Genomic DNA, 144,179 nt, shown 5'->3' with positions numbered 1-144,179 from the left:
TCTTTTAAGACGTTCAGTGTGGCAAGAAATGATGTGAATACGATGCATGGCAGAGAACTTATGTGGGCATCCTTTTGTGCCTGTCAGGTACTGGCTATTCTTGAAATTCATTTTTATAGGCATCTTTTCTGACGTTCACTATGGCAAGGAATGATGTGGATACGACGCACAGCAGAGCACTTATGTGGGCATCCTTTTGTGCTTGTCAGGTAGTGGCTATTCTTCAAATGCATTTTATAGGCATCTTTTCTGACGTTCAGTATGACAAGAAATGATGTGGATACGACGCTTGGCAGAGCACTTATGTGGGTATCCTTTTGTGCCAGTCAGGTAGTGGCTATTCTTCAAATGCATATTTAGGCATCTTTTCTGACGTTCAGTATGGCAAGAAATGATGTGGATACGACACATGGCAGAGCACTTATGTGGGCATCTTTTTGTGCCTGTCAGGTAGTGGCTATTCTTCAAATGCATTTTTATAGGCATCTTTTATGACGTTCAGTATGGCAAGGAATGATGTGGATACGACGCACAGCAGAGCACTTATGTGGGCATCCTTTTGTGCTTGTCAGGTAGTGGCTATTCTTCAAATGCATTTTATAGGCATCTTTTCTGATGTTCAGTATGACAAGAAATGATGTGGATACGACGCTTGGCAGAGCACTTATGTGGGCATCCTTTTGTGCCAGTCAGGTAGTGGCTATTCTTCAAATGCATATTTAGGCATCTTTTCTGACGTTCAGTATGGCAAGAAATGATGTGGATACGACACATGGCAGAGCACTTATGTGGGCATCCTTTTGTGCCTCTCAGGTAGTGGCTATTCTTCAAATGCCTTTTTAAGGCATCTTTTTTGACGTTCAGTATGGCAAGAAATAATTTGGATACAACGCAGGGAAGAGCCCTTAAGTGGGCATCCTTTTTGCCTCCCAGGTACTGGGTATTCTTCAGATGCATTTTATAGGCATCTTTTATGACGTTCAGTATGACAAGAATTGAAGTGGATACGATGCACGGCAGAGCGCTTATGTGGGCATCCTTTTGTGCCTGTCAGGTACTGCCTATTCTTCAAATGCACTTTTATAGGCATCTTTTCTGACGTTCAGTATGGCAAGAAATGATGTGGACACGACGCTTAGCCTTGCACTTATGTGGGCATCCTTTTGTGCCTGTCAGGTAATGGCTATTCTTCAAATGCACTTTTATACGCATCTTTTCTGACGTTCAGTATGGCAAGAAATGATGTGGACACGACGCTTAGCCTTGCACTTATGTGGGCATCCTTTTGTGCCTGCCAGGTAATGGCTATTCTTCAAATGCATTTTTATATGCATCTTTTCTGACGTTCAGTATGGCAAGAAATGATGTGCATACGACGCATGGCAGAGCACTTATGTGGGCATCCTTTTGTGCCTGTCAGGTTCTGACTATTCTTGAAAAGCATTTTTATCGGCATCTTTACTGACGTTCTGTATGGGAAGAAATGATGTGGATACGACGCATGGCAGATCGCTTATGTGGGCATCCTATTGTGCCTGTCAGGTAGTGGCTATTCTTCAAATGCATTTTTATAGGCATCTTTTTTGACGTTCAGTATGGCAAAAAATAATTTGGATACGATGCATGGCAGAGCACTTATGTGGGCATCCTTTTGTACCTGTCAGCTACTGGCTATTCTTCAAATGCATATTTATAGGCACGTTTTCTGACGTTCACTATTTCAAGAAATGATGTGGACACGACGCATGGCCGTTCACTTATGTGTGAATCCTTTTGTGCTTGTCAGGTAGTGGCTATTCTTCAAATCCATTTTAATAGGCATCTTTTCTGACGGTAATTATGGCAAGAAATGATGTCGATACGAAGCATGGCAGAGCGCTTATGTGGGCATCCTTTTGTGCCTGTCAGGTACTGCCTATTCTTCAAATGCACTTTTATAGGCATCTTTTCTGACGTTCAGTATGGCAATAAATGATGTGGACACGACGCTTAGCCGTGCACTTATGTGGGCATCCTTTTCTGCCTGTCTGGTAATGGCTATTCTTCAAATGCATTTTTATAGGCATCTTTTCTGACGTTCAGTATGGCAAGAAATTATGTGGATACGACGCATGGCAGACCACTTATGTGGGCATCCTTTTGTGCCTGTCAGGTACTGGCTATTCTTCAAATGTATTTTTATAGGCATCTTTTCTGACGTTCAGTATGGCAAGAAATGATGTGGATACGACGCGTGGCAGAGCACTTATGTGGGCATCTTTTTGTGCCTGTCACGTACTGGCTATTCTTCAAATGCATATTTATACGCATCTTTTATGACGTTCAGTGTGGCAAGAAATGTTGTGAATACGATGCATGGCAGAGAACTTATATGGGCATCCTTTTGTGCCTGTCAGGTACTGGCTATTCTTCAAATGCATTTGTATAGGCATCTTTTCTGACGTTCAGTATGGCAAGGAATGATGTGGATACGACGCACGGCAGAGCACTTATGTGGGCATCCTTTTGTGCTTGTCAGGTAGTGGCTATTCTTCAAATGCATTTTTATAGGCATCTTTTCTGACGTTCAGTATGACAAGAAATGATGAGGATACGACGCATGGCAGAGCACTTATGTGGGCATCCTTTTGTGCCTGCCAGGTACTGGCTATTCTTCAAATGCAGTTTTATAGGCATCTTTCCTGACGTTCAGTATGGCAAGAAATGATGTGGATACGACGCATGGCAGAGCACTTATCTGTGCATTCTGTTGTGCCTCTCATGTAGTGGCTATTTTTCAAATGCATTTTATAGGCATCTTTTCTGACGTTCAGAATGGCAAGAAATGATGTGGATACGACGCATGGCAGAGCACTTATGTGGGCGTCCATTTGTGCCTGTCAGGTACTGGCTATTCTTCAAATGCATTTTATAGGCATCTTTTCTGACGTTCACTATGGCAAGGAATGATGTGGATACGACGCACAGCAGAGCACTTATGTGGGCATCCTTTTGTGCTTGTCAGGTAGTGGCTATTCTTCAAATGCATTTTATAGGCATCTTTTCTGACGTTCAGTATGACAAGAAATGATGTGGATACGACGCTTGGCAGAGCACTTATGTGGGCATCCTTTTGTGCCAATCAGGTAGTGGCTATTCTTCAAATGCATATTTAGGCATCTTTTCTGACGTTCAGTATGGCAAGAAATGATGTGGATACGACACATGGCAGAGCACTTATGTGGGCATCTTTTTGTGCCTGTCAGGTAGTGGCTATTCTTCAAATGCATTTTTATAGGCATCTTTTTTGACGTTCAGTATGGCAAGAAATAATTTTGATACGATGCATGGCAGAGCACTTTTGTGGGCATACTTTTGTACCTGTCAGCTACTGGCTATTCTTCAAATGCATATTTATAGGCACCTTTTCTGACGTTCACTATTTCAAGAAATGATGTGGACACGACGCATGGCCGTTCACTTATGTGTGAATCCTTTTGTGCCTGTCAGGTACTGGCTATTCTTCAAATGTATTTTTATAGGCATCTTTTCTGACCTTCAGTATGGCAAGAAATGATGTGGATACGACGCATGGCAGAGCACTTATGTGGGCATCTTTTTGTGCCTGTCACGTACTGGCTATTCTTCAAATGCATTTTTATAGGCATCTTTTATGACGTTCAGTGCGGCAAGAAATGATGTGAATACGATGCATGGCAGAGAACTTATGTGGGCATCCTTTTGTGCCTGTCAGGTACTGGCTATTCTTCAAATTCATTTTTATAGGCATCTTTTCTGACGTTCAGTATGGCAAGGAATGATGTTGATACGACGCACAGCAGAGCACTTATGTGGGCATCCTTTTGTGCTTGTCAGGTAGTGGCTATTCTTCAAATGCATTTTATAGGCATCTTTTCTGACGTTCAGTATGACAAGAAATGATGTGGATACGACGCTTGGCAGAGCACTTATGTGGGCATCCTTTTGTGCCAGTCAGGTAGTGGCTATTCTTCAAATGCATATTTAGGCATCTTTTCTGATGTTCAGTATGGCAAGAAATGATGTGGATACGACACATGGCAGAGCACTTATGTGGGCATCCTTTTGTGCCTCTCAGGTAGTGGCTATTCTTCAAATGCCTTTTTAAGGCATCTTTTTTGACGTTCAGTATGGCAAGAAATAATTTGGATACACCGCAGGGAAGAGCACTTAAGTGGGCATCCTTTTTGCCTCCCAGGTACTGGGTATTCTTCAGATGCATTTTATAGGCATCTTTTATGACGTTCAGTATGACAAGAATTGAAGTGGATACGATGCATGGCAGAGCGCTTATGTGGGCATCCTTTTGTGCCTGTCAGGTACTGCCTATTCTTCAAATGCACTTTTATAGGCATCTTTTCTGACGTTCAGTATGGCAAGAAATGATGTGGACACGACGCTTAGCCTAGCACTTATGTGGGCATCCTTTTGTGCCTGTCAGGTAATGGCTATTCTTCAAATGCATTTTTATAGGCATATTTTCTGACGTTCAGTATGGCAAGAAATGATGTGCATACGACGCATGGCAGAGCACATATGTGGGCATCCTTTTGTGCCTGTCAGCTACTGGCTATTCTTCAAATGTGTTTTTATAGGCATCTTTCCTGACGTTCAGTATGGCAAGAAATGATGTGGATACGACACATGGCAGAGCACTTATGTGGGCATCCTTTTGTGCCAGTCAAGTACTGGCTATTCTTCAAATGCATTTTATAGGCATCTTTTCTGACGTTCTGTATAGCAAGAAATGATGTGGATACGACGCATGGCAGAGCACTTTTGTGGGCATCCTTTTGTGCCTGTCAGGTGGTGGCTATTCTTCAAATGCATTTTTATAGGCATCTTTTCTGACGTTAAGTATGCCAAGAAATGATGTGGATACCACGCATGGCAGAGCACTTCTGTGGGCATCTTTTTGTGCCTGTCAGGTACTTGCTATTCTTCAAATGCATTTTTATAGGTATCTTTTATGACGTTCAATATGGCAAGAAATGATGTGGCTACGACGCATGGTAGAGCACTGATGTGGGCATCTTTTTTGCCTCCCAGGTACTGGGTATTCTTCAAATGCATTTTAGAGGCATGTTTTATGACGTTCAGTATGGCAAGAAATGATGTGGATACGATACATGGCAGAGCGCTTATGTGGGCATCCTTTTGTGCCTGTCAGGTACTGCCTATTCTTCAAATGCACTTTTATACGCATCTTTTCTGACGTTCAGTATGGCAAGAAATGATGTGGACACGACGCTTAGCCTTGCACTTATGTGGGCATCCTTTTGTGCCTGCCAGGTAATGGCTATTCTTCAAATGCATTTTTATAGGCATCTTTTCTTACGTTCAGTATGGCAAGAAATGATGTGCATACGACGCATGGCAGAGCACTTATGTGGGCATCCTTTTCTGCCTGTCAGGTACTGGCTATTCTTCAAATGCATTTTTATAGGCACCTTTTCTGACGTTCAGTATGGGCAGAATCGATGTGGATACGACGCATCGCAGAGCACTAATGTGGGCATCCTTTTGTGCCTGTCAGGTTCTGACTATTCTTGAAAAGCATTTTTATCGGCATCTTTTCTGACGTTCAGAATGGAAAGAATTGATGCGGATACGACGCATGGCAGATCGCTTATGTGGGCAATCTTTTGTGCCTGTCAGGTAGTGGCTATTCTTTATATGCATTTTATCGGCATCTTTACTGACGTTCTGTATGGGAAGAAATGATGTGGATACGACGCATGGCAGATCGCTTATGTGGGCATCCTATTGTGCCTGTCAGGTAGTGGCTATTCTTCAAATGCATTTTTATAGGCATCTTTTTTGACGTTCAGTATGGCAAGAAATAATTTGGATACGATGCATGGCAGAGCACTTATGTGGGCATCCTTTTGTACCTGTCAGCTACTGGCTATTCTTCAAATGCATATTTATAGGCACCTTTTCTGACGTTCACTATTTCAAGAAATGATGTGGACACGACGCATGGCCGTTCACTTATGTGTGAATCCTTTTGTGCCTGTCAGGTAGTGGCTATTCTTCAAATCCATTTTAATAGGCATCTTTTCTGACGTTCAGTATGGCAAGAAATGATGTGGAGACGACGCTTAGCCGTGCACTTATGTGGGCATCCTTTTCTGCCTGTCTGGTAATGGCTATTCTTCAAATGCATTTTTATAGGCATCTTTTCTGACGTTCAGTATGGCAAGAAATTATGTGGATACGACGCATGGCAGACCACTTATGTGGGCATCCTTTTGTGCCTGTCAGGTACTGGCTATTCTTCAAATGTATTTTATAGGCATCTTTTCTGACGTTCAGTATGGCAAGAAATGATGTGGATACGACGCATGGCAGAGCACTTATGTGGGCATCTTTTTGTGCCTGTCAGGTAGTGGCTATTCTTCAAATGCATTTTTATAGGCATCTTTTCTGACGTTCAGTATGACAAGAAAAGATGAGGATACGACGCATGGCAGAGCACTTATGTGGGCATCCTTTTGTGCCTGCCAGGTACTGGCTATTCTTCAAATGCAGTTTTATAGGCATCTTTCCTGACGTTCAGTATGGCAAGAAATTATGTGGATACGACGCATGGCAGAGCACTTATCTGTGCATTCTGTTGTGCCTCTCATGTAGTGGCTATTTTTCAAATGCATTTTATAGGCATCTTTTCTGACGTTCAGAATGGCAAGAAATGATGTGGATACGACGCATGGCAGAGCACTTATGTGGGCGTCCATTTGTGCCTGTCAGGTACTGGCTATTCTTCAAATGCATTTTATAGGCATCTTTTCTGACGTTCACTATGGCAAGGAATGATGTGGACACGACGCATGGCCGTTCACTTATGTGTGAATCCTTTTGTGCTTGTCAGGTAGTGGCTATTCTTCAAATCCATTTTAATAGGCATGTTTTCTGACGGTAATTATGGCAAGAAATGATGTCGATACGAAGCATGGCAGAGCGCTTATGTGGGCATCCTTTTGTGCCTGTCAGGTACTGCCTATTCTTCAAATGCACTTTTATAGGCATCTTTTCTGACGTTCAGTATGGCAAGAAATGATGTGGACACGACGCTTAGCCGTGCACTTATGTGGGCATCCTTTTCTGCCTGTCTGGTAATGGCTATTCTTCAAATGCAGTTTTATAGGCATCTTTTCTGACGTTCAGTATGGCAAGAAATTATGTGGATACGACGCATGGCAGACCACTTATGTGGGCATCCTTTTGTGCCTGTCAGGAACTGGCTATTCTTCAAATGTATTTTTATAGGCATCTTTTCTGACGTTCAGTATGGCAAGAAATGATGTGGATACGACGCTTGGCAGAGCACTTATGTGGGCATCCTTTTGTGCCAGTCAGGTAGTGGCTATTCTTCAAATGCATATTTAGGCATCTTTTCTGACGTTCAGTATGGCAAGAAATGATGTGGATACGACACATGGCAGAGCACTTATGTGGGCATCTTTTTGTGCCTGTCAGGCAGTGGCTATTCTTCAAATGCATTTTTATAGGCATCTTTTTTGACGTTCAGTATGGCAAGAAATAATTTTGATACGATGCATGGCAGAGCACTTTTGTGGGCATCCTTTTGTACCTGTCAGCTACTGGCTATTCTTCAAATGCATATTTATAGGCACCTTTTCTGACGTTCACTATTTCAAGAAATGATGTGGACACGACGCATGGCCGTTCACTTATGTGTGAATCCTTTTGTGCCTGTCAGGTACTGGCTATTCTTCAAATGTATTTTTATAGGCATCTTTTCTGACCTTCAGTATGGCAAGAAATGATGTGGATACGACGCATGGCAGAGCACTTATGTGGGCATCTTTTTGTGCCTGTCACGTACTGGCTATTCTTCAAATGCATTTTTATAGGCATCTTTTATGACGTTCAGTGTGGCAAGAAATGATGTGAATACGATGCATGGCAGAGAACTTATGTGGGCATCCTTTTGTGCCTGTCAGGTACTGTCTATTCTTCAAATTCATTTTTATAGGCATCTTTTCTGACGTTCAGTATGGCAAGGAATGATGTTGATACGACGCACAGCAGAGCACTTATGTGGGCATCCTTTTGTGCTTGTCAGGTAGTGGCTATTCTTCAAATGCATTTTATAGGCATCTTTTCTGACGTTCAGTATGACAAGAAATGATGTGGATACGACGCTTGGCAGAGCACTTATGTGGGCATCCTTTTGTGCCAGTCAGGTAGTGGCTATTCTTCAAATGCATATTTAGGCATCTTTTCTGACGTTCAGTATGACAAGAAATGATGAGGATACGACGCATGGCAGAGCACTTATGTGGGCATCCTTTTGTGCCTGCCAGGTACTGGCTATTCTTCAAATGCAGTTTTATAGGCATCTTTCCTGACGTTCAGTATGGCAAGAAATGATGTGGATAAGACGCATGGCAGAGCACTTATCTGTGCATTCTGTTGTGCCTCTCATGTAGTGGCTATTTTTCAAATGCATTTTATAGGCATCTTTTCTGACGTTCAGAATGGCAAGAAATGATGTGGATACGACGCATGGCAGAGCACTTTTGTGGGCATCCTTTTGTACCTGTCAGCTACTGGCTATTCTTCAAATGCATATTTATAGGCACCTTTTCTGACGTTCACTATTTCAAGAAATGATGTGGACACGACGCATGGCCGTTCACTTATGTGTGAATCCTTTTGTGCCTGTCAGGTACTGGCTATTCTTCAAATGTATTTTTATAGGCATCTTTTCTGACCTTCAGTATGGCAAGAAATGATGTGGATACGACGCATGGCAGAGCACTTATGTGGGCATCTTTTTGTGCCTGTCACGTACTGGCTATTCTTCAAATGCATTTTTATAGGCATCTTTTATGACGTTCAGTGCGGCAAGAAATGATGTGAATACGATGCATGGCAGAGAACTTATGTGGGCATCCTTTTGTGCCTGTCAGGTACTGGCTATTCTTCAAATTCATTTTTATAGGCATCTTTTCTGACGTTCAGTATGGCAAGGAATGATGTTGATACGACGCACAGCAGAGCACTTATGTGGGCATCCTTTTGTGCTTGTCAGGTAGTGGCTATTCTTCAAATGCATTTTATAGGCATCTTTTCTGACGTTCAGTATGACAAGAAATGATGTGGATACGACGCTTGGCAGAACACTTATGTGGGCATCCTTTTGTGCCAGTCAGGAAGTGGCTATTCTTCAAATGCATATTTAGGCATCTTTTCTGATGTTCAGTATGGCAAGAAATGATGTGGATACGACACATGGCAGAGCACTTATGTGGGCATCCTTTTGTGCCTCTCAGGTAGTGGCTATTCTTCAAATGCCTTTTTAAGGCATCTTTTTTGACGTTCAGTATGGCAAGAAATAATTTGGATACAACGCAGGGAAGAGCACTTAAGTGGGCATCCTTTTTGCCTCCCAGGTACTGGGTATTCTTCAGATGCATTTTATAGGCATCTTTTATGACGTTCAGTATGACAAGAATTGAAGTGGATACGATGCATGGCAGAGCGCTTATGTGGGCATCCTTTTGTGCCTGTCAGGTACTGCCTATTCTTCAAATGCACTTTTATAGGCATCTTTTCTGACGTTCAGTATGGCAAGAAATGATGTGGACACGACGCTTAGCCTTGCACTTATGTGGGCATCCTTTTGTGCCTGTCAGGTAATGGCTATTCTTCAAATGCATTTTTTAGGCATATTTTCTGACGTTCAGTATGGCAAGAAATGATGTGCATACGACGCATGGCAGAGCACATATGTGGGCATCCTTTTGTGCCTGTCAGCTACTGGCTATTCTTCAAATGTATTTTTATAGGCATCTTTCCTGACGTTCAGTATGGCAAGAAATGATGTGGATACGACACATGGCAGAGCACTTATGTGGGCATCGTTTTGTGCCTGTCAGGTACTGGCTATTCTTCAAATGCATTTTTATAGGCATCTTTTATGACGTTCAGTATGGCAAGCAATGATGTGATTACGATGCATGGCAGAGAACTTATGTGGGCATCCTTTTGTGCCAGTCAAGTACTGGCTATTCTTCAAATGCATTTTATAGGCATCTTTTCTGACGTTCTGTATAGCAAGAAATGATGTGGATACGACGCATGGCAGAGCACTTTTGTGGGCATCCTTTTGTGCCTGTCAGGTGGTGGCTATTCTTCAAATGCATTTTTATAGGCATCTTTTCTGACGTTAAGTATGCCAAGAAATGATGTGGATACCACGCATGGCAGAGCACTTCTGTGGGCATCTTTTTGTGCCTGTCAGGTACTTGCTATTCTTCAAATGCATTTTTATAGGTATCTTTTATGACGTTCAATATGGCAAGAAATGATGTGGCTACGACGCATGGTAGAGCACTGATGTGGGCATCTTTTTTGCCTCCCAGGTACTGGGTATTCTTCAAATGCATTTTATAGGCATCTTTTATGACGTTCAGTATGGCAAGAAATGATGTGGATACGATACATGGCAGAGCGCTTATGTGGGCATCCTTTTGTGCCTGTCAGGTACTGCCTATTCTTCAAATGCACTTTTATACGCATCTTTTCTGACGTTCAGTATGGCAAGAAATGATGTGGACACGACGCTTAGCCTTGCACTTATGTGGGCATCCTTTTGTGCCTGCCAGGTAATGGCTATTCTTCAAATGCATTTTTATAGGCATCTTTTCTTACGTTCAGTATGGAAAGAAATGATGTGCATACGACGCATGGCAGAGCACTTATGTGGGCATCCTTTTCTGCCTGTCAGGTACTGGCTATTCTTCAAATGCATTTTTATAGGCACCTTTTCTGACGTTCAGTATGGGCAGAATCGATGTGGATACGACGCATGGCAGAGCACTAATGTGGGCATCCTTTTGTGCCTGTCAGGTTCTGACTATTCTTGAAAAGCATTTTTATCGGCATCTTTTCTGACGTTCAGAATGGAAAGAATTGATGCGGATACGACGCATGGCAGATCGCTTATGTGGGCAATCTTTTGTGCCTGTCAGGTAGTGGCTATTCTTTAAATGCATTTTATCGGCATCTTTACTGACGTTCAGTATGACAAGAAAAGATGAGGATACGACGCATGGCAGAGCACTTATGTGGGCATCCTATTGTGCCTGTCAGGTAGTGGCTATTCTTCAAATGCATTTTTATAGGCATCTTTTTTGACGTTCAGTATGGCAAGAAATAATTTGGATACGATGCATAGCAGAGCACTTATGTGGGCATCCTTTTGTACCTGTCAGCTACTGGCTATTCTTCAAATGCATATTTATAGGCACCTTTTCTGACGTTCACTATTTCAAGAAATGATGTGGACACGACGCATGGCCGTTCACTTATGTGTGAATCCTTTTGTGCCTGTCAGGTAGTAGCTATTCTTCAAATCCATTTTAATAGGCATCTTTTCTGACGTTAATTATGGCAAGAAATGATGTCGATACGAAGCATGGCAGAGCGCTTATGTGGGCATCCTTTTGTGCCTGTCAGGTACTGCCTATTCTTCAAATGCACTTTTATAGGCATCTTTTCTGACGTTCAGTATGGCAAGAAATGATGTGGAGACGACGCTTAGCCGTGCACTTATGTGGGCATCCTTTTCTGCCTGTCTGGTAATGGCTATTCTTCAAATGCATTTTTATAGGCATCTTTTCTGACGTTCAGTATGGCAAGAAATTATGTGGATACGACGCATGGCAGACCACTTATGTGGGCATCCTTTTGTGCCTGTCAGGTACTGGCTATTCTTCAAATGTATTTTTATAGGCATCTTTTCTGACGTTCAGTATGGCAAGAAATGATGTGGATACGACGCATGGCAGAGCACTTATGTGGGCATCTTTTTGTGCCTGTCAGGTAGTGGCTATTTTTCAAATGCATTTTATAGGCATCTTTTCTGACGTTCAGAATGGCAAGAAATGATGTGGATACGACGCATGGCAGAGCACTTTTGTGGGCATCCTTTTGTACCTGTCAGCTACTGGCTATTCTTCAAATGCATATTTATAGGCACCTTTTCTGACGTTCACTATTTCAAGAAATGATGTGGACACGACGCATGGCCGTTCACTTATGTGTGAATCCTTTTGTGCCTGTCAGGTACTGGCTATTCTTCAAATGTATTTTTATAGGCATCTTTTCTGACCTTCAGTATGGCAAGAAATGATGTGGATACGACGCATGGCAGAGCACTTATGTGGGCATCTTTTTGTGCCTGTCACGTACTGGCTATTCTTCAAATGCATTTTTATAGGCATCTTTTATGACGTTCAGTGCGGCAAGAAATGATGTGAATACGATGCATGGCAGAGAACTTATGTGGGCATCCTTTTGTGCCTGTCAGGTACTGGCTATTCTTCAAATTCATTTTTATAGGCATCTTTTCTGACGTTCAGTATGGCAAGGAATGATGTTGATACGACGCACAGCAGAGCACTTATGTGGGCATCCTTTTGTGCTTGTCAGGTAGTGGCTATTCTTCAAATGCATTTTATAGGCATCTTTTCTGACGTTCAGTATGACAAGAAATGATGTGGATACGACGCTTGGCAGAGCACTTATGTGGGCATCCTTTTGTGCCAGTCAGGAAGTGGCTATTCTTCAAATGCATATTTAGGCATCTTTTCTGATGTTCAGTATGGCAAGAAATGATGTGGATACGACACATGGCAGAGCACTTATGTGGGCATCCTTTTGTGCCTCTCAGGTAGTGGCTATTCTTCAAATGCCTTTTTAAGGCATCTTTTTTGACGTTCAGTATGGCAAGAAATAATTTGGATACAACGCAGGGAAGAGCACTTAAGTGGGCATCCTTTTTGCCTCCCAGGTACTGATTATTCTTCAGATGCATTTTATAGGCATCTTTTATGACGTTCAGTATGGCAAGAAATGATGTGGATACGACGCATGGCAGAGCACTTATCTGTGCATTCTGTTGTGCCTCTCATGTAGTGGCTATTTTTCAAATGCATTTTATAGGCATCTTTTCTGACGTTCAGAATGGCAAGAAATGATGTGGATACGACGCATGGCAGAGCACTTATGTGGGCGTCCATTTGTGCCTGTCAGGTACTGGCTATTCTTCAAATGCATTTTATAGGCATCTTTTCTGACGTTCACTATGGCAAGGAATGATGTGGACACGACGCATGGCCGTTCACTTATGTGTGAATCCTTTTGTGCTTGTCAGGTAGTGGCTATTCTTCAAATCCATTTTAATAGGCATGTTTTCTGACGGTAATTATGGCAAGAAATGATGTCGATACGAAGCATGGCAGAGCGCTTATGTGGGCATCCTTTTGTGCCTGTCAGGTACTGCCTATTCTTCAAATGCACTTTTATAGGCATCTTTTCTGACGTTCAGTATGGCAAGAAATGATGTGGACACGACGCTTAGCCGTGCACTTATGTGGGCATCCTTTTCTGCCTGTCTGGTAATGGCTATTCTTCAAATGCAGTTTTATAGGCATCTTTTCTGACGTTCAGTATGGCAAGAAATTATGTGGATACGACGCATGGCAGACCACTTATGTGGGCATCCTTTTGTGCCTGTCAGGAACTGGCTATTCTTCAAATGTATTTTTATAGGCATCTTTTCTGACGTTCAGTATGGCAAGAAATGATGTGGATACGACGCTTGGCAGAGCACTTATGTGGGCATCCTTTTGTGCCAGTCAGGTAGTGGCTATTCTTCAAATGCATATTTAGGCATCTTTTCTGACGTTCAGTATGGCAAGAAATGATGTGGATACGACACATGGCAGAGCACTTATGTGGGCATCTTTTTGTGCCTGTCAGGCAGTGGCTATTCTTCAAATGCATTTTTATAGGCATCTTTTTTGACGTTCAGTATGGCAAGAAATAATTTTGATACGATGCATGGCAGAGCACTTTTGTGGGCATCCTTTTGTACCTGTCAGCTACTGGCTATTCTTCAAATGCATATTTATAGGCACCTTTTCTGACGTTCACTATTTCAAGAAATGATGTGGACACGACGCATGGCCGTTCACTTATGTGTGAATCCTTTTGTGCCTGTCAGGTACTGGCTATTCTTCAAATGTATTTTTATAGGCATCTTTTCTGACCTTCAGTATGGCAAGAAATGATGTGGATACGACGCATGGCAGAGCACTTATGTGGGCATCTTTTTGTGCCTGTCACGTACTGGCTATTCTTCAAATGCATTTTTATAGGCATCTTTTATGACGTTCAGTGTGGCAAGAAATGATGTGAATACGATGCATGGCAGAGAACTTATGTGGGCATCCTTTTGTGCCTGTCAGGTACTGTCTATTCTTCAAATTCATTTTTATAGGCATCTTTTCTGACGTTCAGTATGGCAAGGAATGATGTTGATACGACGCACAGCAGAGCACTTATGTGGGCATCCTTTTGTGCTTGTCAGGTAGAGGCTATTCTTCAAATGCATTTTATAGGCATCTTTTCTGACGTTCAGTATGACAAGAAATGATGTGGATACGACGCTTGGCAGAGCACTTATGTGGGCATCCTTTTGTGCCAGTCAGGTAGTGGCTATTCTTCAAATGCATATTTAGGCATCTTTTCTGACGTTCAGTATGACAAGAAATGATGAGGATACGACGCATGGCAGAGCACTTATGTGGGCATCCTTTTGTGCCTGCCAGGTACTGGCTATTCTTCAAATGCAGTTTTATAGGCATCTTTCCTGACGTTCAGTATGGCAAGAAATGATGTGGATAAGACGCATGGCAGAGCACTTATCTGTGCATTCTGTTGTGCCTCTCATGTAGTGGCTATTTTTCAAATGCATTTTATAGGCATCTTTTCTGACGTTCAGAATGGCAAGAAATGATGTGGATACGACGCATGGCAGAGCACTTTTGTGGGCATCCTTTTGTACCTGTCAGCTACTGGCTATTCTTCAAATGCATATTTATAGGCACCTTTTCTGACGTTCACTATTTCAAGAAATGATGTGGACACGACGCATGGCCGTTCACTTATGTGTGAATCCTTTTGTGCCTGTCAGGTACTGGCTATTCTTCAAATGTATTTTTATAGGCATCTTTTCTGACCTTCAGTATGGCAAGAAATGATGTGGATACGACGCATGGCAGAGCACTTATGTGGGCATCTTTTTGTGCCTGTCACGTACTGGCTATTCTTCAAATGCATTTTTATAGGCATCTTTTATGACGTTCAGTGCGGCAAGAAATGATGTGAATACGATGCATGGCAGAGAACTTATGTGGGCATCCTTTTGTGCCTGTCAGGTACTGGCTATTCTTCAAATTCATTTTTATAGGCATCTTTTCTGACGTTCAGTATGGCAAGGAATGATGTTGATACGACGCACAGCAGAGCACTTATGTGGGCATCCTTTTGTGCTTGTCAGGTAGTGGCTATTCTTCAAATGCATTTTATAGGCATCTTTTCTGACGTTCAGTATGACAAGAAATGATGTGGATACGACGCTTGGCAGAGCACTTATGTGGGCATCCTTTTGTGCCAGTCAGGAAGTGGCTATTCTTCAAATGCATATTTAGGCATCTTTTCTGATGTTCAGTATGGCAAGAAATGATGTGGATACGACACATGGCAGAGCACTTATGTGGGCATCCTTTTGTGCCTCTCAGGTAGTGGCTATTCTTCAAATGCCTTTTTAAGGCATCTTTTTTGACGTTCAGTATGGCAAGAAATAATTTGGATACAACGCAGGGAAGAGCACTTAAGTGGGCATCCTTTTTGCCTCCCAGGTACTGGGTATTCTTCAGATGCATTTTATAGGCATCTTTTATGACGTTCAGTATGACAAGAATTGAAGTGGATACGATGCATGGCAGAGCGCTTATGTGGGCATCCTTTTGTGCCTGTCAGGTACTGCCTATTCTTCAAATGCACTTTTATAGGCATCTTTTCTGACGTTCAGTATGGCAAGAAATGATGTGGACACGACGCTTAGCCTTGCACTTATGTGGGCATCCTTTTGTGCCTGTCAGGTAATGGCTATTCTTCAAATGCATTTTTTAGGCATATTTTCTGACGTTCAGTATGGCAAGAAATGATGTGCATACGACGCATGGCAGAGCACATATGTGGGCATCCTTTTGTGCCTGTCAGCTACTGGCTATTCTTCAAATGTATTTTTATAGGCATCTTTCCTGACGTTCAGTATGGCAAGAAATGATGTGGATACGACACATGGCAGAGCACTTATGTGGGCATCGTTTTGTGCCTGTCAGGTACTGGCTATTCTTCAAATGCATTTTTATAGGCATCTTTTATGACGTTCAGTATGGCAAGCAATGATGTGATTACGATGCATGGCAGAGAACTTATGTGGGCATCCTTTTGTGCCAGTCAAGTACTGGCTATTCTTCAAATGCATTTTATAGGCATCTTTTCTGACGTTCTGTATAGCAAGAAATGATGTGGATACGACGCATGGCAGAGCACTTTTGTGGGCATCCTTTTGTGCCTGTCAGGTGGTGGCTATTCTTCAAATGCATTTTTATAGGCATCTTTTCTGACGTTAAGTATGCCAAGAAATGATGTGGATACCACGCATGGCAGAGCACTTCTGTGGGCATCTTTTTGTGCCTGTCAGGTACTTGCTATTCTTCAAATGCATTTTTATAGGTATCTTTTATGACGTTCAATATGGCAAGAAATGATGTGGCTACGACGCATGGTAGAGCACTGATGTGGGCATCTTTTTTGCCTCCCAGGTACTGGGTATTCTTCAAATGCATTTTATAGGCATCTTTTATGACGTTCAGTATGGCAAGAAATGATGTGGATACGATACATGGCAGAGCGCTTATGTGGGCATCCTTTTGTGCCTGTCAGGTACTGCCTATTCTTCAAATGCACTTTTATACGCATCTTTTCTGACGTTCAGTATGGCAAGAAATGATGTGGACACGACGCTTAGCCTTGCACTTATGTGGGCATCCTTTTGTGCCTGCCAGGTAATGGCTATTCTTCAAATGCATTTTTATAGGCATCTTTTCTTACGTTCAGTATGGAAAGAAATGATGTGCATACGACGCATGGCAGAGCACTTATGTGGGCATCCTTTTCTGCCTGTCAGGTACTGGCTATTCTTCAAATGCATTTTTATAGGCACCTTTTCTGACGTTCAGTATGGGCAGAATCGATGTGGATACGACGCATGGCAGAGCACTAATGTGGGCATCCTTTTGTGCCTGTCAGGTTCTGACTATTCTTGAAAAGCATTTTTATCGGCATCTTTTCTGACGTTCAGAATGGAAAGAATTGATGCGGATACGACGCATGGCAGATCGCTTATGTGGGCAATCTTTTGTGCCTGTCAGGTAGTGGCTATTCTTTAAATGCATTTTATCGGCATCTTTACTGACGTTCAGTATGACAAGAAAAGATGAGGATACGACGCATGGCAGAGCACTTATGTGGGCATCCTATTGTGCCTGTCAGGTAGTGGCTATTCTTCAAATGCATTTTTATAGGCATCTTTTTTGACGTTCAGTATGGCAAGAAATAATTTGGATACGATGCATAGCAGAGCACTTATGTGGGCATCCTTTTGTACCTGTCAGCTACTGGCTATTCTTCAAATGCATATTTATAGGCACCTTTTCTGACGTTCACTATTTCAAGAAATGATGTGGACACGACGCATGGCCGTTCACTTATGTGTGAATCCTTTTGTGCCTGTCAGGTAGTAGCTATTCTTCAAATCCATTTTAATAGGCATCTTTTCTGACGTTAATTATGGCAAGAAATGATGTCGATACGAAGCATGGCAGAGCGCTTATGTGGGCATCCTTTTGTGCCTGTCAGGTACTGCCTATTCTTCAAATGCACTTTTATAGGCATCTTTTCTGACGTTCAGTATGGCAAGAAATGATGTGGAGACGACGCTTAGCCGTGCACTTATGTGGGCATCCTTTTCTGCCTGTCTGGTAATGGCTATTCTTCAAATGCATTTTTATAGGCATCTTTTCTGACGTTCAGTATGGCAAGAAATTATGTGGATACGACGCATGGCAGACCACTTATGTGGGCATCCTTTTGTGCCTGTCAGGTACTGGCTATTCTTCAAATGTATTTTTATAGGCATCTTTTCTGACGTTCAGTATGGCAAGAAATGATGTGGATACGACGCATGGCAGAGCACTTATGTGGGCATCTTTTTGTGCCTGTCAGGTAGTGGCTATTTTTCAAATGCATTTTATAGGCATCTTTTCTGACGTTCAGAATGGCAAGAAATGATGTGGATACGACGCATGGCAGAGCACTTTTGTGGGCATCCTTTTGTACCTGTCAGCTACTGGCTATTCTTCAAATGCATATTTATAGGCACCTTTTCTGACGTTCACTATTTCAAGAAATGATGTGGACACGACGCATGGCCGTTCACTTATGTGTGAATCCTTTTGTGCCTGTCAGGTACTGGCTATTCTTCAAATGTATTTTTATAGGCATCTTTTCTGACCTTCAGTATGGCAAGAAATGATGTGGATACGACGCATGGCAGAGCACTTATGTGGGCATCTTTTTGTGCCTGTCACGTACTGGCTATTCTTCAAATGCATTTTTATAGGCATCTTTTATGACGTTCAGTGCGGCAAGAAATGATGTGAATACGATGCATGGCAGAGAACTTATGTGGGCATCCTTTTGTGCCTGTCAGGTACTGGCTATTCTTCAAATTCATTTTTATAGGCATCTTTTCTGACGTTCAGTATGGCAAGGAATGATGTTGATACGACGCACAGCAGAGCACTTATGTGGGCATCCTTTTGTGCTTGTCAGGTAGTGGCTATTCTTCAAATGCATTTTATAGGCATCTTTTCTGACGTTCAGTATGACAAGAAATGATGTGGATACGACGCTTGGCAGAGCACTTATGTGGGCATCCTTTTGTGCCAGTCAGGAAGTGGCTATTCTTCAAATGCATATTTAGGCATCTTTTCTGATGTTCAGTATGGCAAGAAATGATGTGGATACGACACATGGCAGAGCACTTATGTGGGCATCCTTTTGTGCCTCTCAGGTAGTGGCTATTCTTCAAATGCCTTTTTAAGGCATCTTTTTTGACGTTCAGTATGGCAAGAAATAATTTGGATACAACGCAGGGAAGAGCACTTAAGTGGGCATCCTTTTTGCCTCCCAGGTACTGATTATTCTTCAGATGCATTTTATAGGCATCTTTTATGACGTTCAGTATGACAAGAATTGAAGTGGATACGATGCATGGCAGAGCGCTTATGTGGGCATCCTTTTGTGCCTGTCAGGTAATGGCTATTCTTCAAATGCATTTTATAGGCATATTTTCTGACGTTCAGTATGGCAAGAAATGATGTGCATACGACGCATGGCAGAGCACATATGTGGGCATCCTTTTGTGCCTGTCAGCTACTGGCTATTCTTCAAATGTATTTTTATAGGCATCTTTCCTGACGTTCAGTATGGCAAGAAATGATGTGGATACGACACATGGCAGAGCACTTATGTGGGCATCGTTTTGTGCCTGTCAGGTACTGGCTATTCTTCAAATGCATTTTTATAGGCATCTTTTATGACGTTCAGTATGGCAAGCAATGATGTGATTACGATGCATGGCAGAGAACTTATGTGGGCATCCTTTTGTGCCAGTCAAGTACTGGCTATTCTTCAAATGCATTTTATAGGCATCTTTTCTGACGTTCTGTATAGCAAGAAATGATGTGGATACGACGCATGGCAGAGCACTTTTGTGGGCATCCTTTTGTGCCTGTCAGGTGGTGGCTATTCTTCAAATGCATTTTTATAGGCATCTTTTCTGACGTTAAGTATGCCAAGAAATGATGTGGATACCACGCATGGCAGAGCACTTCTGTGGGCATCTTTTTGTGCCTGTCAGGTACTTGCTATTCTTCAAATGCATTTTTATAGGTATCTTTTATGACGTTCAATATGGCAAGAAATGATGTGGCTACGACGCATGGTAGAGCACTGATGTGGGCATCTTTTTTGCCTCCCAGGTACTGGGTATTCTTCAAATGCATTTTATAGGCATCTTTTATGACGTTCAGTATGGCAAGAAATGATGTGGATACGATACATGGCAGAGCGCTTATGTGGGCATCCTTTTGTGCCTGTCAGGTACTGCCTATTCTTCAAATGCACTTTTATACGCATCTTTTCTGACGTTCAGTATGGCAAGAAATGATGTGGACACGACGCTTAGCCTTGCACTTATGTGGGCATCCTTTTGTGCCTGCCAGGTAATGGCTATTCTTCAAATGCATTTTTATAGGCATCTTTTCTTACGTTCAGTATGGAAAGAAATGATGTGCATACGACGCATGGCAGAGCACTTATGTGGGCATCCTTTTCTGCCTGTCAGGTACTGGCTATTCTTCAAATGCATTTTTATAGGCACCTTTTCTGACGTTCAGTATGGGCAGAATCGATGTGGATACGACGCATGGCAGAGCACTAATGTGGGCATCCTTTTGTGCCTGTCAGGTTCTGACTATTCTTGAAAAGCATTTTTATCGGCATCTTTTCTGACGTTCAGAATGGAAAGAATTGATGCGGATACGACGCATGGCAGATCGCTTATGTGGGCAATCTTTTGTGCCTGTCAGGTAGTGGCTATTCTTTAAATGCATTTTATCGGCATCTTTACTGACGTTCTGTATGGGAAGAAATGATGTGGATACGACGCATGGCAGATCGCTTATGTGGGCATCCTATTGTGCCTGTCAGGTAGTGGCTATTCTTCAAATGCATTTTTATAGGCATCTTTTTTGACGTTCAGTATGGCAAGAAATAATTTGGATACGATGCATGGCAGAGCACTTATGTGGGCATCCTTTTGTACCTGTCAGCTACTGGCTATTCTTCAAATGCATATTTATAGGCACCTTTTCTGACGTTCACTATTTCAAGAAATGATGTGGACACGACGCATGGCCGTTCACTTATGTGTGAATCCTTTTGTGCCTGTCAGGTAGTAGCTATTCTTCAAATCCATTTTAATAGGCATCTTTTCTGACGTTAATTATGGCAAGAAATGATGTCGATACGAAGCATGGCAGAGCGCTTATGTGGGCATCCTTTTGTGCCTGTCAGGTACTGCCTATTCTTCAAATGCACTTTTATAGGCATCTTTTCTGACGTTCAGTATGGCAAGAAATATGTGGAGACGACGCTTAGCCGTGCACTTATGTGGGCATCCTTTTCTGCCTGTCTGGTAATGGCTATTCTTCAAATGCATTTTTATAGGCATCTTTTCTGACGTTCAGTATGGCAAGAAATTATGTGGATACGACGCATGGCAGACCACTTATGTGGGCATCCTTTTGTGCCTGTCAGGTACTGGCTATTCTTCAAATGTATTTTTATAGGCATCTTTTCTGACGTTCAGTATGGCAAGAAATGATGTGGATACGACGCATGGCAGAGCACTTATGTGGGCATCTTTTTGTGCCTGTCAGGTAGTGGCTATTCTTCAAATGCATTTTTATAGGCATCTTTTCTGACGTTCAGTATGACAAGAAAAGATGAGGATACGACGCATGGCAGAGCACTTATGTGGGCATCCTTTTGTGCCTGCCAGGTACTGGCTATTCTTCAAATGCAGTTTTATAGGCATCTTTCCTGACGTTCAGTATGGCAAGAAATTATGTGGATACGACGCATGGCAGAGCACTTATCTGTGCATTCTGTTGTGCCTCTCATGTAGTGGCTATTTTTCAAATGCATTTTATAGGCATCTTTTCTGACGTTCAGAATGGCAAGAAATGATGTGGATACGACGCATGGCAGAGCACTTATGTGGGCGTCCATTTGTGCCTGTCAGGTACTGGCTATTCTTCAAATGCATTTTATAGGCATCTTTTCTGACGTTCACTATGGCAAGGAATGATGTGGACACGACGCATGGCCGTTCACTTATGTGTGAATCCTTTTGTGCTTGTCAGGTAGTGGCTATTCTTCAAATCCATTTTAATAGGCATCTTTTCTGACGGTAATTATGGCAAGAAATGATGTCGATACGAAGCATGGCAGAGCGCTTATGTGGGCATCCTTTTGTGCCTGTCAGGTACTGCCTATTCTTCAAATGCACTTTTATAGGCATCTTTTCTGACGTTCAGTATGGCAAGAAATGATGTGGACACGACGCTTAGCCGTGCACTTATGTGGGCATCCTTTTCTGCCTGTCTGGTAATGGCTATTCTTCAAATGCATTTTTATAGGCATCTTTTCTGACGTTCAGTATGGCAAGAAATTATGTGAATACGACGCATGGCAGACCACTTATGTGGGCATCCTTTTGTGCCTGTCAGGTACTGGCTATTCTTCAAATGTATTTTTATAGGCATCTTTTCTGACGTTCAGTATGGCAAGAAATGATGTGGATACGACGCGTGGCAGAGCACTTATGTGGGCATCTTTTTGTGCCTGTCACGTACTGGCTATTCTTCAAATGCATTTTTATAGGCATCTTTTATGACGTTCAGTGTGGCAAGAAATGTTGTGAATACGATGCATGGCAGAGAACTTATATGGGCATCCTTTTGTGCCTGTCAGGTACTGGCTATTCTTCAAATGCATTTTTATAGGCATCTTTTCTGACGTCCAGTATGGCAAGGAATGATGTGGATACGACGCACGGCAGAGCACTTATGTGGGCATCCTTTTGTGCTTGTCAGGTAGGGGCTATTCTTCAAATGCATTTTTATAGGCATCTTTTCTGACGTTCAGTATGACAAGAAATGATGAGGATACGACGCATGGCAGAGCACTTATGTGGGCATCCTTTTGTGCCTGCCAGGTACTGGCTATTCTTCAAATGCAGTTTTATAGGCATCTTTCCTGACGTTCAGTATGGCAAGAAATGATGTGGATACGACGCATGGCAGAGCACTTATCTGTGCATTCTGTTGTGCCTCTCATGTAGTGGCTATTTTTCAAATGCATTTTATAGGCATCTTTTCTGACGTTCAGAATGGCAAGAAATGATGTGGATACGACGCATGGCAGAGCACTTATGTGGGCGTCCATTTGTGCCTGTCAGGTAATGGCTATTCTTCAAATGCATTTTATAGGCATCTTTTCTGACGTTCACTATGGCAAGGAATGATGTGGATACGACGCACAGCAGAGCACTTATGTGGGCATCCTTTTGTGCTTGTCAGGTAGTGGCTATTCTTCAAATGCATTTTATAGGCATCTTTTCTGACGTTCACTATGACAAGAAATGATGTGGATACGACGCTTGGCAGAGCACTTATGTGGGCATCCTTTTGTGCCAGTCAGGTAGTGGCTATTCTTCAAATGCATATTTAGGCATCTTTTCTGACGTTCAGTATGGCAAGAAATGATGTGGATACGACACATGGCAGAGCACTTATGTGGGCATCTTTTTGTGCCTGTCAGGTAGTGGCTATTCTTCAAATGCATTTTTATAGGCATCTTCTTTGACGTTCAGTATGGCAAGAAATAATTTTGATACGATGCATGGCAGAGCACTTTTGTGGGCATCCTTTTGTACCTGTCAGCTACTGGCTATTCTTCAAATGCATATTTATAGGCACCTTTTCTGACGTTCACTATTTCAAGAAATGATGTGGACACGACGCATGGCCGTTCACTTATGTGTGAATCCTTTTGTGCCTGTCAGGTACTGGCTATTCTTCAAATGTATTTTTATAGGCATCTTTTCTGACCTTCAGTATGGCAAGAAATGATGTGGATACGACGCATGGCAGAGCACTTATGTGGGCATCTTTTTGTGCCTGTCACGTACTGGCTATTCTTCAAATGCATTTTTATAGGCATCTTTTATGACGTTCAGTGTGGCAAGAAATGATGTGAATACGATGCATGGCAGAGAACTTATGTGGGCATCCTTTTGTGCCTGTCAGGTACTGTCTATTCTTCAAATTCATTTTTATAGGCATCTTTTCTGACGTTCAGTATGGCAAGGAATGATGTTGATACGACGCACAGCAGTGCACTTATGTGGGCATCCTTTTGTGCTTGTCAGGTAGTGGCTATTCTTCAAATGCATTTTATAGGCATCTTTTCTGACGTTCAGTATGACAAGAAATGATGTGGATACGACGCTTGGCAGAGCACTTATGTGGGCATCCTTTTGTGCCAGTCAGGTAGTGGCTATTCTTCAAATGCATATTTAGGCATCTTTTCTGACGTTCAGTATGGCAAGAAATGATGTGGATACGACACATGGCAGAGCACTTATGTGGGCATCCTTTTGTGCCTCTCAGGTAGTGGCTATTCTTCAAATGCCTTTTTAAGGCATCTTTTTTGACGTTCAGTATGGCAAGAAATAATTTGGATACAACGCAGGGAAGAGCACTTAAGTGGGCATCCTTTTTGCCTCCCAGGTACTGGGTATTCTTCAGATGCATTTTATAGGCATCTTTTATGACGTTCAGTATGACAAGAATTGAAGTGGATACGATGCATGGCAGAGCGCTTATGTGGGCATCCTTTTGTGCCTGTCAGGTACTGCCTATTCTTCAAATGCACTTTTATAGGCATCTTTTCTGACGTTCAGTATGGCAAGAAATGATGTGGACACGACGCTTAGCCTTGCACTTATGTGGGCATCCTTTTGTGCCTGTCAGGTAATGGCTATTCTTCAAATGCATTTTTATAGGCATATTTTCTGACGTTCAGTATGGCAAGAAATGATGTGCATACGACGCATGGCAGAGCACATATGTGGGCATCCTTTTGTGCCTGTCAGCTACTGGCTATTCTTCAAATGTATTTTTATAGGCATCTTTCCTGACGTTCAGTATGGCAAGAAATGATGTGGATACGACACATGGCAGAGCACTTATGTGGGCATCGTTTTGTGCCTGTCAGGTACTGGCTATTCTTCAAATGCATTTTTATAGGCATCTTTTATGACGTTCAGTATGGCAAGCAATGATGTGATTACGATGCATGGCAGAGAACCTATGTGGGCATCCTTTTGTGCCAGTCAAGTACTGGCTATTCTTCAAATGCATTTTATAGGCATCTTTTCTGACGTTCTGTATAGCAAGAAATGATGTGGATACGACGCATGGCAGAGCACTTTTGTGGGCATCCTTTTGTGCCTGTCAGGTGCTGGCTATTCTTCAAATGCATTTTTATAGGCATCTTTTCTGACGTTAAGTATGCCAAGAAATGATGTGGATACCACGCATGGCAGAGCACTTCTGTGGGCATCTTTTTGTGCCTGTCAGGTACTTGCTATTCTTCAAATGCATTTTTATAGGTATCTTTTATGACGTTCAATATCGCAAGAAATGAGGTGGCTACGACGCATGGTAGAGCACTGATGTGGGCATCTTTTTTGCCTCCCAGGTACTGGGTATTCTTCAAATGCATTTTATAGGCATCTTTTATGACGTTCAGTATGGCAAGAAATGATGTGGATACGATACATGGCAGAGCGCTTATGTGGGCATCCTTTTGTGCCTGTCAGGTACTGCCTATTCTTCAAATGCACTTTTATACGCATCTTTTCTGACGTTCAGTATGGCAAGAAATGATGTGGACACGACGCTTAGCCTTGCACTTATGTGGGTATCCTTTTGTGCCTGCCAGGTAATGGCTATTCTTCAAATGCATTTTTATAGGCATCTTTTCTTACGTTCAGTATGGCAAGAAATGATGTGCATACGACGCATGGCAGAGCACTTATGTGGGCATCCTTTTCTGCCTGTCAGGTACTGGCTATTCTTCAAATGCATTTTTAGAGGCACCTTTTCTGACGTTCAGTATGGGCAGAATCGATGTGGATACGACGCATGGCAGAGCACTAATGTGGGCATCCTTTTGTGCCTGTCAGGTTCTGTCTATTCTTGAAAAGCATTTTTATCGGCATCTTTTTTGACGTTCAGAATGGAAAGAATTGATGCGGATACGACGCATGGCAGATCGCTTATGTGGGCAATCTTTTGTGCCTGTCAGGTAGTGGCTATTCTTTAAATGCATTTTATCGGCATCTTTACTGACGTTCTGTATGGGAAGAAATGATGTGGATACGACGCATGGCAGATCGCTTATGTGGGCATCCTATTGTGCCTGTCAGGTAGTGGCTATTCTTCAAATGCATTTTTATAGGCATCTTTTTTGACGTTCAGTATGGCAAGAAATAATTTGGATACGATGCATGGCAGAGCACTTATGTGGGCATCCTTTTGTACCTGTCAGCTACTGGCTATTCTTCAAATGCATATTTATAGGCACCTTTTCTGACGTTCACTATTTCAAGAAATGATGTGGGCACGACGCATGGCCGTTCACTTATGTGTGAATCCTTTTGTGCCTGTCAGGTAGTGGCTATTCTTGAAATCCATTTTAATAGGCATCTTTTCTGACGTTAATTATGGCAAGAAATGATGTCGATACGAAGCATGGCAGAGCGCTTATGTGGGCATCCTTTTGTGCCTGTCAGGTACTGCCTATTCTTCAAATGCACTTTTATAGGCATCTTTTCTGACGTTCAGTATGGCAAGAAATGATGTGGAGACGACGCTTAGCCGTGCACTTATGTGGGCATCCTTTTCTGCCTGTCTGGTAGTGGCTATTCTTCAAATGCATTTTTATAGGCATCTTTTCTGACGTTCAGTATGGCAAGAAATTATGTGGATACGACGCATGGCAGACCACTTATGTGGGCATCCTTTTGTGCCTGTCAGGTACTGGCTATTCTTCAAATGTATTTTTATAGGCATCTTTTCTGACGTTCAGTATGGCAAGAAATGATGTGGATACGACGCATGGCAGAGCACTTATGTGGGCATCTTTTTGTGCCTGTCAGGTAGTGGCTATTCTTCAAATGCATTTTTATAGGCATCTTTTCTGACGTTCAGTATGACAAGAAATGATGAGGATACGACGCATGGCAGAGCACTTATGTGGGCATCCTTTTGTGCCTGCCAGGTACTGGCTATTCTTCAAATGCAGTTTTATAGGCATCTTTCCTGACGTTCAGTATGGCAAGAAATTATGTGGATACGACGCATGGCAGAGCACTTATCTGTGCATTCTGTTGTGCCTCTCATGTAGTGGCTATTTTTCAAATGCATTTTATAGGCATCTTTTCTGACGTTCAGAATGGCAAGAAATGATGTGGATACGACGCATGGCAGAGCACTTATGTGGGCGTCCATTTGTGCCTGTCAGGTACTGGCTATTCCTCAAATGCATTTTATAGGCATCTTTTCTGACGTTCACTATGGCAAGGAATGATGTGGATACGACGCACAGCAGAGCACTTATGTGGGCATCCTTTTGTGCTTGTCAGGTAGTGGCTATTCTTCAAATGCATTTTATAGGCATCTTTTCTGACGTTCAGTATGACAAGAAATGATGTGGATACGACGCTTGGCAGAGCACTTATGTGGGCATCCTTTTGTGCCAGTCAGGTAGTGGCTATTCTTCAAATGCATATTAAGGCATCTTTTCTGACGTTCAGTATGGCAAGAAATGATGTGGATACGACACATGGCAGAGCACTTATGTGGGCATCTTTTTGTGCCTGTCAGGTAGTGGCTATTCTTCAAGTGCATTTTTATAGGCATCTTTTTTGACGTTCAGTATGGCAAGAAATAATTTTGATACGATGCATGGCAGAGCACTTTTGTGGGCATCCTTTTGTACCTGTCAGCTACTGGCTATTCTTCAAATGCATATTTATAGGCACCTTTTCTGACGTTCACTATTTCAAGAAATGATGTGGACACGACGCATGGCCGTTCACTTATGTGTGAATCCTTTTGTGCCTGTCAGGTACTGGCTATTCTTCAAATGTATTTTTATAGGCATCTTTTCTGACCTTCAGTATGGCAAGAAATTATGTGGATACGACGCATGGCAGAGCACTTATCTGTGCATTCTGTTGTGCCTCTCATGTAGTGGCTATTTTTCAAATGCATTTTATAGGCATCTTTTCTGACGTTCAGTATGACAAGAAAAGATGAGGATACGACACATGGCAGAGCACTTATGTGGGCATCCTTTTGTGCCTGCCAGGTACTGGCTATTCTTCAAATGCAGTTTTATAGGCATCTTTCCTGACGTTCAGTATGGCAAGAAATTATGTGGATACGACGCATGGCAGAGCACTTATCTGTGCATTCTGTTGTGCCTCTCATGTAGTGGCTATTTTTCAAATGCATTTTATAGGCATCTTTTCTGACGTTCAGAATGGCAAGAAATGATGTGGATACGACGCATGGCAGAGCACTTATGTGGGCGTCCATTTGTGCCTGTCAGGTACTGGCTATTCTTCAAATGCATTTTATAGGCATCTTTTCTGACGTTCACTATGGCAAGGAATGATGTGGACACGACGCATGGCCGTTCACTTATGTGTGAATCCTTTTGTGCTTGTCAGGTAGTGGCTATTCTTCAAATCCATTTTAATAGGCATCTTTTCTGACGGTAATTATGGCAAGAAATGATGTCGATACGAAGCATGGCAGAGCGCTTATGTGGGCATCCTTTTGTGCCTGTCAGGTACTGCCTATTCTTCAAATGCACTTTTATAGGCATCTTTTCTGACGTTCAGTATGGCAAGAAATGATGTGGACACGACGCTTAGCCGTGCACTTATGTGGGCATCCTTTTCTGCCTGTCTGGTAATGGCTATTCTTCAAATGCATTTTTATAGGCATCTTTTCTGACGTTCAGTATGGCAAGAAATTATGTGGATACGACGCATGGCAGACCACTTATGTGGGCATCCTTTTGTGCCTGTCAGGTACTGGCTATTCTTCAAATGTATTTTTATAGGCATCTTTTCTGACGTTCAGTATGGCAAGAAATGATGTGGATACGACGCGTGGCAGAGCACTTATGTGGGCATCTTTTTGTGCCTGTCACGTACTGGCTATTCTTCAAATGCATTTTTATAGGCATCTTTTATGACGTTCAGTGTGGCAAGAAATGTTGTGAATACGATGCATGGCAGAGAAATTATATGGGCATCCTTTTGTGCCTGTCAGGTACTGGCTATTCTTCAAATGCATTTTTATAGGCATCTTTTCTGACGTTCAGTATGGCAAGGAATGATGTGGATACGACGCACGGCAGAGCACTTATGTGGGCATCCTTTTGTGCTTGTCAGGTAGTGGCTATTCTTCAAATGCATTTTTATAGGCATCTTTTCTGACGTTCAGTATGACAAGAAATGATGAGGATACGACGCATGGCAGAGCACTTATGTGGGCATCCTTTTGTGCCTGTCAGGTACTGGCTATTCTTCAAATGCATTTTATAGGCATCTTTTCTGACGTTCACTATGGCAAGGAATGATGTGGACACGACGCATGGCCGTTCACTTATGTGTGAATCCTTTTGTGCTTGTCAGGTAGTGGCTATTCTTCAAATCCATTTTAATAGGCATCTTTTCTGACGGTAATTATGGCAAGAAATGATGTCGATACGAAACATGGCAGAGCGCTTATGTGGGCATCCTTTTGTGCCTGTCAGGTACTGCCTATTCTTCAAATGCACTTTTATAGGCATCTTTTCTGACGTTCAGTATGGCAAGAAATGATGTGGACACGACGCATAGCCGTGCACTTATGTGGGCATCCTTTTCTGCCTGTCTGGTAATGGCTATTCTTCAAATGCATTTTTATAGGCATCTTTTCTGACGTTCAGTATGGCAAGAAATTATGTGAATACGACGCATGGCAGACCACTTATGTGGGCATCCTTTTGTGCCTGTCAGGTACTGGCTATTCTTCAAATGTATTTTTATAGGCATCTTTTCTGACGTTCAGTATGGCAAGAAATGATGTGGATACGACGCGTGGCAGAGCACTTATGTGGGCATCTTTTTGTGCCTGTCACGTACTGGCTATTCTTCAAATGCATTTTTATAGGCATCTTTTATGACGTTCAGTGTGGCAAGAAATGTTGTGAATACGATGCATGGCAGAGAACTTATATGGGCATCCTTTTGTGCCTGTCAGGTACTGGCTATTCTTCAAATGCATTTTTATAGGCATCTTTTCTGACGTTCAGTATGGCAAGGAATGATGTGGATACGACGCACGGCAGAGCACTTATGTGGGCATCCTTTTGTGCTTGTCAGGTAGGGGCTATTCTTCAAATGCATTTTTATAGGCATCTTTTCTGACGTTCAGTATGACAAGAAATGATGAGGATACGACGCATGGCAGAGCACTTATGTGGGCATCCTTTTGTGCCTGCCAGGTACTGGCTATTCTTCAAATGCAGTTTTATAGGCATCTTTCCTGACGTTCAGTATGGCAAGAAATGATGTGGATACGACGCATGGCAGAGCACTTATCTGTGCATTCTGTTGTGCCTCTCATGTAGTGGCTATTTTTCAAATGCATTTTATAGGCATCTTTTCTGACGTTCAGAATGGCAAGAAATGATGTGGATACGACGCATGGCAGAGCACTTATGTGGGCGTCCATTTGTGCCTGTCAGGTACTGGCTATTCTTCAAATGCATTTTATAGGCATCTTTTCTGACGTTCACTATGGCAAGGAATGATGTGGATACGACGCACAGCAGAGCACTTATGTGGGCATCCTTTTGTGCTTGTCAGGTAGTGGCTATTCTTCAAATGCATTTTATAGGCATCTTTTCTGACGTTCAGTATGACAAGAAATGATGTGGATACGACGCTTGGCAGAGCACTTATGTGGGCATCCTTTTGTGCCAGTCAGGTAGTGGCTATTCTTCAAATGCATATTGAGGCATCTTTTCTGACGTTCAGTATGGCAAGAAATGATGTGGATACGACACATGGCAGAGCACTTATGTGGGCATCTTTTTGTGCCTGTCAGGTAGTGGCTATTCTTCAAATGCATTTTTATAGGCATCTTCTTTGACGTTCAGTATGGCAAGAAATAATTTTGATACGATGCATGGCAGAGCACTTTTGTGGGCATCCTTTTGTACCTGTCAGCTACTGGCTATTCTTCAAATGCATATTTATAGGCACCTTTTCTGACGTTCACTATTTCAAGAAATGATGTGGACACGACGCATGGCCGTTCACTTATGTGTGAATCCTTTTGTGCCTGTCAGGTACTGGCTATTCTTCAAATGTATTTTTATAGGCATCTTTTCTGACCTTCAGTATGGCAAGAAATGATGTGGATACGACGCATGGCAGAGCACTTATGTGGGCATCTTTTTGTGCCTGTCACGTACTGGCTATTCTTCAAATGCATTTTTATAGGCATCTTTTATGACGTTCAGTGTGGCAAGAAATGATGTGAATACGATGCATGGCAGAGAACTTATGTGGGCATCCTTTTGTGCCTGTCAGGTACTGTCTATTCTTCAAATTCATTTTTATAGGCATCTTTTCTGACGTTCAGTATGGCAAGGAATGATGTTGATACGACGCACAGCAGTGCACTTATGTGGGCATCCTTTTGTGCTTGTCAGGTAGTGGCTATTCTTCAAATGCATTTTATAGGCATCTTTTCTGACGTTCAGTATGACAAGAAATGATGTGGATACGACGCTTGGCAGAGCACTTATGTGGGCATCCTTTTGTGCCAGTCAGGTAGTGGCTATTCTTCAAATGCATATTTAGGCATCTTTTCTGACGTTCAGTATGGCAAGAAATGATGTGGATACGACACATGGCAGAGCACTTATGTGGGCATCCTTTTGTGCCTCTCAGGTAGTGGCTATTCTTCAAATGCCTTTTTAAGGCATCTTTTTTGACGTTCAGTATGGCAAGAAATAATTTGGATACAACGCAGGGAAGAGCACTTAAGTGGGCATCCTTTTTGCCTCCCAGGTACTGGGTATTCTTCAGATGCATTTTATAGGCATCTTTTATGACGTTCAGTATGACAAGAATTGAAGTGGATACGATGCATGGCAGAGCGCTTATGTGGGCATCCTTTTGTTCCTGTCAGGTACTGCCTATTCTTCAAATGCACTTTTATAGGCATCTTTTCTGACGTTCAGTATGGCAAGAAATGATGTGGACACGACGCTTAGCCTTGCACTTATGTGGGCATCCTTTTGTGCCTGTCAGGTAATGGCTATTCTTCAAATGCATTTTTATAGGCATATTTTCTGACGTTCAGTATGGCAAGAAATGATGTGCATACGACGCGTGGCAGAGCACATATGTGGGCATCCTTTTGTGCCTGTCAGCTACTGGCTATTCTTCAAATGTATTTTTATAGGCATCTTTCCTGACGTTCAGTATGGCAAGAAATGATGTGGATACGACACATGGCAGAGCACTTATGTGGGCATCGTTTTGTGCCTGTCAGGTACTGGCTATTCTTCAAATGCATTTTTATAGGCATCTTTTATGACGTTCAGTATGGCAAGCAATGATGTGATTACGATGCATGGCAGAGAACTTATGTGGGCATCCTTTTGTGCCAGTCAAGTACTGGCTATTCTTCAAATGCATTTTATAGGCATCTTTTCTGACGTTCTGTATAGCAAGAAATGATGTGGATACGACGCATGGCAGAGCACTTTTGTGGGCATCCTTTTGTGCCTGTCAGGTGCTGGCTATTCTTCAAATGCATTTTTATAGGCATCTTTTCTGACGTTAAGTATGCCAAGAAATGATGTGGATACCACGCATGGCAGAGCACTTCTGTGGGCATCTTTTTGTGCCTGTCAGGTACTTGCTATTCTTCAAATGCATTTTTATAGGTATCTTTTATGACGTTCAATATGGCAAGAAATGAGGTGGCTACGACGCATGGTAGAGCACTGATGTGGGCATCTTTTTTGCCTCCCAGGTACTGGGTATTCTTCAAATGCATTTTATAGGCATCTTTTATGACGTTCAGTATGGCAAGAAATGATGTGGATACGATACATGGCAGAGCGCTTATGTGGGCATCCTTTTGTGCCTGTCAGGTACTGCCTATTCTTCAAATGCACTTTTATACGCATCTTTTCTGACGTTCAGTATGGCAAGAAATGATGTGGACACGACGCTTAGCCTTGCACTTATGTGGGCATCCTTTTGTGCCTGTCAGGTAATGGCTATTCTTCAAATGCATTTTTATAGGCATATTTTCTGACGTTCAGTATGGCAAGAAATGATGTGCATACGACGCATGGCAGAGCACTTATGTGGGCATCCTTTTCTGCCTGTCAGGTACTGGCTATTCTTCAAATGCATTTTTAGAGGCACCTTTTCTGACGTTCAGTATGGGCAGAATCGATGTGGATACGACGCATGGCAGAGCACTAATGTGGGCATCCTTTTGTGCCTGTCAGGTTCTGACTATTCTTGAAAAGCATTTTTATCGGCATCTTTTTTGACGTTCAGAATGGAAAGAATTGATGCGGATACGACGCATGGCAGATCGCTTATGTGAGCAATCTTTTGTGCCTGTCAGGTAGTGGCTATTCTTTAAATGCATTTTATCGGCATCTTTACTGACGTTCTGTATGGGAAGAAATGATGTGGATACGACGCATGGCAGATCGCTTATGTGGGCATCCTATTGTGCCTGTCAGGTAGTGGCTATTCTTCAAATGCATTTTTATAGGCATCTTTTTTGACGTTCAGTATGGCAAGAAATAATTTGGATACGATGCATGGCAGAGCACTTATGTGGGCATCCTTTTGTACCTGTCAGCTACTGGCTATTCTTCAAATGCATATTTATAGGCACCTTTTCTGACGTTCACTATTTCAAGAAATGATGTGGGCACGACGCATGGCCGTTCACTTATGTGTGAATCCTTTTGTGCCTGTCAGGTAGTGGCTATTCTTCAAATCCATTTTAATAGGCATCTTTTCTGACGTTAATTATGGCAAGAAATGATGTCGATACGAAGCATGGCAGAGCGCTTATGTGGGCATCCTTTTGTGCCTGTCAGGTACTGCCTATTCTTCAAATGCACTTTTATAGGCATCTTTTCTGACGTTCAGTATGGCAAGAAATGATGTGGAGACGACGCTTAGCCGTGCACTTATGTGGGCATCCTTTTCAGCCTGTCTGGTAGTGGCTATTCTTCAAATGCATTTTTATAGGCATCTTTTCTGACGTTCAGTATGGCAAGAAATTATGTGGATACGACGCATGGCAGACCACTTATGTGGGCATCCTTTTGTGCCTGTCAGGTACTGGCTATTCTTCAAATGTATTTTTATAGGCATCTTTTCTGACGTTCAGTATGGCAAGAAATGATGTGGATACGACGCATGGCAGAGCACTTATGTGGGCATCTTTTTGTGCCTGTCAGGTAGTGGCTATTCTTCAAATGCATTTTTATAGGCATCTTTTCTGACGTTCAGTATGACAAGAAATGATGAGGATACGACGCATGGCAGAGCACTTATGTGGGCATCCTTTTGTGCCTGCCAGGTACTGGCTATTCTTCAAATGCAGTTTTATAGGCATCTTTCCTGACGTTCAGTATGGCAAGAAATTATGTGGATACGACGCATGGCAGAGCACTTATCTGTGCATTCTGTTGTGCCTCTCATGTAGTGGCTATTTTTCAAATGCATTTTATAGGCATCTTTTCTGACGTTCAGAATGGCAAGAAATGATGTGGATACGACGCATGGCAGAGCACTTATGTGGGCGTCCATTTGTGCCTGTCAGGTACTGGCTATTCCTCAAATGCATTTTATAGGCATCTTTTCTGACGTTCACTATGGCAAGGAATGATGTGGATACGACGCACAGCAGAGCACTTATGTGGGCATCCTTTTGTGCTTGTCAGGTAGTGGCTATTCTTCAAATGCATTTTATAGGCATCTTTTCTGACGTTCAGTATGACAAGAAATGATGTGGATACGACGCTTGGCAGAGCACTTATGTGGGCATCCTTTTGTGCCAGTCAGGTAGTGGCTATTCTTCAAATGCATATTAAGGCATCTTTTCTGACGTTCAGTATGGCAAGAAATGATGTGGATACGACACATGGCAGAGCACTTATGTGGGCATCTTTTTGTGCCTGTCAGGTAGTGGCTATTCTTCAAGTGCATTTTTATAGGCATCTTTTTTGACGTTCAGTATGGCAAGAAATAATTTTGATACGATGCATGGCAGAGCACTTTTGTGGGCATCCTTTTGTACCTGTCAGCTACTGGCTATTCTTCAAATGCATATTTATAGGCACCTTTTCTGACGTTCACTATTTCAAGAAATGATGTGGACACGACGCATGGCCGTTCACTTATGTGTGAATCCTTTTGTGCCTGTCAGGTACTGGCTATTCTTCAAATGTATTTTATAGGCATCTTTTCTGACCTTCAGTATGGCAAGAAATTATGTGGATACGACGCATGGCAGAGCACTTATCTGTGCATTCTGTTGTGCCTCTCATGTAGTGGCTATTTTTCAAATGCATTTTATAGGCATCTTTTCTGACGTTCAGTATGACAAGAAAAGATGAGGATACGACACATGGCAGAGCACTTATGTGGGCATCCTTTTGTGCCTGCCAGGTACTGGCTATTCTTCAAATGCAGATTTATAGGCATCTTTCCTGACGTTCAGTATGGCAAGAAATTATGTGGATACGACGCATGGCAGAGCACTTATCTGTGCATTCTGTTGTGCCTCTCATGTAGTGGCTATTTTTCAAATGCATTTTATAGGCATCTTTTCTGACGTTCAGAATGGCAAGAAATGATGTGGATACGACGCATGGCAGAGCACTTATGTGGGCGTCCATTTGTGCCTGTCAGGTACTGGCTATTCTTCAAATGCATTTTATAGGCATCTTTTCTGACGTTCACTATGGCAAGGAATGATGTGGACACGACGCATGGCCGTTCACTTATGTGTGAATCCTTTTGTGCTTGTCAGGTAGTGGCTATTCTTCAAATCCATTTTAATAGGCATCTTTTCTGACGGTAATTATGGCAAGAAATGATGTCGATACGAAGCATGGCAGAGCGCTTATGTGGGCATCCTTTTGTGCCTGTCAGGTACTGCCTATTCTTCAAATGCACTTTTATAGGCATCTTTTCTGACGTTCAGTATGGCAAGAAATGATGTGGACACGACGCTTAGCCGTGCACTTATGTGGGCATCCTTTTCTGCCTGTCTGGTAATGGCTATTCTTCAAATGCATTTTTATAGGCATCTTTTCTGACGTTCAGTATGGCAAGAAATTATGTGGATACGACGCATGGCAGACCACTTATGTGGGCATCCTTTTGTGCCTGTCAGGTACTGGCTATTCTTCAAATGTATTTTTATAGGCATCTTTTCTGACGTTCAGTATGGCAAGAAATGATGTGGATACGACGCGTGGCAGAGCACTTATGTGGGCATCTTTTTGTGCCTGTCACGTACTGGCTATTCTTCAAATGCATTTTTATAGGCATCTTTTATGACGTTCAGTGTGGCAAGAAATGGTGTGAATACGATGCATGGCAGAGAACTTATATGGGCATCCTTTTGTGCCTGTCAGGTACTGGCTATTCTTCAAATGCATTTTTATAGGCATCTTTTCTGACGTTCAGTATGGCAAGGAATGATGTGGATACGACGCACGGCAGAGCACTTATGTGGGCATCCTTTTGTGCTTGTCAGGTAGTGGCTATTCTTCAAATGCATTTTTATAGGCATCTTTTCTGACGTTCAGTATGACAAGAAATGATGAGGATACGACGCATGGCAGAGCACTTATGTGGGCATCCTTTTGTGCCTGCCAGGTACTGGCTATTCTTCAAATGCAGTTTTATAGGCATCTTTCCTGACGTTCAGTATGGCAAGAAATGATGTGGATACGACGCATGGCAGAGCACTTATCTGTGCATTCTGTTGTGCCTCTCATGTAGTGGCTATTTTTCAAATGCATTTTATAGGCATCTTTTCTGACGTTCAGAATGGCAAGAAATGATGTGGATACGACGCATGGCAGAGCACTTATGTGGGCGTCCATTTGTGCCTGTCAGGTACTGGCTATTCTTCAAATGCATTTTATAGGCATCTTTTCTGACGTTCACTATGGCAAGGAATGATGTGGATACGACGCACAGCAGAGCACTTATGTGGGCATCCTTTTGTGCTTGTCAGGTAGTGGCTATTCTTCAAATGCATTTTATAGGCATCTTTTCTGACGTTCAGTATGACAAGAAATGATGTGGATACGACGCTTGGCAGAGCACTTATGTGGGCATCCTTTTGTGCCAGTCAGGTAGTGGCTATTCTTCAAATGCATATTTAGGCATCTTTTCTGACGTTCAGTATGGCAAGAAATGATGTGGATACGACACATGGCAGAGCACTTATGTGGGCATCTTTTTGTGCCTGTCAGGTAGTGGCTATTCTTCAAATGCATTTTTATAGGCATCTTTTTTGACGTTCAGTATGGCAAGAAATAATTTTGATACGATGCATGGCAGAGCACTTTTGTGGGCATCCTTTTGTACCTGTCAGCTACTGGCTATTCTTCAAATGCATATTTATAGGCACCTTTTCTGACGTTCACTATTTCAAGAAATGATGTGGACACGACGCATGGCCGTTCACTTATGTGTGAATCCTTTTGTGCCTGTCAGGTACTGGCTATTCTTCAAATGTATTTTTATAGGCATCTTTTCTGACCTTCAGTATGGCAAGAAATGATGTGGATACGACGCATGGCAGAGCACTTATGTGGGCATCTTTTTGTGCCTGTCACGTACTGGCTATTCTTCAAATGCATTTTTATAGGCATCTTTTATGACGTTCAGTGTGGCAAGAAATGATGTGAATACGATGCATGGCAGAGAACTTATGTGGGCATCCTTTTGTGCCTGTCAGGTACTGTCTATTCTTCAAATTCATTTTTATAGGCATCTTTTCTGACGTTCAGTATGGCAAGGAATGATGTTGATACGACGCACAGCAGAGCACTTATGTGGGCATCCTTTTGTGCTTGTCAGGTAGTGGCTATTCTTCAAATGCATTTTATAGGCATCTTTTCTGACGTTCAGTATGACAACAAATGATGTGGATACGACGCTTGGCAGAGCACTTATGTGGGCATCCTTTTGTGCCAGTCAGGTAGTGGCTATTCTTCAAATGCATATTTAGGCATCTTTTCTGACGTTCAGTATGGCAAGAAATGATGTGGATACGACACATGGCAGAGCACTTATGTGGGCATCCTTTTGTGCCTCTCAGGTAGTGGCTATTCTTCAAATACCTTTTTAAGGCATCTTTTTTGACGTTCAGTATGGCAAGAAATAATTTGGATACAACGCAGGGAAGAGCACTTAAGTGGGCATCCTTTTTGCCTCCCAGGTACTGGGTATTCTTCAGATGCATTTTATAGGCATCTTTTATGACGTTCAGTATGACAAGAATTGAAGTGGATACGATGCATGGCAGAGCGCTTATGTGGGCATCCTTTTGTGCCTGTCAGGTACTGCCTATTCTTCAAATGCACTTTTATAGGCATCTTTTCTGACGTTCAGTATGGCAAGAAATGATGTGGACACGACGCTTAGCCTTGCACTTATGTGGGCATCCTTTTGTGCCTGTCAGGTAATGGCCATTCTTCAAATGCATTTTTATAGGCATATTTTCTGACGTTCAGTATGGCAAGAAATGATGTGCATACGACGCATGGCAGAGCACATATGTGGGCATCCTTTTGTGCCTGTCAGCTACTGGCTATTCTTCAAATGTATTTTTATAGGCATCTTTCCTGACCTTCAGTATGGCAATAAATGATGTGGATACGACACATGGCAGAGCACTTATGTGGGCATCGTTTTGTGCCTGTCAGGTACTGGCTATTCTTCAAATGCATTTTTATAGGCATCTTTTATGACGTTCAGTATGGCAAGCAATGATGTGATTACGATGCATGGCAGAGAACTTATGTGGGCATCCTTTTGTGCCAGTCAAGTACTGGCTATTCTTCAAATGCATTTTATAGGCATCTTTTCTGACGTTCTGTATAGCAAGAAATGATGTGGATACGACGCATGGCAGAGCACTTTTGTGGGCATCCTTTTGTGCCTGTCAGGTGGTGGCTATTCTTCAAATGCATTTTTATAGGCATCTTTTCTGACGTTAAGTATGCCAAGAAATGATGTGGATACCACGCATGGCAGAGCACTTCTGTGGGCATCTTTTTGTGCCTGTCAGGTACTTGCTATTCTTCAAATGCATTTTTATAGGTATCTTTTATGACGTTCAATATGGCAAGAAATGAGGTGGCTACGACGCATGGTAGAGCACTGATGTGGGCATCTTTTTTGCCTCCCAGGTACTGGGTATTCTTCAAATGCATTTTATAGGCATCTTTTATGACGTTCAGTATGGCAAGAAATGATGTGGATACGATACATGGCAGAGCGCTTATGTGGGCATCCTTTTGTGCCTGTCAGGTACTGCCTATTCTTCAAATGCACTTTTATACGCATCTTTTCTGACGTTCAGTATGGCAAGAAATGATGTGGACACGACGCTTAGCCTTGCACTTATGTGGGTATCCTTTTGTGCCTGCCAGGTAATGGCTATTCTTCAAATGCATTTTTATAGGCATCTTTTCTTACGTTCAGTATGGCAAGAAATGATGTGCATACGACGCATGGCAGAGCACTTATGTGGGCATCCTTTTCTGCCTGTCAGGTACTGGCTATTCTTCAAATGCATTTTTATAGGCACCTTTTCTGACGTTCAGTATGGGCAGAATCGATGTGGATACGACGCATGGCAGAGCACTAATGTGGGCATCCTTTTGTGCCTGTCAGGTTCTGACTATTCTTGAAAAGCATTTTTATCGGCATCTTTTCTGACGTTCAGAATGGAAAGAATTGATGCGGATACGACGCATGGCAGATCGCTTATGTGGGCAATCTTTTGTGCCTGTCAGGTAGTGGCTATTCTTTAAATGCATTTTATCGGCATCTTTACTGACGTTCTGTATGGGAAGAAATGATGTGGATACGACGCATGGCAGATCGCTTATGTGGGCATCCTATTGTGCCTGTCAGGTAGTGGCTATTCTTCAAATGCATTTTTATAGGCATCTTTTTTGACGTTCAGTATGGCAAGAAATAATTTGGATACGATGCATGGCAGAGCACTTATGTGGGCATCCTTTTGTACCTGTCAGCTACTGGCTATTCTTCAAATGCATATTTATAGGCACCTTTTCTGACGTTCACTATTTCAAGAAATGATGTGGGCACGACGCATGGCCGTTCACTTATGTGTGAATCCTTTTGTGCCTGTCAGGTAGTGGCTATTCTTCAAATCCATTTTAATAGGCATCTTTTCTGACGTTAATTATGGCAAGAAATGATGTCGATACGAAGCATGGCAGAGCGCTTATGTGGGCATCCTTTTGTGCCTGTCAGGTACTGCCTATTCTTCAAATGCACTTTTATAGGCATCTTTTCTGACGTTCAGTATGGCAAGAAATGATGTGGAGACGACGCTTAGCCGTGCACTTATGTGGGCATCCTTTTCTGCCTGTCTGGTAATGGCTATTCTTCAAATGCATTTTTATAGGCATCTTTTCTGACGTTCAGTATGGCAAGAAATTATGTGGATACGACGCATGGCAGACCACTTATGTGGGCATCCTTTTGTGCCTGTCAGGTACTGGCTATTCTTCAAATGTATTTTTATAGGCATCTTTTCTGACGTTCAGTATGGCAAGAAATGATGTGGATACGACGCATGGCAGAGCACTTATGTGGGCATCTTTTCGTGCCTGTCAGGTAGTGGCTATTCTTCAAATGCATTTTTATAGGCATCTTTTCTGACGTTCAGTATGACAAGAAATGATGAGGATACGACGCATGGCAGAGCACTTATGTGGGCATCCTTTTGTGCCTGCCAGGTACTGGCTATTCTTCAAATGCAGTTTTATAGGCATCTTTCCTGACGTTCAGTATGGCAAGAAATTATGTGGATACGACGCATGGCAGAGCACTTATCTGTGCATTCTGTTGTGCCTCTCATGTAGTGGCTATTTTTCAAATGCATTTTATAGGCATCTTTTCTGACGTTCAGTATGACAAGAAATGATGTGGATACGACGCTTGGCAGAGCACTTATGTGGGCATCCTTTTGTGCCAGTCAGGTAGTGGCTATTCTTCAAATGCATATTTAGGCATCTTTTCTGACGTTCAGTATGGCAAGAAATGATGTGGATACGACACATGGCAGAGCACTTATGTGGGCATCCTTTTGTGCCTCTCAGGTAGTGGCTATTCTTCAAATGCCTTTTTAAGGCATCTTTTTTGACGTTCAGTATGGCAAGAAATAATTTGGATACAACGCAGGGAAGAGCACTTAAGTGGGCATCCTTTTTGCCTCCCAGGTACTGGGTATTCTTCAGATGCATTTTATAGGCATCTTTTATGACGTTCAGTATGGCAAGAAATCATGTGGACACGACGCTTAGCCTTGCACTTATGTGGGCATCCTTTTGTGCCTGTCAGGTAATGGCTATTCTTCAAATGCATTTTTATAGGCATATTTTCTGACGTTCAGTATGGCAAGAAATGATGTGCATACGACGCATGGCAGAGCACTTATGTGGGCATCCTTTTGTGCCTGTCAGGTACTGGCTATTCTTCAAATGTATTTTTATAGGCATCTTTCCTGACGTTCAGTATGGCAAGAAATGATGTGGATACGACACATGGCAGAGCACTTATGTGGGCATCGTTTTGTGCCTGTCAGGTACTGGCTATTCTTCAAATGCATTTTTATAGGCATCTTTTATGACGTTCAGTATGCCAAGAAATGATGTGGATACCACGCATGGCAGAGCACTTCTGTGGGCATCTTTTTGTGCCTGTCAGGTACTTGCTATTCTTCAAATGCATTTTTATAGGTATCTTTTAGGACGTTCAATATGGCAAGAAATGATGTGGCTACGACGCATGGTAGAGCACTGATGTGGGCATCTTTTTTGCCTCCCAGGTACTGGGTATTCTTCAAATGCATTTTATAGGCATCTTTTATGACGTTCAGTATGGCAAGAAATGATGTGGATACGATACATGGCAGAGCGCTTATGTGGGCATCCTTTTGTGCCTGTCAGGTACTGCCTATTCTTCAAATGCACTTTTATACGCATCTTTTCTGACGTTCAGTATGGCAAGAAATGATGTAGACACGACGCTTAGCCTTGCACTTATGTGGGCATCCTTTTGTGCCTGCCAGGTAATGGCTATTCTTCAAATGCATTTTTATAGGCATCTTTTCTGACGTTCAGTATGGCAAGAAATGATGTGCATACGACGCATGGCAGAGCACTTATGTGGGGATCCTTTTGTTCCTGTCAGGTACTGGCTATTCTTCAAATGTATTTTTATAGGCATCTTTTCTGACGTTCAGTATGGCAAGAAATGATGTGGATACGACGCATGGCAGAGCACTTATGTGGGCATCCTTTTGTGCCTGCCAGGTACTGGCTATTCTTCAAATGCAGTTTTATAGGCATCTTTCCTGACGTTCAGTATGGCAAGAAATTATGTGGATACGACGCATGGCAGAGCACTTATCTGTGCATTCTGTTGTGCCTCTCATGTAGTGGCTATTTTTCAAATGCATTTTATAGGCATCTTTTCTGACGTTCAGAATGGCAAGAAATGATGTGGATACGACGCATGGCAGAGCACTTATGTGGGCGTCCATTTGTGCCTGTCAGGTACTGGCTATTCTTCAAATGCATTTTATAGGCATCTTTTCTGACGTTCACTATGGCAAGGAATGATGTGGATACGACGCACAGCAGAGCACTTATGTGGGCATCCTTTTGTGCTTGTCAGGTAGTGGCTATTCTTCAAATGCATTTTATAGGCATCTTTTCTGACGTTCAGTATGACAAGAAATGATGTGGATACGACGCTTGGCAGAGCACTTATGTGGGCATCCTTTTGTGCCAGTCAGGTAGTGGCTATTCTTCAAATGCATATTTAGGCATCTTTTCTGACGTTCAGTATGGCAAGAAATGATGTGGATACGACACATGGCAGAGCACTTATGTGGGCATCTTTTTGTGCCTGTCAGGTAGTGGCTATTCTTCAAGTGCATTTTTATAGGCATCTTTTTTGACGTTCAGTATGGCAAGAAATAATTTTGATACGATGCATGGCAGAGCACTTTTGTGGGCATCCTTTTGTACCTGTCAGCTACTGGCTATTCTTCAAATGCATATTTATAGGCACCTTTTCTGACGTTCACTATTTCAAGAAATGATGTGGACACGACGCATGGCCGTTCACTTATGTGTGAATCCTTTTGTGCCTGTCAGGTACTGGCTATTCTTCAAATGTATTTTTATAGGCATCTTTTCTGACCTTCAGTATGGCAAGAAATGATGTGGATACGACGCATGGCAGAGCACTTATGTGGGCATCTTTTTGTGCCTGTCACGTACTGGCTATTCTTCAAATGCATTTTTATAGGCATCTTTTATGACCTTCAGTGTGGCAAGAAATGATGTGAATACGATGCATGGCAGAGAACTTATGTGGGCATCCTTTTGTGCCTGTCAGGTACTGGCTATTCTTCAAATTCATTTTTATAGGCATCTTTTCTGACGTTCAGTATGGCAAGGAATGATGTGGATACGACGCACAGCAGAGCACTTATGTGGGCATCCTTTTGTGCTTGTCAGGTAGTGGCTATTCTTCAAATGCATTTTATAGGCATCTTTTCTGACGTTCAGTATGACAAGAAATGATGTGGATACGACGCTTGGCAGAGCACTTATGTGGGCATCCTTTTGTGCCAGTCAGGTAGTGGCTATTCTTCAAATGCATATTTAGGCATCTTTTCTGACGTTCAGTATGGCAAGAAATGATGTGGATACGACACATGGCAGAGCACTTATGTGGGCATCGTTTTGTGCCTCTCAGGTAGTGGCTATTCTTCAAATGCCTTTTTAAGGCATCTTTTTTGACGTTCAGTATGGCAAGAAATAATTTGGATACAACGCAGGGAAGAGCACTTAAGTGGGCATCCTTTTTGCCTCCCAGGTACTGGGTATTCTTCAGATGCATTTTATAGGCATCTTTTATGACGTTCAGTATGACAAGAATTGAAGTGGATACGATGCATGGCAGAGCGCTTATGTGGGCATCCTTTTGTGCCTGTCAGGTACTGCCTATTCTTCAAATGCACTTTTATAGGCATCTTTTCTGACGTTCAGTATGGCAAGAAATGATGTGGACACGACGCTTAGCCTTGCACTTATGTGGGCATCCTTTTGTGCCTGTCAGGTAATGGCCATTCTTCAAATGCATTTTTATAGGCATATTTTCTGACGTTCAGTATGGCAAGAAATGATGTGCATACGACGCATGGCAGAGCACATATGTGGGCATCCTTTTGTGCCTGTCAGCTACTGGCTATTCTTCAAATGTATTTTTATAGGCATCTTTCCTGACCTTCAGTATGGCAATAAATGATGTGGATACGACACATGGCAGAGCACTTATGTGGGCATCGTTTTGTGCCTGTCAGGTACTGGCTATTCTTCAAATGCATTTTTATAGGCATCTTTTATGACGTTCAGTATGGCAAGCAATGATGTGATTACGATGCATGGCAGAGAACTTATGTGGGCATCCTTTTGTGCCAGTCAAGTACTGGCTATTCTTCAAATGCATTTTATAGGCATCTTTTCTGACGTTCTGTATAGCAAGAAATGATGTGGATACGACGCATGGCAGAGCACTTTTGTGGGCATCCTTTTGTGCCTGTCAGGTGGTGGCTATTCTTCAAATGCATTTTTATAGGCATCTTTTCTGACGTTAAGTATGCCAAGAAATGATGTGGATACCACGCATGGCAGAGCACTTCTGTGGGCATCTTTTTGTGCCTGTCAGGTACTTGCTATTCTTCAAATGCATTTTTATAGGTATCTTTTATGACGTTCAATATGGCAAGAAATGAGGTGGCTACGACGCATGGTAGAGCACTGATGTGGGCATCTTTTTTGCCTCCCAGGTACTGGGTATTCTTCAAATGCATTTTATAGGCATCTTTTATGACGTTCAGTATGGCAAGAAATGATGTGGATACGATACATGGCAGAGCGCTTATGTGGGCATCCTTTTGTGCCTGTCAGGTACTGCCTATTCTTCAAATGCACTTTTATACGCATCTTTTCTGACGTTCAGTATGGCAAGAAATGATGTGGACACGACGCTTAGCCTTGCACTTATGTGGGTATCCTTTTGTGCCTGCCAGGTAATGGCTATTCTTCAAATGCATTTTTATAGGCATCTTTTCTTACGTTCAGTATGGCAAGAAATGATGTGCATACGACGCATGGCAGAGCACTTATGTGGGCATCCTTTTCTGCCTGTCAGGTACTGGCTATTCTTCAAATGCATTTTTATAGGCACCTTTTCTGACGTTCAGTATGGGCAGAATCGATGTGGATACGACGCATGGCAGAGCACTAATGTGGGCATCCTTTTGTGCCTGTCAGGTTCTGACTATTCTTGAAAAGCATTTTTATCGGCATCTTTTCTGACGTTCAGAATGGAAAGAATTGATGCGGATACGACGCATGGCAGATCGCTTATGTGGGCAATCTTTTGTGCCTGTCAGGTAGTGGCTATTCTTTAAATGCATTTTATCGGCATCTTTACTGACGTTCTGTATGGGAAGAAATGATGTGGATACGACGCATGGCAGATCGCTTATGTGGGCATCCTATTGTGCCTGTCAGGTAGTGGCTATTCTTCAAATGCATTTTTTATAGGCATCTTTTTTGACGTTCAGTATGGCAAGAAATAATTTGGATACGATGCATGGCAGAGCACTTATGTGGGCATCGTTTTGTACCTGTCAGCTACTGGCTATTCTTCAAATGCATATTTATAGGCACCTTTTCTGACGTTCACTATTTCAAGAAATGATGTGGGCACGACGCATGGCCGTTCACTTATGTGTGAATCCTTTTGTGCCTGTCAGGTAGTGGCTATTCTTCAAATCCATTTTAATAGGCATCTTTTCTGACGTTAATTATGGCAAGAAATGATGTCGATACGAAGCATGGCAGAGCGCTTATGTGGGCATCCTTTTGTGCCTGTCAGGTACTGCCTATTCTTCAAATGCACTTTTATAGGCATCTTTTCTGACGTTCAGTATGGCAAGAAATGATGTGGAGACGACGCTTAGCCGTGCACTTATGTGGGCATCCTTTTCTGCCTGTCTGGTAATGGCTATTCTTCAAATGCATTTTTATAGGCATCTTTTCTGACGTTCAGTATGGCAAGAAATTATGTGGATACGACGCATGGCAGACCACTTATGTGGGCATCCTTTTGTGCCTGTCAGGTACTGGCTATTCTTCAAATGTATTTTTATAGGCATCTTTTCTGACGTTCAGTATGGCAAGAAATGATGTGGATACGACGCATGGCAGAGCACTTATGTGGGCATCTTTTTGTGCCTGTCAGGTAGTGGCTATTCTTCAAATGCATTTTTATAGGCATCTTTTCTGACGTTCAGTATGACAAGAAATGATGAGGATACGACGCATGGCAGAGCACTTATGTGGGCATCCTTTTGTGCCTGCCAGGTACTGGCTATTCTTCAAATGCAGTTTTATAGGCATCTTTCCTGACGTTCAGTATGGCAAGAAATTATGTGGATACGACGCATGGCAGAGCACTTATCTGTGCATTCTGTTGTGCCTCTCATGTAGTGGCTATTTTTCAAATGCATTTTATAGGCATCTTTTCTGACGTTCAGAATGGCAAGAAATGATGTGGATACGACGCATGGCAGAGCACTTATGTGGGCGTCCATTTGTGCCTGTCAGGTACTGGCTATTCTTCAAATGCATTTTATAGGCATCTTTTCTGACGTTCACTATGGCAAGGAATGATGTGGATACGACGCACAGCAGAGCACTTATGTGGGCATCCTTTTGTGCTTGTCAGGTAGTGGCTATTCTTCAAATGCATTTTATAGGCATCTTTTCTGACGTTCAGTATGACAAGAAATGATGTGGATACGACGCTTGGCAGAGCACTTATGTGGGCATCCTTTTGTGCCAGTCAGGTAGTGGCTATTCTTCAAATGCATATTTAGGCATCTTTTCTGACGTTCAGTATGGCAAGAAATGATGTGGATACGACACATGGCAGAGCACTTATGTGGGCATCTTTTTGTGCCTGTCAGGTAGTGGCTATTCTTCAAGTGCATTTTTATAGGCATCTTTTTTGACGTTCAGTATGGCAAGAAATAATTTTGATACGATGCATGGCAGAGCACTTTTGTGGGCATCCTTTTGTACCTGTCAGCTACTGGCTATTCTTCAAATGCATATTTATAGGCACCTTTTCTGACGTTCACTATTTCAAGAAATGATGTGGACACGACGCATGGCCGTTCACTTATGTGTGAATCCTTTTGTGCCTGTCAGGTACTGGCTATTCTTCAAATGTATTTTTATAGGCATCTTTTCTGACCTTCAGTATGGCAAGAAATGATGTGGATACGACGCATGGCAGAGCACTTATGTGGGCATCTTTTTGTGCCTGTCACGTACTGGCTATTCTTCAAATGCATTTTTATAGGCATCTTTTATGACGTTCAGTGTGGCAAGAAATGATGTGAATACGATGCATGGCAGAGAACTTATGTGGGCATCCTTTTGTGCCTGTCAGGTACTGGCTATTCTTCAAATTCATTTTTATAGGCATCTTTTCTGACGTTCAGTATGGCAAGGAATGATGTGGATACGACGCACAGCAGAGCACTTATGTGGGCATCCTTTTGTGCTTGTCAGGTAGTGGCTATTCTTCAAATGCATTTTATAGGCATCTTTTCTGACGTTCAGTATGACAAGAAATGATGTGGATACGACGCTTGGCAGAGCACTTATGTGGGCATCCTTTTGTGCCAGTCAGGTAGTGGCTATTCTTCAAATGCATATTTAGGCATCTTTTCTGACGTTCAGTATGGCAAGAAATGATGTGGATACGACACATGGCAGAGCACTTATGTGGGCATCTTTTTGTGCCTGTCAGGTAGTGGCTATTCTTCAAATGCATTTTTATAGGCATCTTTTTTGACGTTCAGTATGGCAAGAAATAATTTTGATACGATGCATGGCAGAGCACTTTTGTGGGCATCCTTTTGTACCTGTCAGCTACTGGCTATTCTTCAAATGCATATTTATAGGCACCTTTTCTGACGTTCACTATTTCAAGAAATGATGTGGACACGACGCATGGCCGTTCACTTATGTGTGAATCCTTTTGTGCCTGTCAGGTACTGGCTATTCTTCAAATGTATTTTTATAGGCATCTTTTCTGACCTTCAGTATGGCAAGAAATGATGTGGATACGACGCATGGCAGAGCACTTATGTGGGCATCTTTTTGTGCCTGTCACGTACTGGCTATTCTTCAAATGCATTTTTATAGGCATCTTTTATGACGTTCAGTGTGGCAAGAAATGATGTGAATACGATGCATGGCAGAGAACTTATGTGGGCATCCTTTTGTGCCCGTCAGGTACTGGCTATTCTTCAAATTCATTTTTATAGGCATCTTTTCTGACGTTCAGTATGGCAAGGAATGATGTGGGTACGACGCACAGCAGAGCACTTATGTGGGCATCCTTTTGTGCTTGTCAGGTAGTGGCTATTCTTCAAATGCAATTTATAGGCATCTTTTCTGACGTTCAGTATGACAAGAAATGATGTGGATACGACGCTTGGCAGAGCACTTATGTGGGCATCCTTTTGTGCCAGTCAGGTAGTGGCTATTCTTCAAATGCATATTTAGGCATCTTTTCTGACGTTCAGTATGGCAAGAAATGATGTGGATACGACACATGGCAGAGCACTTATGTGGGCATCCTTTTGTGCCTCTCAGGTAGTGGCTATTCTTCAAATGCCTTTTTAAGGCATCTTTTTTGACGTTCAGTATGGCAAGAAATAATTTGGATACAACGCAGGGAAGAGCACTTAAGTGGGCATCCTTTTTGCCTCCCAGGTACTGGGTATTCTTCAGATGCATTTTATAGGCATCTTTTATGACGTTCAGTATGACAAGAATTGAAGTGGATACGATGCATGGCAGAGCGCTTATATGGGCATCCTTTTGTGCCTGTCAGGTACTGCCTATTCTTCAAATGCACTTTTATAGGCATCTTTTCTGACGTTCAGTATGGCAAGAAATCATGTGGACACGACGCTTAGCCTTGCACTTATGTGGGCATCCTTTTGTGCCTGTCAGGTAATGGCTATTCTTCAAATGCATTTTTATAGGCATATTTTCTGACGTTCAGTATGGCAAGAAATGATGTGCATACGACGCATGGCAGAGCACTTATGTGGGCATCCTTTTGTGCCTGTCAGGTACTGGCTATTCTTCAAATGTATTTTTATAGGCATCTTTCCTGACGTTCAGTATGGCAAGAAATGATGTGGATACGACACATGGCAGAGCACTTATGTGGGCATCGTTTTGTGCCTGTCAGGTACTGGCTATTCTTCAAATGCATTTTTATAGGCATCTTTTATGACGTTCAGTATGCCAAGAAATGATGTGGATACCACGCATGGCAGAGCACTTCTGTGGGCATCTTTTTGTGCCTGTCAGGTACTTGCTATTCTTCAAATGCATTTTTATAGGTATCTTTTAGGACGTTCAATATGGCAAGAAATGATGTGGCTACGACGCATGGTAGAGCACTGATGTGGGCATCTTTTTTGCCTCCCAGGTACTGGGTATTCTTCAAATGCATTTTATAGGCATCTTTTATGACGTTCAGTATGGCAAGAAATGATGTGGATACGATACATGGCAGAGCGCTTATGTGGGCATCCTTTTGTGCCTGTCAGGTACTGCCTATTCTTCAAATGCACTTTTATACGCATCTTTTCTGACGTTCAGTATGGCAAGAAATGATGTAGACACGACGCTTAGCCTTGCACTTATGTGGGCATCCTTTTGTGCCTGCCAGGTAATGGCTATTCTTCAAATGCATTTTTATAGGCATCTTTTCTGACGTTCAGTATGGCAAGAAATGATGTGCATACGACGCATGGCAGAGCACTTATGTGGGGATCCTTTTGTTCCTGTCAGGTACTGGCTATTCTTCAAATGTATTTTTATAGGCATCTTTTCTGACGTTCAGTATGGCAAGAAATGATGTGGATACGACGCATGGCTGTGCAAATATGTGGGCATCCTTCTCTGCCTGTCAGGTACTGGCTATTCTTCAAATGCATTTTTATAGGCACCTTTTCTGACGTTCAGTATGGCAAGAATCGATGTGGATACGACGCATGGCAGAGCACTAATGTGGGCATCCTTTTGTGCCTGTCAGGTTCTGACTATTCTTGAAAAGCATTTTTATCGGCATCTGTACTGACGTTCTGTATGGGAAGAAATGATGTGGATACGACGCATGGCAGATCGCTTATGTGGGCATCCTATTGTGCCTGTCAGGTAGTGGCTATTCTTCAAATGCATTTTTATAGGCATCTTTTTTGACGTTCAGTATGGCAGGAAATAATTTGGATACGATGCATGGCAGAGCACTTATGTGGGCATCCTTTTGTACCTGTCAGCTACTGGCTATTCTTCAAATGCATATTTATAGGCACCTTTTCTGACGTTCACTATTTCAAGAAATGATGTGGACACGACGCATGGCCGTTCACTTATGTGTGAATCCTTTTGTGCCTGTCAGGTAGTGGCTATTCTTCAAATCCATTTTAATAGGCATCTTTTCTGACGTTAATTATGGCAAGAAATGATGTCGATACGAAGCATGGCAGAGCGCTTATGTGGGCATCCTTTTGTGCCTGTCAGGTACTGCCTATTCTTCAAATGCACTTTTATAGGCATCTTTTCTGACGTTCAGTATGGCAAGAAATGATGTGGACATGACGCTTAGCCGTGCACTTATGTGGGCATCCTTTTCTGCCTGTCTGGTAATGGCTATTCTTCTAATGCATTTTTATAGGCATCTTTTCTGACGTTCAGTATGGCAAGAAATTATGTGGATACGACGCATGGCAGACCACTTATGTGGGCATCCTATTGTGCCTGTCAGGTACTGGCTATTCTTCAAATGTATTTTATAGGCATCTTTTCTGACGTTCAGTATGGCAAGGAATGATGTGGATACGACGCACGGCAGAGCACTTATGTGGGCATCCTTTTGTGCTTGTCAGGTAGTGGCTATTCTTCAAATGCATTTTTATAGGCATCTTTTCTGACGTTCAGTATGACAAGAAATGATGAGGATACGACGCATGGCAGAGCACTTATGTGGGCATCCTTTTGTGCCTGCCAGGTACTGGCTATTCTTCAAATGCAGTTTTATAGGCATCTTTCCTGACGTTCAGTATGGCTAGAAATGATGTGGATACGACGCATGGCAGAGCACTTATCTGTGCATTCTGTTGTGCCTCTCATGTAGTGGCTATTTTTCAAATGCATTTTATAGGCATCTTTTCTGACGTTCAGAATGGCAAGAAATGATGTGGATACGACGCATGGCAGAGCACTTATGTGGGCGTCCATTTGTGCCTGTCAGGTACTGGCTATTCTTCAAATGCATTTTATAGGCATCTTTTCTGACGTTCACTATGGCAAGGAATGATGTGGATACGACGCACAGCAGAGCACTTATGTGGGCATCCTTTTGTGCTTGTCAGGTAGTGGCTATTCTTCAAATGCATTTTATAGGCATCTTTTCTGACGTTCAGTATGACAAGAAATGATGTGGATACGACGCTTGGCAGAGCACTTATGTGGGCATCCTTTTGTGCCCGTCAGGTAGTGGCTATTCTTCAAATGCATATTTAGGCATCTTTTCTGACGTTCAGTATGGCAAGAAATGATGTGGATACGACACATGGCAGAGCACTTATGTGGGCATCTTTTTGTGCCTGTCAGGTAGTGGCTATTCTTCAAATGCATTTTTATAGGCATCTTTTTTGACGTTCAGTATGGCAAGAAATAATTTTGATACGATGCATGGCAGAGCACTTTTGTGGGCATCCTTTTGTACCTGTCAGCTACTGGCTATTCTTCAAATGCATATTTATAGGCACCTTTTCTGACGTTCACTATTTCAAGAAATGATGTGGACACGACGCATGGCCGTTCACTTATGTGGGCATCCTTTTGTGCCTGTCAGGTACTGCCTATTCTTCAAATGCACTTTTATAGGCATCTTTTCTGACGTTCAGTATGGCAAGAAATGATGTGGACACGACGCTTAGCCTTGCACTTATGTGGGCATCTTTTGTGCCTGTCACGTACTGGCTATTCTTCAAATTCATTTTTATAGGCATCTTTTCTGACGTTCAGTATGGCAAGGAATGATGTGGATACGACGCACAGCAGAGCACTTATGTGGGCATCCTTTTGTGCTTGTCAGGTAGTGGCTATTCTTCAAATGCATTTTATAGGCATCTTTTCTGACGTTCAGTATGACAAGAAATGATGTGGATACGACGCTTGGCAGAGCACTTATGTGGGCATCCTTTTGTGCCAGTCAGGTAGTGGCTATTCTTCAAATGCATATTTAGGCATCTTTTCTGACGTTCAGTATGGCAAGAAATGATGTGGATACGACACATGGCAGAGCACTTATGTGGGCATCCTTTTGTGCCTCTCAGGTAGTGGCTATTCTTCAAATGCCTTTTTAAGGCATCTTTTTTGACGTTCAGTATGGCAAGAAATAATTTGGATACAACGCAGGGAAGAGCACTTAAGTGGGCATCCTTTTTGCCTCCCAGGTACTGGGTATTCTTCAGATGCATTTTATAGGCATCTTTTATGACGTTCAGTATGACAAGAATTGAAGTGGATACGATGCATGGCAGAGCACTTCTGTGGGCATCTTTTTGTGCCTGTCAGGTACTTGCTATTCTTCAAATGCATTTTTATAGGTATCTTTTATGACGTTCAATATGGCAAGAAATGATGTGGCTACGACGCATGGTAGAGCACTGATGTGGGCATCTTTTTTGCCTCCCAGGTACTGGGTATTCTTCAAATGCATTTTATAGGCATCTTTTATGACGTTCAGTATGGCAAGAAATGATGTGGATACGATACATGGCAGAGCGCTTATCTGGGCATCCTTTTGTGCCTGTCAGGTACTGAATATTCTTCAAATGCACTTTTATACGCATCTTTTCTGGCGTTCAGTATGGCAAGAAATGATGTGGACACGACGCTTAGCCTTGCACTTATGTGGGCATCCTTTTGTGCCTGCCAGGTAATGGCTATTCTTCAAATGCATTTTTATAGGCATCTTTTCTGACGTTCAGTATGGCAAGAAATGATGTGCATACGACGCATGGCAGAGCACTTATGTGGGGATCCTTTTGTTCCTGTCAGGTACTGGCTATTCTTCAAATGTATTTTTATAGGCATCTTTTCTGACGTTCAGTATGGCAAGAAATGATGTGGATACGACGCATGGCTGTGCAAATATGTGGGCATCCTTTTCTGCCTGTCAGGTACTGGCTATTCTTCAAATGCATTTTTATAGGCACCTTTTCTGATGTTCAGTATGGCAAGAATCGATGTGGATACGACGCATGGCAGAGCACTAATGTGGGCATCCTTTTGTGCCTGTCAGGTTCTGACTATTCTTGAAAAGCATTTTTATCGGCATCTTTTCTGACGTTCAGAATGGAAAGAATTGATGCGGATACGACGCATGGCAGATCGCTTATGTGGGCAATCTTTTGTGCCTGTCAGGTAGTGGCTATTCTTTAAATGCATTTTATCGGCATCTTTACTGACGTTCTGTATGGGAAGAAATGATGTGGATACGACGCATGGCAGATCGCTTATGTGGGCATCCTATTGTGCCTGTCAGGTAGTGGCTATTCTTCAAATGCATTTTTATAGGCATCTTTTTTGACGTTCAGTATGGCAAGAAATAATTTGGATACGATGCATGGCAGAGCACTTATGTGGGCATCCTTTTGTACCTGTCAGCTACTGGCTATTCTTCAAATGCACTTTTATAGGCATCTTTTCTGACGTTCAGTATGGCAAGAAATGATGTGGACACGACGCTTAGCCGTGCACTTATGTGGGCATCCTTTTCTGCCTGTCTGGTAATGGCTATTCTTCAAATGCATTTTTATAGGCATATTTTTTACGTTCAGTATGGCAAGAAATTATGTGGATACGACGCATGGCAGACCACTTATGTGGGCATCCTTTTGTGCCTGTCAGGTACCGGCTATTCTTCAAATGTATTTTAATAGGCACCTTTTCTGACGTTCAGTATGGCAAGAAATGATGTGGATACGACGCATGGCAGAGCACTTATGTGGGCATCTTTTTGTGCCTGCCAGGTACTGGCTATTCTTCAAATGCAGTTTTATAGGCATCTTTCCTGACGTTCAGTATGGCAAGAAATGATGTGGATACGACGCATGGCAGAGCACTTATCTGTGCATTCTGTCGTGCCTCTCATGTAGTGGCTATTTTTCAAATGCATTTTATAGGCATCTTTTCTGACGTTCAGAATGGCAAGAAATGATGTGGATACGACGCATGGCAGAGCACTTATGTGGGCGTCCATTTGTGCCTGTCAGGTACTGGCTATTCTTCAAATGCATTTTATAGGCATCTTTTATGACGTTCAGTATGGCAGGAAATGATGTGGATACGACGCATGGCAGAGCACTTAGGTGGGCATGCTTTTGTGCCTGTCAGGTAGTGGCTATTCTTGAAATTCATATTTACAGGCATCTTTTCTGACGTTCAGTAATAACAAGAAATGATGAGGATACGACGCATGGCAGAGCACTTATGTGGGCATCCTTTTGTGCCTGTCAGGTACTGGCTATTCTTCAAATGCATTTTTATAGGCATCTTTTCTGACGTTCAGTATGGCAAGGAATGATGTGGATACGACGCACGGCAGAGCACTTATGTGGGCATCCTTTTGTGCATGTCAGGTAGTGGCTATTCTTCAAATGCATTTTTATAGGCATCTTTTCTGACGTTCAGTATGACAAGAAATGATGAGGATACGACGCATGGCAGAGCACTTATGTGGGCATCCTTTTGTGCCTGCCAGGTACTGGCTATTCTTCAAATGCAGTTTTATAGGCATCTTTCCTGACGTTCAGTATGGCAAGAAATGATGTGGATACGACGCATGGCAGAGCACTTAGGTGGGCATGCTTTTGTGCCTGTCAGGTGTAGTGGCTATTCTTGAAATTCATATTTACAGGCATCTTTTCTGACGTTCAGTAATAACAAGAAATGATGAGGATACGACGCATGGCAGAGCACTTATGTGGGCATCCTTTTGTGCCTGCCAGGTACTGGCTATTCTTCAAATGCAGTTTTATAGGCATCTTTTCTGACGTTCAGTATGGCAAGAATTGATGTGGTACGACGCATGGCAGAGCACTTATGTGTGCATTCTATTGTGCCTCTCAGGTAGTGGCTATTTTTCAAATGCATTTTTATAGGCATCTTTTCTGACGTTCAGAATGGCAAGAAATGATGTGGATACGACGCATGGCAGAGCACTTATGTGGGCGTCCATTTGTGCCTGTCAGGTACTCGCTATTTTTCAATTGCATTTTATAGGCATCTTTTCTGATGTTCTGTATGGAAAGAAGAGATGTGGATACGATCCATCGCAGAGCACTTATGTGGGTATCCTTTTGTGCCTGTCACATACTGGCTATTCTTCAAATGCATTTTTAAAGCCACCTTTTCTGACGTTCAATATGGCAAGAAATGATGTGGATACGACGCATGGCAGAGCACTTATGTGGGCGTCCTTTTGTACCTATCAGGTAGTGGCTATTTCTCAAATGCATTTTTATAGGTATCTTTTCTGACGTTCAGTATGGCAGGAAATAATGTGTATACGACGCATGGCAGAGCACTTATGTGGGCATCCTTTTGTGCTTGTCAGGTAGTGGCTATTCTTCAAATGCATTTTATAGGCATCTTTTCTGACGTTCAGTATGACAAGAAATGATGTGGATACGACGCTTGGCAGAGCACTTATGTGGGCATCCTTTTGTGCCAGTCAGGTAGTGGCTATTCTTCAAATGCATATTTAGGCGTCTTTTCTGACGTTCAGTATGGCAAGAAATGATGTGGATACGACACATGGCAGAGCACTTATGTGGGCATCCATTTGTGTCTCTCAGGTAGTGGCTATTCTTCAAATGCCTTTTTAAGGCATCTTTTTTGACGTTCAGTATGGCAAGAAATAATTTGGGTACAACGCAGGGAAGAGCACTTAAGTGGGCATCCTTTTTGCCTCCCAGGTACTGGGTATTCTTCAGATGCATTTTATAGGCATCTTTTATGACGTTCAATATGACAAGAATTGAAGTGGATACGATGCATGGCAGAGCGCTTATGTGGGCATCCTTTTGTGCCTGTCAGGTACTGCCTATTCTTCAAATGCACTTTTATAGGCATCTTTTCTGACGTTCAGTATGGCAAGAAATGATGTGGACACGACGCTTAGCCTTGCACTTATGTGGGCATCCTTTTGTGCCTGTCAGGTAATGGCTATTCTTCAAATGCATTTTTATAGGCATATTTTCTGACGTTCAGTATGGCAAGAAATGATGTGCATACGACGCATGGCAGAGCACTTATGTGGGCATCCTTTTGTGCCTGTCAGGTACTGGCTATTCTTCAAATGTATTTTTATAGGCATCTTTCCTGACGTTCAGTATGGCAAGAAATGATGTGGATACGACACATGGCAGAGCACTTATGTGGGCATCGTTTTGTGCCTGTCAGGTACTGGCTATTCTTCAAATGCATTTTTATAGGCATCTTTTATGACGTTCAGTATGGCAAGCAATGATGTGATTACGATGCATGGCAGAGAACTTATGTGGGCATCCTTTTGTGCCAGTCAAGTACTGGCTATTCTTCAAATGCATTTTATAGGCATCTTTTCTGATGTTCTGTATAGCAAGAAATGATGTGGATACGACGCATGGCAGAGCACTTTTGTGGGCATCCTTTTGTGCCTGTCAGGTGGTGGATATTCTTCAAATGCATTTTTATAGGCATCTTTTCTGACGTTAAGTATGCCAAGAAATGATGTGGATACCACGCATGGCAGAGCACTTCTGTGGGCATCTTTTTGTGCCTGTCAGGTACTTGCTATTCTTCAAATGCATGTTTATAGGTATCTTTTATGACGTTCAATATGGCAAGAAATGATGTTGCTACGACGCATGGTAGAGCACTGATGTGGGCATCTTTTTTGCCTCCCAGGTACTGGGTATTCTTCAAATGCATTTTATAGGCATCTTTTATGACGTTCAGTATGGCAAGAAATGATGTGGATACGATACATGGCAGAGCGCTTATGTGGGCATCCTTTTGTGCCTGCCAGGTAATGGCTATTCTTCAAATGCATTTTTATAGGCATCTTTTCTGACGTTCAGTATGGCAAGAAATGATGTGCATACGACGCATGGCAGAGCACTTATGTGGGGATCCTTTTGTTCCTGTCAGGTACTGGCTATTCTTCAAATGTATTTTTATAGGCATCTTTTCTGACGTTCAGTATGGCAAGAATCGATGTGGATACGACGCATGGCAGAGCACTAATGTGGGCATCCTTTTGTGCCTGTCAGGTTCTGACTATTCTTGAAAAGCATTTTTATCGGCATCTTTTCTGACGTTCAGAATGGAAAGAATTGATGCGGATACGACGCATGGCAGATCGCTTATGTGGGCAATCTTTTGTGCCTGTCAGGTAGTGGCTATTCTTTATATGCATTTTATCGGCATCTTTACTGACGTTCTGTATGGGAAGAAATGATGTGGATACGACGCATGGCAGATCGCTTATGTGGGCATCCTATTGTGCCTGTCAGATAGTGGCTATACTTCAAATGCATTTTTATAGACATCTTTTTTGACGTTCAGTATGGCAAGAAATAATTTGGATACGATGCATGGCAGAGCACTTATGTGGGCATCCTTTTGTACCTGTCAGCTACTGGCTATTCTTCAAATGCATATTTATAGGCACCTTTTATGACGTTCACTATTTCAAGAAATGATGTGGACACGACGCATGGCCGTTCACTTATGTGTGAAACCTTTTGTGCCTGTCAGGTAGTGGCTATTCTTCAAATCCATTTTAATAGGCATCTTTTCTGACGTTAATTATGGCAAGAAATGATGTCGATACGAAGCATGGCAGAGCACTTATGTGGGCATCCTTTTGTATCTGTCAGCTACTGGCTATTCTTCAAATGCACTTTTATAGGCATCTTTTCTGACGTTCAGTATGGCAAGAAATGATGTGGACACGACGCTTAGCCGTGCACTTATGTGGGCATCCTTTTCTGCCTGTCTGGTAATGGCTATTCTTCAAATGCATTTTTATAGGCATATTTTTTACGTTCAGTATGGCAAGAAATTATGTGGATACGACGCATGGCAGACCACTTATGTGGGCATCCTTTTGTGCCTGTCAGGTACTGGCTATTCTTCAAATGTATTTTTATAGGCATCTTTTCTGACGTTCAGTATGGCAAGAAATGATGTGGATACGACGCATGGCAGAGCACTTATGTGGGCATCTTTTTGTGCCTGTCACGTACTGGCTATTCTTCAAATGCATTTTTATAGGCATCTTTTATGACGTTCAGTGTGGCAAGAAATGATGTGAATACGATGCATGGCAGAGAACTTATATGGGCATCCTTTTGTGCCTGTCAGGTACTGGCTATTCTTCAAATGCATTTTTATAGGCATCTTTTCTGACGTTCAGTATGGCAAGGAATGATGTGGATACGACGCACGGCAGAGCACTTATGTGGGCATCCTTTTGTGCTTGTCAGGTAGTGGCTATTCTTCAAATGCATTTTTATAGGCATCTTTTCTGACGTTCAGTATGACAAGAAATGATGAGGATACGACGCATGGCAGAGCACTTATGTGGGCATCCTTTTGTGCCTGCCAGGTACTGGCTATTCTTCAAATGCAGTTTTATAGGCATCTTTCCTGACGTTCAGTATGGCAAGAAATGATGTGGATACGACGCATGGCAGAGCACTTATCTGTGCATTCTGTTGTGCCTCTCATGTAGTGGCTATTTTTCAAATGCATTTTATAGGCATCTTTTCTGACGTTCAGAATGGCAAGAAATGATGTGGATACGACGCATGGCAGAGCACTTATGTGGGCGTCCATTTGTGCCTGTCAGGTACTGGCTATTCTTCAAATGCATTTTATAGGCATCTTTTATGACGTTCAGTATGGCAGGAAATGATGTGGACACGACGCATGGCAGAGCACTTAGGTGGGCATGCTTTTGTGCCTGTCAGGTAGTGGCTATTCTTGAAATTCATATTTACAGGCATCTTTTCTGACGTTCAGTAATAACAAGAAATGATGAGGATACGACGCATGGCAGAGCACTTATGTGGGCATCCTTTTGTGCCTGTCAGGTACTGGCTATTCTTCAAATGCATTTTTATAGGCATCTTTTCTGACGTTCAGTATGGCAAAGAATGATGTGGATACGACGCACGGCAGAGCACTTATGTGGGCATCCTTTTGTGCATGTCAGGTAGTGGCTATTCTTCAAATGCATTTTTATAGGCATCTTTTCTGACGTTCAGTATGACAAGAAATGATGAGGATACGACGCATGGCAGAGCACTTATGTGGGCATCCTTTTGTGCCCGCCAGGTACTGGCTATTCTTCAAATGCAGTTTTATAGGCATCTTTCCTGACGTTCAGTATGGCAAGAAATGATGTGGATACGACGCATGGCAGAGCACTTATCTGTGCATTCTGTTGTGCCTCTCATGTTGTGGCTATTTTTCAAATGCATTTTATAGGCATCTTTTCTGACGTTCAGAATGGCAAGAAATGATGTGGATACGACGCATGGCAGAGCACTTATGTGGGCGTCCATTTGTGCCTGTCAGGTACTGGCTATTCTTCAAATGCATTTTATAGGCATCTTTTATGACGTTCAGTATGGCAGGAAATGATGTGGATACGACGCATGGCAGAGCACTTAGGTGGGCATGCTTTTGTGCCTGTCAGGTAGTGGCTATTCTTGAAATTCATATTTACAGGCATCTTTTCTGACGTTCAGTAATAACAAGAAATGATGAGGATACGACGCATGGCAGAGCACTTATGTGGGCATCCTTTTGTGCCTGCCAGGTACTGGCTATTCTTCAAATGCAGTTTTATAGGCATCTTTTCTGACGTTCAGTATGGCAAGAATTGATGTGGTACGACGCATGGCAGAGCACTTATGTGTGCATTCTATTGTGCCTCTCAGGTAGTGGCTATTTTTCAAATGCATTTTTATAGGCATCTTTTCTGACGTTCAGAATGGCAAGAAATGATGTGGATACGACGCATGGCAGAGCACTTATGTGGGTGTCCATTTGTGCCTGTCAGGTACTCGCTATTTTTCAATTGCATTTTTATAGGCATCTTTTCTGATGTTCTGTATGGAAAGAAGAGATGTGGATACGATGCATCGCAGAGCACTTATGTGCGTATCCTTTTGTGCCTGTCACATACTGGCTATTCTTCAAATGCATTTTTAAAGCCACCTTTTCTGACGTTCAATATGGCAAGAAATGATGTGGATACGACGCATGGCAGAGCACTTATGTGGGCGTCCTTTTGTACCTATCAGGTAGTGGCTATTTCTCAAATGCATTTTTATAGGTATCTTTTCTGACGTTCAGTATGGCAGGAAATAATGTGTATACGACGCATGGCAGAGCACTTATGTGGGCATTCTTTTGTGCCTGTCAGGTGCTGACTATTCTACAAAATCATTTTCATAGGTATCTTTTATGACGTTCAGTATTGCAAGAAATGATGTGGATACGAGGCATGGTAGAGCACTTATGTGGGCATCTTTTTGTGCCTGTCAGGTACTGGCTATTCTTCAAATGCATTTTTAGAGCCATCTTTCATGACGTTCAGTATGGCAAGAAATGATGCGGATACGATGCGTGGCAGAGAACTTATGTGGGCATCCTTTTGTGCCTGTCAGGTACTGGCTATTCTTCAAATGCCTTTTATAGGCATCTTTTCTGATGTTCAGTATGGCAAGAAATGATGTGGATACGACGCTTGGCAGAGCACTTATGTGGGCATCCTTTTGTGCCAGTCAGGTAGTGGCTATTCTTCAAATGCATATTTAGGCATCTTTTCTGACGTTCAGTATGGCAAGAAATGATGTGGATACGACACATTGCAGAGCACTTATGTGGGCATCCTTTTGTGCCTCTCAGGAAGAGCTATTCTTCTAATGCATTTTTATAGGCATCTTTTCTGACGTTCAGTATGGCAAGAAATAATTTGGATACAACGCAGGGAAGAGCACTTATGTGGGCATCCTTTTGTGCCTGTCAGGTAGTGGCTATTCTTCAAATGCACTTTTATAGGCATCTTTTCTTACGTTCAGTATGGCAAGAAATGATGTGGATACGACACATGGCAGAGCACTTATGTGGGCATCGTTTTGTGCCTGTCAGGTACTGGCTATTGTTCAAATGTATTTTTATAGGCATCTTTTATGACGTTCAGTATGGCAAGAAATGATGTGGACACGACGCATGGCCGTTCACTTATGTGTGAATCCTTTTGTGCCTGTCAGGTACTGGCTATTCTTCAAATGTATTTTTATAGGCATCTTTTCTGACCTTCAGTATGGCAAGAAATGATGTGGATACGACGCATGGCAGAGCACTTATGTGGGCATCTTTTTGTGCCTGTCACGTACTGGCTATTCTTCAAATGCATTTTATAGGCATCTTTTATGACGTTCAGTGTGGCAAGAAATGATGTGAATACGATGCATGGCAGAGAACTTATGTGGGCATCCTTTTGTGCCTGTCAGGTACTGGCTATTCTTCAAATTCCTTTTTATAGGCATCTTTTCTGACGTTCAGTATGGCAAGGAATGATGTGGATACGACGCACAGCAGAGCACTTATGTGGGCATCCTTTTGTGCTTGTCAGGTAGTGGCTATTCTTCAAATGCATTTTATAGGCATCTTTTCTGACGTTCAGTATGACAAGAAATGATGAGGATACGACGCATGGCAGAGCACTTATGTGGGCATCCTTTTGTGCCTGCCAGGTACTGGCTATTCTTCAAATGATGTTTTATAGGCATCTTTCCTGACGTTCAGTATGGCAAGAAATGATGTGGATACGACGCATGGCAGAGGACTTATCTGTGCATTCTGTTGTGCCTCTCAGGTAGTGGCTATTTTTCAATTGCATTTTATAGGCATCTTTTCTGACGTTCAGAATGGCAAGAAATGATGTGGAAACGACGCATGGCAGAGCACTTATGTGGGCGTCCATTTGTGCCTGTCAGGTACTGGCTATTCTTCAAATGCATTTTATAGGCATCTTTTATGACGTTCAGTATGGCAGGAAATGATGTGGATACGACGCATGGCAGAGCACTTATGTGGGCATCCTTTTGTGCCTGTCAGGTAGTGGCTATTCTTGAAATGCATTTTTATAGGCAGCGACGGCAGCTCGAGCAACACGTCCGTAACGCCGCTCTTCTGCACATGCAGGTTGATCGGTGCCAGCCGGAAATTCTTGCGGCTGCCTACCCACCTTCGTGCTTTTGCAAGCCTTTTCTGCCGAAGACTGGACAGTGATTTTGTTTGCCAGCCACCGTTCTCAACGTTCCGGACCATTCCGGACCATTCGGCGGCGCGTCTGCGACCGCTCCTGGCAACCATTTCGCCACCAGCAGAGACATGTGTTCCGGACTGCTACAGGGGGTCGTGTTTCGTCACGCATTTTGGCAGCGACGGCAGCTCGAGCAACACGTCCGTAACGCCGCTCTTCTGCACATGCAGGTTGATCGGTGCCAGCCGGAAATTCTTGCGGCTGCCTACCCACCTTCGTGCTTTTGCAAGCCTTTTCTGCCGAAGACTGGACAGTGATTTTGTTTGCCAGCCACCGTTCTCAACGTTCCGGACCATTCCGGACCATTCGGCGGCGCGTCTGCGACCGCTCCTGGCAACCATTTCGCCACCAGCAGAGACATCTGTGTTCCGGACTGCTACAGGGGGGCGTGTTTCGTCACGCATTTTGGCAGCGACGGCAGCTCGAGCAACACGTCCGTAACGCCGCTCTTCTGCACATGCAGGTTGATCGGTGCCAGCCGGAAATTCTTGCGGCTGCCTACCCACCTTCGTGCTTTTGCAAGCCTTTTCTGCGGAAGACTGGACAGTGATTTTGTTTGCCAGCCACCGTTCACAACGTTCCGGACCATTCCGGACCATTCGGCGGCGCGTCTGCGACCGCTCCTGGCAACCATTTCGCCACCAGCAGAGACATCTGTGTTCCGGACTGCTACAGGGGGGCGTGTTTCGTCACGCATTTTGGCAGCGACGGCAGCTCGAGCAACACGTCCGTAACGCCGCTCTTCTGCACATGCCGGTTGGTGACCGTCACTTATCTTTACCACGCGGTTATCACGCGCTTTTGCTGCCGTTGCTGCCAACTTGCTACAGTGTTCAGTGCTTTAACTGCGAGCCATGCCTCGGTGCTGTACTTGTCGCGTGGCGCTTCGTGATGACGAGCCTTCAATAGTTTGCTGTGACTGCAAATTTAATTTTCATGCTGTTGAGTGTTCTGGTATGACTGAAGAAGTGTTCAACTCTAAAAAAAGCAAAAAGTCCTGGAAATGTGCAATGTGCAGGCCAAGTGGCACTCGGGACGACGGTCCCGTGGCTTTTGGAAAGGCGGACGCTGAACTAAAGTCCCTCGTATTAGAGATCAACCGGAAATTGTCATCCCTTCTCCCACTAACAGACAAAGTAGATGGCATTGAACAATCGATCCAGATGTTATCGAACCAGTTCGATGCAGTGCAAGAAAAGTTAAAGCAACAGGGAAAGGAAATAAAAGACATTAAGGCACGAATTGACCGAATTGAGAGAGAGGAAGACATTTGGGGCCTGGCGCGACTGCAAATGGATGTTGACGAGCTTGAGTGGCGGAGTAGGCGGTTAAACATTGAAATACATGGTCTAGCGGAATCTCAAGATGAAGACCTCCTTGCTAAAGTCAATGAACTTGCGGACGAGTTGAACATGCATCAACTCGTAAAGGAGGACGTTCTGGCTGTTCATAGGCTGCCCGCGAAGCCCGGGTACACAAAAGCCGTGATCGTGAGGTTTGCGCGCCAGGACCTAAGAGATGCATGGTTGGAAAAAAGAAAAGCTCTGAGGGATTCCGAAGGAAAGAGGTATATCACAGAAAACATGACAAAGCGTTCAAAAGCGCTCCTGGTAGCTGTCAAGGCATGGGCTAAATCGCATGACTATGACTTTGCCTGGCACTCAAACGGAAAGGTCCTGGCGCGCAGAAGGCCTGGGGACTCCGCCGTAGTCATCAAATGTGAAAGTGATCTCTCAAACCTGGTCACCTGAGTCTTGTGTCTGTGCTGTGTTGCCTTTGTTCTGTCTAAATTCCAAGTTCAATGGCGCATTTGGGATACATATCTTTGGATGAGCTAACCAAAGAATATGGAAATAGAGACACTCTCCTGCGTTGTTTCCATTTAAACGTTCAGTCTCTACAAAACAAAACTGCTGAACTTGAGTGCTTATATAATAGAATACAGAATTGCTTCAATGTACTTATGTTTACCGAGACCTGGCAAGCTCATGAAACGGATGCGTTTTACCTTCCTACCATGAAAACATTTTATGTTCATAGAACCAAGCGCCGTGGTGGGGGCGTATCTCTTCTTGTAGAAAACTCCTTACAAGCCCGTTCATTGGCAGACTTCTCTGCTGTTACAGATAGTTATGAAATTGTGTGTGTGCAGGCAAAAGATATCGTTATTGCAGCATGCTACCGTCCTCCAGATGGCAATGTGTGTGATTTTTTTGAGTTCCTAGACAATATGTTAACATTTGTAAATGAAAATCATTATAATGTCATTATTGGCGGTGACTTTAATATTGACATGTCATGTAATACCTCCAGAAGAGTTGAATTTGAAAATCTGCTTAGTAGCAATGCCTGCTCTAACCTTATAAATATGGCTACTCGGTTGACACCTACTTCAGAAACTACAATAGATTTGTTCCTAGCTAATTATGATATAGGGTCCATCACTACAGCTATTCTTCTCTGTTCCATTAGTGACCATATGGCAATATGTTGTAAGGTTGACACTAATCCGTTTAATACAGCAGAGAGCCCTGCGATGTTTTCTCAGTTGATTTCACAGAAAACACTAGACTCTTTCCGTACAGAGTTAGAAACTACAAGCTGGGACTACATCCGGAACATTGCTGATGCAAATGCCGCATATGAAGCGTTTATGGGTCGTTTCTTATGTATCTATAAAAAGCATTTCATTCGTAAGGAACGTGTAAAAAACAAAAATTATAAAAAACCTTGGATGACCCGTGAACTTCATAAAAAAATCCATAAAAAAGATCGTCTTTTCAAAAAATTTATGAATTCCCGTAATGAGGCGGACCTTCTAGCTTTTAAACGTTTCCGTAATGTTTTAAATAAAGAACTGAAAAAGTGCAGGGACGCCTACTACTTTCGTTACTTTTCTATGTGCTCAGGTCGAATGAGTGAATTATGGAGTAAAATGAATGCTCTTATGGGACGTGGGCAGGAAAAAGATTCCGTAGTAGAGATTATACATGACGGAAAAACGCTGAGAGGGGACGCAATGGTTAATGCTATTAACGAGTTCTTTGTTAACAGGAATGTGACTGCACGCCCTTCAGGAAACAACACAATGCAAAGTACAGCTAACACCAATACTTTTTTCTTAGAACCAACCGACATTCAAGAAGTTTGCTCTGTGTTTGCAAATTTGAAAAATTCGCGTAGCTGCGACGCTGACGATGTGCAAATTAGTCCAGTGAAATACGTCCTTGACGTTATAAGTCCCATACTAACCTACATATATAATCTTTGCCTTTCAACTGCAGTTTATCCAACAAAAATGCAAGTGGCTCGAGTGATTCCGCTATACAAAAAAAGGGTGATAACCGAGATGTTTCGAACTACCGCCCCATATCAATATTGCCTGTGTTTTCTAAAGGTCTGGAAAAAATCCTATTCAAACAACTTTCACGTTTCTGCCACAAATATGATATAATCACAAAATTGCAGTATGGCTTCCAAAAACATCGGTCCACAGAACTGGCACTTCTTGATCAAAAAGAATACATTTTGCAAAACTTCGAGGATAAAAACTACGTTCTGGGGATTTTTGTTGACTTTACGCAGGCTTTTGACAACATTAATCAATCTATTCTTTTTGATAAATTACATCACTACGGTATCAGAGGACATGCACTTAATATGTTAATTAGTTATCTCTCTCACAGAAAACAATTTGTTCAAGTAAGCCATTTAATATCTAATGAGAAAGCAATAGTCGCAGGCGTACCTCAAGGAAGTATTCTTGGTCCCTTACTCTTTAATTTATACATTAATGATATAGTATGTATATCATCTGACCTGAAGTTTGTTATATATGCAGACGACACTAGTATATTTGTGCCTTCATCCTCTTGTGCTGACGCGTTCGTTAAAGGAAACATAGCCTTAAAAAAGTTGGAAGCTTGGACAGACAGTAATCAACTGAATATTAATACAAAAAAAAACAAAAGCAGTAATTTTTCACCCTAAGGGTAAGCAGCTATCTACCGATTACGATCTTCTGTTTAGAGGTACAAGGATTGAGGTCGTCGAAATAATAAAGGTATTGGGCGTTTTCTTTTCCAAGACGTTGCAATGGGATGACCACGTAAACCATATTTTGCAGAAATTATGTTCCATAACAGGTATACTCAGTCGAAATCGTTATGTCTTTCCAATGTCTGCAAAACTAGCCATTTATTATGCCTTATTTTCTTCTTACATGAACTATTCTCATTTAGTCTGGGGCACAACGACCGACAAAAACCTTAGTAGTCTTTTAAGGATGCAAAAAAAGGTTTTACGGATCATTAATAATTTGCCTAAGTTTTACTCAAGTAAATTTATCTTTAGAAATCTTAAGGTCATTCCAATAACTAAAATGTATCATTATAAACTCCTACGCGAATATAAACTCAGCATCCAGGAAAATCAAAGGCTGTTTTTGGACATATCGAACTTAGAATTAATAGGCAACGCGGCCTACAATACGAGGACAACAGACCGTTGGAAAGTGCCAAAATGCCGTACGAACTATGGGTTTCAGAGTCTTAGGAATAACCTGCCTCGATTACTAAATGAAAATATTAAAGCGGGTACAGATATTTTAGGACTAAATTTCCGGAACCTGAAGGCGTTGTTTTATTAATTTGCATGTCCCTAATACACACCACACATTTCATAAACAAAACACCTTGTACAGATATTTAGCCACTGTTTCATTATGACTGCATGTCTTTATTTCCCGACCGTTCCATGAGCTTGTCGCCATACCTTTCATAAAAATGCCAAGTTATAATTTTGTTTGTCTCTGTATATTTCTGTATATTTTTTTTCTGTACATTTGTTTCTGGATTGTGTTGCTTCGTTGCCGTCAATGCCAGGGGGGACCAAGATTTTTTTTCAAGCCGTAAAGGAACGGCTTTTCTTCTTGGCCCCTTTCACAATGTGTACGTCATGTTGTGAAGAACAAATAAAAATGAATGAATGAATGAATCTTTTCTGACGTTCAGTATGGCAAGAAATGATGTGCATACGACGCATGGCAGAGCACTTATGTGGGCATCCTTTTGTGCCTGTCAGGTACTGGCTATTCTTCAAATGTATTTTTATAGGCATCTTTTATGACGTTCAGTATGGCAAAAAATGATGTGATTACGATGCATGGCAGAGAACTTATGTGACCATCCTTTTGTGCCTGTCAGGTACTGCCTATTCTTCAAATGCATTTTTATAGGCATCTTTTCTGACGTTCAGTACGGCAAGAAATGATGGGGATACGACGCACGGCAGAGCACTTATGTGGGCATCCTTTTGTGCCTGTCAGGTAGTGGCTATTCTTCAAATACATTTTTATAGGCATCTTTTCTGACGTTCAGTTTGGCAAGAAATGATGTGGACACGACGCATGGCTGTGCAATTATGTGGGCATCCTTTTCTGCCTGTCAGGTAGTGGCTATTCTTCAAATGCATTTTTATAGGCATCTTTTCTGACGTTCAGTATGGCAAGAAATGATGTGGATACGACGCATGGCAGAGCACTTATGTGGGCATCCTTTTGTGCCTGTCAGGTAGTGGCTATTCTTCAAATGCATATTTATAGGCATCTTTTCTGTCGTTCAGTATGGCAAGAAATGATGTGGATACGACGCATAGCAGAGCACTTATGTGGGCATCCTTTTGTGCCGGTCAGGTACTGGCTATTCTTCAAATGCATTTTTATAGGCATCTTTTCTGACATTCAGTATGGCAAGAAATGATGTGGATACGACGCATGGCAGAGCACTTATGTGGGCATCGTTTCGTGCCTGTCAGGTACTGGCTATTCTTCAAATGAATTTTTATAGGCATCTTATACGACGTTCAGTATGGCAAGAAATGATGTGGATACGACGCATGGCAGAGCACTTATGTGGCTAAGTAGAACGTTCATTTGGGCGAGTTGGTATAGATGCATCTTTAGTAAGACAGCGCGAACAACGTAGAACAAGATAAAGGAGGACACAGGACGGGCGCTGACTCTAAATAAAGTTTATTAGACAACACCTGGTGTTTATAAAGAAAAAATCACATAGACAAAGTGCATGACATGTCACACTAAAAGCGATAAAACAAGAGGCAGACATGCATATGACGCTCAAATGCCACCAAGAAACGCTATCTCCTTGTCGCAAAGAATGACTGACGGTTTGCTGACACAACTGGCCTCTTGACTGTTATAAAAGGCTTCCATTAATTCCCGCGTGGTCTGTTCACTGTGCGTATAAAGCACCTTGGTGCTACGCCAGATGGCCGTGCATTTTTTCTTTTTCTTTTTCATTACCTCACACATTTGCAGTGCCTTACCAAGTAAGAATGTTCCTTGTCATTTTCCAGATTATTTTTGTGCTCCTGTAACCTTTTATTTAGGCATCGTCCTGTCTGCCCAATGTACAGGGCTCCGCAGGAGAGTGGAATTTTGTACACAACTCCTTTGCGACAAGCGACGAGCTTGTTCCTGTGCTCGGTGCCACAACCTTTCCGTTTTCTCGACCGTTCCTTCTCCCTTTGGATCGCCGGACACAACTGTTTTAGTTTGTTGGGAGCTGATATTGCTACATTAACCTTATATCTATTTGCCACATTTTTAGCCCATGGGTGATACGATGTAGATAAGGAAGAATAGCAACTTTTTCCTTTTCTTCTTGTTGGTTGTTACGTGTATGCTGAGTGTCCTGCTGTTTCACCCAATTGAGCAAACGAGAGCACGCGTCGCTTACCGTAAAACTTGTGTACCCGGCAAGCCTAATTCTGGATAGCTGAGATTGGAAACTGTCGCTGAGATAATGGTGACAGGATATTGTCAAGGAATTACGGAGGCAGGAACTAATAATACCATTTTTTACAATTTTGGAATGACCTGAGTGGGAACTAACGAGCGGTTTAGTAGATCTGGGGTTATACTTCCAGCAGACATGATCGGGACTGAATCGCAGGCGCAAATCTAAGAACTGCAACTGTTCCTCGGAAGGTGCCTCGAAGGTGAATTCCAGCCCTGCTCACCATTTTCTGAAAACCTTGAAAATGTCAGCCATGCGCGTTGTTAAGCGATCGCGTTCAGTAAGCACCAGGTAGTCGTCCACATACCTAACGGTCTTTAGGTGCATTCCCGATAGTTCCCTCTCGAAGTCCCTATCCACGTACATCAAAAATATTTCGCTAAGGACCGGGGCGACGCTTGCCCCGATACATACTCCTGCCTTCTGTGAATACAGTTTGCCCTGCCAACCTACGACGGTCGAACACAGGTAAAAACGGAGTAGCTCTAGGAAGCTTTCAACTGTCAGACCACACTTCATGACGAAGGCTAGCTCATCATTATCTTCTCTAATGAACATTTTTACACGTTTCAACAGTTTGTCATGCGGGAGGCTGTAATATAAGTCTATGACATCAATACTGAAGGCGACACGGCTTCCTGGGTTGTGATCCTTCAGGAAAGAAACAAGCGTAGCGGAATTTGGAATCCTTAATGGATCATTCAAGCGCAGGGACGAAAGGTTTCGTTGCAGAAAAAGTGACACATGTTGTTGCCACGTGTTCTTCTCCGAGACGATTGCCCGAAACGGGACGTCGACCTTATGCGTTTTCGCATTGAAAAATAACTCGAGATGAAGTTTTTTGCACTTGCCAACCTGTGTGCACAGCCGTTCAAGGCCAAGGTTGTTGAGAAGCGTCACGGCTTGATTCTTGGTCTCCGCTTCCTTCAATGGTGATATTTCGAAGTTCTTGACCACTGCTGCTAACGCTTTTTCTTGGAATTGCTGTTCAGAAAAAACAGCAAAGCCGCCTTCTTTATCCGATTGAACCGCCCTTAAGTCATTCGAACACATCCACTTGGCAATGGCATGTACCGGACTAGGCTTCTTTTTTTCCTCCTTCATGCGATCAAGGACTTGCACACGCTCTGTGATACATCGATGTCTTTCATTATCCTCCACCTGTCTTGCAATTGATCTTGACAATGAAAGTTTTTCCGCCTTGTCTAGACTAGGCTCTAAGGCATGCTTGGGGCCGAGCTTCAGAACGTCAGTTAAGTCCGGCGGGACCTGTTTATCGCAAAAGATGAAAACCTTGCCTTCTTGGGGGTAGTTCCTTTTCTTCTTGGGCGGCAGTCGAGGACGCACTGTACTCCAAAGGAACTCGGTGAGCCGGTCCGACGTTGCGCACCATCCACGGAACGATCTCCCTGCTTTTTGTCCGTCCGTAAGCCCGCAGGCTACCCGCAAGCAATCCTTGAAAAAAGGAAAAAGTTGCTATCCTTCCTTATCTACATCGTATCACCCATGGGCTAAAAAATGTGGCAAATAGATATAAGGTTAATGTAGCAATATCAGCTCCCAACAAACTAAAACAGTTGTGTCCGGCGATCCAAAGGGAGAAGGAACGGTCGAGAAAAAGGAAAGGTTGTCGCACCGAGCACAGGAACAAGCTCGTCGCTTGTAGCAAAGGAGTTGTGTACAAAATTCCACTCTCCTGCGGAGCCCAGTACATTGGGCAGACAGGACGATGCCTAAATAAAAGGTTACAGGAGCGCAAAAATAATCTGGAAAATGACAAAGAACATTCTTACTCGGTCAGGCACTGCAAAAAGTGTGAGGTAATGAAAAATAAAAAGAAAAAATGCACGGCCATCTGGCGTAGCACGAAGGTGCTTTATACGCACAGTGAACAGACCACGCGGGAATTAATGGAAGCCTTTTATATCAGTCAAAAGGCCAGTTGTGTCAGCAAACCGTCAGTCATTCTTTGTGACAAAGAGATAGCCTTTCTTGGTGGCATTTGAGCGTCGTATGCATCTCTGCCTCTTGTTTTATCGCTTTTAGTGTGACATGTCATGTACTTTGTCTATGTGATTTTTTCTTTATAAACACCAGGTGTTGCCTAATAAACTTTAGTTTAGAGTCAGCGCCCGTCCTGTGTCCTCCTTCATCTTGTCCTACGTTGTTCGCGCTGTTTTACTAAAGATGCATCTATACCAACTCGCCCAAATGAACGTTCTACTTAGCCATATTTCTTGTGCAACGGGCTCTGTTATTTGTGGGAACTTACCTTTCTACAACCCGGCACTGATCGCGCCGCTCATCGCCGTTTGTGTCTGCCAAGCCAGGAAAGCATCTTGGTACGGGAAGCTAGGAGTGGCTCCCCCGGAAGCCCTTGCCGCATGCGGGTTTTTGCAACCATCCGCCGGGCACAGCAGAAGGTTGTGCCGTATCTTGGACTCGGAGTACTGGCGACAGGCTCGACATTTCAAGGATTGCTTGCGGGTAGCCTGCGGCCTTACGGACGGACAAAGAGAAGGAAGATCGTTCCGTGGATGGTGCGCAACGTCGGACCGGCTCACCGAGTTCCTTTGGAGTACAGTGCGTCCCCGACTACCGCCCAAGAAGAAAAGGAACTACCCCCAAGAAGGCAAGGTTTTCATCTTTTGCGATGAACAGGTCCCGCCGGACTTAACTGACGTTCTGAAGCTCGGCCCCAAGCATGCCTTCGAGCCTAGACTAGACAAGGCAGAAAAACCATCATTGTCAAGATCAATTGCAAGGACAGGTGGAGGATAATGAAAGACATCGATGTATCACAGAGTGTGTGCAAGTTCTTGGCCGCATGAAGGAGGAAAAGAAGAAGCCTAGTCCGGTACATGCCATTGCCAAGTGGATGTGTTCGAATGACTTAAGGGCGGTTCAATCGGATAAAGAAGGCGGCTTTGCTGTTTTTTCTGAACAGCAATTCCAAGAAAAAGCGTTAGCAGCAGTGGTCAAGAACTTCGAGATATCACCATTGAAGGAAGCGGAGACCAAGAAGCAAGCCGTGACGCTTCTCAACAACCTTGGCCTTGAACGGCTGTGCACACAGGTTGGCAAGTGCAAACAATTTCATCTCGAGTTATTTTTCAATGCGAAAACTCATAAGGTCGACGTCCCGTTTCGATCAATCGTCTCGGAGAAGAACACGTTGCAACAACATGTGTCACTTTTTCTGCAACGACACCTTTCGTCCCTGTGCTTGAATGATCCATTAAGGATTCCAAATTCCGCTACGCTTGTTTCTTTCCTGAAGGATCACAACCCAGGAAGCCGTGTCGCCTTCCGTATTGATGTCATAGACTTATATTACAGCCTCCCGCATGACAAACTGTTGAAACGTGTAAAAATGTGCATTACAGAAGATAATGATGAGCTAGCCTTCGTCATGAAGTGCGGTCTGACAGTTGAAAGCTTCCTAGAGCTACTCCGTTTTTACCTGTGTTCGACCGTCGTAGGTTGGCAGGGCAAACTGTATTCACAGAAGGCGGGAGTATGTATCGGGTCAAGCGTCGCCCTGGTCCTTAGCGAAATATTTTTGATGTACGTGGATAGGGACCTCGAGAGGGAACTATCAGGAATGCACCTAAAGACCGTTAGGTATGTGGACGACTACCTGGTGCTTACTGAACGCGATCGCTTAACAATGCGCATGGCTGACATTTTGAAGGTTTTCAGAAAATGGGGAGCAGGGCTGGAATTCACCTTCGAGGCACCTTCCGAGGAAGAGTTGCAGTCCTTAGATTTGCGCCTGCGATTCAGTCCCGATCATGTCTGCCGGAAGTATAACCCCAGATCTACTAAGCCGCTCCTTAGTTCCCACTCAGGTCATTCCAAAATTGTAAAAAATGGTATTATTAGTTCCTGCCTCCGTAATTCCTTGACAAAATCCTGTCACCATTATCTCAGCGACAGTTTCCAATCTCAGCTATCCAGAATTAGGCTTGCCGGGTACACAAGTTTTACGGTAAGCGACGCCTGCTCTCGTTTGCTCAAGTGGGTGAAACAGCAGGACACTCAGCATACACGTAACAACCAACAAGAAAAAAAGGAAAAAGTTGCTATTCTTCCTTATCTACATTGTATCACCCATGGGCTAAAAAATGTGGCAAATAGATATAAGGTTAATGTAGCAATATCAGCTCCCAACAAACTAAAACAGTTGTGTCCGGCGATCCAAAGGGAGAAGGAACGGTCGAGAAAAAGGAAAGGTTGTGGCACCGAGCACAGGAACAAGCTCGTCGCTTGTCGCAAAGGAGTTGTGTACAAAATTCCACTCTCCTGCGGAGCCCAGTCCATTGGGCAGACAGGCGATGCCTAAATAAAAGGTTACAGGAGCACAAAAATAATCTGAAAAATGACAAGGAACTTTCTTACTTGGTCAGGCACTGGAAAAAGTGTGAGGTAATGAAAAAGAAAAAGAAAAAATGCACGGCCATCTAGCGTAGCACGAAGGTGCTTTCTACGCACAGTGAACAGACCACGCGGGAATAATGGAAGCCTTTTATATCAGTCAAGAGGCCAGTTGTGTCAGCAAACCGTCAGTCATTCTTTGTGACAAAGATATAGCCTTTCTTGGTGGCATTTGAGCGTCGTATGCATCTCTGCCTCTTGTTTTATCGCTTTTACTGTGACATGTCATGTACTTTGTCTATGTGATTTTTTCTTTATAAACACCAGGTGTTGCCTAATAAACTTTAGTTGAGAGTCAGCGCCCATCCTGTGTCCTCCTTCATCTTGTCCTACGTTGTTCGCGCTGTTTTACTAAAGATGCACTTATGTGGGCATCTTTTTTTTGCCTGTCAGGTACTGGCTATTCTTGAAATGCGTTTTTATAGGCATCTTTTCTGATGTTCAGTATGGCAAGAAATGATGTGGATACGATGCATCCCAGAGCACTTATGTGGGCATCCTTTTGTGCCTGTCACGTACTGGCTATTCTTCAAATGCATTTTTATAGCCACCTTTTCTGACGTTCAGTATGGCAAGAAATGATTTGGACACGACGCATGGCCGTTCACTTATGTGGGCATCCTTTTGTGCCTTTCAGGTACTGGCTATTCTTCAAAAGCATTTTTATAGGCATCTTTTCTGACGTTCAGTATGGCAAGAAATCATGTGGATACGACGCATGGCAGAGCACTTTTGTGTGCATCCTTTTCTGCCTGTCAGGTAGCGGCTATTCTTCAAATGCATTTCATAGGCATCTCTTCTGACTTTCAGTATGGCAGGAAATGATGTGGATACGACGCATGGCAGAGCACTTATGTGGGCATCCTTTTGTGCCTGTCAGGTAGTGGCTATTCTTCAAATACATTTTTATAGGCATCTTTTCTGACGTACAGTATGGCAAGAAACGATGTGGATACTATGCATGGCAGAGCACTTATGTGGGCATCCTTTTGTGCCTGTCACGTACTGGCTATTCTTCAAAGGCATATTTAGAGGCACCTTTTCTTACGTGCAGTATGGCAAGAAATGATGTGGACACGACACGTGGCCGTGCACTTATGTGGGCATCCTTTAGTGCCTGTCAGGTAGTGGCTATTCTTCAAATGCAGATTTAAAGGCATTTTTCTGACGTTCAGTATGGCAAGAAATGATGTGGATACGACGCATGGCAGAGCACTTATGTGGGCATCCTTTTGTGCCTGTCAGGTAGTGGCTATTCTTCAAATGCATATTTAGGCATCTTTTCTGACGTTCAGTATGGCAAGAAATGATATGGATACGACGCATGGCAGAGCATTTATGTGGGCATCTTTTTGTTCCTGGCAGGTAGTGGCTATTCTTCAAATACATTTTTATAGGCATCTTTTCTGACGTTCAGTATGGCAAGAAACGATGTGGATACTATGCATGGCAGAGCACTTATGTGGGCATCCTTTTGTGCCTGTCACGTACTGGCTATTCTTCAAAGGCATATTTAGAGGCACCTTTTCTGACGTGCAGTATGGCAAGAAATGATGTGGACACAACGCGTGGCCGTGCACTTATGTGGGCATCCTTTAGTGCCTGTCAGGTAGGGGCTATTCTTCAAATGCATTTTTATAGGCATTTTTCTGACGTTCAGTATGGCAAGAAATGATGTGGATACGACGCATGGCAGAGCATTTATGTGGGCATCCTTTTGTGCCTGTCAGGTAGTGGCTATTCTTCAAATGCATTTTTATAGACATCTTTTCTGACGTTCAGTATGGCAAGAAATGATTTGGATACGACGCATGGCAGAGCATTTATGTGGGCATCTTTTTGTGCCTGGCAGGTACTGGCTATTCTTCAAATGCATTTTTATAGACATCTTTTCTGACGTTCAGTATGGCAAGAAATGATTTGGATACGACGCATGGCAGAGCTCTTATGTGGGCATCCTTTTGTGCCTGTCAGGTAGTGGCTATTCTTCAACCGACTAGCGTCACCATGCACGCCGTTCCAGAAGAAATCAGCCAGAATGCGGTCACAAGTTTCTTGTGCCTCATGTGACCGGCCATCAGTCCGCAGTGCGCGAGCCGGAGCACCTTGTTTCGGTGCTGAAAGAGGACAACCAGCTGTTAAGTACCCGATCCTGACTGGTAGGAACTGGCGATAGAGCATGTCACCTCTTATCAGAAAAGTGTACGAGCCCCCTCCCTTGCACCGGACCTTTCCCTCTTCCCTCTGCATCTGAAAACAACGCCGGAGGGTCTCGTCCGCTTGTTGGTGTCGGATAATCTGCGTCGGGGTTACTTCTGCCATCGCTGTTGATATACTCGTAACTTGCGGAACGTCTCCGACGATTGCTGCCTGGACTCTTGACGGGTGGTCACGGCCGCCGCGGGTGCGGGCTCGTCCGGGGTACTTGGCTGTCCCTGAACGGGATCCGATGCACCCGCTTCGGCCCCTTCGATGCTCAGGGCTATTCCCCTCCAAGTCGCGTCGGGCTCGGACGGATGCCTGGCGCCGTCGATATTCCCGAGAATTAGGTCGAACAGTGGCGATTCCATACATCCGGCCAGCACCTCTCCCTATAGTAAGGTGTGTCAACTTGAATTCGCGCCTCGGGTAGCGTTTTGACCGAGCGGTCCACCAGGTAAACGGCTCGGTGTCGGCCAGTAAGTTGGGACTTTGTTACAAGGTCTCGGTTGACAAGAACAATGTTACACCCCATGTCTCTCAACACCTTTATCCTCTGCCCAGCAATGAGGCATTCAACGACGGGAAGGACACCGGACTCTTGGGCCCTGCCGAGGTTCACCACTTTCAGGAACTGGCCATCTTTCAGCTCTAGATAGCCGTTTTTTATGCAGGCCGACACGTCCTTTGCTCCCGGCCGTGCCCGATTGCCCTGATCAGGATTTCTCCGGCTCTCCTCTCAATGCGCCGCGACGTGCCCCAGTCGCGCGCAAATATAGCAGCGTGGTGTGGATGGTACTTCCGCGGGTAGCGGTTTTCCCTGGTGGCCCTTGCGGCCAGCGTCGGAGGACTTGTCTACGGGCCGGTCTTCACGTTTCAGTTCACGCCGGCCAAAGTATGTGGACCCCCTAGCAGGGACATAGTTGTTCGCCCTTTGTAGCAGCTCATTCCGATCGCCCGCCGTTTTCTCCTTCATGGAGGTAGCCATCGACGGCGTGCAGTTCGCTAGAAACTGCTTCCTCAAAGGGAGGCTCTTGATGCCCTCCTAGGTCTGCTTGCACGAAGAGAGCTGTACCCACCGCTCCCAGTAATTCTCTAATCGGGAGAACTGGGACGGGGTTTCGTGCTCGTGGGGGCTTCTGTCCGGAACTTCTGTCGAAATCCCTCCTCCGTCAAGCGGAAACGAAGCAGAAGAGCTCGCTTGACCTTGTCATAGTCTACCGCATCCGCTCCCGGCATGCGGCCAAAAGCTCTCAATGCCTCTCCCGCAAGGCACGTGCTAAGGGCACTGGTCTCGCGGCCACTTCTGCGCCTCTACGACTCGTTCGAACCGTGTCAGGTAGGCGTCCAAGTCGTCCGTCCGCTTTATCGTTAAAAGGCGCCATTAGCTTATGTGGACTGACGACCGTGAAACGCGATGTAGGTTCGCTTTGAACCGAAGCGGAATCTGAGCCAGCGCTCCTGCCACCCTCGCCTCTCGCGTGGAGAATTTGCAGTTCAGCGTTCAGTTCGAGCATTCGACGAGCGGAGCGCGCCTTGTCCCTTTCTTCCTCCCCGAGCAGCCGCTGCTCTTCTTTCATGTGCTCGCGCGCTCATCTCTGAGGAATTCCTGGAGGTCGACCTCCTCGAAGCCTAGCTGCTTCCCGAGAGCAATTATTTTTTCTAACCCTGCCATTGCACCAACGGTTCGTTGTTCTCAGTTCTGACAGTACGTGAGATATTACTTGAACGATATGCCTCGCGGTCACGGCCAATCGTGGACAGCACGTCCTGTCGCGGACGCCAGTTTGTCAAGATATCGTGGGCGGCTGTGGGGTTGGTTGGCGCCGAAGTTACAATTAATCGGGCCAACCTTCCCACCACTGCACTCCCCGTAAGTTCGGAGGGGGAGGAGCGGCAAACTTCTCCACCCCGCGTGCGAGAGATTGTGATTCGACTGCTGACCGACGATAGGGGCCACGCCTGATTTGTCGTTGACCGGAGGCATGAGGCGTAGGCAAGTTCCGTAGCGAATTAATTTAATTAGGCAAACAACAACCAAGTGTTACAATATGCCCGACAAGGTAGCGCCGTACACGGACGTGACGCAAATAACACAAGCACCAATTGAACACGTTAACACAACAATTAACACAAAGAAAGAAACATGAGGGCGATTGCTATACAAAAATGTTACGAGACGGAAATACAGTAAAAGGATTACAACGAGAAACACGGAAAGCAAAAATACAAAGATAAAAGAAATGAAGTGAGTGGTGAGAAACGATGGCTTAGCTGCGGAGTGGCAAGGTGCGGTCGCAGGGAGCGTCGGGCTGCGGTTGCTCGTCGCGGGGCTGATGGGGGCTTGCGGATACGGGCGAACTTGGGCCTCGCGTCTTCGGGACCACCGTCGCCGCGCCCTACGTGTCAGATCTCCGCCTAGGCTCCTTGCCGACCACTTCCCTGGCTGACCTCCCTCACGACCGCACGCACCGAAATCTCCAGACCAACTGCCAGCGCGCGGCGTTCCCGTCGCCCCCTTCGCATGGCAAAGAATGAAAAAAAAAAACACAGGGAAAAAAAAGACTCGTCAGGAGCCACGCACAGAGGAATACAGCTCCCAAAAAGAAAAAAAAAAGAACACATGAAGAAATGTCGAAAGAATTCGGCACAATGCCTTAATCCCACGAGGAATCATTGGGGGCCGCGAACAGTGCCGGGGCATTCAATCCGCTTCTGCTGTTCCCAACACGTGCAAGCGCTTGCCACTTGTATGGCAACAATGCTAGGAGGGGGGGGGGGGAGTAGTTTTGAGTGACCCCTCCAACGCTATGGTGAGAATGCCGTTTCCCCGCGGGGGAGAGGAAAAAGTCGTCGACGCCGCTCCGCGACATGTTTCTGGGAAACAAAGGTCAAAGCTGGACAGGGCAGGCATGAACTTTGTGACACATACACAATCTGCGTTAGTGGAGGCATTCACTTAGTGCATCCACGGTTATTTCTTGACCATTATAATACAAAGGGTACTAAGAACTAAGAACGAAAACCACGCAAAGACGATACACAGGGAAGAAGTAGACAGGTGTATCGTCCTTTGCGTGGTTTTCGTTCTTAGTTCATGGATTACCAACTAGCCCCCCATCGTACACTCCTTCAAAGGGTACTAAGTTGCCCTATTGTACTAAGTATGCCCCAATGTATAAAAAGTATTTCGGAGAAAATTAAACTTTTTACTTATCAGTCTAACCTCCTTGACATTAGCACGCTAATTTCAATTCACCTCATATGGTTTCCCTCGCAACAGAAAGAGATGTGTTGCTGCTGAAGGAGGAAACCTGTTACTGCTTGCTTGATTACATTATCATCAGGCAATTGTAGCCTGTGCAGAGATTTCTTTATGTTACGGAAGAAAAAGTAACCACCGGGACACAGGCCTGCACAGCAGGTTCAGTGGTAGAGCATCATAGTCATATTCCCAGATAGTGCAATTTGGAAGACTTGTGAGTTGGGGCATTGTTGTGACAGAGCAGCAAATTTTCCGACAACTTCCCACAATTTCGCTTTGACTGCCCACACAATGCCCAGGTTTATTTTTGAATTATAGGTGTATCCCGTTATTTGCTTGTGGCATAAACTGTAGTAAAAAAAACACCTCCTATTTTCTATATTGTCGTTTGCATAGTATTTCCAGCTGACAATGCCTCATGAAATATCTTGGAGTTGATGACCCTTTCTCGTAGCCTGAACTCTTGTTTGGACTATGGATCGTGGTGTTTGACTCACGTTCCATCTCCCATAACATGGCGAGATTGAACGTCTCCTGGATCATTTTTGGAAGGTCTGCTCAACCCAAAACTCTACTTGGTTGTAGGAAGGTGCATTATGAACGTTCAGGAGTGTTCCGTTCTGATTTCTTTTATTGTTTTCTTTGAAAATAATTTACTTGCAAAATACGGCTTCCTTACCACCTATCCCACATTTCACTGCACTTGCTGTCCCGTCACTTCCAATATTTTAATTAGACTGAGCCGCTAATCTGTTTATTTTTAGACTTGTCACAATCTGCACAAGAAAGTTAAACTCTGTAATGCTGACGGAAGGTACTTCAGTAGATGCTTCCTGAGCACCCCTTGTATATGTAACAAGCGACTTTCTTAAAGTGTTAGTTTTAAAAATTAAATATTTTCACCTTGTAAGTCTTTATGTAATGTAGCTGCTTTCCGTTAGCTGTGTGAATTGCCTGGATTGGTTGATTGCGTTTCGGTCATTCCTGCCCTTATAATACCCCTGTCACACGGGCACCACAAAGGCCTATGAGAATAAGGTCCTCATATCCAAAGGCGTAATGAGTGCAGCTACATGGCACAAATGCTGCATCTTTGCCGCTAAGGACCTTGGAGGGGAAGGCGCCCGTCCGAGACCTTTGGAGCACAAAGGTGCGGCCTGCGAGAACCTGTGATCGCAGTGCTATGCAACATCAAAAAGTGGAAGCAATGACAAAAGATAGATGCAGCCAACAATGCTTGAAAACATCTTAAAGAAATACGAATCGTGTCTCTAAGTTTGTTTTTTTGTACGCGTGTTTATATTATATGCCCAGCTTTCAAAACAGTAAAAGGGTAAAAGTGTTGCAGCAACACCAAGAGCCCCTGGTGGCCATGCAATAGACAAAACCTGATTCTGCTGATGAGAGTAGCTGCTGCAGTTCTTTTACGGAAAAAAATAGAAAGGAAAATTGTCTGAGCTCGACGAATAAACAGATTTCGCCTCTTCTACTTTAAAACACTCATTTCAGCCGCCTCAAGCACAACAGCGGGTGCTAAGACTCAACGACTAATTCACCTTTGGGCTGCACCGTGTAACTGCGGCGCTGTTCCTTTGAACTTTCAGTCCTTTGGTAAAAAGAGGTGCCTTTGCCGGAAAGGTCTTTGAGGAATGCCGTGTGACAGGGGTGTAAGTTCAGTTTTCTGTAAGTCCACGTGGGCCCTATACTTATTTTATTTATTTCTTTTATTTATTACATGCTGCAGACCCTTGGGTCCAAGCAGAGGGGCATTAGTATATATACATATAATAATGAACAAAACAGGAACAAACAAGTACACATTTATACAATTTTTAGTCCCACTGCAGTCAGAAAACCATGGTTCCAGTGCGATACTGTCCGAGGAAAAAAGAGAAATTTAAACGTATCAGTTCGAGCATAATAGGGTGTGTGTGAGTCAGGATGATGATGTCTTGTGAGGCGCGTTAATGCAGGCGTTATATAAGGTGATTTATTCATTTGAAGTTTGTTGTTAAGAAGGAGGGAAAGGAATTCAAGTCTTAACTGCTTTAGACGTTATTCAAGAGTGGGTATACAATTGTCTGCCATAATTTTAGAGGGAGACTGAAGCCGTGCGAATTTATTAAATATGAACCCAACTGCCTTTGTATTCTTTCAAGGTGACTGATATTTGTATTTGTGTGACGATCCCATGAAATACATGCATACTCGAGTTTTGATCGAACAAATGAAAAGGAACAGAGTAATTTCAAATTAGTAGGGGTGTTTTTTAGTTTGTGCCTCAAAAAGCACAGTTTGCGGAAAGCAGAAGAACAAATATTATTGGCGAAAATAACGAAGCGCCGACCAAAAGGTGTTGTCAAGATGTTGTCTGAACGTCATGGTGGAGCGACGTGACGACCGCCTATCATTCAAGGTGTACAGAAAGGACACGCACACAGGCCAATACCTTCACTTTAATTCAGTCCATCCTACGTGCCATAAGCGCTCCGTCGTTTCTACCCTCGTCCGTCGTGCGGAAAGAATATGCTCGAAACCCGAAGAAAAAGCCTCTGACATACGCCAAGTGCGACGCGAGCTCAACAATTGTGGCTACCCACAGCACTTCGTGAACGCTGTAATACAGCAGACAACGAGACCAGCTCAGCCCGTTCGCCTACCTTGCCGTGCCCGAGCTGCAATACCCTATGTGCCAGGCGTGAGCGAGTCATTGGCCCGCGTTTTTCGCACCTACGATGTGCATATAGCTCACGTGCCTGCGTGCAAGCTTCGTCACGAGTTGGTGTCCGTAAAGGACAAGCTAAAAAAGGAAAAGTTTCCCGGAGTAATTTATAAAATCCCCTGCTCAGACTGCGATCACTCCTACATAGGTGAAAGCGGAAACTTTGAAAGACGGCTGAATGAGCACAAGAATGATGTCAAGAAAAAGAAGGCTTGTTCCAACGCACTGGCTGAACACGTTGAAAACACGAAGCATGATATCGCTTGGGAAGAAGCGGCAATTATCGGCCGTGAGAAAAACTGGATGTCACGCCAATATCTGGAGTCTTTGTTTATCCAGACAACAGATCAGACGCTCAACCGTAACATCGGCAATCTACCGCCCTCGTACGCTAGATGCCTGCGACGATTAGCACAACGTACTTAAGCTTTGTGTGCGAAATTTTTCCATCAGTGAACAAGACTTCCGTGTGGAAGTCGAAACGTCCTTCCATCTTGACAACACCTTTTGGTCGGCGCTTCGTTATTTTCGCCAATGTATTCACCCGACCAGACGAGATTTCGTCGAACCTTAGATTTCAACAAATATTATTAATATGTGTGTTCCACGACAATGTTGGTGTCAAGGTAACACCCAAATATTTGTAGTTGATAGCTTTACGTAGTGGAGAAGAACCTAATGTATAAGAAAAAATAAGTGGGTTTTTTACGGTTTTTTGGTAGCTGCGGTAGCGGAGACAACGGCCGTGCTATATCTTCTGCCCATATTTTGCAGCATCGCTTTCTACAGGAGGGCTTGCAGCTCCCGTGGCCAGACCTTGTTGCCGAGTGCAGCACATGACTGCACCATCACTGCCGTCTGAGAAGGAGGCCATCAGCCATTGGATGCCCCGGCGTGACGTCACATTGACTGAGGCTACATATTCTGCGACAGTTTCGTCCAGCATCACTTGGCAGCTGTGGTAGCGGAGACAACGGCCGTGCTATATCTTCTGCCCATATTTTGCAGGTTTGCTACCAGAAATTTTCATTTACTGCATGTAAAACTATTCAGTGTGAATCCGCTACCATATTGCTGCCAAGCACTTTGTTGCGCGTCTTGTTTTGGAGCTGGTTTGCATTTTGTTTGTCAAAGTCTGAGAAATGACCAAAGAGCTTCAGAAAATGTTTGAAGACTTGAAGCGTGAAATAAAACAAGAGTTTCGCGATATGAGAGAAAGTATCTAGCGAGACTTCAGGAAAGATACCAGAGAAATTAAGACCAGCATGGGCTTTATTGACAAAAGCTATGAAGAAATAAAAGATTCTGTTAAAAGAGTTGAAACAGAGAACAAGGATCTGAAAGAAACAATAAGAACGCTGCTAGAGGAACGTCAGGCTCTTTGTGCACAGGTAAAGGAACAAGAGTCCCGACTAGCAAGAGTGCAGACCGAGCAGCACTCACGGTGTTTCAACATTGAAATTATAGGAGTGCCAAAAATAGAAAATGAAAACTTGCAAGAACTAACGAAAAAACTAGCTCAAGAAATTGGCATGCCTCTGGCGGACGCTGACATTGAGGTTTGCCATCGTGTTCAAACTGTCGGAAATGCTGCCTCCCCTAACATAATTGTGCAGTTTACACGCAGAGCTCAGCGTAACTCTTTCCTGGAAAAAGCTAGAAAGTGCAGGCTTACGGCAAATGACCTGGCGTTAGAACCGAACAACGACATCTTTGTAAACGAGCACCTGTGCCCAGTCATGAAACGTCTCTTTGGTGCTGCAAATGCAGCGAAAAAAGCGCAGGGTTGGAAATACGCTTGGGTCAAGAACGGAAAAATCTATGTTCGCAAATCTGATACCACACCCGTCTACCCTATCACCCGCGTGGACGACCTGTCCAAGATAGCGTAAAGTGCTTGCACTTATCTGGCTTTGTTGTCCAACAATTATGGGTTTTCTGCCGCAAGAAATTCAGAAATTGGTTCTGACCAAAAAGCCAGCCCTATCCTTTTTTAACCACAACGTTCGCTCTTTAAAAAATAAAGAAAGTGAAATGAATGCTTTGCTAGATCTTTTCGGAGTATCATTCACGGTGTTAATGCCTACTGAAACATGGTATGAAGATGAATCGGCTGTATTTCAATCACCTGGTTATCAATGTTTCTTTCGCAATCGTCAGGACAAGAAAGGTGGCGGTGTTTCTATTCTTGTAAAACAGAATGTTATCTGTGATACTGAAGAACGTTTCTGTGCTGTCACACCTGATTTTGGGGTGCTTACTCTAGGCCACCTTGATAATCTGTTTTGCGTGGTGTACAGGCCACCGTCTGGTACTTTTAGCCGATTTTTGGCCTTCTTAGACGAAGTTTCGAATATGTTGTGGAACAGAAAGTGAATATCTTTTTGGGTGGAGACCTGAACGTGAACATGCTTATACCTACGCCTAACCAAAATGAACTCAGCCTTACCCTTTCTGCATATGGGGTGTCCAATGTTATCACTTATCCAAAACGGATCACAGAACAAAGCTCTACTTTATTGGATGTATTTATTACTAATATTAGCACTGACACAATATTCGCTGGAACTACGTATACTAGCATGAGCGACCATCTGGGAAATTTTCTATTGGTAGATAGGCCCTTTCCGATCAAGTGGAATAGAGAGGAAACTACTTATCGCCAAGTAATTAATCCTGCTCGCCTTGAGTCATTCCGGTGCGCAGTTGAACAGCAAACATGGAACTCCGTCTACACATGGAGTGATAGTAATACTGCATATTCAAAATTTATAAGCATATTTAAAGATATATACAACCTACATTTTCCGTTAGTGCAAGTGAAGAAACCGAAGAAAGCGCGAAAACCCTGGTTAACGCGAGAGTTGTTGAATATGATTAAGCATAAAAACGCGTTATTTGCCAAATTTGTAAGAACAAAAGATTTAACAATACTTGCACAGTTTAAGACCTATCGAAATAAAGTTACATCTAAACTAAAGTAGGCTAAAGATTGTTTCTTAATAAACATGTTCCGTGATGAATACGCACAACGTCCAGATATTGTGTGGCGCAATTTGAACTTGTTGCATCCCAGCATTAATGCATCTACACTTGATGCCCTTACGCATGACGGAAAGCTACTCTCCGGTACTTCTTTGGCAGATGCTTTTAATCCTTTCTTTATTGAACAAAGTAGTGTAATTAACCAGAATGTGAGTATCTGCCGAAATTACGCTCAGTACGTACAAGGAAACGATAGTCCGCAGTCCCTCTTTTTAGCCCCAACTGATTCAGCCGAAGTTTTCGCTTGCATAAATAACATCAAAAATAGCAAAACACAGGACTCGAATGGTATGCCAATACTGCCTGTCAAGTATGTTCTCGATGTCATGTGCCCTGTTATTACCTACATATTCAACTTAATTTTATCCACCGGAATTTTCCCTAAGGAAGTGCAGATTGCCCGAGTGGTGCCAATATTTAAGCGTGGAGATGAAAATTTACTCAATAACTATCGACCGATTTCCCTACTTCCTGTGCTTTCTAGGGGCATTGAGAAAATAATTCATACCAGAATAACTTCATATTTTGATTACAATCGCTTATTCCTTGACTTTCAGCACGGCTTTAGGAAGCATAGGCCTACTGAAACGGCACTTCTAACACAAAAAGAAATTATAATACAGGCATTTAGAGAAAATAAACTCGCTATTGGTATCTATATCGATTTTACTAAGGCATTTGACCTCATTAATCAAGATGTCCTTCTTTTTACATTAAATAGGTATGGTGTACGTGGTGTAGCGCCAACTTTATTAGAATCCTACTTATCACACAGAGCTCAGTATGTAGATATAAACACAGCAACTTCTTCTACTCTCCCTATAACATCTGGAGTGTCTCAAGGAAGCATACTTGGGCCATTACGTTTCTTAATTTATATAAATGATATTTGCTACAGCACAAGTAGCGCTCATGTAGTATCATATGCTGATGACACATCTTTCTTTATCACAGGTACTTCCGAAACAGACGTCGAAAAACAAACAAACGATGCACTTATTCAACTCAGTTTATGGGCAGAAGCAAATTATCTGCTAATAAATCCAGTGAAGACTAAAATTATGTTGTTCCGTCCTAAGGGAAAGAAAATATCGCGACCTATCAAAGCCGTATTCAATAGCCAGCCTATAGAGCTCGTTGAGTTCGTAAAAACACTGGGAGTTACCTTTTCAAGCAATTTAACCTGGAATACACATATTGATTACATACGTTCAAAGGTCGCCTCAGCCCTTGGTATACTTGCGCGGTTTAGGCACATTCTTCCAATAAGGGTAAAGATCATACTTTACAATGCGTTAGTACTTCCTCATTTGCAACATTGTAACATAGTGTGGGGCACAACAGGCATAACAAATCTTAAGATAAATCTGCTTCGGAAAAAAGCAGTGAGATGTATTTCCAATGTACCACTCTTTTCTCCCACCAGGAATATTTTTGTCAAGTATGCAATCCTTCCAATATTTGTGTTATATACTTATAGACGGTTTAGAAGAACGTCAGTTTGGGCTAGATGGTGCATTATTTGAGACAGAAATGGTAATAGCGCTGCAATTAGACGTACACAAGAAAGACTGACACAGGACATGCGCTAACTTGAAGTTAGCGCATGTCCTGTGTCAGTCTTTCTTGTGTACGTCTAATTGCAGCGCTATTACCATTTCTGTCTCAAATACTTACAGACCTACGCACCCACATCCAGCCATGATGACCAGACCGTTGAAAGTTTCTATGAGGACGTAGAATCGGCAATGAATAAAGTAAAATCGCAGTACACTGTACTGATGGGCGACTTCAATGCGAAGGTGGGCAAGAAGCAGGCTGACGACCACGCGGTAGGTGACTATGGGATAGGCTCCAGAAATAGCAGGGTAGAGTTATTAGTCGAATTCGCGGATAGAAATAATTTACGGATCATGAATACCTTCTTCCGCAAACGAGAAAACAGGAAGTGGACCTGGAAGAGCCCCAATGGTGAGATTAAAAATGAAATCGACTTCATACTATGCGCTAAACCTGGCATCATTCAGGATGTGGCCGTCCTCGGAAAGGTGCGTTGTAGCGACCACAGAATGGTAAGGTCTAGAATTAGCTTAGACTTGAAGAGGGATCAGAAGAAGCTAGTGAAGAAGAAGACCATTAACGAGTTAGCCGTAAGAGGGAAAGCACAGGAGTTTAGGATAGCGCTGCAAAACAGATATTCGGCTTTAACTGAGGAAGATAATCTTGATGTTCATTCAATGCACGATAATCTGACAACAATAATTACGGAGTGCGCAGTAGAAGTAGGCGGTAGGACAGTTCGAAAGGATACCGGGAAGCTATCTCAGGCGACGAAAGATCTGATTAAGAAGCGCCAAAACATGAGGGCATGTAACCCTACCGATAGAATAGAACTAACGGAGCTATCAAAGTTAATAAATAAGCGCAATGTAGCCGACATAAGGAAGATTAATATGGAGAAAATCGAGCATGCTATAAAGAACGGAGGTAGCCTAAAAACAGTGAAGAGGAAACTAGGCATAGGTAAAAACCAGATGTATGCATTAAGAGACAAGCAGGGCAATGTCATTAGCAATATGGATAAGATAGTTAACGTAGCCGAAGAGTTCTACACAGACCTGTACAGTAGCCAATGTAATCAGAGCGTTAATGAGAAAGACAGCAGTACACAGCAATGCGTCATCCCGCCAGTAACGAAAGATGAAGTAAAGAAAGCCTTAGAAGCAATGAAAAGGGGAAAAGCAGCTGTGGAGGATCAGGTAACAGCAGATCTGTTGAAGGATGGAGGGGACATCGGGCTAGAAAAACTAGCCACCATGTATACGCAATGCCTTATGACCTCGACTGTACCAGAAGCTTGGAAGAATGCAAACATTATCTTAATTCATAAGAAGGGAGACGCCAAGGACTTGAAAGATTACAGGCCGATCAGCTTACTATCCGTTGCCTACAAAGTATTTACTAAGGTAATCGCTAATAGAGTCAGGGCAACGTTAGACTTTAATCAACCAAATGATCAGGCAGGCTTTCGTAAAGGATATTCCACAATAGATCATATTCACACTATCAATCAGGTGATAGAGAAATGCGCAGAATGTAATCAACCTCTATGTATAGCTTTCATTGATTACGAGAAAGCATTCGACTCAGTGGAAACCTCAGCAGTCATACAGGCATTGCGTAATCAGGGGGTAGAAGAGCCTTATGTCAAAATACTGGAAGATATATATAGCAACTGCACAGCTACTATAGTCCTCCATAAAGTCAGCAATCAAATTCCAATAAGGAAGGGCGTCAGGCAAGGAGACACGATCTCGCCAATGCTGTTCACCGCATGTTTACAGGAGGTATTTCGAGGCCTGAATTGGGAACAGTTGGGAATAAGAATAAATGGAGAATACCTAAATAATCTGAGATTTGCTGATGACATTGCCTTGCTGAGTCACTCAGGAGGGGAACTGCAAATCATGATCAATGAGTTAGGCAGAGCAGATCGATGGGTCTAAAAATTAACATGCAGAAAACCAAGGTAATGTTCAACAGCCTAGCAAGGAAACAACAGTTCACAATCGGCAGCGAGAGCCTAGAAATTGTGACGGAATACGTCTACTTAGGGCAGGTAGTGACAGCTGATCCGGATAATGAGAGGGAGATAACTAGAAGGATAAGAATGGGGGAGGAAGAAGACGGCGATTAGTGGGCCGGCTGTCTGACACCGGTCCGTAATTTTCGGCTTTATTTTCTCACTTCAGAGGTTTTCCAGTCTTCTTGGCGTGTGTCCTCGACGTGCGACGACCTGGGTGTCCCTGGCCGCCGGCAAAAGCACGTCAAGCGACCTCCTCGGCGCCGTGCGCCGTATCAACGCCGAAAAGGAACATCACCGCCAGCTGAACTGCATGCTGCCCTGATGGCAGCAGCGCCAGCGACGGGTCCAGCGGCCCCTGTAGTTGCGGCTACAGACCAGGCCCCGCCAAACAAGAGACTGCGCGACGACCAAGCCAGCAATGAGCCTCTGACCGACCATCCAGATGACATGGACCAAGCATCATTTACAGTTGTATCGTACAAGAAAAAGAGAGCTACCGGTGTTCCTGTAGTTTTCAGGCCCACTGAGGAAGGAGGAAGCCTATGGAAAGCCAACCCCAACATTGTGGCTTCGGCGGTTGTAGCATCGGCTCAAGAAAAAGTCCTCAGCCATCGCATTCACAAGGATGGGAGCCTGATGGTTACAGTATCGACGCTGCCCGCCGCCAACCGTCTGTTCACGGTAACTAAGCTGGCTGGAGTGGCTGTAGAGGCCAGAGTCCCATACTCTTACGTGGCATGCTATGGCAAAATACAAGATGTACCTGTCACCTACACAGACGAATATCTGCAAGAATATCTACGCGACCAAGGTGTCCTCTCAGCAAGGAGGCTAATCGCCTACACTCCTGAGGATGGTGGAAAGATAAAAGCAGTACGCCGTCGCACAGTTATATTGGAATTCGCAAAAGATGCGCCGCTACCAAAACGAGTAACGCTGGGGTTCTGTAGTTACCCTGTAACTGAATACGTCGGAGTAGCAACTCAGTGCTATAAATGCCAGAGGCATGGCCACATATCAAGACACTGTAACGGCCCCGTGCGCTGTAAAGTGTGTGCTGGCCCCCACTCGCACAAAGAATGCACTTCGAGAGCGCAACCTAAATGCGCTAACTGCGGTGGCCCACACCCTGCTTCCTATGGAGGGTGTTATAAAAAGAAAGCAGCCACAGTTGCTCGCACGGCAGAGCAAACACAATGGAAACCCCCTAAGCGCCATGAACCACCACCTAACCCCGACGTGGTTTTCACGACTACGGCAGCTCTTTCCGAGAATCAGTCAACACAGCGTGGCAGAGCAGCTGACAAGACCTACGCAGATGCGGTAAAAAAGAAGCGTGGAAAGTCCGTTGGTTCTTCTCCTTCATCAAAGCTACTGCAACGCACTACACAAGACCCGACAAACAGCGTCGCTTGCTCTGACCCTAGGGCGCCACAACATGACAAGAAGATCAGCGGCAGGCAGCAAACCGGAAGCACTGAACAAGATGTCACATGCCTACTGATTCCGATGCTGTTTGCAGCCATCAAGGCTCTTATCCGTGCAAACCCCTCGTCAGGAAGACTCCCAGAAGTAGAAGCTGTCCTTGCAATGGAGCCGTTGGTGTCGGTCTCCTACGCTCCGCAGGGGCGTAATACCACACTTCAGTAATCATGGCTTCCACAGCGAGAACTTCACCGCAGCTGACAATCCACAACACCTTTCGTACATGCACCATTTTCCAGTGGAACGCTCGCGGGCTACGCTCTAAACTCTCAGATTTCCGACAGCTCGTGCGAGCGTACCGCTTCCCCTTCATAGTCATCTGTGAATCACGCGTCGAGGAAACTTTCCGACTCAATGGATACTATTTCCATCATTCACAACGACCAGATAACGTCAGCAGATTGCTGATATGCTTTCGCAAGGATATCCCGGCCTCACCGGTTGATGTCCCGCCTCAAAGCGACAATGAATACGTATGCGCTGTCACAGTTATTGCCGGACAACAGTACACTCTGATTGGAGTATATCTTGAGCCAGGTACGCCATTTGATGCTTTGAGACTTGAAGACTTGATAGCAAGGACGCCCTCTCCGCATATTATTTGCGGAGACTTCAATGCTCATAATGAAATTTGGGGCAGCTCACATACGTGTGCCCGAGGTGCCAAGCTTGCAAAACTTCTCTCCAAGCATTCAGTTCAGCCATTAAATGACGGCAGCATCACCTACCTCCGAGGCCCGACGACTACCAGCAGCATCGACGTGACATTTGTCACAAGTTCATTCGCCCACAACTTTGGCTGGTGCACTGATTTGGAGACACGTGGAAGCGACCATTACTCAATCCTCATATCGGCTTTCCATGCGCAGAGGAACCCAAAGAAATTCCTTATAAAATATACAGACTGGGACGCATACAAGGACGCTGTAAGCAGAGGAGTTACTGCGGCAACTCGCAATGAGGAATTAGCATCGACAATTGCGTATTGCCTGAGGGCGAGTACACAACTTACAGCTAAAAATGATAACCTACCTTCAAATGATGACACATTCCAAAGGCTTTGCGCTATACGCAGGCGAGCTGAAAGGAAAGCTCTGCGCACAAAAAGCCTCGATGACCTATGTGCATGCCGACGGGCACAACGTCACATACGACGCTACATGGATAACCTCAGTCGGCAAAAGTGGCGTGACTTTTGTTCTACGCTGGATGTGCGCAAACCAGTAACCAATATTTGGCGGATAGTTAGAGGTATGCGCACGCCACTTCAACAACTCCACCCCTTCGCTGCACTCTCCCTTCACGAACAAAAATCTATAAAAGAAGTCTCAGAAGAATACTGCAAGCTGCTGTCGGCAGGGTCAGGGCATTCGACACTCTCCGCAGATGGTCAAACAGGCATCCCAAAGGCGGCAGTGCCAGCGTTAGACCTGCCTTTCACAATGGAAGAACTATCCACAGCTATCGCGGAGACAAACAGGCACACGTCTCCGGGTCATGATGAGGTGACCTATGACGCCATTGCAAAGCTACCCCACACCTCCCGTCTTCGACTCCTGGAGTATTACAATTCTTCCTGGATGGCTGGTGAGGTCCCCACGGAATGGAAGCTGGCGAAAATCGTGCCCGTTTTGAAACCCTGTAAGCAGCCAACAAGCTACGCATCATTCCGGCCCATTGCCCTACTGAGCTGCGTAGGTAAGCTCATGGAGCGCATGATCTGCAAGCGCATAACTTGGTTCCTAGAAAGCCGAAATGAGTTCCCCCAAGAAATGAACGGGTTCCGTCAAAACAGGTCTGCGACTGACAATATCATCGCCCTCGTCTCATCAATTGAGGAGTACCTTCATGCTGGGTACATCCCAACAGCCGTTTTCCTAGACATCAAGGCCGCTTTTGACTCCGTCTTTCACCATGCAATTCTCGCAGCCTTTGGCAGTCTTGGCCTTGGAGGAAGGCTATACAAGTGGATTGGGCATTATTTAAAAGAACGACAAATTTTTATTACCACTCCAAACGGTCCAACACGCTTTCACGCAGTGGAGAGGGGCGTACCACAGGGAGCGGTGCTTAGCCCTCTCCTGTTCAATATTGTCCTTATTCACATAAGAAGACACCTTCCGCGAGGGGTCCGCATAACAATTTATGCTGATGATATCTGCATCTGGACCGCGTCACGTTCGCGCTATATTCCCCAGCAACGTCTTCAGAGAGCACTATTGCACATTTCGATGTACCTGGCTTCCAGAGGTCTTCGTCTCTCGCCAGAAAAGAGTGTTGCAATGGCGCTTACAAGAAAAACGATGACCCGATATCCGCTGCTCCTAGGCGGACGATCGCTGCCATATGTACGATCTCAGCGATTCCTGGGTGTTGTAATCGACTATAATCTGTCATGGTCACCTCAGATCAAAAAACTCCGTGCGAGGATTACTGCAGCATCGCAAGTGTTCAGGTTCATGGCGGGAACAAGGTGGGGTAGCAACTGCCGATCAATGCTTCTGCTTGAAAAAGCCTACGTTGAAGGAACCTTGCGCTACTGTCTACCAGTGCTTCAAAGATTATCTACATCAAGCAATAAGACTCTCAATGCCGCACGGAACAACTGCCTGCGAATATGTCTTGGCCTCCCAAAGGGTTCCTTTGCATCAGGAACAGTAGCGGAGGCAGGATGTCTCCCACTAGAGGTAATTGCCGCCCAGGAAACTATGCGTACCCATCTCCGCCATGTCCTGCAAGGGAAGAAGCACTTCCTACACCGTGTCCACCTAACTCACAGCAACTCTAGCTTTGGCCAGGCAGTGCAGCTCCTGCACCTGCCTACTATTAATCAGCCTCAGAAACTCCTACCTCTGGCCTTTCCTCCATGGACACTCTCTCCTCTAAAGGTGAAGAAGTCTGTTCCAGGTGTGAATGCAAAGAGCCGCATGCCACAGGCAGCACTTCTGCAAGCTACTCTCGCCTACTTAATCGAAGAATATACGCAGCACACCCATATCTTCACCGATGGTTCCACTACTAAAGAAACTTCTTCTTGTGGCCTTTATGTGCCCTCAACAGGCCATGCCCTTTCTTACCGGCTGCAGCGGAGGACCTCCTCTACAACAGCTGAGCTTCACGGCATTAAGGAAGCTGTTTCTTACATCCTGCGCCGAACCGCCGGCCGTTGGGTTATCTTCACCGATTCAAAAGCATCTCTGCAGATCCTGGCCAACCTGCTGACGAAAACGAATCACCAGCCAGTTTCCCTGGACATTGGGTATATCCATCATTTAGCTATTGCCGCAGGCCACTGCATAACATTTCAGTGGGTACCTGCTCACTGTGGCATTATGGCTAATGAAAAAGCAGATGAAGCGGCCCGTAAGGGCCATCAACATCAGAGATACATTCGAAGTTTTCTCACGAAATCTGATGCGTCCCAAATGGCTAAAAGTTTTGTGTACGAAGAAACGTATCGGCTTTGGAGTTTGCCGACACATCAGTACCAATTTCTTCACTCAATCGACCCACATCTTAGATCAAGACTCTCACCCAGAATTCCTCGACAACTCGAAACACTTTATCACCGACTTCCTCTGAATGCTGCATACACAAATGGCCTGCGATACCGTTTTGGACAAATGAACAGTCCGCATTGTGACAACTGTGCTTCGATAGAAACTGTGGAACATATCCTGTTTGAGTGCCCTGCGTATGCTAACGAGCGTGCGTACTATGAACATTGCATGCAGAAGCTCTGCCCAGTGCCCCTAACAATGGACAAAGTTTTAGGCCCCTTAGCCTGCTTCAGGCAACAGAGACTTGCAATGAACTTTCTTTTTACATATTTAAAATACATTGGACATCTCGATAAGCTCTAAATTCACTTGCAGGTTACCTTCATGCATTCTTCTTGCAGTGAACTTCGTCAGCCCATTCGTCGGACTATGCACTCCTTCATTCCATAGGTTACATCAATACTCGCCACTGCATCCTTAGTACCCATTTCATGGCTGCATTTTCTTTTTTTCTTTTTTTTCCACCTCTTCCACGCTGCTCTCCTTCAGTCTTTATCTCCGAAATTCCCCTCCCTACGCAGAGTAGCATGCCAGCGATATTGAAACGCCGGCTAAATTCTCTGTTTCTTCATTAAAGAGTCTCTCTCTCTATAAGAATGGGGTGGAGCGCATATGGCAAATTCTCGCAGATCATGAGTGACAGTTTACCAATTTCCCTCAAGAGGAATGTGTACAACAGCATAATCTTACCGGTACTCACCTACGGAGCAGAAACGTGGAGGCTAATGAAAAGAGTTCAGCTTAAGTTAAGGACAACGCAGCGAGCCATGGAAAGAAAAATGATAGGTGTAACGTTAAGAAATCGGAAGCGGGCAGAGTGGGTGAGGGAACAAACACGTGTTAATGACATCCTAGTCGAAATCAAGAGAAAGAAATGGGCTTGGGCAGGGCATGTAATGCGAAGGCAAGATAACCGCTGGTCCTTAAGGGTAACGGAGTGGATTCCAAGAGAAAGTAAGCGTAGCAGGGGGCGGCAGAAAGTTAGGTGGGCGGATGAGATTAAGAAGTTTGCAGGCAAAGGGTGGATGCACCTGGCAAAGGATAGGGTTAATTGGAGAGACATGGGAGAGGCTTTTGCCCTGCAGTGGGTGTAATAATGCTGCTGCTGATGATGATGATACTTATAGACTACTATCATGTTACAAATCTCACCTAAAACACCCCGACAACCTCATCATTTTGCTTGCACAACTCAGAGAAAAAGCCAGCTGCCGTGACACAAGACACAGAGAAATTTGATTTACCCCAACACCAAGAGCCTATTATGTGAATCAATCCTTATTTGATAACCTTCCAATTCTGCTGAACACATTAAACGAAGAAAATTTTGACATAACCCGAAAATCAAAACAAGAAATTCGGGAATACTGCCGGGAGAATTCTTTTCATTGAGAATTTCAGATGCAATCTTTCTGATTATTATGCACCATTCTTTGTATGATTATCTATGACCTTTTCATCGCATCGCATTTTATTTTGTCATTTTTGCATGATGTGCATAGGTGGCCTGCGAAGTGGTGATTTCTTTACTTTTTCTTTGTATGTATGTATGTTTGTTGTATGTATAGCCGTCGCTTTTCCTCCTGTACTGCAGGGTATGTAAAGGAGCCGGGACCATTGTCAAGCTGTCGCCACAGCTTTTAGTCCCGGCTCCTCCTTTGTAAGAAAGGAATAAACTTCAACTTCAACTTCAATGACACGAAGGCATACTGATCTTTCAGCGTTGCGGAGCATCCCCCATTCATTGCACCAATTCAATGTCCTGTTTAAGTCTGTTTCAAGGACAGTCTGGTCATGTGGACAGGTTATTTCGTTATACAGGACACAGTCATCGGCAAAAAGCCCAATTTTCACACCGGGAGATATGACATTAACGATGTCGTTAATGTACAGTAGGAAGAGTAGGGGACCCAAAACACTAGCTTGCGGTACCCCTGACGTGACTGGAAGAGTGGCCGAGCTATGTTCACCTATTGTGACGTATTAAGTTCGTTTAGTCAGGTACGCAGTAATCCAGTTTACAAATATATCAGGTATGCCAACCTTATCGAACGCTTAAGTGAAGTCTAAAAATATTACATCCATTTGGCCATTATTGTCAATGGATAAAGCAAAACAATGAATCACTGATACCAACTGTGTTCCAGTGGAATAACCCTTCCTGAAGTCATGTTGGAACTCCGTGAGCAGGTTGTTTGCAGCCAGGAACTCCTTCATACAGTTGGCCACAATGTGCTCCAGGAGTTTGCAGCATTGTACGGTCAAAGAATTAGGGCGATATTTTGTAATTTTAAGCGATCCCCATTTTTGAATATAGGAACAACGCGGGCCACCCTCCAGTCATCCGGCAGCGGTCCCCTCAAGAGGGAAACAGAAAAAAATTTTACAAGAAATCTGACAATAAGCTCTGGGTATCGTTTTAAAAAGATGTTTGGGATTTCGTCAGTGCGAGAAGAAGTTTTTGCTTTCAGGTTTGCTAGCATATTGACAATTCCAGAATAACAAATAAAATCCACATCATATACCCATCTCTCTAGAAAATTCGTCACGCAAACATTTGATACTGAAAAGACGCTTTGAAAATACTCATTCAAGATCGATAGATAAAGAGGAGGAGGGAAAGGCAGGGATGTTAACCAGAAAGGGGTTCCGGTTGGCTACCCTGCACTGGGGAAGAGGGATTAGGGGACTAAAAGGAGCAAACAGAGAAGGGAAAAAGGCATAACACACACACACGCACAACGCTGTCACAATTTGTCACTCAAACCAGTCGATGTCAAGTAGGCAAAGAGTGCCTTGTATGCCTTGAGGGCAGTCGACTGCTGTGGCCACGGACCGAGGATCTTTTGCTCTGTTAATGGGCGAGCATCGAGGCGGTCCAGGGCACAACACAGTGTATGTCTTGCACTCGATAATGCAGGGCACTCACAGAGAAGATGAGCGATGGTCTCCTCACAACCACAGCTCTCACAGGCAAGGCTGTCGTTCATCCCCGTCCGGAAAGCATAGTAATTGGTAAATGCAACACCGATCCATAAACGGCATAACAGTGTTGCGTCGCGACGTTCTAAGTTGCGTGGAAGACGAAGACACAGTTCAGGGTCCAGTGCCTTGAGGCGGAGGTTGCAAAACTCTCCCGTGTTCCACGCTGAAAGTGTGAGCTCCAGCGCCAAAGGGCGAAGCCCACACGCAGCGTCAGGTCTCGATATTGGAATCCTCACTGGAAGTCCGTCGTTGTGAGCAGAACGCGCAGCCGCATCGCCCTGGTGATTACCGTTAATACCACAGTGTCCTGGCCGCCATTGAAAAATGATGTCATGACCTTTGGAAACGGTGCTGTGGTACAGTAGACGGATGTCAGCAACAAACTGCTCCTGCGACCCGCGGCGTAGCGCAGCTTGCAGGGCTTGAAGGGCTGCTTTAGAGTCGGTGAAAACCGTCCAGTCATGCGGAGGTTCTTGACTGATGAACTCCACCGCAGCCCGTAAGGCTGCGAGTTCCGCACCAGATGAAGATGTTGGATGGGTCGTCTTCACTTTCATGAAGATGGATCTGGGCGGTATCACCACCGACTATCATTAAAATCACCGACTCTCATTAGTACTCATTAAAATGCTGTGCTATGTCTTCATCCTTAGTTATCGGGGTGCCATCAATCATTATTTGTGAAATTAGTTTCTTTTTTCTTTCATATGCTTCCAAAATTTCTCAGGGTCATTTTTGATAATGTTAGGCAGTGAAGTATTGTAATAGTACTCTTTTGCTGCGTACACCTTTTGTTCAGGAGAGATCTGCGCTTCTCTTATTTTATTTGGGTTCCCATGTCTCTTCTTTAACCTTTTTATTTTACGTTTAATGTGAATAACATCGCGTGTCATCCAAGGTGTGCGCTTGTGAACTTTTTTTCTTTGTAGGTATGAATTTGTTTATGCAGTAGTGGCTCATTACCTTGAACCGATTCCAAAGGAAAGACACATCAGCGCCGTTAAATTCGAAAAGACAGTTTTCCATATACTCTATAATGGACACGTCATCGGCATAAGAATAACCTTTGTAACTGAGCAGTGAGGAATAGTTTTCCGCCATCTGTACAAGTGGCAGGGTTAAGCTGACCATGAGGTGATCGGACAATCCTTCCTCTACACAAACAAGAGTTAGCCTTGATTGGTCTACACAACAATTCTTTCTCTACACAACTTTAGTTAGCCTTGACTGTTCATGTCAACCAGTACGCGTTTCTATATATGCTCGGGCATTGTTCGCATCAGTTGGTTGTTGGTTTCTTTCTAGTAGTGCGCGCTGATGTGAGTTCGGTTTTTCAGCACAATTTCGAATAGTCCTTAGCAGGTTGCCATTTTAACTCTTCCTACCTATTCCTACTCTCATTGCTGCAACTTTTTTAAATACTAAACAATGTCTCCAATTCATAATTTTTTTTATTTACTAACTCTTGGCTCTGCTGATTCTCACTATCAGTTGCCTCATTCGTCCATGTCACAAACACATGTGTAATTATTAGTGCTGCTTTGTTTCAAAGCGATTTCACATGCTGGCTTTCCTGCTTTTTTTAATATATACATACAGATATCATGGTATTCATAAGGTAGGCTTTCCATGAGATTTTTTACAGAAATCTCAGCCTTATGCTATGTAGCGAGCTTCGCATAATGCGATGCATGAGTTGGGTAGGAGCGGGGGGGGGGGGGGGGGGGCACAAGCTAGTTGCTGCAGTGGATACTGCTGGCCCTAATAACACCTCTGCATTCATATGAGTGATATGCACTGGCGTGCGGTCGCAGCGCTGCAGTATCACATCACTGCCTGCCATTTTTGCAGCGCACATAGCAGAGAACTTCTGCTCCGCAAGCATGCATTCTTCATGTGTTGGATTCCAATTACCGCTTGGAATCCATGACCACTGGAGATTTGGCCGGTAGTTGCTCCGCACGACAGCCGCCAGAAACTATGTCATAAATGAATTCCACTGCAGATGGGCAGCTGTGCTGGTTAGCGCTGCTCTAGCGGAGGTCAAGAAACAGGCACAGCAGCGTCGTCGGCTGAGTTCCATCTCTATTCCAGAATTGAAGTAGTTAGTGAGAGCAGTGCCTCTGTGAAACTGTAGGGCTGGACTTCAGAAGTCTCATTATCACCCCTTTGGAGAAGTTTTTTTACACAAAAGAGGTGATAGATTGTTATAGTGGCTGCTGATAAAAAGGCACAAAACTGAGCTGAGTGTTCTTTTTGCATTGTGCACCGTGAGTATGTGGCAGCTGACGTTTGATAGTCCGGCTGTGCTTTATCCATGTTGTCTCTTTTTCATGTTGGCTTCTGTCAGAATAGTGCACTGTGCAGATATTAGTGGCCGAGCTTAAGTAGGGAGGTTGCTTTGCCACTTGGTGAAGTTCCATTATTGCCCAGATGCAAGCACAGATTTCCGATCATCCATGATGAAAAAAATAACTCTGCCTGGGCGACCACGACTCCACCAAAAAACAAAGCGCATGCCCAAGAACTTAATTCATAGTCCAACACGGAATGAGGTCACATGTCATTTTATATAACCTTTAAGGAAACTTTGATGGCCGTCAGGCACTTATTCCGGATGCGCCTTGTCCAGAAAGTTTGCATCTAACCCAGAGATTAACATCTAACGAAGCACCCTATCTAGGTCACATGTCGTAGAGCTGGGAATTGAGGGTTCTGGGTTGATAAACTAGCCACAGTTATATATCGCACACTGCCAACTCTCCAAAGCCATCTAGCCGGGTCTTCATCCCTGTGAATGTGCCTGAACTACATGTGGCTCTCCAGTTTCATGGAAGCACGTTTGTCTGTGACCGTTGTGTGAGCTTTCACTCAGGAATAGAGATGAACCGTTTCTCGACCTCGGCTGTAGCGGTGCTAACCAGCTCAGGTGCGCATTATAATTGTTTGTAATGGCTCATTTTCATGCCGCTGTAGTTCATGGGGCGACCTGTGACTGAGTCTCTCATACATGCACATTCCAAGCGGCAACGCGAAGCTGACATGTGGCCCATAAAACATCCTACTTCTGCAGACCTTAGCATATGTACTTTCAAGCTTCTCGGTATTGAATGAGAGTTGAAAGAGCCGTCACTTAGTTTTCCACCCACCTGTTCCATCGTGCCCAGTATGCATGGCCATCTCGGGGCAGGTAATGTTCATGTGGTACCTGGTTTCAGATTAGCGAAGGCACAAAATGGCAAACAAATTTGTCATTGTATGAATGGTGAGCACTGCCCCACCTCCCCATGGAAGCACTTTTCATTAGTACGAGAACATTGCAGTGACCATGCAACATGCATTGTTCGCTTATGTGGTTCAGCAACTATCGGCAGGCTTATTAGATCACAACAGCATAACTTTTTTCTTTTAATATTTGCACTAGAATTGGATCCCTGGATGCATAATATAACTTTATTACTGAGGCACTATTTGGCATTGTTGTGAATTTACTAACAACATTATTGACATTTATGTAGTTTTTTTGTGTTTTACTCGTTTTACTTTAAAATCAAGGTGATTTGTCTTTAGTATATGCCTTAGCAGCTGCAGTTGTCTGCATTATTTTATAGCATCTTTCATTTTACTACATTCAGCTATTTGGCGGTAGGCCACCCAGAAGCAGCATCAAGTAATGACGAATGAAGCATTGCAGGTTGCTAAAGCCATGAGGAATGTACTGTCATGGCTTACTATGTGTCTTTGACCCTGCTGTATGGTTGAGAATTACAGCTGCATGCTTAAATCAGGATTTATCCCACTGCAGTGTGTGACTACTGACCGGAAGACCTGGGTGTGATACAAACCATGGCAGACGTGTTTCAATATATGTGTACTGTGGGATGTCATTGCTCGTTAAAGAACCACAGGTGGTCAAAATTATCAAGAGCCCTTCTCCACTACGGCGTCCCTTATAGCCTCAGTTGCTTGAGGACATTAAGCTGATCTAAGTCTGGATTTGAGTAAAGTGGGTTGTGGCAATAATCTACTTGGAATTTCACATTTATGTTCCAGGTGCACAGCTCCAGATGCCCACATTTAATGGTAGGTAAATTTATTGCTCTCAAGTTATTTTGCCTTTTCTATTTTGTTCATTATATCTAGCCACGTTTGGAGGTGAAGGATTAAAGGGGCCATGATACGGTCGTTCTTCATATTGCAGCTTTGTAATTCAGCAACTAATACAAAAGCCTATTATTCAATTTCCAAAATTTTAGCGCCTTGGACGCACTCTATATTCCAAAAATGCGATCGAAATTGAGACCGGGCAAAGGCCTCCCACCGGTAGCAGCCACAACATTGAATACTTTTGTGGCATATTATGGGCACACACGGACAATATCCACTGCCATCATCGCTGCAATGCGCAGCAAGGTCTCTTGTCCCCTGTACTTTTGCGGCAATCGATGCAGTGGTCATCTCCCATATATGAGCGACTGTTGCCGCAAAAGCGATAACAGTATAATGTAGTTTTTCTTTGGTATAGGTAGGGTCCAGAAACACTAGGCTGATGCGCCACCGATCAACAGTCGGCGGTCTGGTTAGTATAGAGGTACAGTCACTAACGCGGTGGTGTGTCATGCTATACTGACGGCGATGCCAGCACTACCAATGATCACATATCGTAGTAGTGTAAAGAATGAACTTAGTGGGAAACAGAAAAGAGCGCGTGCTATTTGGGTGACATTCTTTGAACTTAAAATTTTAAAACCTTATTGGACCTAATTCTAGCCACGACGTGTGTACACTACGTGACATACACGACGTGTGTACACTAGCGAAGATGTGCTTTCAGTCGGCGTCTGTACAAAAAACCCAGCGGCGAGGCAAGTGACATGGGCAATACACCGCGCGACAATGTCGCTCGTTGCTTGCCGCCTATGCTTGGGCTTGTGACCGAGTGCAAGCTTCATGCCCGGTGAGGCAACGGTCTGAAAGCCTGCGCTTGCGTCTACCTTATGCGCATAAAAAACGCAAAACGGCGACTGCGTTTCATCTTCACACTTTGATGGTAATCAGTGGTGAACTTTTGCCAGATTCTTAAATTTCTGTCTGCGGCGGACACCCGGCCCCTATTGTTACAAGGCCTAGCGAGTCCGCAGGATTCGTGTGTGCAATTTCGGTGAGTGCGGAGAGCGAACTGATAATCTTTAGTTCATGCAGAAAGTCATCGAGTGTAGCTTTGTCTAAATTTGTCGTAATGTATGTATTCTGTAAAAATGTTTCATCTAATAAACTTTGACTGAAAAAAAAAGCCACGACTGCTCAGATCGCAGGACCTGCGTACAATATGGGAGAAGTGCCGTTGTGAACTGGTGTGCAGAGCATATGCTGAGGGCAGTCGACCTCAGCTGTGGACAATAAATTTGTCTGTTTTAATTAATAAGAATTGCCTGTGATTGTGTTTTTAGATAAATCTATTAAATTCAAATATTGGTGACATTGAAGGCAGCAGATATAATTAGCGGGAAGCGCCGGTCCTATGCGAACCATTTCTCAAACAGGTGATAGCATCATTGTTTCTTATTGCAATGTTATCGTAGGGTGTAAACAAGAAAATCTACAATTTATGGGCAAGAGCAGACAATATTTAAGATATGAAAAGCCACCTTGCGTGTTATGCCGAGCAAACGAGCAGTACTGTTTGTGCACAGCAATGTAAACTATGCCTAAGAATGTAAACAACCTCAGCGCGGGACCGCGTCTGTTGTAATCGTCGCATTCCTAGGGGACTTCGCATGGACGCAGTCAATGCTAAATGATTTACTATTTATCTTGAAGCACTCATTTAGACGGTGGTGACTATTCATCGGGGCAGGCACTGAAACATTCGAGTCGCTTTGGCTTTGCCAGCAGCTTGGTTCTGCAAAAGGGTTCTAAGAGTTGAAAGAAATGTATTTTCGACTGACACATGCATGCAGCAGGGAAGCTATCGCATTTGCCCCTTTTGTCTGCTCCTTATGCCGCAAGCTTACTGTAGTGACACCTTGTTGTAATTTGTTTAATTATCAAGCCAACAAATAGCACTCAAGAATTTGGTAGCAAGCGAGAGAATGCCACCACCATGCCCTTCACGGCGTACAGTGGCGAAGGCATGCACGGCACATGCCGCTTTTCACATATGGGAGCACTTGACTGCTCAAAAGAGACCACACTCATAACATGCGAAAGGGCTTCCGAGTGCAAATAATAAAGAAGGGGCCCATATTTCTATTTTTTCAACAATCGGAAAACTGGCGCCACGAGCAAGTCCGCTTTCTCAAACACCAATAAGCTCGCGTACTAAGCCCTTGTGAACGAAAACACGGGAAATGCATTTTATTTCGTTCAGATAAAACACTTTTCGAGCGACCGCCGTCCACGGTGTGAATGCACGCATGCAGCCAACAGCACGCACAAACGACACGGAGCAGGTATGCTCTCGTGGTGTCAGCAATCAATGGTTGTCAGACCAGCAATCATTTCGTAATACAGTTAAAACCCTATCTAAAGAAATCCCGATTTATGAAGTTCAAATTTTATGAACAAATTTTGATTCCCTGGCAAGTACTCACGGGGTTCATTGCTCTCGTGATCCGGAAGTAACGAAATAATCAATCAGTAAACCCGATTTAACAAAGTTTTCCGGGAAGAAATGAGTAGAAAAAATGAGTTATTACTCCCTTGTTTTGCCCACAATGTCTCGCAGCTTGTTAGCAGCACACCAGCAGTAACGTCTAGGTGCCCAAGTAAGGCCCTGGTTTTGTTTTTACAGAGCAGTAATTTGCTCCCTTGCATGGAGAAACGGGCTCGCTAATTGGCGGCACTTTCCACCGTGGATTTGAATCTGTTTTACGAGATGTCGCTTTCATGCACAAGCGATTCGGCTGCCTTGGCAGAATTTCCGTATCCGCAGGGCGGGTTATTTGCAAAAGTCATGTGGTAGCGTTCCAGTGCCGCTGCGTTAGTGTTTTAGGTTTCGAAGGGCGGAAAGATGCCTTCCTCTATTTTGAAAATTTCTCAATTTAATTAAATAATTCGTTAAATCGAGTTCTAACCGTATAAAAAAATTACTTTTAAAAATTTCTAGCACATAGAATCAACTGAAACTTCTGGTAACTGTAATTTAACGTGTTGAGAATTAAATGCAATTAGCAGGGTATACACGAAATTGAATTGTCATGGCCCCCTTTAACAGAATTAACCATAATATCAGAAAAACATTTCGTAAAGCACACATAGTGAAAGCAATAAATGAAATTTGAACATAAAAGCTAACATATAGTCACTTAAAATATGGTCTTCATGCCTTAAAAGTGAGTTAACTGTGCAGATATAAAGACTCCTTTGTTAGTCTTTTCATTTTTCTGCCAATCTTGCAGTTGCTTTGTTTGCATTTAACTTGTTACTAATAGCGCATGATACTACAATAAGTCAATAAAGATATGGTTAACTCAAAAGCAACAAGATAATTGCAGAGTGTCTGGCATTTAGGTGTAAATGTTGGCGCTTCATGACAGAGGTTTTAGTCACACAGCTAACTTTGGCAGCTTTATTTTGTTGCCAGAATCAGTGTTAACTCTGCATCATGAATTATGTGCCACCCTGCCGAATACCACTAGTCGGGTATTGTAAATAGTGCTTCTAGTCTTGAATGAAAAGCTCTCTGAAGTTTCCGCTATGTGCAAGTTATTCATTTGTCCTTGTTTATAATGCTGCATTTCTAATAGAAAAACGAAGAATATCACTTTATTTAAAGATGAGGAGAGTATAGTGATGGAATAATAAGCTGCAATCGGAGGAGGCCACGGCAGGTAGTAACTACTAGGTAAAGAATAGTGTACTGTTAAACTTCATGTATATGTGTGTAACAGCTGTTTGTGTGGTTAAGCTGACCAATTTTTTTTCCACGTATCAAAGGATGTATTGAAGAACGGAGCAGTGCAGCAGGGTCATCTGCTAGTCCTATTCGTGAAAGCTGCAGGCATGCGGAAGTTCGCGGCGATGTGACCCTGGACAAGGATGATCATCGCAGCGCACGAGATATGAGGCCGCGAGAATCAACGACTTTACAGCAGCAACTTCCAGGTGCAGTTACCAATGAAGCAGTCCTATAGTTTTGGTATTTTTTTAATAACAACCATTTTCTGCTGTGTTAAGCAAAGTATAGCATCCATGGTGATAACTAAACCAACTGCTTGCACATCTCTATTTCAATCTCAGTTAATTTTTTTATTCAATAAAAGCGAAGCTTGTAGCTCTACAAACCTCTGGGAGGTGTATTGTGTGCCTGTATGCCTGTTGACACTAAGCCAACATTTACTGACACAAGGAAGGTGTAGGGGATATTTTTTGTTGGTCATTGTGAAATAATATAATGTAATGATTGCAATAATTGATTAGAAAGTAAAGGAAAACAACCTAATGCTGTCAGATAGGTGTGGACTTATGAGCTTCGAATTTCGTGTTCGGTGCTCTACCAACTGAGCTATGGTTCCAGCAGTTCAATCCTCTTTCGCAGGTATTTGCTGCGTGTAACCTATCCTTTAGATGTTTACCAGAGCCACCCTTGTCCATAGCGCTGGATGTAGTCTGTCCGGTATAACCGCGAATGAAATGTGATCCAATGGAAGAGTGGGATTTGTGCGATCACCCTCTTAAGCTACCTATACATTTTGGATCAAGGGTACCAGAGAATTCGGGGGACACTAAAGCTCTGCCTTTAAGGGTATAACAGACAGCGCTAACGTCTCCCGCCTGCGGCTCTCTTTGCAGATACTTGGGAACATACACGGAGTTCGCTGCTTGTTTAATCACTAATTAATTTCTCAATTTTTGCCACTATTATCTCATACATACTCGTTCACATACAGGGGGCGCGGAGAGGACGCACGGCGGCGGACGTTCACCATGCGTCTTTTCTTTGTGGCGCAGGCTTTGCTGCTTTCGGGCAATGCATCAGCGTGGCTTCACATCACACCTACCACACCCTGGTCAGGCTTCAGCGGGACGCAAGCTGGGAATCATTCCCTTATCAGCGACGACACAGTGACAGTTCATAATCAAAGCTGGAACACGTCATCAGGATGGCAGACGTCATCAGGATCGACGCTTATAAAGACTGCAACGACAGCTAACATCGTCAGTGGGCGCGGAGAGGACGCACGGCGGCGGACGTTCACCATGCGTCTTTTCTTTGTGGCGCAGGTTAGTTATTGCTCTTCCTTTCGTAGCGACGATAGATTTCTTGTAGTCCTCCCGTGCCCACGCATGTGTTTGAATATTGCCTACAACTGTTTCTGCTCCTGTATGCTGGTGTTGTGCGGGGATATCGAGGTTAACCCTGGTCCCCCACTGGAGGAAACTTATCTCAGAATTATTGATGGACAACAGGCCATTAGGGCTGACATTGCAGACATCAAAGCATGCCTTAAACTCACTGAAGAAATCGTGTCTGGTTTTGGTAGGCGTCTGATTAACCTTGAAGTAAGCATCAATGAGTTGAAATCAAATGGGGCGGGGACGGAGCAACTAAACGCTTTCACAGCTAATGTTAAGGATATCCTGAGGAACCAGCATGAAATATTTCCCAAATTTGAAGACCGTGATCGGAAATCTAACCTTGTGGTTTTTGGGATTTCAGAGCTCGAAAATGAATCTGAACTTGAATTGCGTAATGCAATAGTCAACGATGTTATCAAGCATAGATTGGGAGTGACCTGTTCTTCTATTGCAAAAATTCAAAGACTAGGAAAGGGTTCGTTGGTAAGGCCGGTTATTTTAAGTTCTCACAACTATGCAGAGAAACAAGAAGTTTTGCGAAATGCCAGGAAGCTGAAAGGAACTGGAATAAGTTTGCAGAATGATTACACCGCTGACACGCAGCGCATACGCAAGCAGCTGTGGGAAAGTGCTAGAGCAGATAAGGCAGCCGGGAAAAAGGTGTCACTGAAACAAGATAAGCTTCGAATTGATGGCAAAGTTTACACGTGGGATGAAAAGACAGGCTCTCGCCGTTTGGTTTTTGATTTGTGCAGTGCGCTTTCCCAAAGCTAGCAACGAAAGTCACACCAGCTCCGTATGATTTCTCTGAATCCTAGAAGTATAGTTAATAAGGTGAACGAACTTGAACACATGTTATTGCAGTATGATCCACACATCTGCGTGCTAACTGAAACCTGGTTGCACGATATGATTAGAGATGATGAGATTATACCACCAGGATATAAAATGCAAAGAAGAGATAGGGCTTCCCGTGGTGGGGGAGTAGCGATCATTCTAAAAAACAGTATCGATGTCTTTGAAATCGACCAGTTAGAAGACCATGAAAGTTTGTGTTTGAAGGTTTCTATTTGGGGGAACACGTTTGTTCTTTGTGCAGTTTATCGTGCGCCGGACTCGGATGATTTGTTTTTGAGCAGGCTATACGATTATTTGCTGAAATTTCGTGGTAAGAATATAATTATTACCGGTGACTTTAATTTGCCGCCTGTTAACTGGAATGACTTGAACTATGGCCTCTCTTCGTCTAATGATTTCATTTTAGATATGATGTTCTCGCTCAATCTTGAACAGATTGTGAATGACTGTACACGGGGATCAGCGGTCTTGGACCTGTTGTTTGTGAGCGAGTCGTTCAGTAATGGTACTGTTCACGTAGAGCGTGGCATCTCCGACCACAAATTAATATGCTTTTGCGGGAAAATCACTGGTGATAAGACCGATAAAACCGTTAAAGTGATCAGCTTCAGAGATTTCAGCAGAGCTGATGATGTCGCGATTCTTGATTATTTGGAATGTCACCTTAGCTCTGTTACCAGTGATGTTGAGGGTTGTTGGACACAATTCTGCAATGCAGTTAAGTTTTGTATTGACAAATTTGTTCCGCTCAAGATAGTCGTTAAACGCAGTGAAAATCCTTGGATTAATAGAGAGATAATTCATGTTAAACGGAAACTTAAAAGACTTAGGAAACAGCACAGGACAGGAACTCCACTGTTTGGGTCATTAAAAAGCAAGATGGCAGACAAAGTAATAGAAGCCAGAAATAGCTTTTTCAAAAACAGGCTTGAAGAGTTCATGAGGTCGGACCCATCAAAGTTCTGGCGCCATTTGAATCCTTCCAGGCACGAAATTACGAAGATAAAAATTGACGAGGTGACTATAACCGACGCTAATGAGATTGCAACGCATTTTAACAATTACTTCCAGAGTGTTTTCACGAAGCTAGATGATTTTAAACCTCAGTGTGTTTGTAGTAATGATTATTCTTCTGTTTGTAGTAACGAACTGATAATTAGTCGCGAAGGAGTTTTAGCAATGTTACTTAAACTTAACACAAAAAAATCTTCCGGACCCGATGGTGTTCCGAATTCATTTCTTAAACGCTACGCGGAACAAATATCTCAATACTTAACTGATATGTTTAACTTGTCTTTAACAACAGGTGTTATACCGTCTGATTGGCGTAAGGCTCGAGTTGTCCCTATTCTTAAGAAAGGTGACTGCCAACTAGTTACCAATTATCGCCCTGTTTCTTTGACGAATAATTGCTGTAAGTTGTTAGAGCATGCTAGTTTTTGTTATATTGTAAAATTTTTAGAGGACCGTAATATTTTAACAGCTTACCAACATGGTTTTAGGAGAGGTATGTCTACTGTTACCCAACTTTTATCTGTAGTGCATGAATTTTCAAGAGTGCTGGATGCTTCCGGACAAACAGACGTCTTATTTTTTTACTTTAGTAAAGCATTTGACAAGGTGCCTCACGGAAAATTATTGTTTAAACTTGAATCGATTGGACTTTCCTCTTTTATAATTCAGTGGGTGCATGCCTATCTTACACATAGGCAGCAATTTGTAGCAATCCAGGACTCTTGTTCTGACATGCTGCATGTGACTTCAGGGGTTCCTCAAGGCAGTGTCTTGGGACCCCTGTTATTTTTAATCTATGTAAATGACCTAGTGGATATTGTTGAAAAGGATGTAGAGGTGAGGCTGTGTGCCGATGATTGTATAGTTTTTAAAGAGGTAGTAGGTGATTCTGACCACTTGTCACTTCAAAAAACTGTATTAGCAATTGCGGACTGGTGTGAGCGCTGGGGCATGGATATTAACCCAAACAAAACCGTACTATTAAGAATCACAAGGAAAAAAGTGCCCAGATTTCACAGTTATATACTTCACAATCATCCCATTTTAGAAGTAGAAAGCTATAAGTACCTCGGAGTAACCCTCACGAACAAACTTACTTGGTCCACTCATATCGCTGACATCTGCTCATCAGCAGTAAAGAAATTATGGTTTATTAAAAGAAAACTCAGAAACTCTCCCGTGAGCACCAGAATCACTGCATACAAGGCTTGTGTTAGGTCCCGACTTGAATATGCGGCAGCAGTGTGGGACCCGCATAACAAGAAAGACATTGCTCAACTGGAGCGTGTTCAGCGAAAAGCAGTTCGTTTTATTTATGAGAAATATAGAAGGATAGACTCTCCAACTGCATTAATTCGAAAGAGTAATTTACAGTTCTTGGCAATAAGAAGAAAAGTTACCCGTCTAGTACTGCTTCATAATTACATGTCTGGAAATCTGAAGGCAGATCTTCCTGATTGTGTGAAGCTGGCGAGCACTAGGAGAACACGTCATGTACATGAGCAGTCATTAGCACCAATTTTCGCGCGAACTAGTGGGTTTAAGAACAGTTTTTTTCCGAACACTGTCGCGGAGTGGAATGGCCTTCTTTCGGGTCTATGCAAGTCTAGGAATTTTGAGAAGGAGCTCAAGAACTTATTGTATGGCTCCCAGTATCTTGTTTGATGACTCTGGTTTTGTGTCCTGTTTACTGACTCGCGGTTTTGTAGCTGGTGCTCTTTTAGAAATTTTTTTAGTTGTATGCCCCTCCTGCTTGGGCCAACTCTGGCTTGCAGTATACTGAAATAAATAAAAGTTGTAGGCTGCCCTATCATGTGGAATACCCCCTGTCGGGCATGTCTGCTGGCTCGCCCGGACGCGAGTGAAACAAGCGGTGGTTGTTGTGGAGGTTTGCGCGGCTCGGACAACGGATGGGAGACACCCCAGGGCGGCGTGAAGGGGGGGGGGGGCGGAAGCCGGCGCCTGGCGGACGGCGAAGGCCCGAAGATGAGCGGCAGCCACAAGGGCGCCGCAGTGATGTGCGTGTACGCTCGGGTGATCCGGCACGCCCAAGGAACGGCCGCGTGCACTGACTGAGGGGACGGCAGTTGGCGCCGTGTACGCGGTTGATGGCCGGGGCGAGATGCAGGCCCCTGCGAAATACGCCGGAGAAGTGTGTTGGCCGATAAGACCAAGGTCTGCGCGCCGCCCCCGTAACGACCGTGGGATTAAGGGAACCAGCGGAAGATGCCTTCACAAGGAGCCGACCGAAGGGAGCAGCGGGGAAGCAAGGACGAGAGTGTCCAAGCTGGAAAGGAGGACCGGGAAGAGAGGAGAGACGACCAAGAAGGACAGGAGAGACGGGTTGTGGATGCCGAGACGAGAGGCCGCATCCCGACGGAAGAAAAGGGCCCAAATATGTAAATAATGTAAATAAATTCTCCCGTATTGTTCATTCCGTGGTGTTCCGGCTTCGTCGGGAGGAGCGTGGAAGAGTTAGGAAGAACCTGTCTGACTCCCCCTGACATAGATACCTATAAAGCCTCGTTTTAGCCAAGCGACACTAACAGGCCTGTGTGGACTAGGAGTACAGTGTTTTACTTTGGATGAAAGGGTACCAGTGGGTTTGTTTTCCACCTCGCACTCCCATTTCGAAGTTTACCTTGATAAGTCCGAGTTGACAGCTCCTGCCATGTCATGTGGCCTCATGAGGACACACAAGCTGCCGCCCAATCAGTCCCGGCCATGTCACATGTACACGACCACCTGCCATAGCCGTGGCCATAATCTTTCTTTGACAACGCTCACAACACCGGGCTTTCTGGAGAATGAAGCCTCGAACACTTTCGCGTTAGAAAAGGCCCATTTTTTTAATAAAGGGCCTCGACTCTGGCAAGCGTGCTGCCACGGGTAATGCAAGAGGATTATCGCACAACTTCCATTCTCCCGTCGGATCATGTTCCATGCGACACTCGCTACTGAACATACTATGTATGTCACTATAGAAAAGGGTGGGGCTGGTGAACATCTCAAGGATAGGTTACACGCAGCAAATGCCTGCGGAAGATTGGACAGCTGTCGTCTTAGCGGTGTTAAAGAGCAGCCAACAGGATATTCGGCTCCCATAGGTTTGCATCCCACTTTCTTTGTAATCAATTATCTCAATGATTATATTATTATTTTACATTGATCAACATAAAAAAAATTCGGTATGTTTCATTGATGTCAGTGGCTGCAGGCTCCATTCATAAGTGCAAGATACTGCTGCCTGAGAATGTCGCGATGTTTCACTGCCAGTTTAGATGAACCAGAAATTCATAATTTCTGATCAAAGAGGTTCGAATGGAGTCAAATCTAGATATAACTAAGCCTGATTTTGGCCTAAAATTTGTTACACCCAACAATCGTTCTAGAAATTGGCAAACGTCGGCAAATAAACCCAAGCAAAGGGTGCTCTAAGGTGGAGAACAGAAAGGTGTAATAACGCACAATTGTTGAATTCAAAGCTTGGCATAAGCATGCGAATTATCGCTCTTTGTTCTGTGTTGGAGAGAAGAAATGAACACTAGATGGGGATGCTGGCTCCGCCGAGATGTATTTAAGGAACAGTACAATCCTTGCTTGGTGGCACTGAGCAGTATTCGAGGGGACAAAATTCTCCACGAAACCAATTAAATGCGGAGCTTTCTCCACATCAGGCCACAGGTACTTTCTGTAGGTAGCCCTTCCATTTCCGGGCCGTGTCGACAGCCTCTGCGCTTTTTAGAGCTCACCCTTCACTTCCCCATTCACTGTCCCCTTACAAAAATGGGTTTGACCTTTCAGTCATACATGAGTCACCCACGAGTCACCCCTGTCACCTACCTGTAGATTCGACCTTCCTGTAGACTTAGTCTGCAGAATGTCTGTAGACGCCGAGCGGATTTCAAGTAGACTAGTCATTAATATGCGCGCCTAGTGTGTATGCGTAGGTATATATATATACATTTATATATTTTGAACCTTGACACATTTTATAATTACGATTAAATCGGTTTGACCTTTCAGTCACCTATGAGTCACCCACCAGACACCTTCATGTAGACCTAGTCTGCAGATTTTCTACAGACTAGGTCTAGATGTTCTGCAGACTAATGTGTTTAAGTATGTATGCATGCATGTATACTGAACCAAGACACATTTTATCCTTAGTTTTGCCTTTTTAAACTTTCCCGCCGGATACACAGTCTGAGAGTGCCTGCAACCGACAGCAATTAATATTAATTGAAATAAGGTAGTGGCTATGTAATCTGCATTAAATGCCGCAGTTGCACTATCGGTCAATTCAGTGTGGAAGCAAGTCATATATAACGGTTATTCTGCACTCAGTCTCACGCCAGATGCTAGTTACAAACCATGCCTGCTTGCATCTACCAAAACTTGTTTGATCAGTAGAACACTAATTAAGGTTAAACTAGGGTTGAACATGATTTTTGCTAAAACTGGAGTGCCCATTCCTGGTATGTCCAGAGGAATGTCCAATTTAAGGCAGATTTCAATATCTCATGGCACATCTCTTGCATGCCCATTAGCTAACCCATAGGATTCCCATAAAACAAAAAAGTATGACCTGCAGAAGGTATGCAGGTTTATACTCCAACAAGCTTACAGAACCGCTTACCAGAACACAATTACAGGCCACACAGGCCTGCGATAACAAAAGGTAGTTATATATACATAAATCAATCGACCTTTATTTGGAATTCATTCATTTACAAAACAAAAGCTTTGACAAGAACTGAAAGGTGCTAGTTTGCAGCTTAACGAGACGCAGCTTAACGAGACGCAGGCTTCAGCACCAACCACAACCGTGCAAAATACTTCCCATATCTCTCTCCTCACTTTGTGCTTCCTTATCAGAAGGATTTCCGCACTGTGAAAAGACTGCAACCACACTTCGTGCAGTGCGCAGGCTAGTTGCCCTGAGTATTTACTATGCTAAGAGCGAATCTGTGATCATTGAGCCTGTGGTTCCAGCACCTGTACGCTTGTGTACAATGTAAGTGCAGATGCCTGTGAGTGGTGCCTTGTAAATGACTCCCTCTTCGCACACATGTGCCCTATTTAGTTGTATGTGTAGAGGGAGTTGTTTGCATGATATTGCATGCTCACATGCAGCCATGCTTAAGTTGAAAAAACGGGCTGTTGTTTGAATCAAAAACTCTGAGAGCGAAGATATGCTCTCAGCCAGTAAATTCTTTGGACAACTTTGCTGCGCACTACAGTAGGTGCAGTTGCACAGTCTTTTGACAGTACAGAAATCCTGCTCACAAGGACGTACAAAGTGGCAAGAGAGATATTGGAAGCATTTTGCTTGGTTGCGGCTGGTGCTGAAGCATGCGTGGGCGAGTAGTCGGAGTCACTACCTCATCAATTGGGTCGCCTTTTCATTTCCGATTCATTTTGACTATTTTTCCTTTTCTTGTGCTGGGGATAGCAGCCATGAGTATAAATCCTTCTCATTCATCAATCCCGGTTAGCATTTTCGCTTCACTTGTGTTTCTTTTCCCACTACCTTCGTGTTTCACAGCGCCTGTCACAGCACAATGAATGATGAAACTTTATACACTAAGGCCTCTGCTTTGTTCCTTACTCACTACTTCATTCCTTGGAAGAGATTTGTAAGGTGCAAACAATGCAAATAAAAAATCTTAGTGTCTTATTACGTTGCCTGTGTGCATGCATGCCAGATCCCGATACGTGGGCTGCACAGATTCTCTCAAATGTCTGCTTATGTGCTGCATCCTGTGACCACAGTCTCTACAGACTTTCTGCGGACGAGCTGCATCCTGCGGCTACACAGGCTCAGCAGACTTTCTGCAGAAAGAGTGTCCCAATTGACCGCTGGGAGGTGACAGAGGGTGACAGAAAGTCTGTCACCAGTCTTCACATATTCTGCGTCCTTGGTGAATCAAGGTCTACAAGATTTCTGCAGAAAGACTGCAATTTTTTTGTAAGGGGATCATCATCCCTACTTGCATCATCGGCAAGAATCGGCTCGTCAGCGATTTCTTGGTCGGTCAGTTCAGGTGCCGCTACCAAGTTTTCATGAGCACAGACTAAGTCCTCAAACGTAACATTTAGAAGCACCAGTCGACATGATGAGAAGGAGATCATTGTTCGTGTCTCCTTTGAAAAGGATGTCAATGGGTGTCTTCAATCTTCTGTTTTGCGTTCACAATTGTCAACTGAGTGATAGATGCAACACTGAAGTCCTCAGTAATGTCCCCTTTTGCACTCGCTGTGGACTACCAAAAAATCTTGACTCAAATGAAACTACTTTGTGCTTCTGCGTTTCTATTTTGTGCAACAGAGTTGATTGAGTCATGGAGTGCAGCCCACTTGCGCGCAGGTCTGCACATGTGGCAGGGGCGTGCGGCATGATGAGGCGATGATTCGATCACGTGCCGGTCATGCGTCTTGTCAGCTTCATTTATTTATTTAATATTTATGAATATTGCGATCTTGTACACAAGATCATAGCAGGTGGGAACAATGTGTTAATATACAGAATTACAAACAAAACAGAATTGCACATAGAAATTCAACAAGAAAATACAGCGACAAGGTCAATTAACGACACTCAATGCAAATGCTCTTGAAATGAATGTAATGATGTCTGCCTGACAACATCATCCCTGAGGTTATTTCAATCAGTGATGGTCCTCGGAAAAAGGAATATTTAAAACAATTAACTCGCGAATTTAATGGTGTTATGGAAAGAGAATGGCGATTTCTGGTTTGGTACCCCGAGGAATAAATAAGGATATTGGAAGTGTCAACTTTGAAATTATTATTAATTAATTGATAGAAAAATTTTAAGCGACATATGCGATTTCTGTTAGGAATAGAGGGTAAACCGCTTTTTTTGAGGAGGTCACTGACTGATGCTCGCCCGTAAGTGTTATATATAAACCTTACTGCTTTCTTTTGGATTCTTTCAAGTTTATTTATGTTTAACTTTTTAAGAGGGTCCCAGATAATTACTGCATATTCTAAGATTGGTCTAATAAAATAGTGTTGTAGGCAACGAGGCGTGCACCAGGGGGTGTTAACTTAAGCGAGCGTCGTAAGAAAAAAAGCTTTCGGAGAGCGTTTGCTGAAACATAGTCGACATGCTTGGTCCAAGAGAGGTTATCAGAGATCCATAGACCTAGATACTTATATTCTGTAACTTCATAAAGAAAATTATTATTAGCAGTGTAGTAATATAGCAGGGGGTTCTTTTTAAGTGTTATTCTCATAAATAAGGTTTTTTCAAAGTTAATTGACATTTGCGACTTCTCACACCAAGAAACTATTTTTGAAAAATCATTATTCAGCCTAATTTGATCATCAGTCGAACTTATTTTCTCATACAGCACGCAGTCGTCCACATATAAGTTAACACGTACTGATAGGTCTTTAACAATATCATTAATAAACAATAAAAACAGTAGCGGGCCGAGGACGGATCCTTGGGGAACGCCAGAATCGACAGAAACGTAATTGGAGCAGGTTTTATGCAGTTCGACAAACTGACGGCGATCAGATAGGTACGATTGTATCCATGTTAATAGCTGTTTATTGTTTATAACAAAACTGAGTTTATGAAGTAATTTCTTGTGCGAAACCTTATAAAAAGCTTTTCAAAAGTCCATAAAGATGACATCTGCTTGTTTTCCTTCGTTGATTGCTGTCGCAAAATCATGGATTGTTTCGACCAGCTGAGTGCATGTTGAATACCCTCGTCTGAACCTGTGTTGAACAACTGCCAGTACATTATGCTCGTCGAGGAAATTAGTTAGATGCTTATGTTAGTTCGTAATGCCCCTATATGGTGCGGCATGTGAACGCACGGTCTATTCATACACACTACTACTGGGGACTATCCAAAGGATCACAATATTGGGTTTCTTGAAGTTTATTACGGCCCCTTTTGCATTTTGAGCAATGGGAATAAAAAAAAACTGCTCCATTATAAGAAACCGACTGTATACATGTTCGTTATAACGAGATTAAATTATAGTGAAAGTGCGAATCGAATAGCAAATGCTGTCTGAAATTTAGCCAGAATTTTGAATATGAATTTTCATACGTCTAATATTTGTTGTTTCAGTCTTGCTTGCTTGCCTATAATAACAGTGGCAGGAAAGTTAAATGCTGATTATATGAATGAATTTGGCAATATATCATTGAATTGTTTTTCAGATCGACGAGATATGGACACCTCACGCTCGCAACGTGAGTGGGCCACATTCAGTTTTGTATAGTGCAGTTTCATTTCGAGACAACTCTTCTGATTGTCATGACTGCTGTGAATGGCAGTGTGAGATAGCCTGTCGTTTCCTATGACATCAACTTTATTCGTGATATTGCAGTTCCACAGAAATTCCATAAACTGTGGATATGGGGGCGATTTGTCAGTCTCCGAAATTTAAAAATTACGGTTTTAAAAACAACTGTTTGGCACATCCGCTCCTAGGTCCCGGAGCATGAGGCTTTAACGTGTAACGCTGTCACCACAGTGACCACACTAACGGCTGTCCAGGCCCCACATTATTTCTGAATTTTAATGCGACACTGTTATCGATCCTTTTTCACAGAAAACTCTGCAGTAGCTTTGGCCGGGGGTGGAAAGTCCTAACAGAACAGAGAAATAAAGAAATTGAGAAACAGCTCAGCAATGTTCAGATATGCCGAATTTCCCTGAGAGGTGGTAGTGGGAATTGAATCCTGTGAGACAGGCGCGCTACTCACAGGCCACGAAGCTTTCTCTTTTGTATATTGCCTGTTTTGACAGTTCACTGCAGATCACAAACAGATTATGTTGTGCAGTGCGCTCTCAAAACCAGGAGTTCACATGCGTTTCGCTCATATCGGAGACTTCGAACCTTTTCAGAATACACAGCTGCTCTATCCAGCTGAGAAGCTTGTTGAGTTCGAGCTAGATAAAGGTAGACCTAATGAATGCGTGATGCGAATGGGACCCAGTAATGCAGTCGTTTTCTACTTTTTATGCGAAGCCGCACAACCGAGCTCTTCCCGCGTAGCTACCACTTGACCTACATCGGCGCACCACGTGATATGACGTCACAACAGCTGTGAAAGCTGGGGCTCAACACGTGCGCTCGCTTGCGGACGCGCAGCCTCCGCCGGCGGCCTAACTCCCGCTCCTACCGCTAGGAGATACTGACGTCACGCAATTGTATAAAAGGCGACGCACTCGTTGTCGTGGAGGGGAAGGAAGGTGCTCCGGCTGCCCACCCACCAGCTGTTCGAACTCCTTGCCCAGGAGTTCGAACAGCTGGTGGGTGGGCAGCCGGAGCACCTTCCTTCCCCTCCACGACCGGACCTGGGCCATCAGTACCGGGTGCTCATGCCACCACGGGGCACAAGGCCGAAGCGCCTCACCCCTGCAGTTGGCCTCCGGCAGGAAGCAGCAGCGACCCTGGAGGAGGACCTGGCCGGCTGCACACAGCTCTACACGGACGGGTCGGTCCTCATGGGTGCTTGCCCGTCTGCCGCAGCTGCTTGCACCGCTCCTTCGTTGGGAGAAAGCCGGCAGGCCAGGCTTCCGTTCGTGGCCAGCTCGACCACAGCAGAGCTGGCGGCCCTCCACCTGGCTGCCGACATCCTGGAGTCCCACCCCGCGCTGCAGACTGTGGCCATTCTGAGCGACTCCAGGGTGGCCCTTCAGCTTCTGCAAGAGCCACGGAGCCGACTGCCCATCGTGCGCAAGCTGGCAGCCAGACTGGACAGAATCTGTTCCCATGGCTGCTCTATCTCCCTGGCCTGGATCCCCAGCCACGTTGGAGTCCCAGGGAACGAGGAGGCAGATGCCCTGGCCAAGGCTGCGCATGGACACCCTACCCCCTGCTCTACTGCTGTGGTGCCCCTGGATGTGGCCAGAGGCATCGCGGAGCGGCAGCTCCTAATGGAGCACCCCGACCCCAGGGTTGCCCAAGGGAAACCCCCACAACGCCTGCCAGACAAGGGGATCACAAGACGTCAGAGGTCCCTCCTGCTCCGGCTCCGCATCGGATGCTCCTGGACCGGGGCTAGGCTCCACCGCAAGGGTTTGGCCCCCACGGCGGACTGCTCCCGCTGTGGCCATTCGGAGGAGACCATCGACCACCTCCTCCTCGATTACCCTGCCTTGGCCACCCACCAGGCAAAGCTGGCTGCCTGCTACAGGGACCTGAGCCTTCCATCAAACTCGGCCAGTGCCCTCCTCTTCCCCACCGGCCCCAACGCTTCCAAGGCGTTCCGGTCTCTCCTCGCCTTCCTGGAGGAGACGGGTCTGGACGGCTATTGCTAGCCCAAGGCAGCTGACTGACAGTTGACGGCGTCTCCTGCATCTGTATACTCCCCCCTTTTTTTCCCTTTTTCCTTCTTCCTCTGAAACCCTACCTATCCTTCTCTCTATCTGCACGCCGGCAGTGGTGGTGGTGCTTTAACACCAGTCACAGGCCCGTGCATTTTCCTTTCCTCTTCCCCTTTCATCCACTTACTACTACTACTAGTCAGTTGAGCAGCGAGATGTCGGCCAGGGAGAGGGCGGCTAGCCAGACCGCAAAGCGCAAGTTACAAAGAGCCACGGAAACGTGAGAAGAACGAGAAGTACGGCTTGCCAAGCGACGTATGCTTCGCATCCTAGGCTTAACCATAAGCAAAGCCAGGCCATTTTTTTTCCCTCAAAAGACTCGACTACTTGCACTTTGTAGTGCGGTAATCTCGGGGATACTGACCATTCTAAAATGGCACGGTATTTAGACAAAAAATATTTCTGTGCTGTGCAATCAGTCTTTGGTGTAAACCAAATTGTGATATCTTTAGCCGCACCAAAGCACTCAGAGGGATATGTGCAGTCTATCTGTTTTCATTGATTTTGAACATTTCAGGCTTCAACAGTCGGATAGTGCAGCTCCTGATGTAAATCAGAGCTGACATCAACGAGCTCAAAGGGAATCACGCAGCTGCTTTGCAGTTTAGGAGAGCAGAAAGTTGGGCTAGTTGGTTGATATGCATACTGAAAAAGTTGGCACGGAACGAGGACAAGCGAGACAAACAAAGACGAGTGCTTCAACTTCCCTGGGGCGGAAAACACAATCGGAATTTGATAACGCCGGGCAACATTTTTCAGTCCATGCGCTAATATGTGCACGTATGGTATGACTGCAAAATTTCGACGCTCTGTTTCCCGGAGTTTAGGTCGCGACCCATCCTTCATCCACCTCACCATTCTTCCACAAGCTTCCACAAGCGTACCCGCTTTCTTTCAGCCTCTTCCCCTGGGACTCAACGCTTTCCTTGATAGCATGGAGAAAGACTTCGTGATGGCCGCTTTCAGACAGGAATTGACTATCCCGTTCTTTATGACTTTGGAATGACCGGATCAATAATCAAGCAACGCTTTTTTTTTCGCTCGTCTTTGTCTCGCTTGTCCTCATTGTTCCGCGCCAACTTTTTCAGTATACTCTGCAGCATTGTCTTGGAGAAGAGCTGGTCCCATTGAGTTCCATGGGAGATGTTCAGGAGCTAGAAGAAATCTTTAGAGACCCCGACAGAAGTGCTCTTCTGGTAGGCAAGGCTTTTCAGTGGTTGTTGTAAGGAAATGTGTTTCTCATTGCAAGGTTTATAATCTTATTCGTAAGCATGGAAATTCTGCAATCAGCATTGTACCAGTCAGCACTGTTTCCACTGGTTATTTACAATTAGGTGGTTACTTGGTGCTTCAGTTAACGCTGTGAAAAGATGAACTCAAAATCACCTCGAGTACAGCTTTAAGCCAAAGCTGAAGTGCCCATGGCTTATTTTGTGGTACAGCATGGGTACGGCATTCTAGAAGGCTGCAATAGAAATGGAGTAGCTTTTTCTGTGAGCCTCCTGAAGTGGCTGCAATGGCACGGCACAGACAGCAAAGTCCCTGCCGTGAATGACTCGACACAGAATGATGCAGTGCCTCCCCACCCCACTACCTAGTTAGCACGAATAAAATTTCCTGATTTTTGATATCGCGAGGTTGGAAGTTCGGCAGTATGCTTGCACTGAAATTTATGGCTGCTCCATGTAACGAAAATTGAAAGTAGCTGCCTATAAAATTGAACTTTTCGGGGAACCTGCAGCTATGAAAATATGGAGTGCAAGATGGCTGCATTTATATTGCTTTCACAGATTGGCATTATTTGGAAGTTGTAGCATGGTCTTCATCTTTTAGCTGTACCATTTTTTTACCTTTGTCACTCTTGGTCAATGTCTTTCAGTTTGCTTGCATAAAATTCGGTGAAATCATTCTTGGGTTTCTGGTACAGTTAAGATATATTCGGAGAGAGGGGTGGTGGGTTAATAGGGCATGATTTGTCGCATCACACCGAAAAGCTGTCGCCAATGGCTTGAGCATGTTTCGATCAGCTTGGCACCAGCATATTCTTCTAAGCAATGCAGTGAAGACAGGTGTATCGCTTTACTTATTTTGGTTGCACATGGTTTCTTTTTTTTTATCCTGTGCATCAAACAGCAATTCATTGGGGAAAATGGGTGTAAACAACTTCTGGATGCTGAGAATAGATAAAGGTCTTATTTGTTCTGCCTTGAGTTCAATAAATATTACAATTTACAAAATGCTAATTGATTCTTTATTTGTACTCAACATCTTATTGTAATTTGTGCTGCAATGGTTCTCACATCAAGCGGCTTTGATTTTATGCGCCTGGCAGTAAATGCAATAGATTTGGGAAGAAATGGTGCCTGCAGATACACCCTTTTTTCTTGTATTGGTTTAATTTAACTGGCAGCAAGCATATGACCTTCAGAATAATCTGCTTGAAGAGATGATTGATGGTGCTTTTAGGGCCTCTGTATTTGCTTTACTAGGCAACAAAAAGTAAAAGAACTCTTTAATCTCAAATTTAAATTCTACGAACAATTACTTTGGTTCTGTCAACTTCCAGTGCATTAAAAGGGCTCTTTAATTCGATTATTACAGGATTTTAATTTTTAGTCTGTTTTGTTTGAGATTTGCAGTAAAACACTAAATCTTGATAATCATAGCTTAATGATCTCCTGAATTTAAAAGTTTGTTTCGTTATCAGGAAATCATCAGGAAATGATTGTCATGTGAAAAAAACAAGCTACAAATTGTGGCATTCTTGTTCGAGCCTTAAAAAGGCACTGAAAGGGGGCCCAATGAGGGTATGAAAAGCTGATGAAAATGGCAGTTATTAAATTCCCTATCAGTCTCCTGCAAAAATTTTCACTATAGCTAATGTAAAGCAGAGATATTGGCAATTAAAACCTGCCTCCATGTTTTACCTCTCAACTTGTACAGTGATAGCACTCTGCATCGTGACGTCATTAGCGCTAGCCAATGCAATGCGCGCAATCTCGGGCGAACGCCTGGTGACGTGGGGTCCGGCGCACGAGTGCGAATATTCGAAAATGTCCTGCAAGTTACCAACCTGCTCTCGAGGACTTGTACGTGACAAGCAAGCTCAGTGGCATTTCCACTACATAATGCACATAATTGATTGCCACTTTCTGAGCCCCTCTTTGCGACCCTTTACCTTAAATTTGTGCTCTTCAATGTCCACCGTTACCCAAATCTAGGCCACCTTTGATTCCAAGCGGGCACCCTAAAGTTAGAGGCGAGAAAATTAAATTGGCGAAAAAACTGCAAAATGCAAACAGCAGTTGAGAGAGTCGCACACAAGAATTTTGACACTGACATTTGTTAGCTAATATTGTATAGCATTTGCCCAGCCCTCTTCTAGCTGGTCCAGTTTTCGGATCAGGCCCTGTATTTCTTTCTATTGGATTTGAAAGTTGTTTTTGACGGTTCGGTTGTTTTCTCCTTCCTTTTCTGGTCGACGTAAGCCTGTCAGATGTCATGTGTGTAAAACAAAGGTTCCTCCTATCGTGATGACAATAATGAACCTGATTAGGAGTAAACCATTCGGCAAAGCATTTTAGATTGAGGTACTCTGTGGCAGGCCACATTATCAATGAAAACCCTGTGAGTGTTACACTACCTCCTAGAAACTTTCCGTGCTACGCGATGCTGACACCAGACAAATTGTGCAGCGGCACTCAACTTGTCACTTGCTTGCCTAATGTCGATGTAGAAGGTACCCCTTTTTATATTTAGTTCCACCTTGGAATCCTAACAATCCACGAATGGGCTGCAAACTACGTATGCATCATAGAAAATGTTTTAGACTCATTGATCGCCCGCGCACTGCCATAGTATGGCATTGGTTCTGTGGAAACCGCTAATAGCAAAGTACTTATAACATTGTCTATAGTCGGGTACAACTTGAGAAGGCAGCGGCATTTGCCCCTCAAAGGCGGATGCACACGAGCCTCCGCCAATAGGCGCGCACTTCAGGTGACGTCATGAGCCGGACGCCCGGTGACCCCACCGACGGAGAACATGTCTAACATGGCCGCCCTCGCTTCGAACTGGGCCGAGTCGCGTCGGCTGTATGCATCTCCCTTCGTCAGAGTGAATTCGAATTGTTTGTGGGCGTCTGTCATGTCGGAAATATTATTGCAAGCTTTATTATTATTGCGTGCGTTTGTTCTGAGCCGTGAGGCGACGAAAAAAGGTTACAGCGAACATCGGTGACTGCGCTGCGCTTCGTCTGGAAACAGGATCCCGCAGCGGCACACCGCTGCAAACAAACATCGTACGTGTTTGTTCTATGGTGTTTTGTTTTGCTCCTAAGTGAAGTTACGACGAGGAGAATTTGCCAAAGTCTGGTGCCTACTGTGAGCGGCGGGTGTGTTAGTGTACTGTGCCCCTGCGTTTCACGTCGGACGTGGCGAAGTGATGGAGCAAAACCATTCTCAGGATAAATGAGAAAAGCGTGCGCGGATGAAACCAACCTGCGAGTTCCTCAACCGAAAAGATTTGCGGAAGCAACCTCCAACGCAAAGATTTTTTGCTGCCAGCTCAGCGCGCAAACGATCGATCGTTGGCAGCAGTATGATAAGATAGCCGAGCGTCTAGCAGGGCGTCGTTCGAGTGTTGTGCAGCACCGTCGATTGATCACTTTCCACCAGTGCTAACAATCAGTGACTAACACGCGCTGCTTGAGCGAATGTCATTGGATTATTAACGGCCAGGCATGTGGGAGCAGTGTTTGTTTCCTTAATGTCAGCCTTAGTACTAATATAAAATTATGACCGATACACTGGTGCCTTTACAATGGAGGTTGGCATGAATTCGCGTCTCTGTATGGCTTAGAATTCTTCACTCACTGCACGCGCCAGCTGGAGAATGCCTGCTGTGACACAATCGCACATCAGTTCTGCTGCCAGCGCTCGACTTGCTTTCCCACAACACAGCTTTGCGCTGCTTTTCGATTGTTATGATATGTTGCTACTAAAACAATTCCAAGACAGTGAAGGCAACAGAGCCATTATGTACATCAAATAAAAGTACGACAAAGTAGGCACAGCTGCTTGTGAACTGACTGCTAATACCTCTACTCGCGTCTGCATTAAATGTGTGTGCATTTTTTCTTGCGTGTTTGTTTATATTTGTTATTTCCCCTTTTTTGCATTTTAGATCTTAGTTTTCGCGTTCGCGTTTGTGTGCATGTGTGTGAATATGTGAGTGCTTCTGTGCGTGTATGTGTTAATTATTCCTATTTGTGTCCTTTTATTTTTGTGTTTGTTCTTGTAAGCATGCTGCATCCACCTCTTCCTTTACAATTTCATTAACTCCTCTCATTCAAAGCACCAATCCTATGAATAGCAGGGCTGGCCTCTTCGATGTCATTAAATCCTTACATTCTTGTCTACCTTGCCTCCTCAGTCTGCCATCTTGCTGTGTTTTCTCCTACTATTCTGACCTTGCTTCTTGTGCTGTTGTCGCAACGTGATTAACCAACTTTCACTAAAGAAACTTCTATCAGCTGTGACGACAGAAACATTGACCGTTACGAAATGTTAAAAGCATCACGTGGCTTGCGCAATAACTTCGTCTCTTACCCCTGTTAATGTGTTTATGCATCAGTGCATACGGCAGCTCGCCAGGAGTGCACATGAAAGGGTGACATATTGTGAAACAGCATCTTGCGATGTTGTTGCATTCAGTCTTAATAAAAAGATGGTTTCGCTGCCCGTCACATGTGGGGGTACACATAACATTGTGCAGTGGATTGTCGTTTCCTGTCTTGACGCTTTCATCATTACAAATGCAGTTTTCTAGTGAATGGAGTCCAGCAAAGCAGTGTGGTGAGAGCTTTTTAAGCTTTCACCATTTATTACCTCACCAATATCACTGTCTGAATCTGGCCGTCATTTTGCCTACGGCTTGTAATGAACAAAGTGACTCACTAAAACACGTTCAACCTTGCTGAGCATTTTTCCGGTACGTAAATGTGACAAAAAAATGCTAGCAAAGCTATTCACATTAATAATTGTGCTTGCATTCGCGTTAATGCCAGAGTCAGATAAATAAATTTAAAATTTGTTATGACAAGGCTGCGCTTTTCAGTGCATACTGCTAACAGAGCCATAAAGCGTGCTCTGACTACTGTTATTTCAACATGGGGTCCGTCAAACTCGACGATGGCTGCCTGAATTAGCATTCTGGGCCTCAATAAGCTAATGATGCTTTATATTTATTCTCTTACTCTCATTACTTGTGTGAGCCAGATAACCAAAATAAACAATACAAACACATGAATGTGCTTTGGCGTGCAAGCTGCTAACAGTGGCTGTCAGTTTCGTGTTGACTACTGGTATCGCAGCAGCACTGGTTATGACATGACTGCGATTTCCAGTGCATACTGCTAACAGAGCCATAAAGCGTGCTCTGACTACTGTTATTTCAACATGGGGCCCGTCAAACTCGACGATGGCTGCCTGAATGAGCATTTTGGGCCTCAATAAGCTAATTAATGATGCTTTATATTTATTCTCTTACTCTCATTACTTGTGTGAGCCAGATAACCAAAATAAACAATGCAAACACATGAATGTGCTTTGGCGTGCAAGCTGCTAACAGTGGCTGTCAGTTTCGTGTTGACTACTGGTATCGCAGCAGCACTGGCTATGACATGACTGCGATTTCCAGTGCATACTGCTAACAGAGCCATCAAGCGTGCTCTGACTACTGTTATTTCAACATGGGGCCCGTCAAACTCGACGATGGCTGCCTGAATGAGCATTTTGGGCCTCAATAAGCTAATGATGCTTTATATTTATTCTCTTATTCTCATTACTTGTGTGAGCCAGATAACCAAAATAAACAATGCAACCACATGAATGTGCTTTGGCGTGCAAGCTGCTAACAGTGGCTGTCAGTTTCGTGTTGACTACTGGTATCGCAGCAGCACTGCTATGACATGATTGCGATTTCCAGTGCATACTGCTAACAGAGCCATAAAGCGTGCTCTGACTACTGTTATTTCAACATGGGGTCCGTCAAACTCGACGATGGCTGCCTGAATGAGCATTTTGGGCCTCAATAAGCTAATGATGCTTTATATTTATTCGCTTATTCTCATTACCTGTGTGAGCCAGATAACCAAATAAACAATGCAACCACATGAATGTGCTTTGGCGTGCAAGCTGCTAACAGTGGCTGTCAGATTCGTGTTGACTACTGGTATCGCAGCAGCACTGGGTATGACATGATTGCGATTTCCAGTGCATACTGCTAACAGAGCCATAAAGCGTGCTCTGACTACTGTTATTTCAACATGGGGCCCGTCAACCTCGACGATGGCTGCCTGAATGAGCATTTTGGGCCTCAATAACCTAATGATGCTTTATATTTATTCTCTTATTCTCATTACTTGTGTGAGCCAGATAACCAAAATAAACAATGCAACCAGATGAATGTGCTTTGACGTGCAAGCTGCTAACAGTGACTGTCAGTTTCGTGTTGACTACTGGTATCGCAGCAGCACTGGCTATGCCATGACTGCGATTTCCAGTGCAGACTGCTAACAGAGCTATAAAGCGTGCCTTGAATACTGTTATTTCAACATGGGGCCCGTCAATCTAGATGGTGGCTGCTTGAATGAGCATTTTGAGCCCGCCAAAGATAATCAGAGTTAAAAGTTGTGTTTCAATTCAGATATACTAGCATTTAAACATGTTTCTATGCCACTTCTTAAATCGAGCACAATGTGTGCTGGACGTTGCTTATCAGAATTGAGCTTCTATTATAAGGAATACGCCATAAATGGAACTGCTTATTTATTTCAGAGGTCACGGAATGGATGGTTGTCTGTTGCGAACCAACGGGAAAAATTTTGATAGCCCTAATAAACGCTGTTCTTTCGTTAAAAGAAGCCGTTATGCTTCGTCGAGTGGCTCAATGCCAGACAGCTCGCAGTCGGAGTCGCTTTCTTCACTGTCATCTTCACCCAGCTGGATGATGATGGGTTGAATGTGCTCACTCCCAGACGTGTCAAGTCTGAACTTTGCCTCCAAGTCTATCACGTGCTGAATGCTCTTCGCCCAGTCTTCCGCCGCTACGTGCTTGATTTTTTGTCCCTCAAGATGGCGTCGACCGTGCACAGCTTGAAGTCTCTGTTGTCCGCAGCGATGCCATATTTGACCTTGGCCCAAACAAGCTCAATGGGATTAAATTCGTAGTGGTAAGGTGGGAGCCTGAGTACAATGCAACCGGCGCTTACAGCTGCATTGTCTACGATGTAGCTCAGAAACCGTGACTTTACAGATGCCACCAACTCAAGCAGCTGCTTCTTTATCATCGTTTCAGCGTAGGTGATCTTGCTTGTGAGCCGCTCCTGTATCTTCTCCTTCTTCCAGGCCGTCGTTGGCAATTTCTCTTCTCGTCGGCTATGGTAAGGTGCATTGTCTAAAACAATAACGCTACCAGCTGGCAACTTCTGCAGAACGCCATTAAACCAACCCTCAAAGCGATTGCCGTCCATTTCCTCGTGGTAGTCGCCTGTCTTTTGGCCTCGGAATACATCCAAGCAGCCGTCGACGAAGCCATCCTCGCTGCCGATGTGCGTGACGATCAGGCGCTGACCTTTCCCAGAAGGTTGTTTTAGACCCGTCGTTAAGCCATTTGCTCGAGCGAACAGGCGTCCGCGCTTCTGCACCACGGTGTCTGTCCACACGATCGACCGAGTGTCTCCCGCCGTCACCCATGTCTCGTCCAGGTAGAAGATCTTTCGGCCTTCCGCTCGGTAGCGCTCCACGTCACGGAGGTAGCGATTCCGCCAATCGGTGATGTCATCCCGGTCGATAAGCAGCGAGTTGCGGCTTCTCTTTTCGTGCTTGAAGCCGATCTCGGCAAGCAGGCGACGCACAGTCCACCGCCTTAGTGATGGGAGTTCCATACGTTCCGAGAACTCGTAAGTGATCTTCTCGACCGTCGGTATCTCGTTGCGGCGAAAGAAATCGTGCACACATGACCTCAGCGCGCACAACGTGAAGCTGTCAAACTTCGCGCTGCATCTTCTCCGCATTGCGTAGGCGCTTTCGGGACGGCGTCGTCAGTTTGCCACCCGAAAAATACGAAGCTTTAACTTCCTTCCTCACCCTGAACACAGTCCTTTCGCTGACACCGAGCATGTCAGCGACAAACTTGCTCGTCTCCTCTACGCTGCGTTCAGGCTCCCTGTTACGCCAAAACGTGTAGCAGTGGAAGATCATGTTGCGTGAATCGCTGTTCAGCATGCGGCCGCTCTTGCTCTTGCCGAGGCTCCTTGGTGGTGTGATCATCGATGCGACACAAGGCTCGTTCGGCAACAAAGGCTCGCGTTCCGATGTCACCTCGCTGGGCTCCATGGCGGAAAAGAGGTACGGAACGCCGTGCGCGAACGTGCGTGAACTCACGAGATTGTAGGTTCGCAACCGCAAAAAAAGAAACAAGTAGCAATTGAAAAATAAGCCTCATGCATTAAAAAAATAAGCTTGTGAAAACACACAAAAATTACATATGAATCATATGCTATTGAGCCAGACTGTTTTGTAATTACACGCCCGGTACCGTCGATCTCGCTCCGTAGCAGACGACGCACAGCGTTGTAGAAGGCACGAAGTTATTTTTCTCTCGCGATCCGGCATGTGCTGAAGCATTTGCATCATGATAGTTTTACTAAACCACTCATCAAGATACACAAATCTTATTTATACAGAAAAATACGCGTTTTAGAAGCAGTCACAATTTTTTGAGCGGGACTATTTCTTTAGTCGCGGAGGCAATTGGCTGCTGCGCTTCGGTCATCTGGGCGGGGCCTTTCCTGTCTTCTGAAGTTGTACCCGACTATAGTTCTAAGAGGTCGTATGGGTGAGTAGTCTTGTGTATGCATGATGAACAGCCGCTGGAGAGGCTAGAATAGCACATTCGTTGAGCCTCATCTTTTATTAGTAATTACTGTGGTATATATTATGATACATAGCGCAGAAACCAAACAGGGGACAAACACAAGCTCTAATGTTTGTTGTTAGCGCTTGTATTTGTCCCCTGTTTTGTTCCTGCGCTATGGATCATAACGCATACCTACTAGCCCGAACCATTACCTTGTAGTATATAATCCTGCATTAATTTGCCGTGCAAAAGTAGACCCATTAAGAACATAGTTCTTTTTTGTTAACCGTAAAAACATTGCGGGACTCTTTGATATGTTGATGCCTGTCAGATGGAAAAATAAATCCATGGAGAAAATGTCGAATCTAAGTTTAAAGTTTTGTACCTCTGGATCCGAATTTGTGATGTTTACAATAAAAAAGATCCCATGATCACCATCTTGAAGTTGCAGTGTAACATAGCATGTGGAATATGTGCTAAAAATGGATAGTACTGCTTTCAGCTGTGTAATTAGTGAGCAGTAGTGTATCTGTATTTTTATTTGTGGCTATTTTTATCTTGCAAAGGTTGTTTTCAGTGGGATTGAATTTTTTGGGATTAGCATGCATTAATTTATTCGAACAGGCTAACAGTAGTGTCCTCTATGTAAAGTAATGCCATTACAGGAAACAGGATTCACTTTCTTTCACATGCTAATTAGAGCAAGTACATATAATATAGATGATATGAGACTCTAGCTGAATATCCTTGTTCGAAATAAAAGGTATGATACACACACTATAACATAAAAGTACATGTTTGCGAGCAGGAAATTTTATCTACTGATTTCTGCTCATTGTTTGTCAGCATTTGCTGAAATTTATTGTTACGTTTACAAACATGTGCTAATATAGCTGGCCAAATGTCTTGATTTACTTAACGAAAAAGTGTAGTGCTTATTCGAATGGTATAATGCTTTCAAGTTTTCGAAGTAGAATTAATTCGCCGTAGTTTTGAATACAGCATGCAGTAGTTTTTTTCCTTTCCTTTTTTGCTGTCTCAGGAAACAGCCCAATATGTGAGTCGCTAGCGACACTGTGCTCTTAAATTTGGTTTGTACAACTTGCACGCCTCTACAGATTTGCACAAATTTCGTGTCTACTTTTATGGTTAATGCCAATACACCAAATGTGTTTTTGCTGCAGTCTTCTCTATGTTATTACAACGACTGACCACATAGCTGAGATTTCATGTTTTGCACACTCATAATTACAAACTGTCTGATTACAGCTGCTGTGGAGCGGAGAATGCCTGATGGGGGTATGGCCCGCATCAACTCCCATATAGGAAGATATTTATGTAATGCCAGGGACCGGGACGAAGGCCGGAGACCAGGATGAACTTGATGTGGGCACTGCATCTTGGCCACTGATAGAGCTTTTGTGAAGTAATGCAATAAAACTTGCAATAAAACTAACTTTTGAATTTTATATATCAAACTACACCTTTGCACTGCCATGCCACAGTCCGAATATGGCCATGCTAAGGCAGAGAAGCTTAAGATATTGGTGCATCTGCTTAAGATGTCGTTGTAAATACATCGGATTTTTTATAATTTGACCTGTTTAAGAATGAATAATGTGTGTGCAGCCAGTGCTTTATAGAGCTTCTGAAATAGGTTGCCCACATGGCAGAAACTGGGCTTCATCAGGGCAGCTCAGTTTGGTTGCCCTTATGAAGGCCGGTCTGGGACAAATTGGGCGGCCCACTTTTGCCTAGACGGCTTCATCTGGGGCAACCAAGGAGGGCTGCCCACTTTGGGTCGAACTGGACTGCCTAAGGGCATGAAAACGGGCAGCCCACTCGGGCATAACAAGGGCCCCACCATGGAATTGAAAACGGGCTGCCCAATCGGGCCCAACAAGGGCCCCACCAGGGCATTCAAAATGGGTTGCCCACTCGGGCCCAATAAGGGCCCCACCAGGGCATTGAAAATCGGCTGCCCACTCGGGCCCAACAAGGGCCGCACCAGGGCATTGAAAGTGGGTTGCCCATGTTGGGCCAGACCTGGTTTTTTTGGGGTGAGCGAAATGGGCTGCCCATGTGGGTAGAGATTGGAAAGGCCCAAACAGTCTGCCCTCTTTTACCCTCAGGTGGGCTGCCCAGGCTAGTTCTCTTCTGGCTCCTTAGGGTAGCCCAAGTGGGCTGCCCATTTGGGCCCCTCATGAGCACGAGTTGCAAACCCCACATGGGGCCCATATGGGCTGCACACTTGGGGTCGACTAGGGGCCCCAATTCAGAGCCCACTTTGTGCTACTTGGGGTGGTGTGCAACTCGTCTGCCCCCTCCCTCACAGGGAGTCATGCATGCAACTTGTCCGCTTTTCCCTCTCCGGGTGTTGTCGTGCAATTCGACCGCCCTCTCCCTCTCGGGAGTCATGGGCGCAACTCCTCCACCCCCTCTATTTCAGCGAGTCATGGCTGCAACTCGTCCAACCTCTTCCTCTCGGCGAGTCGTGGGTGCAACCTGTCCGACCCCCCCTCTCGGGGAGTCGTGGGTGCAACTCTTCTGCTGTTTCCCTCTCGTGGAGTCGTGGGCACAACTCGAGAACCCCCTTATTCTTAGTTAATAGTGGGTGCATCTTGTCCACACCCTGCCTCTTTGGGAGTCGCGCGTGCAACTCGTCCGTCCGCCCGCTCCCTCTCAGCGACTCGTGGGGTGCAACTTTACCACCCCGTCCCTCTCGGGGAGCCGTGGGTGCAACTCGTCCGCCCCCTCTCTCTCAGTTAGTCGCGGGTGCAACTTTTCCGCCCAAACCCTCTCGGGAAGTCGTGGGTGCAAATAGTCCACCCCTTCCTTCGGAATCGCGGCTGACTCGTTCGCCCCCTCGCTCTCGGCGATTCATGGAGTACTACTCGTCTCCCTCCTCCCTCTCGGGGAGTCTTGGGTGCAACTTTTCTGCGCCCTCCATCTCCAGGAGCAGTGCGTGCAACTCGTCCACCCTCCCCCACTCGGGGTGCCGTGAGTGCAACTCGTCCGCTCCCTTCCTGTCGGAAGGTACTGGGTGTAACTCCTCCACCCGTTCCCTCTTAGTCGTGGGTGCCAATCGTCCACCCTCTTTCTCTCTCGGCGAGTCGTCGGTGCAACTTCTCGACACCTTCCGTCTCGGGTAGTCGTGGGTGCAAATCGCCTGCCGCCTTCCTCTCGGGAAATCGTGAGTGCAACTACTCTGGTCCCTCCCTTTGGGGAGTGGCGGGATCAACTCGGCTGCCCTCTCCCTCTCCGGTAGTAGATAATGATATTAGCCCGCTGCTTCCCTCTTGGGGAGTGGCGGGGTGCAACGCCACCGCCCACTCCCTCTCGGGGAGTCGTGGGTGCAACATGTCAAACATTCTACCTCTCGCAGAGTCGTGGGTGCAACTAGTACACTCCGTCTCGGGGACTCGTAGGTGTAACTAGTCTGTTCCCTTCCTCTTGGGGAGTTGTGGGGTGCATCTTTTCCGCCTCTTCCCTCTCGGGTAGTCGTGTGTGCAACTCGTCCGCCCTCTCCTTCTGTGGGTGTCGTGGGTGCTACTCGTCCGCTCCCTCCCTCTCGCGGAATAGTGGGTGCAACTCATCCACCCGCTACCTCTCAGCTAATATTTGGTGCAAATCGTCCAACCTCTCCCTCTCGCGGAGTACGTGGGTGCAACTAGTCTACCCCCTTTCTCTCTGGGTCGTGGGTGACTCGTCCACCCCCTCCCTCTGGGGAGCCGTGGGGTGCAACTCGTCTGCTCCCTCCCTCTCGGGGAGTCTTGGGTCCAACTCGTCCACGTCTGGCTCTCGGAGCGTGGGTGACACTAGTCTGCTCCCTCCCTCTCGAGTGTTGTGGTGTGCAACTCGCCTGCCTTATCCTACTCAGGGAGGTTTGCGTGTAGCTTGTGCGCCTTTCCTCTCTCAGGGAATTGTTTGTGCAATTCGTGCACCCTCTGCCTGTCAGCGAGGCATGAGTGCAACTCGTCCGCCCTCTCTCTCTCGAAGAGTCGTGGGTGCCACTCGTCACCCCTTCCTTTCGGTGTGTCGTGGGAGCAATGGTCGGCCCTCTCCCTCTCAGCGAATAGTCCGTGCAACTCGTCCACCCTCTCTCTCTTGGGGAGACGTGGGGTGCATCTCGTCCACCCCTCCCTCCCGGGGAGTGGTGGGTGCAAATCGTCCGCCCCTTCCCTCTCAGGAAGTTCTGGCTGCAACTCGTCCGCCCTCTCCCTCTCGAGGAGCCGTGGGTGCAACTTGTCCATCCCCTCCCTCTCAGGGAGTCGTGGGTTCAACTCGTCAACCCCCAAACTCTCAGCGAGTCGTAGGTGCAACTCGTCCGCCGTCTCTCTATGGAGAGTTTTGGGCGCAACTCCTCTGCCGTCTCCATTTCAACAAGTCTTGGGGTCAACTCGTCCACCCTCTCCCTCTCAGGGAGTCGTGGATGCAACTTGTCTGCCTTCCAACACTGGTAGTCGTGCGTGTAACTCGTCCACCCCATCCTCTCAGCGAGTCGTGGGGTGCAACATGTCCGCCCCTTCTCTCTCAGGAAGTCGCGGGTGAACTCGTCCACCTTCTGCCTCTCTGCGAGACGTGGGTGCAACTCGTCCGCTGTTTCCCTCTCGGAAGTCATGGGTGACACTCGTCCAGCCCCTCCCTCTCAGCGAGTCATAGGGTGCAACTTGTCCACCCCGTCCCTCTCGGGGAGTCCCGGGTGCAAGTCGTCCGCCCTCTCCCTCTCGGGGAGTCATTTGGTGCTACTAGTCTGCCCCTCCCCCTCAGCGAGACATGGGTGCAACTCGTCTGCCTTCTTCCTCTAGGGGAGTTGTGGGTGCTACTCGTCGACCCCTCCCTTTCTCGGCGACATAGGTGCGACTTGTCAGCCCCCTTCACATCGGGGAGTCGTGAGTGCCACTCTTCGGCCCTCTGCCTCTCAGCGAGTCGTGTGTGCAACTCGTCCACCCTCTCCTTCTTAGGGAGTCGCCGGGTGCAACTTGTCGGCCCCCTTCCTTTCAGACTGGTGGGTGAAACACGTCCACCCTCTCCCTCTCAGCGAGCCGTAGCTGCAACTCGTCCGTCCTTCCCTCTGAGGAATTTGTACCCCCTTCCTCTCAGCGAGTCGTGGATACACCTGCTCAACCCTCCCTCTGCAGGAGTCGTGGGTGCAATTCGTCAACCCCCACCCTCTTAGCGAGTCGTGGGTGCAACACGCCCGCCTTCTCTCTCTCGGATTGTCGCGGGGTGCAACTCGTCAGCCCCTCCCTCTCAGCGAGTCGTGGGTGCAACTCCTCCGCCCCCTCCCTCTCGGAGAGTCACGAGTGCAACTTGTCCGCCCCTCCGTTTAGGGGACTTGTGGGTGCAAGTTGTTCGCCCTCTCCCTCTCAGCGAGTCGTGAGTGCAACTCATATGCCCTTTTGCTCTTGGATAGTCGTGGGGTGCAAATTGTCTGCCTCCTCTCTCTCGGGAAATCGCAGGTGCAACTCTTCCATTTCGCCTTTTCAGCGAGTCGTGGCTGCAATTCGTCGGCCCTCTCCCTCTGGGTGAATCGTGGGTGCAACTCGTCCGCCCCATCTCTCTCGGGGAGTCATGGGTGCAACATGTCCGCCCCTCCCTCTCGGGGAGTCATGGGTGCAACTCGTCCACCCTCTCTCGGGAACTCGTGGTTGCTACTTGTCCGCCCCCTTCCTCTTGAGGAATCGTGGGTGCAACTTGTCTGCCCTCTCCCTCTAAGCGAGCCATGAGTGCAAGTCGTCCACCCTCTTCCTCTTGGGGGGTCATGGGGTGCAACTTGTCCGGCCCCTCCCTCTCGGGGAATTTTGGGTGCACCTCGTCCAACCCTCGCAGAGAGTCGTGGCTACAACTCGTCCGCCCTTTCCCTCTAACTGAATCGTGGGTGAAACTCGTCCACCTCCTCTCTCAGCGAGTCGTGGGTGAAACTTGTGCACATGCTCTCTTTCAGGGAGTAGTGGGGGCAACTCGTACGCCGTCTCCCTCTCGGGGAGCCGTGGGCGCAACTCGTCCGCCCCCTCCATCTCAACATGTCCTGGGTGCAACTCGTCCGCCCTCGCCCTCTCGGAGAGCCGTGGGTGCATCTAGTTCACCCCCTTTCTCTCAGGGTCCTGGGAAAATTCTGCACCCCCTCCCTCAAAGGAAGCCGTGAGGTGCTACTCGTCTACCCCCTCCCTCTCGGGGAGTCGTGGGCGCAAGTTGTCTCCCCCTCCCACACTGGGAGTCGTGCGTGTAACTCATCCACTCCCTTCCTCTCGGGTAGTCATGGGTGCAACTCGTCCACCCCCTTCCTCTCAGCGAGACGTGGGTGCAACTCGTCTGCCGTCTCCCTCTCGGGGAATCGTGGGTCCACCTTGTCCACGTCTCCCTCTCGGGGAGTCGCGCTTGCAATATTTCGGCCCTTTCCGTCTCGGGGAGTTGTGGCTGCAATTCGTCTACCCTCTTACTCTCAGCGAGTCGTGGGTGCTACTTGCCGACCCCTTCCTTTCGAAGAGCCGTGGGTGCAACTCAACCCCTTTCTCAGCGAGTCGTGGGAGCAACTCGACCGCCATCTCCCTCTCTGGAAGTCGTGGGTGCAACTTGTCTGCTCCTCCATCACTGGGAGTTGTGCATGTAACTCGTCCACCACCTCTCAGCGAGTAGTGGGGTACATGTCCGCCTCTTCCCTCTCGGGGAGTCGTGGGTGCAACTCGTCCGCCCCCTTCCTCTCGAGGAGTCATGGGATCAACTTGTCCGACCCTCTCTCGGATAGTTGTGGTGCAAATCGTCCGCCCCCTCCTTCTCAGCGAGTTGTGCATGCAACTCGTCCGCCCTCTCCATCTCAAGGAGTCGTGGGTGTAACTCGTGCAACCCTCCTTCTGGAGTCGTGGGTTCAACTCACCAACCCCCACACTCGCAGCAAGTCGTGAATGCAACTCGCCCGCCGTGTCCCCCTCGGGGAGCAGTGGGCGCAACTCGTCTGCCCCCTCCATCTCAACAAGTCGTGGGTCCAACTCGTCGACCCTCTCCCTGTCGGGAATTCTTGGGTGGAACTCGTCTGCCCTCTCCCCCTCAGCTAGTCGTGGGTGCAAATCGTCCGCCCTCTCTCTCTCGTGGTGTCGCGGGTGCAATTAGCCCACCCATTCCCTCTCGGGGAGTCGTGGTTGCAATTCGTCCGCCCTCTCCCTCTCGGAAAGTCGTGGGGTGCTACTCGTCTGCCCCCACCCTCTCGGGGAGCCGTGGGTGGACTCTCCTCTCTGCGAGTCGTGGGTGCAACTCGTCCGCTCCCTCCCTCTCGCGGAGTCGTGGGTTCAACTCGTCTTCTCCCTTTCGGGAGTTGTGGGTGCAACTCTTTTCCCCTCTCGCTCTTGGAGAGTTGTGGGTGCAACTAGTCCACCCCTTCCTCTCGGGGTCGTGGCTCACTCGTCCGCCCCCTCCCTCTCGGGGTGTCGTAGGGTACTCGTCTACCACATACCTCTCATCGAGTCGGGGGTGCAATATTTCGGCCCCTTCCCTCTCAGGGAGTCGCGGGTGCAACTCGTCCACCCCTTCCTCTCAGCGAGTCGTGGGTGCAACTCGTCGGCCCTCTCCCTCTCGGGCAACGCGGGTGCAACCAGTCCACCCTCGCCTCCTCGGGGAGTCGTGGGTGCTACTAGTCTGCTCTCCCTCTCGGCAGTCGTGGTGTGCAACTCGTCTGCCCCCTCCCTCTCAGGGAGTCGCGCTTGCAACTTTACTGCCCTTCCCGTCTCGGGGAGTTGTGGGTGCAATTCGTCCACCCTCTTACTCTCAACGAGTCGTGGGTGCAACTAGGCGACCCCCTCCCTTTCGCGGAGCCGTAGGTGCAACTCTCCAACCCCCTTCTCAGCGAGTCGTTGGTGCAACTCGTCCGCTGTTCCCCTCTCGGGTAGTCGTGGTTGCAACTCGTCCGCCATCTACCTCTCGGGGAATCGTGGGTGCAACTTGTCTGCCCAGTCTCTGACTGGGAGTCGTGATGTCCAAGCAGAACGCCAATAACGGCCCACCGAGGCCATAATTGGCACGAATATCGGCCCTTCGTTGGCGTTTAGGCAAATCGCAACTCTTTTCATGCATGGCCCATCATTTCCACCAAGATTGGGCTGATGTACAGCCACTCGGATTGCCAAGAACGGCCCGAACATCACTGCCAATATAGGGCCCAATATGGCCCAATAGTGGCCTTTCGGATATCGGCATAGCTTGGCTGCCTCCAGGCATTTGCATTATTTTTCCAGACCAGTGCAGAATTATCGCATGCATTTAGAGGTCCCGTCCGTGGTTTTCAATACCGTGGGACTTCTAGCTGTATATGCAATTGGTTTACATACATACATACATACAAGTTTTATTCTCCACAAAGAAGTGGAAGGAGGCGGAGGGAAAAGCCGTACATTTGTGGCTTGAAAAATCCTCCGCCCCCTTACAGTGCATACAGCAGCAGAGCGGGACAATAGACAGTCACATTTTTTTTTTTGCAAAGAGGAAAAAAAAATAAATAAACAGCACTATATCGCATCACAAAATAAAATAAGCCTAAATAAGAGTTTCAATAGAACACTGGGTTTGGACTCCTGGAAAAACATTTTCTTTTGAAAAGTAAACAATGCAATGTAATGAACATAAAGATAGACCTGTGCGTTCATTCACAAAAAAGAGTATGAGTAGCAAAATATTTGTACATATTTGGAAGAGACATATTGGATACATCAGCGCCTTCTTTTTCTGCAGCATTCAATAATCGCGGAAGGTTATACCGGAGTGTTTGTTGTCCATAGGCAGTACGACATTTTGGAACTTTCCATCGTTCTGGAGTTCTGGTGCTGTAGATGGGATAATTGGGTTTTAGTTCTGCCATTTCAGTAAAAACTGTACTCTCTCGTTGGACACTTAAACGGTACTGCCTGCATAATTTGTATTCGTAAATATTTCTTACTTTCAATAAATTAAGCGAAGCAAAGATATCTGAAGAAGGCGCTGTGTATTCAACGTTTTCAATTATTCGTACTATTTTTTTCTGTAGCCTTTCAAGCTTCAACAGATTAGTTTTTGCTGATGTTCCCCAGACTAAATGAGAGTAGTTTAGGTGGGAAACAAAGAGAGCGTTATAAACCATTAGTTTAACTTTTTTTGGAAGAGTATAGCGGTTGCGATTTAAAATTCCAGTTATGCAGCTCAGTTTGCTGATTAGACTGTTTACATGATCATTCCATTGTAAAGTTGAAGTAAAATATACCCCTAACACCTTGACAGTATCTACCACATCAATGGCTGCGGATCTAAACATTACGGTTCCTTGTAACGAAATTTGTTTACTTTTTGGTCGAAAAATTACCACCTTTGTTTTGTTTGCGTTAAGTTTTAATTGATTGCTGGAAATCCACGAGTCCAATTTGCGCAGAAAAATATTTGCTTTAGTAATTCCTTCAGCTTCAGAACGTGATGGCACCAAAGCACTCGTGTCGTCGGCATATATAACGAACTTGGTATCTGAGCAGATGTGTACAATATCGTTAATGTACAAATTAAATGGGACAGGGCCTAAAATGCTACCCTGTGGGACTCCTGAAATTATTTTTTTTCTGTGAGAAATGAAACCATTTATGTCGACATATTGAAATCTATTTGATAGATAACTTTGGAGCAGGGCCAAAACATGTCCCCGGATACCATAATGATGCAGTTTTTCAAAAAGGATAGTATGACTAATATAATCGAAAGCTTGGCTAAAATCAACAAAAATACCGATAACAATACATTTCTCTTCAAAATGTTTTAGAATATATTCCTTATGGTCCAACAGCGCCAGCTCTATAGACCTGTCCCTTCTAAAGCCATATTGCGAAGTAGTTATTATATTATGCTTGTTGCAGAAGCGCGATATTCGATCTAGGATGATTTTCTCGAGACCTTTCGAAAAGGCAGGAAGAATTGACACCGGTCTGTAGTTAGATACATCATTTTTATCACCTTTCTTATATAAGGCTATCACACGGGCGACTTGCATTTTTGTTGGAAAAACAGCTGTAGAATTGCAGAGATTAAAAATATGCGCTAGAATGGGGCTGATTATACGTATCACATACTTGACAGGTCTTATTTGTATACCATCTGCATCAACACTATGAGAATTATTTAAACTCAAAAAAAGAGAACACACTTCATTTGCATCTGTTGGTTCAAAAAATATTGTGCTAGAGTTTTTCTGCCCTAAAGTTTTGTATGATGTTGTCTGGTTTTTAGTAAAATCTCTGTTAACAAAGTAGTCATGAAAAATATTTACCATTCTTCTCCTTTTAATAATTGTCCTTCGTGAAAAACTTCAACTATCTGTTTTTTCTCGCTCCGACCCATCAGTGCATTTAAGTTATTCCACATTAAGTCAGTGCGCTTTACGTTGGAACCGAACATATTCTGATAGTAGAGTTCTCTTGCTTTTCTTAGCTGCTTAGTCAAGTCATCACGAAATTTTTTGAACGTAGCGACATCAGATGCTGTACGAGTTCACATAAATGTTTTAAACAGACGTTCTTTCTTTTCAATCTTCTTCAATAGGTACTTTGTCACCCAAGGTTTTCGACATCTCTTATTACCCGTGTGGCGTTGGAATACGAAGTGACGTTGGTATTCCGAAAGAAACAAACTCAAAAAGGCATCATAAGCTACGTTCGCATTTGTTGCTTGAAGGACGCTGTCCCAACAAACTGTTTCCAACTCATGATAAAAAGCTTGTAAGAGGGTAGGTGTAACAGGCTGAAAAAGATTAAACACTTTATGGTGGAAGTTTCCCCGAGTACTAAATTTTATGCTACAAAACACAGGCAAGTGATCACTAATAGGGTAGGTAAGAACACCGGAACTGACAAGGTTAGCATCATAATTTGGTATTACTAAATCTAGAATTGTTTGCGTGGACGACGTTAGTCGTGTGGGAGAAACAATATGGTTTATACAGCCATTAGATAGCAATACATTTTCAAAATCCGTTTTCTTCATACTATTGCTACTCATATCAACATTAAAATCACCGGCAAGTATCACATTGTATCTGTTTTGGTTAACAAATGACAATAAATTATCTAAAAACAGAAAAAAATTCAAGGAGAGAACCATCCGGAGGGCGATAACAAGTTGCAATTACAGCGTCTTTGATTTGCAGACAAATAATCTCAAAATTATCTGTGACACAAGAGAATTCTGAAAGCAAGGCAGGCTGTAACAGAGAGCTTACTAGCACAGACACACCACCACCGCGACGAGTAGTTCTACTAACAGAAAAAGTTGTCATATTAGGAAGGTCAAAAGTGTCACAACTGCTTGTTTGCCATGTCTCTGTTATCATCAGAACATCAAAACAATTCTCAAGCTTTTTTAACAAGGATTCTAGTTCAGCAACCTTGTTGAATACAGACTGTGCATTGAAGTGAAAACAACGAAGATAACCTTGTGTCTGACCACCAAGCTCTCTTAAGAGTTCTTCTAAGGTAACGTGCCCTAGGTGCGCCATTTCAAGATAAGGGTCACGGGTTTCCGACTACACGAAAAGGCATTTAGCTAACAAGTGTGGAGAGGTCACTTATGCTCTTGATAACCTTAGCGCCATCGCCACTCCTTCTACGCACCAAAATTTTCCCGTTGACGTGCCACACATATGCAAAGCCAGCCTGTTTAGCCCACTCTTTTGTGGCTTGCAACAACACTCTCGAATAGTTGGTCATGTTTTCTGTGATGTACACTGAGTCGCCTTTTTCCTTAAGAACCACCCTTTTCTGCAGCCAAGCGTCTCGAAGATCCTGCCACACAAAACGGGCGATCACAACTTTTGTCTTTCCTGGTTTCGCCGACATCCTATGAAGTGCGAGGGTGTCCGCCCCAGTGAGATGGTTCATGCCAATTTTGTCTGCCACTTCGTTGACTTTTGACAAGAGGTCCTCTCCTGTCGCCTCAGGAATGCCATGAATCTCAATGTTCAAGCGCCTGCTGCGCCATTCTAAGTCATGGACACTGAGTTGTAACTGAGTTATATCTTTTGAGCCAGCATCTCTCTCCAGCTTGCCAATTCTGCCTTTAATTCCTTTGATTTCCTTATCCTGCGTATCAAGACGCTCTTTTATAGTGGCAAACTCTTCATGCAGCATCTGGATTGAGCTCTCTACTGCATCTAGCTTTTCGGTAAGAGGGAGAAGGGAAGTCAATTTCCTGTTCATTTCCACAATAAGAACTTTCAGGTCGGGATCCGTAGTAGAGTCATCGTTTGAGGCATCACCCTTTCCTCGTTTACACGCTTCACACTTCCAAGCCTTCTTAGTCGACCCTCGTTTTGAAGCAAATGTCGTTTCACTCATGCCTGAACATATCGCGCCATGAAAACGAAATTCACACTCACTGCATGTGATAGCGTTATCGTCATTCTTTAGCTTTTCGCGACATCTGCAACACCGATTCATGGTGACCAATATCGACTAGCAAGTTGGCAGCAGCAGTAGATAGCTAAGCAACATGCACGAACTTAATATGAAGAGGTTTGACCAACCTGTAAAACACAGCGAAGAACGGATTATTCCACGTCCGACCCGCTCCGCCGCTGCTGCCAAAGTGCCTGGCGAACTACGCCCCCCGTTGCAAAAGTTTCCACAGCTTTCGTCACAGCCGTCGGCTCCCGTTGATTGGCTCCGTCTCGCTGATATGGAAACGATGCTTGAGAACGGTGTTTGAATTCAGTCTTCCCAAGGAAAACCGGCCACGGTGAGATTCTTGTCCGAAGCACCGCGGGAACACTGCAGCATCTGCGACTGTAAAACACAGCGAAGAACGGATTATTCCACGTCCGACCCGCTCCGCCGCTGCTGCCAAAGTGCCTGGCGAAGTACGCCCCCCGTTGCAAAAGTTTCCACAGCTTTCGTCACAGCCGTCGGCTCCCGTTGATTGGCTTCGTCTCGCTGATATGGAAACGATGCTTGAGAACGGTGTTTGAATTCAGTCCTCCCAAGGAAAACCGGCCACGGTGAGATTCTTGTCCGAAGCACCGCGGGAACACTGCAGCATCTGCGACGGTAAAACACAGCGAAGAACGGATTATTCCACGTCCGACCCGCTCCGCCGCTGCTGCCAAAGTGCCTGGCGAAGTACGCCCCTCGTTGCAAAAGTTTCCACAGCTTTCGTCACAGCCGTCGGCTCCCGTTGATTGGCTCCGTCTCGCTGATATGGAAACGATGCTTGAGAACGGTGTTTGAATTCAGTCTTCCCAAGGAAAACCGGCCACGGTGAGATTCTTGTCCGAAGCACCGCGGGAACACTGCAGCATCTGCGACTGTAAAACACAGCGAAGAACGGATTTTTCCACGTCCGACCCGCTCCGCCGCTGCTGCCAACTACCATTAAAATTTCGAAAGTGCATGCAGTCTTTTCATTTCATATGTATTTTGATTTGCAAACAATATCTCATGCAGATTTTTTATGTCCAGCAGCCACCAAATGAAACAAGCAAACAGGAATTTCAGAAAAATATTTTAACTGGCTTTTTATTTCTCATGTGCTCGTGGCCAGGCAACCATCCAGGTGGCAAGGGTGCAGCGTGGGGTTGCTGGGCATGGGGAGGAGGCTATGGGGGGGGGGGGGGGGAGTCAGGGGCAGAGTTTGGGAGGGGTCACTGTGGAGGAGGTGATGGCCGCGCCTGGAGGGGTTGCTGTGCAGGAGGCTGAGGGCGCGCCTGGGCGGGGTATTGACCCAACACAGGGGTTAGCACGTGGCGCTGAGCCCGAAGGAGGTTGTGGCTCCTCGGAAGGAGTGTGCGACAGAGGGGGCTGGAATGCTTGGGCGTAGCGCCTCTTTTGGCCGCCCCCTCGGTCGCAGGCACCGGGCAGCCACATGCCAATAAAACCCTGTACTGCCAGGATGTCAACACCCTGCTTCTCGCAGACGTCATCTGAGAAAGCTGGGTGTTCATTAAGACCAAGAAATGAAACTTTTAAAACGATACGCTTCCTGCAAACATATGGAAATCCAAGTTCATGATTTGAGACAGAAAAACCACACGTTACTGACACAAAAGGTATCCAAGGTCTGACGAAATCTCGTCTGGTCGGGTAGTAACTCATTCGCGTCTTTCCAACCTCGGCCTAAGATCTTCCTGCGATATATTGAAGATTGCTTTTGCATCATAAAAAAGGATGCACTCACCGCCTTCACAGAGCACATCAACAGCATCGCTGAGGCCATTACGTTTACTGTTGAGGAGGAGGTTGCCAACCGTCTGCCTTTTTTGGACGTGTCAGTAGAGAGAGATGGCCGCCGCCTTTTGTTTCAAGTCTTCAGGAAGCCCACCCACACGGGCAGATACCTGCATTTTAACTCTGTTAACCCGGCATGCCACAAACGTGCAGTTGCGGCTTCGCTAATTCAACGATCCCGAAAAATCTGCTCAAGACCTGAAGATGGTGCCTCGGACTTGATACAAATGCGTCGTGATTTGATGAACTGCGGCTACCCTAGGAATTTTTTGGACTCCGTTGAACGTCGCTCGGTGCGGTCAGCGTAACCGGTCGGCAGCCATTGCAGAGCACGCGTCGCCATACCTTATGTACCAGGCATAAGTGAAGCACTGGGACGCGTCCTGCGCACGTACAACGTGCACGTTTCCCACGTTCCCGTCCGCAAGTTACGGCACGAGCTCGTGAATGTCAAGGACAAACTAAAGAAAGAAAAATTTCCGGGTGTTGTGTACAGAATCCCCTGCGCCAAGTGCGACTATGTTTAAATCGGTGAGAGCGGGAATTTTGAAAGGCGTCTGAAAGAACACATGTCGGACGTGAAGAACAAGAAAGTCACTTCCAACGCACTTGCGGAGCACGCCGTATCGGCAGGTCATGATATCTGCTGGGAAATGGCTTCTATCATCGCCAAAGAAAAGAACTGGCTTTCACGCCAGTATATCGAGTCCTTGGTGATTCAGACCACCGAAAAAAAACTTCATCGTAACTTCGGCAATCTCCCGCCAACCTATGCAAGATGCCTGGGACGATTTTTGAAGCCTATTTAAGCGTCGCGGTTCTACAATAAAAATTTATTGAACAAGGCTTCCGTATGGAATCCGAAACGTCTGTTTTGACAAAAACCATTGGTCGGCGTTTGCCTTTTTTTTTCTGTTGAAATGAGTTACACAAGGTATCCAAACAAACAACACAAGGACTGTACAGTAGTGAAATGCAAAAAAAAAATGAGCTATCATGAAGACACTGCAGTCAACGTCAAAGCGGCCATTGCAGGGAAGTGCATGACAACAGATTACAATACGACAAATGGAAATGATTGGTTTGAGGAGCATCTGCTGCTTCTTTATGGAGTTTTATTTGACTAAGACCCCCAAACTAATCACATGAACACTTACAGGAACACAATATTCATCAGCTGTTATACAAAATTACAGTAAGATGCAACAAGAAAATAGCTTGGAAAAACTTGTACACGTTTAAAAGCAGGAATCTCAATATTTTTAGATTAAAAGCTACAGCTATTCAAAATCAGATATACCTGTTGCCACCCTGCACAGCTTTGTGCCGACGAATGGCTGTTTTCTTTTTCGCCCCCGCAGGCTGTACAATCTTTGTACGGCCACCCCATCACCGCACTCAATACATTGGCCGCCACCACCTTTAGATTGCACCCGCCTAGGCGGAGAAGCTGCTCCTCTGAAAGGAAAAATTTGCAGTTGCCCAACGGTTATTTCACATAAAAAATCACATTCTATAACTATTTAACTTGTAGAACGCAGTAGCAAAGACAACGGTGTGACTTTCAAAGTGATAGTATTATACTTGCTGCAGCAAAGCAGCAATTAAAGTGTAGTTCTTACACCTCTTGTGACAGACACTTCTAACATGTTGACCACCGTAACAGCATCATGAAGTTCAATATTAAATTATTTAGCACTCGTAAGGGAATACTCCATGGTCATT

At 44.6% G+C, this 144,179-nt stretch overlaps 1 protein-coding gene across 3 annotated transcripts; it reads right to left on the bottom strand.

The window, feature by feature from the left end:
* Positions 1 to 78,159: 78,159 nt before the first annotated feature.
* Positions 78,160 to 141,310, bottom strand: LOC144106253 (uncharacterized). Of its 3 annotated transcripts, none has more exons than XR_013308943.1 (2): positions 140,759 to 141,310; positions 78,160 to 78,628 (listed from the first exon to the last, which is right to left on the bottom strand). XR_013308943.1 is itself a non-coding variant. In XM_077639012.1 (2 exons), the coding sequence occupies exons 1-2, from the start codon at positions 117,700 to 117,702 to the stop codon at positions 78,567 to 78,569; spliced, it is 423 nt and encodes a 140-aa protein (XP_077495138.1). In that variant the 5' UTR covers positions 117,703 to 117,718; the 3' UTR covers positions 78,160 to 78,566. The 3 variants fall into 3 exon arrangements, 1 of the variants encoding a protein (XP_077495138.1); XM_077639012.1 differs by lacking the exon at positions 140,759 to 141,310 and adding an exon at positions 117,342 to 117,718; XR_013308945.1 differs by lacking the exon at positions 78,160 to 78,628 and adding an exon at positions 99,915 to 99,966.
* Positions 141,311 to 144,179: the final 2,869 nt, after the last annotated feature.

Source organism: Amblyomma americanum, chromosome 10, assembly GCF_052857255.1.
Source record: "Amblyomma americanum isolate KBUSLIRL-KWMA chromosome 10, ASM5285725v1, whole genome shotgun sequence".
NCBI lineage: Eukaryota > Metazoa > Arthropoda > Arachnida > Ixodida > Ixodidae > Amblyomma > Amblyomma americanum.
The sequence above is the reverse complement of the archived record's forward strand: the minus strand, read 5'-3'. Positions and strand labels throughout refer to the sequence as shown.

Bases quoted from the DNA above. Each gene is read 5' to 3' on its own strand.
- LOC144106253 (XM_077639012.1), bottom strand. From the start codon at position 117,702: ATGGGAACAGATTCTGTCCAGTCTGGCTGCCAGCTTGCGCACGATGGG. The intron at 78,629-117,341 runs GTGAGGCGCTTC...TGCCATGCGAAG, and splicing joins GCCGGAGGCCAACTGCAGGG to GGGGCGACGGGAACGCCGCG.